The 121,896-nt window shown below is 39.3% G+C and overlaps 3 protein-coding genes and 1 long non-coding RNA gene across 6 annotated transcripts; 2 read left to right on the forward strand and 2 right to left on the reverse strand.

The window, feature by feature from the left end:
* Positions 1-1,772: 1,772 nt before the first annotated feature.
* TRIM71 (tripartite motif containing 71) lies at positions 1,773-17,051 on the forward strand. The gene is made up of 3 exons (XM_052797366.1): positions 1,773-1,925; positions 12,504-12,638; positions 15,410-17,051. The coding sequence occupies exons 1-3, from the start codon at positions 1,812-1,814 to the stop codon at positions 16,859-16,861; spliced, it is 1,701 nt and encodes a 566-aa protein (XP_052653326.1). The 5' UTR covers positions 1,773-1,811; the 3' UTR covers positions 16,862-17,051.
* A 10,762-nt stretch (positions 17,052-27,813) lies between these two features.
* CNOT10 (CCR4-NOT transcription complex subunit 10) lies at positions 27,814-64,184 on the reverse strand. Of its 3 annotated transcripts, XM_052797341.1 has the most exons (19): positions 63,901-64,180; positions 58,379-58,470; positions 55,433-55,594; positions 54,755-54,905; positions 53,597-53,742; positions 52,611-52,697; positions 51,813-51,896; positions 50,663-50,780; positions 48,733-48,882; positions 47,352-47,554; positions 43,150-43,271; positions 42,328-42,504; positions 39,660-39,740; positions 34,538-34,651; positions 32,546-32,676; positions 31,740-31,775; positions 31,512-31,639; positions 29,541-29,616; positions 27,814-28,114 (listed from the first exon to the last, which is right to left on the reverse strand). In XM_052797341.1, exons 1-19 carry the CDS (start codon positions 63,920-63,922, stop codon positions 27,960-27,962), a joined length of 2,235 nt encoding a protein of 744 aa, XP_052653301.1. In that variant the 5' UTR covers positions 63,923-64,180; the 3' UTR covers positions 27,814-27,959. The 3 variants fall into 3 exon arrangements, with proteins under 3 accessions (XP_052653301.1, XP_052653310.1, XP_052653316.1); XM_052797350.1 differs by lacking the exon at positions 48,733-48,882 and having other exon boundaries at positions 63,901-64,182; XM_052797356.1 differs by lacking the exons at positions 27,814-28,114; positions 29,541-29,616 and adding an exon at positions 29,623-30,923 and having other exon boundaries at positions 63,901-64,184.
* Positions 64,185-76,353: 12,169 nt separating this feature from the next.
* LOC128146205 (uncharacterized) lies at positions 76,354-90,479 on the reverse strand. Its single transcript, XR_008236709.1, has 2 exons — positions 90,244-90,479; positions 76,354-79,124 (listed from the first exon to the last, which is right to left on the reverse strand). It is a non-coding gene; the product is annotated as an uncharacterized LOC128146205 (long non-coding RNA).
* Positions 90,480-90,680: 201 nt separating this feature from the next.
* On the forward strand, positions 90,681-117,566 carry DYNC1LI1 (dynein cytoplasmic 1 light intermediate chain 1). Its single transcript, XM_052797378.1, has 13 exons — positions 90,681-90,922; positions 91,235-91,308; positions 102,352-102,468; positions 104,101-104,331; positions 107,684-107,853; positions 109,025-109,118; positions 110,752-110,887; positions 111,266-111,377; positions 112,724-112,783; positions 112,909-112,953; positions 113,944-114,064; positions 114,236-114,394; positions 116,614-117,566. Exons 1-13 carry the CDS (start codon positions 90,762-90,764, stop codon positions 116,724-116,726), a joined length of 1,593 nt encoding a protein of 530 aa, XP_052653338.1. The 5' UTR covers positions 90,681-90,761; the 3' UTR covers positions 116,727-117,566.
* Positions 117,567-121,896: the final 4,330 nt, after the last annotated feature.

The following is a 121,896-nucleotide window of genomic DNA, read 5'->3' on the forward strand; positions in this document are numbered from 1 at the left end:
CCTGTCTTGGTTTTCATTCTCTCTCAACTTCTCAGTTGTTTAAGTGGAGTCATTCAGCAACATGTAATAAACATTCCCTGTAATTTCAACAGCAAAATTACAGAACTGCATGAGCAAGTGAACATTGTATACAGATTTAGACAACCACAGTGTAAAGACAAGAAACCCTCTAGCTGTGGGAGATGATGTATTTGAATAATGCATTTCAGAGCCAAGGCAGCTTTTTACTTATAAAAGATGGAGGATCTGAGACACTGCTTGGGGTTTTAGTATTTATTTGAACAGAAGCAAAACATAAATCTGTTGCAGTTTCCCTACAGCAAAAGCTAACTTGGAAAAAAAAAAAAAGTTTTAGTAAAATCTGACATGTGTGCATAAACACACACATACCCCTTTGAGAAATTAATCCATATACCACTTCAGCTGTTGCGCTTATAGGAGCTTAAAATGTCACTTTATGCAGCATAGGCAATCTGAGGGAATCACCTGTCCTGTCCTCCCCCTTCCTTTTGAGGGAGAAGGGAAAGGGGGATGTTATGCACCATATCATGAACTGTTAGCTGGAATCAGGAGTGGCTGGATGACAGCTGTGAGAAGACAGGCATATCAAACACTTGTCGAATCTTTGTTCTGCTCTTGCTCCATTCTGTGAGGTAGATTTCAAATAGCTGGTGATGGAAAAATTGTTTGTAGTATGAAACCTTGTTTGCCATTGTATTTGCCATTTGACTCTTCCGTGGTAATCTATATTTTCTAACATTACACTCTAACAAAAATAGTGTATGTAGTTAAGAGCAAGACTTTGAATACAGAACTTTCTTGTGTGAAAGTGTTGTACTCCTTCACTTGCATCTTTGAAAACAAAACAGCTGATTTCTGCTTGCCTCTGAGAAAACATGCTTCCATGGAAGATGCTATTTCTGTGTGCTACTTCCCTCTACTGGGTGGAATGGGAACAGTTATGGCCGATGAATGGATCCAACTTCATAGGCTAACATCTTGGTGTAAGACTTTCATTGTGATTTTTATATAGGGTTTTTAAGTGCTTTGTGAATAGAATGGGGTTTTAGTGGTTACCCACAGTTCACTGTAGCATTCAAATGCTCTGATAGGCATGCTAATGTTGCAGTCTTGTTTTCCAACTTAAGCATCTCTTAAGTATCACTAGCATAGAAACACTGTCACAGCAAAGGTTTTTTGCTTTGCTGTTGGGAGCGGCAGGAGGGAGCCTTGCCTAATACTGTCACTGCTCTGAACATGAGGGATTTCTATATTTTGAAAACATAAAGGATGGTTATCAGCATGCATAATTTGTTTTCCCCTTCCGGGGGGTGGGGTGTGCTGGTGCTGCAGTTCTCCAGTGCACTGATTATTAAATGATCCACTTAAGAGAATGTGGTGTTTGTGTATGCAGGAAAAGTCTTCACCTGAAACTTGCCATAGATGACATCTCCAATCTGCAAGTGTTGGCAGATGGCTTCCGCTCTTAAGAGGAGCTGATGTGGACACTCTTCCTAGTATTGTATTGCAGAGAAAACAATGACACTTCCATCTAACTGAGACTATGATTTGGAGCTTACTGGGAAGGATAGCTCTTCCTTTGTGGAGAAACTGTTGTGAAGTCTTTGCCTATTGCTACTGCCTCTAACCATCTCCTTTATAGTTGAGCTGTTGGATTTTTTTACATCCTGGCTCTATTTTCTCTTTAATTCTTCATTAGATAGTGGTACAGATTTTTTTTTTTTTTCTTCTTCTAGGTACTGCATTTCTACTGTGATACTTGCTCTGTCCCCATATGTCGGGAATGTACCATGGGTCGACACGTGGGTCACAGCTTTATCTACCTCCAAGATGCCCTACAGGATTCCAGGACTCTCACCATTCAGCTCCTGGCAGATGCTCAGCAAGGACGACAGGCTATTCAAGTAAGATACTCCCAACTTGAGTATTTTATTTCCCCCTCCTTCTTCCCCCACAGCTTGTTACAGGGCAAGGTGTCAAGGCAAAAAACTCTCTGCTTCTGCTGTCAGTCTTCTCAGCCCTTCTGTTCTCTCAGACCTCTGACAGAAGTGGCTGTGGAGCTGAAAACAAAGTGCTGTTATGAGTTTTGCATTCTTGCAGCATAATCTTGTCATGTAAATCACAATAGATATGAAGCTCTGTACAAATGCACTTGAGCGTGAAGAATTTTGAAGAAAGTTCTGATCTTGTATAGCAGTGCCAAGCCTGGTTTTGTTTTTACAACTGAGACTTATTTCAGCTGTCTTTCATGCCTGTACAGCATCTAGCACTGTAACTACCTATGGCTCTGGTTATGTCTTCAGTGTTGCCACCAAATATAAAATACTAATCAGCTGTTGGATTAGTGTGAAACTTCTAACCTGCCTGTGCAGAGGATCTGGAGCTATCCCCATACAAGGATTGCTCTGCACACACAGATGCATGTTATAACTGCCTGTTATTGCATTCTACTTCAGCTATGTTTTATAATGCAACTATAAATACCTGGCAAGAACTGGAAGGAAGGTTAGCACAGTACTTCAGACTACAGAAGGAATTTATATAGGGAGTTAACCTGCAGGGATATGTAGATAGTTACTTTCGCTGAGTAATACCTAGTAGTAACTATTATATGGTATTAGCAGTAGTTTTGCCTGTATAAAGAGACTTTGGATGGGGAAAGCACAGTGGGAAGCTTCACTCCACACTACTACCTTCCAGGTTTTTTGGCCTCAAATGCTCTAGATTTGAGCTGGATATTCTGAAACTCAACACTTCTATGTGATTTAACTAACAAGATTTTTTTGAGTAAAATTGGTAGAATGCCATGTATAGGAAGTAAACTTACTTTCTGAATTGGGTGTACTTTCCTGGCATGTACATGGTACAAACAATAATAATTAAAAAAACCCAAACCGACCCATTGTCCACCCATCATTGCTTGTTTCTAGTAGATGAGGAAGTAAGTTTGTTCAGTGGAACAGGAGCAGCTAACTTTTCTCTCCTTAAGTCTTTGCACCTGTGGAATGAAATAAGTATTAGGATGGTATAGATAGTAAACTGTTGTTGATGTCTCTCTTTAGTTTGTGATGCTAACTTGTTACAACAGAACACCAAACACCAAGTTTTTGGAGCTGGGTTTCAAACTGCATCTTAGGACAGAGTCCTGCAAACTGTAGCTTCTTCCAAGATTTGTTTTAAATTGGATCATAAGGCTCTTCAGCAGTATCCATACTGAAATATTTCACATGTCCCCAAAATAAGCAAGAAGGGGAAGGGATTATACTAGTTTAAAGAACCTCACTGGTGCAGTGTTCTGAATTTCTCCAGGCTGTCCTAGACAAGGGCTTGTCTGTTAGTAATTAAATTACTGCTTTTGACCTCCAGGGCTCTTAATCATCTAACTGGTGCGGATAAATCATTTAAGGAGGGACTGTCTCTTAGAGTAGAAACTAGCTGAATGTCATTGAGTACCACCCTGCCACTATTGCATGAATGCTTTTGTTCCTGCTTGCTTCCTACTGGGTTTACTTTGCTCATTCCTCCCCCATTTTCTTTTGGCTTTTATGTTGGAGGCTCCTGCCATTGTGGTGAGCTGACTACTTTATGATGGTACAGGTAAAAGGTGGGTGGTACTGATTATTATGCTCATGTAGCTCGAACAAGCAGCTTAACTGAACTTAGTTTGTGCAGTTTTGCCCTGGTTTAGCTAGAGTCCATCCAGGTTAAGAGGCTATCTTGGAAGTGTTAACTGGGCAGCTTGTGTAAAGATTCTGTAAAATGAACCATGCTTTTCAAGAACTGAGTTGCTTTATTAGTTTAGTGGGCTTTTTAATCTGAACTACTGTACAGCAAAAGGGTAGCGAGTGAGCAGATCAGTGATAAAGCTGAGGAGGTAGTAATCTGTGTGTGCATATGAAGGAATGGGCAGACTGTACAATTCAAGACAGCTACTTACCTAAGCAACATCAGCAACAACTAGAACACCATGTGATGCAGTTAAAAGCAGAGGTGCCTGACTCAGAGGTTGATGCAGGGAGCCTGCTGTGTAAGAAAATTTCCATGGAGCAGAGCTTTCCTTGTTCTTGGGATGATAGGGCTGTGAAGCTATGTATTTATCCTAGGGAGGAGACAGCATGTCAGCATGAATTTAAAACAAACTTTAAAGTAATTAGAGTCTAAATTAAAAGAAATTGGCTTGAGTGCTTTTCTTAAAGTTTGGAAGCAGTCAACAGAGAATTAAATGCCAGTACAAGCTGCAATATGAGGAACATAGACTAGAGCTCAAAGATACTGCCATACTAATAAGTCTTTCTTAATAGACTCTGAAAGTGATAGCTCTCTGACACAAGATGTTGAGGATGGATGAGGAGGGGTAGTTGAGAGTAAAGGGGAAAATGTGGAAATTGAAGGGCTTTGCAAGAGAGAGGAAATCGAGCCATGAGTCAACTGGCTGGAGAGTATCTGGTTAACCAAAGTTGAAGGCTTTTAGGAAGAAATGTTTATTTAAACTCTTCCTGTGGCTTTGGAGGAAAGATTGTTTTTCAGACTTAAAAAAAAAAAAAAAAGCTGTGAATTGGGACACATTTCAGCCTCTTCATCCACTGAAGTCTGATGTAGTCTGTCACTCCTGGAAAGTCCAAACCTCACTTTTCAAAGGAGTTGAAGTCCTCTGTAAGAAATAGTAAGACTGGCAGAAAGAGGCTTGCTTTTTTCCTCAGTGAAGTTCTGCAGCAATGGAAGGCTTCCCTTGCTTTCCTGTGCTGGTCCTGGCCTGGATCATGCATTTCTAAGCCTGTCCCTAATACCAGAACTTGTGCTTGTGTGCCTGAGTGGTGACCTGATCCAGCTGAAAGGGTAACCTCTCTATGGGATTACTTTTTGGCTTGGTCAGCCCCCTGGCTGGTTCACTGCGGTGCTACAAGGACTGTTGATGGTGCCAGGGAATGGAGCAGAAACACCCAACTCTGTTGCTTGTAGGACCTCTTTCTTGTCTCAGTGGAAAGCTATCCTCCTTGCTGGGATACTTTCCTAGCCTTTTTGGAGACTTGAATTGATTCACAGGATGATATGAGAGCCAAAGCTGACAATTAGATTAATGGGGTGGGGGGAAGCAGGACTGCTGCCTTCCTGTTGTCCTGCTGCCTTGTTTTACCTCATGAATGTGAACACTTAGCTGTCTTCTTTCAGAATTTTTTCCAAGGACTGGGCCACAAACTGAATGTAAATCTGTTATGATGAAAGATAGATGGCGGCTTCAAAATGTCATGTTCTTAAAATACATCTATACATGTGTAATTGTATATATGTATGTATGTGTGTGTAATCTAATGCACTTGGGTAACGGTAAAGCATTGAGTGCTTGTTCCCATTTAGGGTCAATTTCCAGGTGAACATGCTGAAACACAATTTGATCTGTTCATGTCAGTTGTCTTAAAAGTGGTTTTATTGGAAAACAAAAATTCTTTCCTAGCTGAAACCATAGCTGGTTTTGCTGGGATGTTTGACAGTGCAGGCTTCCACATTTAAATTAATGCAGTGAGACTGGTCATGCACAGAACAGAGCGAGCCACTCTTTTATCTACCAGCATGTGAAAGGCTTAGGCCTTGGTGGTAAGGGGGGTCAGCCATTAAGGCAATGCCTCTTCTCTCCCAAACTGTGGGGGAGTTCATATGAAGTAGATTAATACCTTTATTCTAGGGAAGGCAGGGAGGCAAGTACTGTAAGAAACTTGGCCAGCCAGAGGAGGAAGCTGATCCGTTGCCTTGAGCCTCTGCCCCTTTAGTGGAAGCTTCCCTGTGGGTTTCCGTATGGATCTGTGCTGCTGGGAGGTCGATACCTGAGAAGGATGGCACTGCTGTGCTGCAAGGGATCCTTCTGGGCTTGTCACATCGAGTTAGCTCAGGCACCCTTTTGTGGGGCTTTGAAGTCAGGCTTGCAGGTTTGAGAATCTGAAATGAAGCTTTGTAAACAAAATGGAGTCAATTGTGCTTTTCTAAATCTAGGATTTATATCAACATAAGCTGAATTTCTTTATACTTCTAGTCATTGTTTTGTGTTGTGTTTTAGTGAGTTCCTTAGTGTAACATATGAGCAGATGGTTATCAGGGAAGAAGATGGATTTGACGTGTCACTGTCCAAACTACTGTTCTGCCTAAAACTTAGGCAAAAAGTCTGTTCTTGCAGTACAAACCGAAGTGACTGTTGGTTTCTGACATGAGTTAACCTGGCCTCTAGCCCTCCCTCTATCAAAGCTTCTTTTAAAATTCTCTTTATGTGAGAATTTTTCTTTAAGTGAGGATATTAGTGTTTTACAGTTTTTAGGCTGAAACCTTTATATTGGTCCAACTACTGTGATTTGTGCTATAGCTGCACCAATATTACTGGAAAGCCACTGCTAAGCCTATTAATCCTAGTATCTTCACTGCAACTATACTTTGTATAGGATCTTCCAATTATTTTTTCTAGTGTAAGAACATTAGGAAGTTGATATCAAGTTCTTGATGCTGGAGAAAGCTGGCTGTTATGTCCTAGTTGTTTTATCCTGCTCTGAAACAGTGATAAGTAATTGGAAAAGTTCTGTGAAACAAGCCCTCTGTACCTTTTTGTTACCATAAGGAACTGAAAACAAACTATTTATGGATGGAACACCTTCCATTTGGTGGAAGAGGGCTAACTTGAGATATACAGAAAGGTTTCCTTAAGTTTTTTGTATTTAATGTGCTTTTAAAAGCTAGAGAGGGATTTGCCAGAGAATATGCATCTCAAAGCTTTTTCTCTTCTAAGTAGGATTAATTTCCTCTTAAATTCCTTAGTGTTTAAAGTGTAAATCCTCCGTATGGAGGTAGGGAAGTGTGTATTTAAGGTTCTTCAGGCATTACCTGTGGTCCATTCACCCCTGAAATACTGAAGGATTCCTCTGGAGAAAATAAAGTTTGCTTTCAAGTTTGAATTTTCTCTCCAGAGGTTTGCACCTTCACTGGAAAACTTAAACTAGCAAACTTAAATATTGGAACTAATGCCTGAAAAATTATACCTTCCTCCTATCTTTGGATGGATGGAATTAAAAATCCAAATGCTTATGCAAGCTAGCATTGATGAGTTGCAATACAGTTACCATAAGCAGCCTTTACATATCTCACGGTGCTGCCACAGTGGCATGTTGTGCTGCAGTTTGTTCAAATGGATAATTTTCTGAACTGAATCGATATAACCTAATGTCATGGCTCAGCATCTGGATTAACAGGCTCTACTGTTTCAGAGACCTAAGTTAGCCTCTTTAAATAACTGTGTGCTGTGTGGACATAACTGGACACATTGATTTAATTTGGGTATCAGACTGTGGAAACCATGCAGTGAGGGCATCAGCACCTTTACAGTGCCTCTGCAGTTCTTGTTTGTAGTCCGTCAGAACACATGCTCTGTAATGGTTGTTGGTTTTGTGTTGTTTTTTTTTTCTTTTTCTTTTTTTTTCCTGGAGTGTTATATGCTTCTGATCATAATTTTTCGTTTAAAAAAGTAGCACTAGTGAAAATTTGAAGTAATGATATTTCTAGAACATTACATTTAAATATTCCATAGGAATATTTAAGTTAAGTTAAGATTTAATTGTAGAAAGCTTTTTGTTAACTTGAGGCTACAGTTCCTAATGTCCAATAGAAGACCAGCAATGTGAAAAATGGCTGAAAATTGCCATTCTACAAAGTGGCAAATCCTGATTTGGGCCTTTCTGTAGTCAGCCCAGATATCCAGAAGTGCCGCCAGTTCTATGGTACCACTTTGCCACTTCTGGCTCTTGCAGTTGGTTTCTTCAAAGCTTTGTGTGTAGCATCAGTTGCCATGTCAGAGCCACTGTAGCAAGCTCATTACTAGTTTTCCCCCCCAGGTGATTAAATGTAGCTAAAGGGGCACTCACAGAGGTGCCCATGTAAAGGAGGCTTGCAAAGGACTCCTGGGGGCCAATATGACTTTGCTCTTCACCTTTTACTCAAAACTGGCTGGAGGATGTAGGAACTGGCCAGGCATGCCGGGTCTGCTGTCTTGCACTGGAAAGGAGTGTTTGATTTAGCATTTTGTATGTAGGCACTGGCACCGTGGGTGCCAGTGACACTTTACGTAGGGGTGTGTTTATGCAGAGCTAGGTCTAATAAGATGCAAGATGCTGTATGAATTATAGGAATAGCTACCTTGAGGTGTTAACAAAGTAGCCTTTTCTGTTTGTACAAATTGTCCAGAGAATAAAAACTTTGATACCTGCACATTTAATAATCCTCATTAAATGCTTTGAAATCTGAAAGTACAGGTAATACTGCATGCCATTGTCCTCTTCTGCTAAAGTGTGTGTTTTGAATATGTTTTGCTGCTATTTGGGTAGGTTTATAGAGAAGAGCAAGAAATTCTGAAATGTGCTGGTAGCAATAGCTAGTGATGGATGTCTGCATTGCTTTCCTTCATGAAAACATGCTTGTCTGCCCCACTGGAAGCAATATGTGCAAGGTTTCCTTTGTTGTGGCCCCCTGGAACATACCACCTGCACAAACACTGTTACTTAAATTTTACTCTGACGGATTAGAAATACCAGTTTCAACCCCAAAGTTTTCAAGATACACTGCAAAGTCTTTGTGTTTTTAAAAAAAAAAAAAAAAAAAGGCACTGGTGATATCTCTAATAGAATGGGGAGTGGTATTGGCCATCTTGGGGCCCCTGAGAAGGTCATAAGTGAATAGGTACAGCTGCAAATAGGTGATTTACTGTATCAGCCAACAGCAGGAAACAAAGTAGTTGTTCTCAATCTCAAATTCAGTAACCCAACGTGATTCTTTGCTAAACACTGGCTTTGTCTTCTGTTTCTCCAACATGTGAACTAGCTGAACATCTCATTCACTAGCACTGGAATAAGTATGACATACTGTGAGGGGAGTGCATCATAAAAGCTGCTTTTCTTTAAAAGGATTTGTTGTTAAAAAGGTTGTGTGGTGTCTGACCAGAACAAGAAATGCTGCTGCTTAACATGTTTCCTAAAAAGTTGACCTCTCTGAGACAAGTTCTGCACAGGAAATGCCTGCAGAACAGCAGGAGAGAGTTAAGACAGAGCTGTGATATCTTACAATAATCAAAGAGAATAAGGGATTTCCATGTAAAGAAGGCTCCCAAAAGTTGTACTTTAAGCTCTTTGCTTTTGCTTCAGATAGATAACTTGCCTATTGCTTTCCCCCCCACCCCCGCCACCACTGTCTGCTGCTGTGTTTGATGCTGGTTAGCCTTCCTAGGATGCTCTAGCCTGTTATGGTAGAGTGCAGGATCATGTGAATTTTACCAAAACTTTACCAATACCCTGGACAATATTAGAGCCTTAGTGTTTTGGGCATCTTTCATCTGAGCTGTTCAGACTCCGGCAAGTAAAAATAAATCCAGATAATGACATAAGTTGTTGTGCTATTGAATATAGTTACTTGCCCTACCATAACTGGTTTCTACAGGCAAAAGATCACAGCATCCACAGGGAGTTAATACCTCTCCTGCTATGATGGAGTTCTTGGAAGATGGACTCTGGTTTTAGTGAAGAATTGTGAGGGAAGTTGAGATTGCTCTTAGCTATAAGGTATGAGGAGAGCATACACACAGATCACAGTCCTAATGGGTACTGTTGTACAAAAAGCTCAAACAAGTAAATCAAGACTTTCTTGCTTTCATAGACGTGCTTGCTAGAATTGGAATATGAGTGGATAGCATAGTTCCCGTAACACTTCTCAAGGAGATACCTGTTTCTTCTTGAAGAGAAGGAGGGTGTTTTGCTGTACTTGACCAGAATCCAGGTCTCTTTTGGGAAGAAATACATACATTTTCCATGCAGTAGAAGCTGGTTCTGTATATGAATGGCAAAGTAGAGATGATAGCAGCACAGTAGTCTTACATGTGGACTCTTCCAGCTAGGACTGAGACTTACTGGCTTTTATGAAGCCCTAATCTGTGGCCAGTTGTGACTTCATGTCTGCTTTGCTAATTGTTGTAATGAATTTTTCACTTTCTGTCAACTTGAAGTGTTAAATCAACTTTGTCTGCCAGAAGCTTTGTGTGAAGGCAGGTCAGGTCTGCCTCCAGTGGGACTGGGATATTTAGGCTGTCCATGAGTTTGAAGACATTTTCTGTTAAAAATGTAGCAAAGGTGACTAACCTGGGAGTTGCACCAGGGAGGAACAGCTGAAAGGCATGCTCCTCTTGACAGCCCCTCTGCAGCACAGGGCTCAGTAAGTAGCACTCCTATTTTCCTCTGCCAGTTTGCAAGAGGCTTCTTTGGATTAAAGATCAGAAACATTGCCTTGTCTTATTTTCTCAGCATTGTCTTCATCTTGTCTCCAGAGACTAATCACCCGATCAAGTTAGGAGTCTTCCTTTTCCTTTCAGTTCTCTACTCCTATGTGACCTGGAAGGATACATCCAATTCAAACTATTTGTCTTAAAATAACTACCTGGAATGAAAATGTCCAAGTAACAGTACACTTCAGTTTTTATGTTTTAGCATTGCCATTGTTGGCATAAACTAGATGCTGTTGAACTTGCCAGATCACACTTTGAAAATATTAACAACTAATTCCATGAAAGATAACAAAAAGCCCCGTCTGACTTTCTAGACAAAGCTGGATCACATTGGGTGGTTCATAGATTGTTCCATCAGGTGGTTCTTAGATTGGTACATACTCATATACATAAGTAAACTGAGGATATTTTCCATAAGGCCCTGAATGTACAGTAAAGCCTTTAAATTACATTTTTGCCCACTTTATCAAGCCTGCATTTCTGAAGATAAAAGATGTTTTCTGCCAGAGCATTCCCTGGCTACCTAGCCTGAAACAGCTCAAGTTCTGAAATGGACCAGTTCCTCAGACCAGAGTGAGGGAAAGGTGTTGTAAAGTCTATCTAAAATGCTGTATTTAAAAACAAATACCCATGGCTATTTCCGTGGCTTTCAGTATGTAATGTGGAAAATGAAGGTGAGTTACATTCTCAGCTGTCAAACTTGTCGAGCTGCTACAGTCAGTGTAGGGTGTTGGTAGGGGTTTAGATGTCTTGTGTGTGTTGCTTAATATTAAAATTCTAGAAATAAAATACTGTGATATGCCAAAATTACGAAAAGAGAAAAAAGTAAATGCTTGATGGTACAGTCACAGAGTCACAGGATGGTTGAGGTTGCAAGGGACCTCTGGAGGTCTTGTGCAGCCCCCCAGCACAAGCAAGGACACCCAGAGCCAGTTGCCCAGGACCATGTCCAGATGGCTTTTGAGTATCTCCAGGGAGGGAGACTCCACAATCTCTCTGGGCAACCTGTGCCAGTGCTCAGTCACCCTCACAGTGAAAAAAGTGTTTTCCTCATGTTCAGAGGGAACCTCCTGTGTTTCGGTATGTGCCCATTGCCTCTGGGCCTGTCACTGGGCACCACTGGAAAGAATTTGGCTCCATCTGTCCTCTTTGCACCCTCCCTTCAGGCATTTGTACACATTGGTAAGATCCCTCCTTCTCTTTCTCTTTTCTAGGCTAAATACCTTCACAAACCATCATTTTGTTCTTGAATTTTGTAACTAATAAACTAGTACCTTTCTAACCTCTTAGAGGCTCACAACCTCATCTGCATGTTAATGCTGGTTCACTGTCTGACAAAGGTGTTGAAAAGATTCAGTTAACTGATGCTATTGAACCCATTAGGAACTGTGATCCTTCAGATTTGCCTGCTCTTTGTCTTGTTTGGTTTTATGCCCTTTTCTGAAATATTTTGTGAAACTGGGAGCACTTTGGGAAGTATTTTTTCAAGGAAACAATTTTTTTTCTTCAAGGGGAGAAGAGACATGTTCCTGCCAGATGTGTTCTACGTATTTGCAGAATAATACTACAGAATGTTTTAAAAATACTAATATTACAAGGTTATATTAGAATTTGGTCTCTTTCCAAGGTGTGAATAACTTTATGAACACTTTCTAATGTTAACCATCTGATCTTTGGTTTTTTTCTTTTAAAATTGATTAACTTCACATTCTGTTAGGGGTATTTATCTGTGCAGCTCAGATGCATAGATAAAACAGTCCATCCCCTGCAGTGTCATTTCTTACTAGAAGCAGAACCACTGCACAACAGTCTGAACCCTTCTGAGGGACAAGACAAACTGAGTTGTCTATATGTAGGAAAACATGAGTATGAATTTCTGTACAAGTCTTTTGTTTGAGTTCATACTAGCAGCTTGCTGGAATTGCACGGGGAATTTAGTCCTGTGGTGGTGGTGCATGGTACAATGAAGGTGTAAACTCCATGTAATAGATGTATTAAAAAAAATTATGTCAGTTTTCAGGCTCTGATGTATGAAATGGGCAAAGGCCTGGTAAAAACCCAAGAGTTGTCACTTTATGCCTTCACCTGAAAGCATAGTCAAATATAAGCAGCAGTCCTGATGCATTTCTGATTGGTTTGGTTGACCCCTAAGTGTGTTGTCTTTTTTTTTTTTTTTCCTCCCTAGCTGAGTATTGAACAGGCCCAGGCTGTGGCAGAGCAGGTTGAGATGAAAGCTAAGGTGGTACAGTCTGAAGTCAAAGCAGTGACTACAAGACATAAGAAGGCCCTGGAAGAGCGGGAGTGTGAGCTGCTCTGGAAGGTATGCACCTTATATTGGTGGTTTGAACTGCTGGCAAGTGTCTTTTTAAACTGAGAAGATGCTTTTTAACTAGTACATGGCCAGATTCCGATATCCTCCCAGGGAACATTAAATTCAAACACCACAGTTTACTGCAAACTCATTTTTTCCTGTAGGTAGCAGGATGCTGGATTCTGGCCCTGGTTGGTTTTGTGCTGAAGGTGTCTCAATCTGAGAAACTGGTTGGGTTTTTGTAGGGACTACTGTATCCTCAGGCAAGCTCAGCCCCACAGGTAGGGTGGGCACTCCCCCTGCTGGCTCAGCAGCTGTGCCTCACATGTCAGTACTGACCAGAGAGGGGGTCAGATCACCTTTAAACACCTTGTTTAAAGAACACCTTTAAAACCTTTTTAATACGTTGCTGTAGAATTAGGTATGTACTATACAGGTTTTCTTACATGATCCGCTTCTCAAACAAAGGAAGGGAGCAAAGCTGTATAGGCCATGTGCTTTTTTAGAAAGACTAGTAGAAATTCTGCAATACTAACTTTCATTGTCCCCACACCTAAAAGCTTACTTTACTCTCAATCAAGGTAGTGTCCCCCTGATTTTTTTTTTTAGTAGTAGAAGAAAAGAATTATCTCCAGCAAGAGTATCTGCACAGTCCCAAACTCCTGCACTCCAGCCACGATGCATGCGTGGTATTTCCAGAGCAGGAAAGGATGTAACAGCAAAGTCTCTTATTCTGGAAAGGTAACTTAGTGTCATGGCTCTTCTCTGCTTGTTTAGCACAGATTAGTTTGGATTGGCCCTTTGGGTCCCACTTGTAGAATTGAACAGAAACTCTCTCTGCTGTTGGATTAGGTCTTTTAGATCAGTGAGTCAAACTTGTCCTACGATCACATGATAGCTAGTACTGGTATGGGGAGAAAAAAAGTGTCATCAAGATGGGGAAAGTTTAAGATTACATTGCAAATGCTCCTACAGTATGCTATTGCACTAGATAAAGTGTAGCAGGAAACCATGTGCTGTGTGGCCACTGCCTATGCTAGCAGAACCAGGCAGGATGGTGTGTACATGTGGTTGGTGAGGCACATGCTGCCAAGAAGCAGTGCCATCTTGCTGAAGTACTCCTCCCCTGCCTCTTCTCCATCAACATTGTTTGGAACAGCAATTTTCTGGTTTAATATCTATTGCCAGCAAAATGACCACTCTGGTAAGAGTTTATTGTATGGAACTACTCTAGCTACAGTGAGACTAATAATCCACTAAGAGAAGTTTGGTTTTCTGTAGTTCTTTTATAAGTGTCAGTGGCAAGATTATAAATGCACTTTATATAGTTACTGTACTTCTAATGCTGCTTTTTCTGAGGTATGTGGGTTGAGGGAGATGAGTTTGCGTTCCACTGTTAGCCTTCACCAAGAAGCTTGGCAGCCTTCTCTTTTGAGGTATTCCTAGTACAGGAGAAGTAAGAGCTGCCCCTAAGCTATTTGTATCCCAAGAGGCTGCATAAATGCACTTTATTGGAATGTCTGCACTGAGAGCAAGTTCTCTTCAGGTTATAAAACATTATTTTAAGAAGGAAACTTGGTGGTGGTAAGTCATTCTAGCAAAAAGAGGTGAATGTATTAATCCCTCATGTGAAATGTGTTAGTGAATAACAATTTTGGGTACCAAAGCTGAGGCCAAGGATTAAGCTGAGACTTAAGATTAGTAATCTTCTTTGGAAATCTATTGGAGGAAGCATCTCTGACTTTTTAAAGTCTGGTAAAACCTGCATGCCTTAACTTTGAATGAAATGGCACGTTTGTACATCTGTTAATCTAGTCAGTGTGTAACCAAGGAGTCTTCAGACAGTGAGTTGTTCCTCATTAAAATACATTGCTGGTATTGTTCTGCAGCCAAGTAGGTATTCAGACTTAAGGAAATGTATTTTTACAACAATAAAACAATTGCAATTTTAATTAGTTCTACAAGGCAGGTGTGTTTGCCAGATGGTTTAAAGTGATTTTTCACAAGTAAACACACACACACACAATTATATAAAATAGTTACAAACAAACGACTTTCGCTTGTGCTTCAGTCCCCCAAGCAGGGACTGGCAGCAACCTTTTGTGTCATTTGAAGTGACATTACACAGCATCCTGTTGCAAAGCACTAGCTTGGCATGACTGCCAGTATTTGCAAGAAAATAATAAAATAATTGCACCCTAAAAATCCCTGGAGATAGGTGTCTGGTATTATCCAGTCATGTAAAAACAGTTCTGACAGGCAGGGGAATGACAAGAGCCCATGTGCATTAGCTGATGCTGACTCCTAGCCTCAGCTTTGTGTGATAACAGCCTACCTTCTGAAATCGGTCTCAATTCTGGTTAGAGAAGCCTCAGCCTCTGCTCTTTCTTGAGAGCCTGCAGTAACCCCTGGAGTCTAAAAACCTCAGATGATCTGTCAAGTACCTTGCAACTAGAAAATAGAATAGCATTTGAGGAAGCAAATTATTATTAGTAAGCAAATGGCACTCTGATGCAGCAGGTCTGCAGAGTAAGAATGTATGATTTTGGCTGGAGGATGGGAGAGAGTAATAATCCTGAATTTGGATAAATAATTGCTTTTTCTCATTTCTGCTTCTCTACATCACAGCTTTGAGGCTTGCTCTGCAGTTCTTTGTCAACATGCTGCAACTGCACAACTGGTTTTCATGTGGAAGAGCGACATTAGGAAAACGTTTCTGTGTTACAGGTTGTCTTTTCTGATGTAAGTGTGCTTTTCTCTCTCCCCTGTTCCTCCCTTAGGTGGAAAAGATTCGTCAAGTCAAGGCTAAGTCGCTCTACTTGCAAGTTGAAAAGTTACGTCAGAACCTAAATAAGCTGGACAACACCATTAGTGCTGTTCAGCAGGTCCTGGAGGAGGGTCGTACCATGGATATTCTTCTGGCTCGGGACCGCATGCTGGCTCAGGTGCAGGAGCTGAAGAATGTGAGAGGCCTTCTCCAGCCTCAGGAAGATGACAGGATCATGTTCACTCCCCCTGACCAGGCACTGTATATGGCGATTAAATCCATGGGCTTTGTCAGCAGTGGGGCTTTTGCTCCTCTGACCAAAGCCACCGGGGAAGGCCTCAAGCGTGCGCTGCAGGGCAAAGTGGCCTCTTTCACAGTGATAGGCTATGACCATGATGGTGAGCCTCGCCTTTCAGGAGGGGACATGATCTCTGCAGTGGTGATGGGCCCGGATGGAAACCTTTTTGGAGCAGACGTCAGTGATCAGCAGAACGGGACCTACCTGGTCAGCTACCGTCCACAGCTAGAGGGAGAGCACCTGGTATCCGTGATGATGTGTAACCAACACATTGAGAACAGCCCCTTCAAAGTTGTGGTGAAATCTGGGCGCAGCTACATAGGCATTGGGCTGCCAGGGCTGTCCTTCGGCAGTGAGGGAGACAGCGACGGCAAACTCTGCCGTCCCTGGGGGGTTAGTGTAGACAAAGAAGGCTACATCATTGTGGCTGACCGCAGTAATAACCGCATCCAGGTGTTCAAACCGTGCGGGACCTTCCATCACAAGTTCGGCACCCTGGGCTCCCGGCCGGGCCAGTTCGATCGCCCCGCCGGAGTGGCCTGCGACATCTCGCGTAGGATCGTTGTGGCTGACAAGGACAATCATCGCATCCAGATCTTCACGTTCGAGGGGCAGTTCATTCTGAAGTTTGGGGAGAAAGGAACAAAGAACGGGCAATTCAATTACCCATGGGATGTGGCCGTCAATGCAGAGGGCAAGATCCTGGTCTCTGACACAAGGAACCATCGTGTTCAGCTGTTTGGGCCCGACGGCGTGTTTCTCAACAAGTATGGCTTCGAAGGGGCACTCTGGAAGCACTTTGATTCCCCCAGAGGTGTGACTTTCAATCACGAGGGCCACTTGGTAGTGACAGACTTCAACAACCATCGCCTTCTGGTCATCCATCCAGATTGCCAGTCAGCACGCTTTCTGGGCTCGGAGGGCACCGGGAACGGCCAGTTCCTGCGCCCACAGGGAGTGGCGGTGGATCAAGAGGGGCGCATCATCGTGGCCGATTCCAGGAACCACCGGGTGCAGATATTCGAGTCAAATGGTAGCTTTTTATGCAAGTTTGGCACTCAGGGAAGCGGCTTTGGTCAGATGGACCGTCCTTCAGGTATAGCCATCACCCCTGATGGCATGATTGTTGTGGTCGACTTCGGAAACAATCGAATTCTCGTCTTCTAATCTGTGTTTGAATTAGGAAGAAACTGTCTCAGGGAAATTCTTCTAAGAGAAAATGAAAAAATACAACGTTAGTTCAAACCTACCTCATCTTTAATTTTTTTACAGATGAATGTACTTATCTTTTCTGCAGGGAGTGAGCCTGTAAAGTTAAATTCTATCTACCTCATTGTCCTCCCTTTCTTCCCTGGTTTCTCGCCCCTTCCCCATCCCCACACACTCACAGTTCAGAACATTTTACCTCTCCCCCCAATGGGGTTTCATGCACAAACAAGTGTTGCTGTGCACATTAGGTGGTTTGTGTGGTGAGTTCTGTAGACTAAGCCAAAAAAGGCTCTATGTAACTTTTTAAATGGAGAAAATGGTAGTAGGTGTTTGTAGAGAATTTGTGTTCTTGACCATACTGCAGTTCTGTGGGTGGGGACATGGGAGGGGGAAACTTTTGTTTTTTGAATTGCTGCTGCAGCAGAGAACTTTTTCCTGTTCTCCTTTTTATACCTCAGTGTGTTTGATTTACTGGTGAGCACAGCGTCTTGTTCCCAGATGACTTTGAACGTTTTGTGAAAGTGAGTGGGATTCACTCGCCAGGAAGAGCAAGTTTGCATCTTTTTGGCATTTCTGTGTATTTTTTTCTGAAACACAGTAATCCAACAGCACAAAGTGAAGCTGATGAAAATGCACAAAAATTGTTTAAGTTTAAACCAAATTGCTCATTTTAGTGGCTTAGTGCAGTTGTTGTAAAGTTTAGATAGAAAGCAAGGCTTCCTTTAATGTATCCTGTCATTGAGTATTTCTTTTTACCCTTTTTACCTGAAAGCTAAGTTAGTTTTAAAAAGTTGCTGTTTCTTTTATCAATGCACCTCATCTGGATAACAGAAGAGATTACAAAGAGCATTGAAACAGGGAAAATCAAACCCTTTTGATTTACTTTCTTGCGAAATGACTAGCTTTTTTTGCCCTTCCCCGTAGAGAGACTTTAAGGGAATAACGATTGATGGATTTGTTAGACCAGAAGTGGTACCTTTTTCCAAAAGTAAGAAATAAGCACAGCTTTGGAGATTCAGGGTGTGTTTTGGAGAAGTCAACAGTTTTTTGTGTTTAAAGAGGATTGCAATAACTCTATCGGTAACAAAAATATATTTTTTTCATCTTCTGGCTTCCCCAAAGAGCTGGACTGAAAAATTCAGGAAGGTCTACTGTAGTTTTTAGGGTGGGGTGGGCCTGTAGCTCCATGTATCTCTTGCTACAGATCCAATTGAAAAGTTACCGTACCAGCATAAGGCAAACTGCGTCAAGATGAAACTTTGCTGCTTTTTTCCAGGGCAGTACCAAAGAATTCTGTGTAAAATAAATGTATATGATCCTTAAAAGCTTGGAGGCAGGGGGAAGTTAGCCCTTTCAGGGATAAAAAAACCAGCTTTTCTGAGAAGCAGAAACTTGTTGGGAGAATAGGTGTGGTATCTCTAGCAAAATGTGACTTTGAGTCCCTGGAAGTATTTGGTCTTATTCTTCAATTTCTTGCATTCCAGTTTAGCTGTTAATGCAGATATGATCTCTACAGAGCTGTTTCTTCACCCTCTGGATAGGGCCTATTTGCCTTTGGTGGCAAATAGGAATGGTTAAAGTAGGGAACGGAGTGCTTTTCTGTCTCTCCGCAATGGAAAAATTAATGTATCAGTCCTCTTAGGCTTGGAAATGCCATGGTATTTACCTTACTGTTTGCAAGAGAAGATCTCTGAAACATAAACATGGTTGTTATCAGAAAGTCTGAAGAGCCTTAACCATCCTCCAAGGAAAGGGTTCATCTCTCTGCCAGCCACCATGCACAAAAGTGACCTGAGATTGAAAGGCTCTTCACAAGTTTGTGATAAATCACAAGGTGCACTTTCCTTCTTGCTGCTTTTCCCCTCCAAGGTGTGTTAACTTTCTGGGTTTTGTAGACATCCTGATGATGTGTGCAGACAGATAGCTGCTGCTTTTGAGGAGGCTTAAACTGAAGGACCAGAAAGAGACAGACAGATTCATGAGATGGCACCACCTCTTTTGAAAGAAGGGTGAGAAAAAACACCTAAGTTAAATGGGATAAAATAACTGTGCTGCCTTTCAGCCAAAGCCTCAAGGAAGCAAACTCTTCAAAGCAGTGTGTTTCAGTCAGGCTTAATCTTAGGATAGCATGGTTTAAAAATAGTCTTTAAAGGATAATCTTTTATACAGATGTCTGTCATTAAATTTCTGTGGCTACTCAAAATATAGGTATGAGAGAAAGCTAGTTTACCTTCAACTTTTTCAAGTTCTTGTGTACATGCCTTCCTTCATGGGGGTGGCCTACAGTTGTGACAGATGTCCATGTTTGTCTTGTATTACTCAGTCCAAGAATTATTTGCAACTTGGGCTGTGAAAACTAATAGCCTGCAAGATGTAGATACCAAAGAAAACTGGTTTAAAAAGCTTTAATGTTTGGTTTGCAGTGTCCTTGCATTTATCCTATCATGTCTTAATAAAAATGCCAGGTCTCTTACTACCTTGACCAGAGTGGCTGCTGACTATTGGAGTATGCTAGAAATGCTCTTGTGCTTTAATGCTTGTTGGGTTCCCCCATTCTCTGGGACTAGAAGGGAGTTGTTTTTCAGGCATTAAAAAAAAGTTAAGCATGCATTCAGGATTGTGTTGAACTGCAGAAACCTTTTTGCCCCTCTCCAGCCTGCACCGCATAGAAGGTGACAGACACTGAAGTTGCCCTTTGCTATTTTGTATGGAGCCATTGCACAAACCCCCAGTCCAGCTCTGTCAGAAAGAGGAATGACTTTAACTCTTTCTAAGTTGCTGTCTATTTAATTCAGTGGGATTTGCTTACAAACCAAACCTCAAGTGTTTGACCTCATGTGTTGGGGAGCTTTTTTCGTTTTAAAAACACTACTATTTAGCTACCCAAAATAATTCCTTATCTTTGTCATAGTGCTAAGCACACTTGGTCTCATTGAGAAGTCGTAGTGTAGCTTATAAAATGGAGTGGTTTATATGCAATGAAAATAAGTAGTGGTAATATACGATGCCAACATCAGATACCCCATAGGGGCTTTTAAAAAATTAATACTTAAATGAGATTCAAACCTTGCTGTGTTTTTTCCATGCATATTCTCAGGCTACGCATGTTCTCAGGTTAGTGCGCCAGTATCATAATATACATAGTGCAGAGAGAAAAAGCAAGGCTTTGAAGCTGGATTGCAAACTGAACAAGCATTCAGAGTAATCTTCCGAACTAGTAGAAATGGCCTGGAGAAGGGTGAGGTGAGCTTGTGCCTCTTTCTCTTAGCTCTGACATTGGGGAACAACAGATATGGGTGACAGACCTGTCTACTAGAACTCCCAAAGGAATTTCACTATGCCAGGTTAAACAAGTGGCTCTCAGTAAACTTTTTGCTTGACAAAATGTTATCAGCAGTCAGTATGGCTGTTTTGTCTTCAGCCTGTGAAGCAATCTTGTCCTTTCTCAGAACTATTTAAGCAGGAACTTCAGTAGCAAACTGAAGCAGACTCAGTACTTGATAATGCAGGTCCTCCAGATAATTCACTCCTTTTTATTTAGTACCTTTTAAATATAATTTATTTAAGGAAGCCCATAAACCTTAAACTTGTAAAGAAAGCAAGGGAAGGATGGCAACACCTGAAAACTAATGCATATTGGGGCCAGATGTAAGCAAGTTGGGAGAAAGAAGAGCAAGGCACTTGGATGTGGCGTTGCCTTGGAATTGCAGTAAAATGGGCCCAGTTTGTTATGTTGCAGTTAAACCAAAATTAATTTCTGAAGGGAGCAGATTTATAGGCTTATCTTGCCATAACTTTGATAATAAGATTTCTTTGTTCAGTTCTGGTTTAAAAAAAAAAAAAAAGTGCCAAAGTGTTTTGTTGGGGGGTTTTTTGTTTGTTTTTTTTTGCAGGTTTTTGTTTGTTTGGGGTTTGTTTTTTTGTTTTTTTTTTTTTTTTAAAGGAGTGTAAGCCAAATGGTGCCAAAAGGTAATAGGGTATTTAAAGATAAAGATATTTAGACAAACAGTTTGGAGCTGTATAAAAAACGAACACTGGTACTTGCGTTAGGCAAATGTTGTACCTTTGGTCTTTGAGTCCTTGGGAGTTTGAAACCCAGTTTGCTGTGGTACAAAATGCACAACTAGAGATGCCACTATCTTTTTCTTGAAGTTCTACCTCACTTTGCAGAAGTAAATCATCTACCTCAATTTAGCATCAGACATGTTTGAGAAATATTTGAGAATCTGCCTGGGGGAAGGATTCATCCTGCCTGTTGGACAAGCATTTTAATTGAAACAGAGATACTAAGTGTGTACAATGTGGTGACTTCTTGCTTTTGTTTGCTTTTGGTTTTTTGCTGTCTGCCCATGGAAATATTAAGCTGCCCTTGCTAGAGATCTGTAAATAAAACCAAATGTTCAGGCAAACTGGACTGAGATACCTGAAACGCTTTTGAGTTTGTTCTGTTTTCACTACGAAGTATGGAAATGTAAACTTTTTTCAGTATTATGACACTACTAGCTGACATGACATACTTCATGTTCATTTGCAGTGTTCTTATGTCCGTAAGACCCTTAGGTCTTCTCTCTACAAGAGAAAAACTTTTATGCATGCCTACAAATATGTCCTGTTGGAAAGACTAATGTTATGATTGCTGTAAACACAACGTTATACCAAATGCTTGAAGGGAATAAGATCCTGATTTTTTTTTGACTTGGTGATTGTATTAGTAGCTTTCTTGACTCAATGGGATTTTTTTCCACCATGACAAAGCAACCAAGGTCCTGTTCCTGGAGGGCAGTTTCGGTTCAGACATTCTCAGGAGAGGCAGTTTAAAATCAGTATGTTGGGGTTTTATGCAACTTTAATAGTGACATGCAACATGCCCCTTGTTTTACCTGTGGAGTAAAGTTGCAGAAGCACATTTTCAGATTACTATATTGAAAAAATCTTTTTTTGTCCCCTGCTCATATTAGGGGGTGACAGAAGTGGGTACAGGAGACCCCTAATAACGATAGGCTGTGTTGGGTTTGGTAAATGTTATGGTGGAAAATGTACATTGATGTCTCTAAGTGATCTTACGGGTTAACAAGCCAGACTGGCATCTTTTTCCATCATTGTTTAACCAATAATGGTTCTAAAACTGCTTTGTGTACCTGCATGGTCTTAGACCTTCTATTAATGATTGTATCAACTTACAAACTCAGGTAGATAATTTTTTAAGCTCTTTTCATAGAGCCTTACTGACTGAATGTTAAGTGTCTGTGTAGCAACGTAGTTAAGTAACTTCCTTTTGAACTACCAGACTAGTTTAAAAAAAAAAATTCCTTTTATAGGTTTGTAGAGTACTTTTCAGACAATGTAGTAGTTTTTCCTTCAGAGGGAGAGATGTCTGTTTCTGGGTTTTGTTTTTAGTTTCTTTTCTAAAATGACTAAAAAGTTTTTTAACTAGTTTGTAAGGTGTGCTTAGTCACCTGAGTTGGTGGGGGTTTCTTACTGTATGTGACTCTTCTTTGTACTGTGCATTACCTGTCATGTGCTCCTTGGTTCGTGCACAATTCATTGGAGTAGTGAGGGTGTTGAACACATGCCTGCAATTTAAGTCAAGTAGAAATTGGAAGCCTTGAACAAAATGGAGGTCGTCCACATGAAACCAATGTCACAAACGTGCATTTTTCTCCCCTCATCTAATTGACTGTAGTTGTATTGCCCATCTTACAAAATTTCATTACCAGTGTGTAAGTAGAGTTGCCTTGGTGCAGGTTTGCATCGGGTTCCAGAATGATTTTGTCAGTCCTTGGATGTTGGGCATTTTGAGTTGATTTGGTTTTGTAGTTTCCTCTTCTGTTGCAGTTGTTTCTCTTCTACTTTAGTGGTTAATCATGCTGCTCTCCTAATAATAATAGAAATCTCAGCAGGACAGACAGTGCTCTGCTTTTAATGAGCTGCTCAGAGCTTTTATATCTAATTATATCTATTATATCTTTTATTTCTAATTGATAATGAGACAGGCTGTGACAAGAACTTCTGTGCTCCAAAAAAGGGCATCACATTTCTACTTGGACAAAATGTGACATAATTTTTAGGTGTCAGATGTTGAGTACCGCAGAGAAGAAAGCATGACAGGTTATGTGCAAACTTTTATGTAGAATAAGTGAGCAAAATGTTAGAACCCTTGTGTTAATGGAGGCTTCTGAATGTATCTTTGTGGTCCATAGGGAAGGCTGAAGGATGTAGCAAGGAGACGATGTATCAGCTACTGGCAGCCTTAAAACAAAGTCAGTGTCTCTCTGGACTTTAAAATGTTCCTATGCAGTTTATTTTATTTTTGTTTAATCAAATAAATGTGAGGATTTTTTTTTCATGGCAAATCTGTGTATGTGTGTTTCTGTATTACTCAGCCAAAGCTGCCTTTTCTGTCAGGATGGAGGAAAAAAAAAAAAAAGCTCTTGCCTGAATTTGAACCTGGCTGCTTCCAGGTGATGACTACTGAAAACTTTAGCCAGAGGCACCTGCTTTGAAAGGAGAGAGGAGAAGTGTTGGGGTGGTGTGGAGAGAAGTGTGTGTTTAAAAAAACCCAAACAAACAAAAAACAACTTTGATGCAGTGTCAAACTCTTAGTTGTCTGGTCTTGTGATGGGTTAACCCTGGCTGGACGCCAGGTGCCCACCAGAGCTGTTCTATCACTCCCCCTCCTTCTCAGCTGGACAGGGGAGAGAAAAATGTAACAAAGAGCTTGTGGCTTGAGATAAGGACAGGAGAGATCACTCACCAATTACTGTCATGGGCAAAACAGACTCGGCTTGGGGAAAATTAACTCAATTTATTACAAATCAACCAGAGTAGGGTAATGAGAAATAAAACCAAATCTCAGAACACCTTCCCTCCACCCCTCCCTTCTTCCCGGGCACAACTTCACTCCCGGATTCTCTACCAACCCCCCAGCGGCACAGGGGGACGGGGATGGGGTTTACGGTCAGTTCATCACGTGTTATTTTCTGCTGCTTCATCCTCCTCAGGGGGAGGACTCATCACACTCTTCCCCTGCTCCAGTGTGGGGTCCCACCCACGGGGGACAGTCCTCCACAAACTTCTCCAACGTGGGTCCTTCCCACGGGCTGCAGTTCTTCACGAACTGCTCCAGCATGGGTCCTTTCCATGGTGTGCAGTCCTTCAGGCACAGACTGCTCCAGCGTGGGCCCCCCATGGGGTCACAAGTCCTGCCAGAAAACCTGCTCCGTGGGCTCCTCTCTCCACAGATCTGCAGGTCCTGCCAGGAGCCTGCTCCAGCGCGGGGTTCCCACGGGGTCACAGCCTCCTTCGGGAACCCGCCTGCTCCAGCGTGGGGTCCTCCACAGGCTGCAGGTGGATATCTGCTCCACTGTGGACCTCCATGGACTGCAGGGGGACAGCCTGCCTCACCATGGTCTTCACCACGGGCTGCAGGGGAATCTCTGCTCCGGGCCTGGAGCATCTCCTCCCCCTCCTTCTTCACTGAGCTGGGTGCCCGCAGGGTTGTTTCTCTTACATGTTCTCACTCCTCTCTCTGGCTGCCGAATACCCTGTCCCAACTTTTTTTTCCTTCTTAAAAATGTTATCACAGAGGCCTTACCACTATCGCTGATTGGCTCGGCCTTGGCCGGTGGTGGGTCCGTCTTAGAGCCGGCTGGTATGGGCTCTCTCGAACACAGGGGAAGCTTCCAGCAGCTTCTTACAGAAGCCACCCCTGTAACCCCCCCCCGGCTACCAAAACCTTGCCACACAAAGCCAATACAGGTCTATTTAAAAAAACCAGCCTCACTGTCATGACTGGAGTAAATGGCTTTGATACTGGACTTGCCACCTGTACTCCATGCAGTTTTTCCAGTGTTTTGCCAGAAAGTTCCTCGTTTAACCTTGTTAGGTCCATTTCTAGGTTTCCATTTCTTCACCTTTGCAACTGTGAAGTAATGCATTTTCTGAGTGGTAGCTTAAAGCAAAGCCACCAGAACATTTAATAATGTATCTGGCATCTTGCAGAGCAGACTGCCAACAAAGTGCAGAAAAGGTGCTCTTTTTCCTTACTATTTTGTAAAAGGTTTGAAAAGAAATGGTGAGCATGGGAAGATGCTCTTCAAGGAGGGTTTGAGAATTAAGGCCACTGACAGAATTCCCAGCATGAGTAGCAGTGGAGGTGGATTGCAGTCTCTGAAAGTGCTGACTGCAGTAGCTCTTAAAAGCTGAGATGCTTTCTGGCCCCAGCTGTGTACAGCTGTAGGACAGCTCAGCACCATGCTGTGCTCTATCCATCAAAATCCTTGACCAGACCATTGCTTGCTCTTCCTGCTGGAGCAGCTGGTGACATAGCAGTAGAGAGATCACTTCAAGTTGAAAGGAGGGAGGGAGAAGACCCTGTGAAGGAGGGGGAAAAGGCTGCTCAGGTGAGCTTCAAGACTACCACCTTGGCCAGCTTGGTGTGGTACTGCCTGTATTCCCTTGAGTTCTTTGTGCTCTCTCCCTGAAGACAACCGGAACCTGGAAGCTCATTGAGCACCATGAGGTGGGTCTGGACACTGCTGAACAAGCACTGCACAGTTCTTGTACCATGGCCACTGTTGTCCACTTCCTTGCCAAAACCTTTAGCTCTAAGTCCATGCCAGCATGTGGGCAAGGGGGCTGAGGTGATGGCAACAGGGGTTATGGTGCTTGGGGGGGGGGGGGGGGAAGGGAGTGCAAGCCCTTTCTCTTGCTGTGGGGATGAGATTGTGGAGGCAAGGGGAGGGCAGGAGGAGAGAGGGACAGGCAGGCTTTCCTTCGGGAAGTGGCCCAAACAATAAGCATTATTAACTTTACTAACTTAACACACAGCCCAGCTTGTGCTGCTCCTACTCTCTTCAAGTAGCAATGCTACAGCCAGGGGGAGAAAAATCCCAGAGCTGCTCTGGTCAATGCAGCTGCCTTAGGGCAGAAGAGCAGTCATTGTTAGGGGAAAGCTGGGGCTGAATGCTTCTGCTCACATGCAAATGCAGCTGTGATAAGATGCGTGGTATCTGGGGAACTACAACTGCATCCTTCATCGAGCCTCGAGGACAGCATTGGATGCCTCCGGGTGGAGCTGGGCACTGCTGAAGCCAGGCATTAACATCTTTTGCATGTGAATGCCCCGCATTCCTGGGGGGGCAGGGAAGGGCAGAGAAGAATCTTCTCTATTCAGGGCCGGGGACCACACAGCGAGCATCTTTCTTTAACCTTTTTTGTATTTAATAGTCAAACTACTTTGACTTGAGGGATGTATCAGCTCCCTTTCTCCCTTCTTTCAGAAATGTGATCTCTACCCACTTTTTCCCACTTGTAAACTGCTTGGCCCTACCTGAGGATGGAATAGGTACCACCTCCTACAGCACTGGAAAAGTTATTGAAAGAGTCAGCTACTTCGCCATTGGTCTGAAAGCCCTGAAAAGTAGCGAAGAAGCGAGTTATCTAACGGAGGCGGGACAGTAGCAGGTTTCAAGCTTTCTGCTGTACTGCTTCACGATGGCTATCTTCCTGCTGAAAGGACACACACTTGTGCTCGTTCTACAACTTGCACATGGTTTAATAAACTTACTAGTCATCTGCCAGTTGTGCCTTGTTTGTTCAAGATCTTGGCAAACCCAGGACTGTCCTGCTGGCTTCCTCTTCTATGCACATCTGTACCACCTAATCCTCAAGTTACTGAGAGCAGAATTTGCAGGCCCTGCAGCCCAGGTGGCCACTTGGAAAAGTGACCTTCCTGGTGGTAGCTGGAGGCAAAGTACAATGCCAGCAGCACAGGGAGATAAGGTGTTATCCCAGCTCTACCCTGGAGATTATCTGGGCAAAGTCTTGGAATAGCTGAAATGGCACAAAACAGCCAGGGAGGGGAAGTGAGGAGAGATGCTACACTCTGTGCTGAGCTCTGATTATCTCATTGCCTGGATTAAGTCCCAAGGGAGGATCGCTCATCTCTTCTCCTATGCTCACAATAAGTAACCGGGGGTCCTTGCTTATGCTGCTATCTTACAGCCTCTTGGTTTCTGTCTTTTGCTCAAAGTTTTTTGCAAGACAGAGGTAATCCTCTAAAGTGGAAATTGCATTTGAAAAAAAAAAAAAAAAAACAAAACCCAACAGACTGGCTTTTTGCAAGGGTGGCTTGTACTGACTAATGACAGTTAAAGTCACTACTGCTTGGGAGCAGTGCAATGTTGAGGGCTGTCAAGGGCCTTAGTGTGTTCATATACCACAACCTCTTTGATTCCCATGACCTGCTAATGCTTTCAGGCCAACAGCACAGCTGCTAGTTTTAAGAACAATAGACAGAAAGATTATTTGAAAGACACTGCTAAACACAGGGCACTAGGGCCTTGCATCATTAATGCTGGAGCTGTGCTATTTGCACTTAAAATAACAAGGTAACCGTAGGAAACTTGGGGGGGGTGGGTGGGGTGTGGAACAGAGGTGGCACAAACCTCTTCCACCCTTGGCTATGACCTGCAGAAAAAAGCTCCTTTCCTTGCCACTAAGGCCATTTACCTGCATATGCCCACGCACAGACACCTGTCCCCATGCCTGAAGGGGCAGCTTCAACTACAGCAAGGCACAAACTCCCAGCTGCTGCAGAGTAGTGGACTGTAGTTACATCAACCTAGCAAAGTGGGGCAAAAGCCTCTTCTTTCAGGAATACAAAACCATACCTTATTGCACAGTAGCCAACACAACAGCTCAGCTGCTATTTCAGCAGGACTTTAGTTCAGTTAAATGATGATACTTTCCTTCCAGTCACTTCCTTCCCATATACTCTCTTCAAAAAGAGCAGAATTACACATTTGATGATTAACCATTTCTTTTCTGTAAGTAAACTGCCACTCACATTCGAAGCATATACCAACCTCTCTTCCTTTATGAAATAACCTTTACAAACACCTCCAAGCATGCCTTTTTGTTTACATGTTTTATTAAAAATTTACATAAATGAACACACTCCAGCAACTGGGGTATGCAGGTGTCCTAGGTTAAAAAACAATATACAAAATCCCAAGCCCTCATGGGCAGGGCAGCAGCAGGTTGAAGCAGGACTTCACTTCCTTTGAACAGTGGTGAAAGCTGGCATCTGAATGGGCTGGATTGAGTGGACTGGCTGAAACACAGGCTTCTTCCGCATGTCGGAGAGTGTTTTGACAGAAGGGAGAAGCTGGTTTCTCTTGATGATCTGCAGGGCCAGCTGCGTGTTACCTACAATTAAAAAAAAGTACCTTTGTATGACTGACTGACTTACAAATGTTCTCAGAATAGAGCTGACAAGCCAGCCTTGGGCCCAGGCCACAGACATGAGCGACCTTCCTATTCAGTGAAATGCTGACACGGACATGAAAAGTATTAGACAAAAGTAAATGTGAAACAACAGTATTGCTTGATTCTACCTATTGTTAGCTGAAGACATCAAGCTTTAAGCTCAGATCTTGAAGATGTCAGAGCACCTGAAGGACACCTCTTCTCTGTCCCATCCACATAGTGAGACTCTAGATCTCACATGAAACACTCTCACAATGCGACATTACAGACAGTAATGCAAATGCCAAGGGTGTATATAAAACATGTTTTTAAAACAAGAAATCTGATTTTCAGCTGTATGCATGGCTCCATCAAATAAATACCAATATAAATGGAAAAAATTATTCTTTGTTAAAAATTAAACCTATAAAATTGTAGGAGAAAACCTGCTAAGTTCTGAAAAGAACATTGCTCCCTCTTATCAAATACTTTTCTTCCACTAAAGTTTTAGTTTCAGAAGAGATGCATTGTTTTGCCATTTATAGAACAAAAAATGTCTCCAGCTCCTTTTGGTTATATACTTAGAAGGGGGTGAGATATGTAAATCCCACTTTCTACTCTCTTCTGCTCTGTACTTTGTTGCAGAAAGAAAGGTTTCCAAAATTCCAACTTGGAAACATCTTTATAAGAAAAACTTTGTAGCTCAATTCTGAACACAAATGCTCAAGTCCTCTGCCTGCCTGCAATGCAAGACAACTGAAGGGGAACAAGCACACCGAACATTTCACAACACTAGGATATTAAGCCCCAAGGGGCACAGGTCTGCAACCACACCACCTTCAATGGTGCAGCTGCACCAGTGTGTTCACACTGCAGAATTCAAGTGCAATCTTTCCAGTTTCCCATTATGTGCAGTTTGCTTCCCATGCAAACACAGTGAACCTTCAAAAGGAAGGATTTTGGAACAGAGTCATCAATATTACAAGCTTTGTTGCAGTACTTGCTACATAGGCCTTGACATGGCTTCTTTGGGAAACTTGGATTGCAGTTGTCTTTAAATGAAAAGTCTTTCAAGCCCTCCTTATAGTATAAACCTCATCAAGGGTTTTAGTGAACCTATCCAAGACTCCTGATTTCTGCACAAAGTACAGAAGATTTCAGCTCAGAAGATGAATGTTTAGGAAGTCAAGTGTGTAAGAACAGGATGGCAATAAACTATGCAAATGAAGGTGTGGATACATGGATCCATAGCAGTGTAAAATGGAGACAGGGCCTAAAGGGTATCATTCAAAATACTGGCACAACTCTATAAAGACTAGGAATGATGACTACCGCCCTCCTCCCCTTGTATCCCAAATCTACATCAACCGAACATTTCAAAACCTACCGTTCTGTAATTCAAGATAGACAGCCAGCAGAATAGCCTCTGGAGGGATCTCTTTGGGGTGGATCAGTGAAGCAGCCTTATTGAAAAAGAAGAGGGTGGGGAGAAAAAGTGCTTAAGAGAAACATTCAGCTCAGAGAAAGTGCCCCTTGACAAGATTGTTACCACCATCTTAGCTAACAAAAACAAATAACAATTCATAAACTAAGATAAGATTTTTTTCAAACTAATACACTCCATCAGGTTTATGCATGCAAGGAGAGACTGAAAGATTATCTGCACTGCAAGATTGTTTCACACTAATTAGGAGGACCATCTGCTGTATGCTTATATTAATATGAATCTGTAATTCTTGGGCCAATCTACTGTGGTTTCCTCATGAGATGACAAGTAAAGAAGGTAACCTTCACTGCTCCAAAGTTCAGAATACAAAGTTAACAAGGATCGTTCATTAGCTTTCCATAAACAAATATTTTTCAGCTATGAAGTCAATGAATTTATTGTAGATGCAGAGACCTACTATACTTTACATCCACAGATGGCCTTACACATGTGCTACAGAGCCCAAGCACACACACCTGCCCAATCCTAAGAAGCCTCAGGAGGAAAAAGAGCAAGACAACTGCCTTAAGTGGTTGAGAATCTCACAGAATTTGAAGCTGTTCACCTACACAACTACTATGAATTAATTTGGAAGACTGCTGTTTCAGTTTGCAGCTCAACAATGCATTTAAGTAGTCTTCCTGACAGACAGGAATGGCTGCAAAAAGAGACAAACATCATCATTGAAAGAGATGAGTCCCAGCCATAAGAAAGACCAAATGACACAGGCTAAGTGAGGAAAGAGTTTCAAAAGCAGTACTTGAGAATTCTTGGGAAAAGAGGCAGGCATAGAACATACCTCCAGCAGAACTGCAGTTTGTTCTCACAGCCCTAAAGTTAATAGCTTAGATGGCAAGTTATTAACTGATTAGAAAGAAGAAAACCCAAGGCCCTCAAGAACTTTCTCCTCTGAAATACAACAATTACTATTGGACCATTAAAAAAAAAACAAACCAAAACCCAAAAACAAACCTCAAAACAAACTTGGTGAAAAAAAAAAAGTGAAAAGGCTTCCTACTCACATTCCACTGTTTTGATACGATCTAGAAAAAACCCATGCTTCCCATAGTGGTAACGAACTATTTACACAAGAAAGAAATTTGGAATACTTCATTTTATGTTACTAATAGAGATTTGTTCATAAAGACAGAAGAGAGCCACCATATCAACAAAGTCCACAAATAAACCTGGGCTGTGAAATCACCAGGATTTGCTGTTATCTAAATGTCACTTTGAAGGAACTGCATTTGTCCCTAAAGCTGTCTTGAGATTTGTTTTTCTGTCCTGGTTTCAGCTGGGATAGAGTTAACTGTCTTCCTAGTAGCTGGTACAGTGCTATGTTTTGAGTTCAGTATGCGAAGAATGTCGATAACACCGATGTTTTCAGTTGTTGCTCAGTAGTGTTTAGACTAAAGTCAAGGATTTTTCAGCTTCTCATGCCCAGCCAGCAAGAAAGCTGGAGGGGCACAAGAAGTTGGCACAGGACACAGCCAGGGCAGCTGACCCACACTGGCCAACGGGGTATTCCATACCATGTGGCGTCCCATCTAGTATAGGAACTGGGGGGAGTGGGGGCGGGGGGAATCACCACTCGGGGACTAGCTGGGTGTCGGTCGGCGGGTGGTGAGCAATTGCACTGCGCATCATTTGTACATTCCAATCCTTTCGTTATTACTGTTGTCATTTTATTAGTGTTATCATTATCATTATTAGTTTCTTCTTTTCTGTTCTATTAAACCATTCTTATCTCAACCCACGGGTTTTGCTTCTTTTCCCGATTTTCTCCCCCATCCCACTGGGTGGGGGGGGAGTGAGTGAGCGGCTGCGTGGCGTTTAGTTGCTGGCTGGGGTTAAACCACGACATTTTCATACCTGATGAAGACACTTTCGAGCTTTGTCATATTCACTCCTCAAACAGTAAGCACTTCCGAGGTTAAATAACATCATTGTTCGCGCAGATGTGACCGAACTGGGGTAACACTGTGGGGTCTGCTTGCCAGCTGCAATTAAAAAAAAAAAAAAAAAAAAAAAAAAAAATCTTTTTTTTTCTTAAACTTCTATTCCAAACTGGCCAAGTAAGTTCCTGTGGCTGGTACTTACAAGATTCCATTGCCTCATTCTCTCCTTTGTCAGACCCTGCAAAGAAAAAAACCCCACAAAAACCATCATGTTCCATGAGCTTTTTTAAAGCTTATTATAAAAATAATACAAAGATACAAATTTGCTTCTTTCTTCAAGGTCTGACATTAAAGAGGGAAAACATATCAGTTTGCTCAAAAGTTTACGTCACTTAAGACTTCCTATCTTTAATGGTTTGCTTTTAGATTTGCAGATGAGTACAGTGAAGTTCAAACTGCAGACATGTCACTGAAGTCAGAGCTGCTGTAGACTTAACTATACAGACGGGCTCTGAAGTATTTTTCTGTTACAGAATAACACACTCCTAACTGGAAGCACTGCAAGAAGATTAAAGATGCAGATTAACTACATTCTCTCCACTCCTATCTCTCACTAAACAGTGGTCCTCACTGGTAGTCCAAAGCCTGGTTTAGAGACTAAAAGCTGGAAGAGAAGGTATGAAGCCCAAACTTAACTATAATTGCACATTTAACAAAAGCAGCTTTCAAAAGTTACTTTAAACAAGGCAGAACGCTACAATATACATTTGTTTATGTTACAGAATTAGCCACTTCAAAGGAATGACAAACATGCAAAAGGCAAACCAAACACAAAGTAGGAACTAAAGCCAGGAAAACAAAAACACAACAACACAAACAAAACACCCCCAACCAACCTACGGTCTTAAAACAAGATGTCTTAATCATCATTATATTTGTGTATAGAAAGTTACAGCAGGAAGCCAGCTGAAAGCATAACCAGTTCTAATGAAGTGTGGATTCGTTAACCTTGGTCCTGCTCATTTGAAGAGATCCCGAGGGAAACATCAGTGACGTTCTCAGGGTTCAAGTGAGTGATGGCATCAGATATTCTGTCTAGAGAGATGAGAGCTTCTGCTGCATACAAATGCCCAAGAAACCTACAATAGCAAAGGGTTAGGTACAAATGTCAGCATAACAACCCCCACAATTTGTTATGTAAGACAAACTGAATGCAGTTTTTAACGTGAGCACATGAAAACTATTACTTGAAACACCTGCATGGAAGTTAGCTTGCTTTTAAAGTATTGACATGATACCCAGTTCTGTCATTTACTGCTTAGGCACTAATGTTGTGAAAAAATCTGCACCTGAGTAATGACAATTCATTCATGCACAGGAATTGCCATTCCAGAAAGACAGTACCTTGGTATGGCTTTATCTCAGAGAATTAAAAAAGGAAACCTTACAAAAACACCCCAGGTTATAGATACATCTATAATTTGAGGTGTTAAGTGACTTTACATTCAGTAAATATCAAACTAATTCTGTAAGATAGCTGCATTTCTAAGGACAGCAACTATACAGGCCTGTCCATGGGGCACAAACACCTTTCCAACTGCAGGTTTTACAAAAGAATTAAGCAAGTCTGACGTTTGACACTTGTAGTTCAGCTCAGCTAATCAGCAGCTTTCCTTTACAACTTTGGGACAGAAAGAAACCTGTCGATCAAGAGCACAGTTAGTTTGCAAATATTTAATCTGAAACAAAAGTTGAGCAAAAGAGTTCACACTTGTTCTATGCAGCTGTACACTTCAAACTGGCTGTACAGTTGGTTGTAATGAATTACAAAACATCAGGTAAAATATCAGTCAATCATCCAAAATAAATTCTGCAATTTAGATCTGATACAGCAAACGTAACTTTCTACATGCAATTTATTTCACTTAAGAAAACAGGAACAGTTCAATACTCCCAATCTGCACAAAAGCCTCGTTTCCTGGAACCAAGATACATGGCTCTTTGTCTTTCCAAAAAACTGTCATCTAGCATTTCTTGCATTACATAATGGTAACACTGCCTTCACAAAATTATGTGTTACCTTGCAAACTCTAAAATCTTGCTTATACAATGACTGTGCAAAAAGATGAGCTTCTGCAGTACTCTGAAGCATGGGAGCCAAATAATTGAATTGGCATGGACCATTTTAGAGTATGCTGCCAACATATAAAAATAAGCACAAGTTACCTTGCTTTCCGCAAGTACACTACCAGTTTTGAAAAATATTACTACCATAAAAACCTCTGCTATATTTTATCTGTGTATGACACAGGAATTAAATGCACAAATAAGGTCAGAAGGATAGAGCTAAAGCTGCCTTTTTTTGAATTTGCAGAAATGTATGAGAACTGGTGGGTAGAAACAGAATGAGCTTTGAATATTCCTCCAAAAAAATACAGTGCCAGATGAGAACTGAAAAAGAGAAACTGAAGAATGGAACCTATATAAGCAACAGTAGCAGGTGAAGTGACAGTCTTGCACACCCAAGATCTGGTACCCTGCTGACTGAGCAAACCTTCCCCTCCGAGGCTGTAGTTTCGTAAGTGAACTTTCAGCAGCATGCTGGTTTGGGCTGATGTTGTCTACCCCCAGCTGCTCATTCCTGCCCCTTGTGCTGTGCCAATAGGAGCACATGCCGCCACACAGTGAATCAGGACAGAAATCTGACGGTCCTGCCACTGCATGGGACCCTGCCACTGCATGTTAGCTGGAGACTAACAGATTGCAACAAAAGCAGCGATAGATTCTGAATTACATGGAATTCGTACACAAAGGAGGGGACTCACGTTCCTGCGTGTCAATGAACATTTAGTCAGGGCTTCAACAAGAACAGGAGCGGGCCAAGCAATTCTTTGCATCAGATACAGAATAGGAAAGCAGCTACAGACATTGGAAGCTTCAATCAGAACTCTCCAGCAAAAAGCAGGGCTGAGAAAGAAGAAACGACCACATCAGACTTACTTAAGAGACCCTGACAGCTTTGGTTGCTGAAGAAGTTTATCTGCATGATTCAATGCCATAAGGTTATCACCCAAAGCCAGAGCCACGTAAGCACTACACGCAAGTATTGAGCACCTGGAGGGGAAAGAAAAAAAAAAAAAAAAAAAAAAGGGGGGGGGGGGAAAGCCAATATATTAAATGAAGAATTCTGTGATTCCAAATGTAGCTGTTAAGTTTCTTTCTTGTTAAGTACTGAAGAAATTAATCATAAACTTTCAATAATGTCTTTATGTGAAACTATGAAGGAGCTAGTGTTCCATTATCTGTGGCCTCAAGTGCATTCTCTGAATTAGGAGACATATACATTGTGTTCTACCAGTATAAACCAAGGACCATCATGGTGTGCTCAGAAAGATTTTGCAATTTTGACCATAAATAACAGATAAAAAAAAAAAAGATGGATCTCATCACATGTAATTTTTCTCATGGACAGTTTCCCTTTTGCACCCTCTTTTTAGTCGTTTTGCCTTGAACTCTCATTTGTACTTCCCCGCCATCCCCTTCTGCTGCAGCAAAGGGTAGCAGATTTGTAGATTTCTATAATGTACAATCTACAGACACATAGTAGCAATCAATTAAGTTATACCATATTTCACTCTTGTATTGTACAGTGTTTGCACACAGGGAGACAATAAACACTGGAGAATTTGGCATTTCCAGTTTTGTGTTCAATTGAGAGCTGAAACCCGCTGGCAAGACTGATTGAATCTGTGGCATTTTGTTGCTGTCACAGACTTTCTTATCTTTCCAAAACCACAAGATCTCTGACAGTTCCTGTAACGAAATCTGAACTACTCGCATTTTCCATCTTCAAACAATAACCCCACATCAGGATGCCATCATTAGGCCAAGCTTCACACTTTGTAATAACTCCCCCCCTTCCCCAAACACAGCACTCGGGGATATTTTCCACTTCGTAAGACATCATTCAGTGCAAGCTGCCTTGTCCTCTGGGCACAAGCCTCTGCCCGTGACGCCTTGCTGTGAGCACAAACTCTGTCCTTCTCCAGGGTGGAAGAGTGGATCCTCTTAGTGGGGTCTCACGTTGGGAGCAATGGGAGAAGAGCCTTCGACTCTGCAGCCAGTAGGTGGGCTATTACCGCATCAACCTTCTGGCAACTGTCAAGCCCACTTTCAGTCCAGCAGTAAGTCACGTAATTTGTGGCAGGACCTGGGGTGCCTTTATTCCCCTTTCCCAGGAGGCATGCTCCTTAATTATGCACAAGCTGGATAAGAAACTTCTCCAGTGTTTCTCCCTACCCCCCACTTCCTCTCCACCATGCCCAGATGTCACATCGAATCTGAACACATACAAAAGCTTGAGAGAGGGAGAGGAAAGCTTCACCAGCTCAAGTCCCAAACCTAAAATATTTCTGAAAGGTTGCGACTGGGGAGGGGGAGAAAATGGGGGGGGGGGAAATCTCTGTAATAACAGCCTGCTTCTAACTAGCCTCTTTTTGTCTCTGCCTCAAGGAAGCACAGCTTTTAAACAAGCAGAGATGCTAAGCATCACCAGTTAAATACCCTTCGACACAAGTCAAGGCATGCAGAGGTGGTTGCTACTGCCCTTCACAGCAATGTGTCTTCTATTTCCCTCAGCTTTTTTAAAGCCTTTTTTTATTTCTGAAAGTGTAAATTCAAACACAAGACGCACTCCAATCACAATAGGTAAGTCCGTCCAGCAAAACTGAAACCTACTCCTCTGCTCTAAGGACTCGTCACTGTTTAAGCTATGTAAGAGCTGGCAAGATTTTTTAGCAACAGCTATCTAAAGAACAGGAAAATATTCAGGTTTTCTTCCCTGCAGTACTGTTCTTGCACACTTGGATCCATTGTTGAGCTGGCTAAACCAAACACTCAGGAGACCTGACAGCTAACCGGAGCAGAAGAATTGCACCACAAGGGAAAAGACAAACTAGTTTTTCACCCCGGTCAGGATTCTGACAAAACTCCACAGGTCGCCTTTGAGCACGGCAGACTTCCAGCATCACTGAGCCTCTGCACGCCCTAAAAAAACCTGCCTTTGCACTAGGAAAAAGAAAAATGTTTTTTTTAAACTGCCAGATTATGTCAAACAGCCTCTTGGGTAGGTCTAGGCAACAAGATTTGTCAGCCCACACTGACTGCAAGTTTACAGAACCCAAACTCCACATCTGACTTGGCTTATTTCTCAGGCAAAGGGTGAGCCAGAGCAAATCCAGTTCTTCAAAACTTACTATGAAGGCACCAAAAATAGCACTTCTAAACCATTTAGAGAACAACACTAACCTGAAGTAATTTCAAATAGCTAACTAAGCACAACAGTGGATATAAGCGATCTACTTTTTACATTTCAACGTAGGCAAACCAATCCAAAATATTAAGAAATACAGAATGCAGATGGTGCTTACTCAATGGGGAAATTCAGCACCAGCAAAGGGGAAATGGGGGAGAACTACACAGTGGCTGAGAGTGAGGAAGAAGAGAGTGAAACAGCTACGGGTGATAATCATTGTAAGCTTCCAGTATTGTGACAGGGGGGCCAAACAGACCACTGCAACCTTTAAGTGGATAAATGAGACAAAACTGGGTAGGTGTGGAGAATAGACAAGGTATATTGGTGGGCAATGGTGGTCCTTACAGTCTTACCTGTGAAATTATTAGCAATGTCAGTGATGCTCCTGGAATACCACATACAATGCTAGGGTATGCACACTTCAAAAATACACAAGTAAGTACAATAAATAAGGCATAATGATGGACTGGAGATGGTCAACAGAAAAGTCAAAAGAAAGGTAAAAAAGGGTAAAATTGGATCACATGCCTTATAGCAAGGACTTGCAGTTCAAATCTGTTCAGGACAAAGCGGGTGATCCTTTAGCTCCTTTGAAGGGGAAAAATTAACACTCTCACACAAAGTTGTTCAATCTAAAGAGAAAAAGGCTACAACAAGGTCTGTTGCTATCCATCTCAACTTTTACAATAAAATCCACAACATTTTCCAAATGTAGCACTGTGGTCTATCAGAACTTTACTCTTGATGTAACCTAACAGTGTTGGGTTCTTCTGGCCTGCCAAAACATACCACAGGCTGAGAGCAGAACAGGGGAATTGGCTTCTTGGAGGATGAGAAGCAGCAAGGAGCAGAATTGTTTAGAAGAAACTCAGAAGAAAAATCTGGAGTTTCTACTTCCTATGCATAAATCCTTAGCAGTGTTTGGTGTCCTCAGGCTTCTGCCTGTTGCTTTTAAAACATTGCAATTGAATTACTGCTTATTATGAGAAGTCTGCTCAACTAATTTGTGCACAACTACGAAACAATATATATGACACATAAGCCTTCTCTAGATGGTATTTTTAATTTTTAAGAACTATTTAGGGATAAAGTCAGTCAGTCATTTTAAACTCTTATTAGGATGTGCAACTGTACAAAGTCATGCAAAAAAAGCATTTCAGTTCTAGAAGCAATAGTGGTTTTTCAATCCAGTGACTTTACAAGGAAAAACTGAACTGAATAGACACCTGTTCCTCAGGATAATGCTTGCCAACATTCAGAATTTTTTTTTTTTCTTAATTTTCCCTGACTAGACAAGAATTTTAATTTTCTCACTTAGCTCCTTAGTGAGCAGGACTGCAGGAATATACTAACATTTGTGTAACGTATTTTGGTTTTCACAGCTATCTGCAGAAACTTAGAAAGAGTTTTAACAGAATCACTCTCTAGGGATGTCTAGTGCTTTGGATTTAACCACCAAAGCAAGTATTGCAAAAAAAATAAATCAATGCTTTTCCTTTCCTTATATGATGTTCTTTACAAGAAGCAGTGTAATTCTTGCTAAACTTGTAAGTTTTCCCTGACATGTTGTCATCTACTGATGAAACCTGACAACAGCTGATCGTGAAAGAAAAGACTATGTATTAAAAAAAAGAAATATCACAATGTGACACCATGTAATTTTGACATGTGGCAACCACATTTTCAACAGTCAGGAAAAAACAAAAAAACCCCCCAAAACCCCCCCAAACCACAACGAACCCACATCACTGTTTTTAATCCAGCACTTTCAATTTCAAGTGGCATACTCTTGTACCACTTCAGAATAAATAATCAAGGTCTCAGCAATGTCTCCTCACAGATTCGTGCTATATTGCTTTTAAATGAATACAAGTAGATTTGCTATACATAGTGAATCAAAGTTAAGGTTAAGCTGGTCATTATAAAACACAGGTTACCTGCAGTTAGACTGGAACAGTGTTTACCCAAGAGTTTAAGTGGGAAATTACTGTATGCTTTGTCCATAATGAAAATTTAAAACAGATTTCTTTTTTCTAAACAGGTGCAAGCTTTATAGTAAGAGTGATTTTCAACAGACTGGCAGCCACCTGAAATTATCATTTGCTGGCAATGTTAATTATCTTGTTGGGGAAAAGTAAAGAGATTCTAGATAACATACTTAGACACATGGAAGTTACTCTGTTTGGAGAGCACTCACACTGCTGAACAAATAGTTTAAGGATCTTTGAGAACATGAAAAAAATCTACAGTCAAATTTTACCTAAGTTCTTCCATGGTGAGGAAGTCAAATGCCTGGACAGAGGCAATTTTTATTTCTATTTTATGCAAATGACAGATTTACTCCTGAAAGGAGCACCGTTCTCATTTGAAAGCAGCATAGCTGCTTTTACCACTTCCATTTTTTTTTTCCAAAGCATATAATGTTGTGGGGGCTGAATTCCAAACTAGCCTTATCAAGGCCTTAAAGGGAAAAGGTACCATACAATAATTTCCACTCCTTCCACCAATCACAACAGCCATTGTCAGTTTTAGCTTTGTTGTTTATGGGACTTGCTTTTTTTTTAGTTTTGCCCAATATATAATGCCAAGCCTATAACAGTGGGATCAGACAGACTGATCTGCCTTCTGAACTGAAGTCTGCATGGTTTCTATTTGTTTGGATTCAAAGCCCAGAAGAAAGGAAGCACACGCATTTGAAAAAAAGACATCCTTAGATTAATAGCTACAATTCAATGTTGCAAGTGACTAAAAAAAAGCTAGGAATGACTCCAGAATCATAGTGGTAAATATTTTATATTATTTACTTGCCTTAAATTTTCTAATTCCTGTTTCTTCAAAGGCGAAGACGGTGGAGCTGCAATGAATTTATCCCCTTCATGACTTTTATTGCTAGAATAAAAACAGATTAGTTATAAGGAGTGACTGTAAATAATTAAAAAATTCTCAGTGTAATAGGCATTTATATTTATTCACTCCATTTAAAAGGCCAGCAAAAATTCTATAGCCTAAAGAACAGGGAAATGAAGCTATGCAGAAATTGAGGCACATGCTCTTATCCTAACTGTTCTATTTGAGAAGGAAGAAGGGGGACATTTGCTGGGAAGGATTGACAGTCCAAACAACCCCCAACATTCTCCACAGCCTTGAGCTATTTTTGAAGTTCAGCGTAGGACAAGAACTTTAAACTGGAGAGACACAGAACACGCTGCATTTGTAGCCTCTGTTCTTTTAGCCTGTAAGAAAAGCAGTTAACTAGTTCTCTCCCTAGACATCCTAAAACCTAATTACGTAAATATTCTAGAAAGATAACCTACAAAGTGCTACAGCTTCCTTTAGACTTCTAGCTGCCCTAAATTTTTATTATTATTTCAAAATGTCTTTTTTTTTTTTACCCCCTAAATAAAATTCCACTTTCTTAAAATTACACTTGGCTCACTCTGTTTAAAAGGTATGCAACTTTGCTTTCCAATAAGCTGAAAGCACCTCCTTCTGCAATGAGAACTGAAGAGAACGTTAACAGTTGCACCTTGGCAGAGAGAGACACTAAGGTTTAGAAATAGAGTTAAAAAAAAAAAAATCTGAATTGAAACCGAGTCTGTCCACTTAACAAGAACTTTTTAATTGATAGTTTCATATCTGTTTATTACAAACAGGTAAGATAACTCCAACTTAGCCCTTCAAAACAAATAGCAAGATTCCAAGGAAACCTGTACTCAATACTGTTGTAGTGTATATACTTCATGCCTTTGTCAAAAATTAGATTAAAAAAATACCCTTAACCACTGAAAGTATTCACTGTTTTCTTGTGAATAAGAGAAGAATCTGCCTCAGAATCAGCTTGCTCAATTAGTGGGATTTGCTTCAAAACCATCCTGTTCAATTGGTGTGATTTTCTTCAAATGTCTTATATGTTTTACTGTTCTCTCACAGAGGGTCCCTTGTCAGAAGGAACAAATCCTTAGAGAACCTTTCAGAATGTGACACAAATTCAAGAACAGCCTGCTTTGCTGCTGGATATTTTGAAATTGACAATGACCACTGGGAGATATGAGGCAGTCTTTTGTAAAATTTTTTTTTAAGCTGAAGAAGCATCTGGTTTTTCCTTTCCTCACTCCTAGAAGAACAAACCAACACCCCACCTACCCCCCCCAACAAAACAAAAAAGGTGGTCTTGTCTGAGTAATGGCCACCATTTTGTTTTTATCACTGCCCCTCCATGGGCCCCGTAAGCTTAAAATTGAAGTCCCATTTAAGCCAGAGAACCTTCATCTCAATGGGCTGCATACAGCTCACCAGGAGAAGTTAGTTCATAACCTCCAACCTCGGTAAGGAAAAAAAGAAAAAAAAATAAAACAAAACCACACACCACAACCCCACCCCCCAGATTTTTAGAATTCATTTGGTCACTTGACAGAAAAGATTGTCATTGGGAAAAAAACAGTTACACTGAACAGCCTTCAAATATTGCTGGAGCAGTAACAGCCACCAACCGCCAGCCCTAGTCTATCCCCAGGCAACCTCAGAATATATGAGGATGCACCTTGTGCCTGTGCAACACAGCGTATGTGCAATAAATCCTGCCATGTGACAAATGGATCTTATCTTCTTAAAATTTATCTGTACTTGGGTCTGACAAAAACATTGTGGTTTTTCATTACTCTTTAAGTAGTTCAAGTTCTGATATAGCCACTTTTTCCAGATTAGTTCTTGTCACTCTTCCCTTCTCAAAATGGTCATTAATAAAGGTGCAGGCTATGGTCAACAAAGTTACGCTTCAAAAGGAAGTTTGGAATGTTATCAGGATCAACACAAAATATTAAAACACCTTCCTGCTATTTAACATTTGACATACGTTGTCTACAAGCTACTTTTTCTGAAGCTTTGAGAAGAAAAAAAAAAAAGATATTTTTCTTAAACTCTTTTTTGTAAAATGTAATTTATTAAGCAATAGCTCCATGCTGCTTTCCTACTTATCTTCTAAATCTAGTTTCCCATTTCTAGTCTAAAACAAACACAACAAAGCATACTAAGGCTGATGAATGTCAAATCTTACCGTGGGGAATTGTTTACAACTGAGTTGCTAGACATTTATATATTGAATCAAGTACATGGCGCACGTGCGCACCCACACACAAAATCACTGTAACATGTGAAACTTCACTTACAATTAGAGAAATACCAATATGCACAGCAGGAGGGTGTGGGAAAACACAGCACAGAAAAAAGATGGCCAGTGAAAAAAAGAACTTCAGTATCTAATTCATTAAAGTTGTTAGGAATGGTAGGAATCAACTCAGTATTTTGTTCTTAAATTAGCATACCAGCAATTAAAACAACGAGCAGCTAAACAATTTCCTTGGATATCCCAACACTACTAAGAGAATTTACAAATACGTTATTTTTTTCTGCTGGCCAAACAGACACAGACTGTCAGCCCAGAGTTACTTTGGGCAAAAAGAAATGCAATTTTGTTTACCTGCATGCTTCACTGCTTTCACTGTTTTCTGTATTTCCCCCCAGCTGATTACTAGTTTTAGATCCATTTTCCTGCTTTGGCTCCTGCTGATCTTCTGGCAGTAGCAGCAAGGCATTTCTTAGACAAATCGCTGCAAATTCCATACTGGCTACAGGTATTGCTGAGGACTGCCCATCACTTAAAGAGACACAGAATTTAGCCAGTGAGTAGCAACCCTACTAAATTAAAAAATAAAAGCAGAGCTCCAGAAAGATCTGAATGCAGAGAAAATTTTATCCTAAAAAAGTTAAATAATGTTTTAATATAACACATTTAATTTATGAAGACATATCTATCTTGCTATTCTTATATATGGGAAGTACACCACGATGCCCAAATAGAGTGAGCAGATCCAACCACAGAATTACAGGAAGTTCTCTTGTTTTTCTTGACTTCACTTCCTCAAGTTTTATGACAGAGCAACTAGATTCTTCCCACAATTTTCTAACGTGGATTACTGAAAAAATATATTTAAGTGAGAAAAAGAGGACAGCTTTAGCTAACTGGAAACATAAATTTCAGATAAATCAATTTTAAGCTTTAATGCCCCCCTTAGTTACAATGAATACACAGTTAAGCCCTCTGCTGGCCATCATAGAAGAGGCATCCAAATGATGTTTAAGCAGGACTCATCAAGCATTTCAGCATGTCTCTCTCTTCACTACATTAATAATTCCAAAATGAACAGTTATTCCATGACAGTTTTAAAAACTCCTGATAAACAGATACGTATCCTTAAAAGCTATGATAACGAAATAAATAGCCCATGGAAAACATACTTACTTATAAACAACATTCTGTATTGACTGGGATGCTAGGACTATCTTACGGTGGTAGCCTTGACCTACTATAGATTGCACAATTCCCTTTTTGCTGGGAAGGCCTTTAGTCTCTTGTTCTGATGTCTAAAAGGAAGGAAAAAAAAAAAGGACTAAAATATCAAGGTATCAAGGCTGTTGAATGAGAGCTTGACAAAATAAGTGAAAGCTGGAAGAAGACTTTGAACCTTGCTAAAATGTAAGAATTAATAGTTTATAGGGGTACAGTTTTAAATCTTAAGTACCATGAAGGATCAGGCACCTTCTATTGTCTTTGTGTTGCACAGGGATTTTACTGCACACAGTGTAACCACAGATTAGTTCTGACAGCTTGTCTGATAGCCTAGTGACCTAGTTTCTCCTCTGTTTCGAAAGCAAAAGAACAATGAACCAAGTTGCATTAAAAAAATTCCTAGGATATCTAAAAAGAAATCATACGATCAGACAAATAATATTCAGAACTAGCACTGTAACACTTGCCGTCTTCTCCCCTGCTTATACAGCATTCAAAACGCTCTCTGAAAAAGCTGCTCTCAAACTGTTCCATGGGGAGCATGAAGCTGAACTGCAACATATGCAAAATCACATTAAATTAACTTGTTTAACAGATTTTTGAGTATGCAGATATTCTGGGGGTCAAATGAACTTAAAGCATCCTAATTGTAAGTCCCAAGAATTATCTCTACACCACATTTACTAGGGTTTGTTTGTTTTATGTTAAGTAAGGTTAGTGACGAAGAGTCACAGTTGTAAGGAAAAAGTTATCCTAAATCTGTGTTTTAAATAGCTATCACTTTTCAGAAAATTTATCAGAATCTATTCTGAAAAAGAATATTGACATTATAATGGCATTTACCGTCAAATAAAAAAAATACATATGAGTTTGGATATGAAGCACATATTTCAGAAAAGGTGTTAAAAAAAAGGCAGAATAATCTTCCATCTATATTTTATAAACTAAAATACTAAAGTGGGTGAAAGTTCGCTTCAGTAAAATTACTTTTCTGTATGCTGTTCAGAGAATAAATATGAATTCATACTTAGATGTCACGGAATATTATTGCAAATTGAGTTACAAGTTCAAATTAAACACACTATTGATTTTAGTGCCTTACTTGTCATGTTGCAAAGCTATCTTATAATTTAAAGACAATTCCCCTTTATCTTTAATATTAACAGCATCCAAAGTTAATTTTTTTCTCCTAAGATTCCAAATTTAGGAAACAGCAAGCTGGTTTTGTGACCCGAATTCAAGCTCCCTGGTATATGACAGAACATCACAACTGTAGGAGGAATAAAGCTAGGCTTCAGGAGCCTGGCATGATCTACTGCTTTGGCTAGTCTGTAGTAAATGAAGTGCACCATGAGGGTCTGTCTTTCCTTTTTCCAGACTGCTAAACACTGTCCTTGTAAACAGAATCCCAGCTTTGTTTTTTGCCACAAAACCTATGGTAATCCAGTCTCCCATACCCAGCTTTCCATTAGAGGTGATCAGCTGTACCTTCTTTATCTATGTGTGATTTGTAACCAGTAGAAGAGACACAGAAAACTGCAGAAATCAGAAAGCTGTTCTTCCTGCACTCACTGTGCTTTATAAAACTCGGAACTATCTGACAACAGCTAGCACATACACAAAGTCAGTGCGTTTTTGACCCAACACTCTTGAAACTTCAATGCTGTGCCTGTGAAATGGTGATATAAGCAAACCTCATCTATAAAGCTATAAAGCTGTGAATATATTTCTTAAATTTTCTGAAACAGACACCAAAATAACGAGCACCATCGAAATTCCCAAGGGAAAATTTATGGATTTTGTATTTGGAAGGATTCAGATAGTGTGCAGTAAAAAAAAGGCACAGAGGCCACTCTAAGAGGAAAACAGAGAATTCAGGGTCAGAAGAAAAAATAATAGAGTGAATATAGCCGTTTGTTCAATTAATCCCACCCATCCTGTGCACCAAGTGAAACGGACATACTGTGGAGATAGCTGCATGGGATCATGTAATTATAGATTACATCATCCCACCCACACACAAGAAGGGTGAGTTACAGTTAAACAGGGAATCAAGTACAGCATCTCTTAATTTCACAGATGTACTATTTTGGTGCAACCTTCTGTTCAAAAGAACAAAGGATCCTGTCCCCACCCCTCTGAATTAACATACGGGCTTATCCTAAACAGACATGGATCAACAGGTTGAAACCAAAATGCCCCAGAGGACATGCAATACGTCTGCTGTCAGCACGTTTCCACAAACTGCCAGCAGAGGAACAAGTCTCAGCAGTCAGGGATTCAGTTCCCCAGTCGGTGGCTGTGGTCGTGACAGCTTCAGGATGGAGAAGGCTGATCTTGGCTTCCTCAGCCTAGGCCACTTTTAGGCTAGCCACGTTACAGTCTCATCCCTCTCAACCTCTAGTGGCAATTGAGTGAGGAAATAACGAATCTTTAGATGAGTTTTGGCTGCATGAAGAGAAGGAAGATCACATGCAAAGATTTCAGTGGAAATCAGAGCACATCTTATTATCTCCACCCAGTTTAGACCTACAAAATGAGGCCATGTCTGAATTTGGATAGTGTATTTACAGTAGACAGAATTAAAAAAAAGGAGGTTATATTACTTGTACATCAAGAAAACTGTAATTAATTAACACCACCCCAGGAAGGAAGCTTCTCTTTAACCAAATACTTTTAGTAGTCCTCTACAAGAGTCTTTGCATCTTCCAATAAAGTTCTAGGACACAGCACTATATTTTGTTTTTAAACAAGATTATTCACCAGTCTGATCCAATAACCATATTCATTAAAACATAAAAAACCCTAACCTTACTGTCTGCTAAAACAGTAGCAACATACTTTCAGTCATACCTTTTACACCATAGTATCTAGCCTTAAAGTAGAGACAAAGGATCTCTGCTGGATAGATATATGTTTTCTCCTACTACTCCAACTAAAATTTAAGATAGAACCTCATCGTTTCAAAAGTGGTAAAGCAATTCCTAGAGTCTAAACATAAAAATCCAAGATGTTTCTGTCAAAAATTTTCCGAAAAAAGAATTAAAACAACCCTTCCACCTCAAAGTATCAGCAACAAAAGTTATCAGATTTGTTTCTGTGCATCAAGCCTCAAAGTGAATATAAAACCTTCAAGAACAGCCAAAAAAATTTTCCTTCCTTAGACACTACAAATGGTCACTGACTCCAATCTCACCTTAGTATTTCTGCAATCCAGGAACAGAAATCCTTGGAAGTACAGGGAGTACAGAGAAAAGATCCTGAGTAAGTTTAATTCTTCCATTCACACAAAAAAAGACAGAATTACTTGCGAGGTGACCGAATTACTTGCGAGGTTGGTTTTTTGTTGTTGTTGTTTGTTTTCAATATGTACCATGTATTATTTTATATGGGTTTTACGTATATATAAATATGGATAAACCCCAAGATTTTTCAACCAACGTGAAATGCGTGTGGAAAGCTGAGGCATCACAAAATATCAATAAATAGTAATTCAAACTATTAATGTCGACACCTACATTTTAAGTAGAGAGCATTCACTACAGAAAGAACATACTGTTTCCTGTTATAAAGTGATACCTCATTAGAGAATAATACAAGTTTCTTTCCAAATAATATCTTTATGTTTATTTCTAAAATTATTTCAAGACAAAGTAAGGTAAACCATCAGATGACTTGGAGAAATCTAACATGCTTCAAACGAATTCAGGATTACCCATTCAGATTATGAGTTGGAATGCCAAAGGGGTGTGACAGTAAATTGCCAAAACAAAATGATGCTTAACCAGTCTCTCCAGAAAAAAAACTTGTAACTTTGAGGAAGAGCAGCTCTAACAGCCACTTACGTGCTTTTGTTTCATCTCACGCCAATCTTTTGAATAGCCTACTCTAATTGTTCTGATCTTAGAAAAGTCAATTAAACACTGGGTATCAAGACACTGTTTCTATGGTGGTTTTCCTCCACCTGTTGCAGCTTCAGATTAAACATGCAAACACACGTATACAGAAAAATAATTAATCTGGACTTACACAGAGGTGTTGCAACATTAGGCCTTTAAAATGCATAGTTCAATTCAAGATATTATTTCTTCCTTTCTGTGATCACATGTATTTCATAACTACAATCAAAATAAGGAATTTGCAAATCTACTTACCCCTTTATTGGCAGCAATGCAGCATTCTGCTATTCTCAGCCAAAGACGAGGGTTTGAGTGATAAACCTGGACTGCCTCAATCAGGCATTCAAAGGCAGCTAAGGGCCTCCCAATATGCAAGAGCTGAATTCCACAATTGTAGAGCAACTCATACCGTTTGTTAGTCAGTAGCGTACACATGGGTCTCCCTGAAAATTTTTTACCTGCAGAAAAGGATTACATCATATTGGATGTGCAGCTCAGGAGAGCAGAAAACATAACTCTGGGACGAGGAGGGAAGCTGTGGGAAACACCCAAAAACTACCAAAAATCCCTTTCATCACAGAAATTCACTAGCCTCCCTCTGTAAATAAATTCCTTCCGCATCAAAGCTGATATCAAAGACAAATTAATTGTAGTCTTAATAAAGGTTGAAGTACATTAAATGCTAACCACTTAAGCTCCTTGTCACTCAAGCCAAATGTTATATAATAACATTCAATCCCATATTTGTGAGAATACACGTCTTTATTACTCATATAAATTCCAGAAGAAAACCACTTTGCTGTTAACAAGCGTAAAATATTTTCTGTCTTCACACTGGTACCTAAGACTGCACTTAGGTACAGGGCCAGGGGAGGAATAGGAAAACCAATAAACTGTGTGATAGTAACTAGATTTTAAAGAAAAAAAGAAAGGAAAAAATTATCACTTCATCATGAAATCATTTACTTGGAAAAGGAAAAAAAACCCTTAAGTATTATTAATCAAAGCAAGAAAACTTATTATAATGTTTATTTTCTTGTCTTTTGTATACTTACAACAAAAGTAGACAGATAAAACTATACATAAAACTAAACAATAGAAGAACATTTCTCATACAACTCTGGAAATTGTTCAGTAAGAATGTTTGAGAAATACACCATCTTCCAAACGTTAATTTAACAGTATTGCACTCCACATTTTCTGTATGTTCCAAGTTAAAACCAAAACAAAATAAAAAAAAACCCTACACATCCTTCAAGTCCTGAAGATTCTATCTACTGTCAGCAGGACTATAAATAACATCTTTAATGATGCATAATAGGTCACAGAAACTTTATTTTGTCATATCTCCCTGACTGATGGCCAAGGACTATGAGAGAGGAGTAATTGCCCCAGCCCCATGGCACATCAAAGAAAACAGCAAAAAAAAGAACATATTTTATCATCATCTATTTCTGGCAACAGCAACTATACTCTGAAATCAAGTTACAATCAAAATTCTTACCCTCCTTATCTTATCCTCTGCAAAAAGATGAAATAGGAATTTTTCTGATAATTACTGAAAGCTTCTATCCTCCATTTCCTTGATTCACCCACCCCTCTTCCACCATCTATTTTCATCTCTTAAAAGTCCTACCTGGATCTGAGCTGCCCGTTCCTAGCTGTGCACACGCATTATCATTTTCTTGCAAGGCTTTTTTAAAGTAAAAAATTCCTAAATTGTGCTTTCCCATTGCAAAGTGGATGCAGCCAAGATTGTTCCAGAACATACACCTTAAGCATTCACCTGAAAGAACAGAAAAGACCGTCTTTGTAAACTGAAAAATGTCACTGAGCCCATAAAATGCTCCCACCGCTCTCTCATGAGTCAGCATATTATGGTAGTCTATTAAACATGTTCTTCAGCAAGATGTTCATGGATTATGCAGTTACTCCCTGCCTCACAAGCATTTTAATAACCGACATTGCTGTATACCATTCTAGTTCTTTTGGACAGTTGACCTGAAATGACCTATGTATAAGCAGCCACAGATTTCCAGATCTTGTGCACCATATTCTAAGAGAGCCAGGTATAAAGCAAATGTGACAGATTGCAAATTCAAGTTCACCTGGAGGTTTTCATAGAACTTAGCATGCAAGCGCTTCAAGTTTTGTAACAGACAGCTCTTGTAAAAAGGAAATTCTCAAATGATGTTACCTTCCTAAGTTTTATAAAATAAACAAATATGTCAACCTAACCATACAAGCAGGAAATGCACTCTCTTTCCTAAATATATAATGTTCAGGTAATACTGTAAAGAAGTTCCTTCTAAATAATAAAGAACAGAAAATTAAACTTTTGACTTATCTACTGCTAACTGCAGCTCTACAGGGTTACCACTGATAAAAAAGAAAAAAACCACACCACCACTCTAAAAATCCAAACAACCAAGAAAAAGACCAGTAACAAAATAACCAGACATTATTTTAATTGTAACCTAGGAAGACTATTAAGTGAACATTCTACTGTGCAAAAAAGCTAGTGCAAAAAGTTATATGAAAATAAAACTTCCCAGAAATTTTTAAGTTATAAAGAGAACTCTAAGCGTAAAAGCTGTCAGAAAGATAAGTTACAGTAAATTCTAAAAGAAGTGTCAAAATATGCCAGAATAGGCATTATGGCAAGTGTTTTGAATGTTTTCTATGAAACTTATCTGTAAATACAGAAGTTTAAAAAATTTACTCAGAGGGCTAACTCTGCGACTTCTATCATCTAATTGCAATCTATGCAACAATATCTACTAGATAAAAGATCTTACAGCACAAGAAATTAAAAGTACTATCACAAAACCAGCATTGAACAAAGTAGTAAAGAAATTCAGTAGTTTTAGAGTACAAGTATTTTTTGAAATCCTAACTCTCTACTGACACAAGACACAACCTTCCATATTTTTCAATTGATATTTTAAACAGCCAACTAAAATTTCAAATATATTTAAATAATACCATATACAGTGAGGGTATATATACACAGCATATATATTTATAAAAGTTATTTATATACTATATCTAAAACATTATACACATTTATGTGCTGTTACATTTCTGTGCATGTCTACACATATACACTTTCTAGATATAAAAGTAACTTAAAATGGCATACAGTAGAAGTCAAACCTTAACACTTCATGAAACATTTGCATTTCCCCCCCCAATCTTCATTATAACTGCTATAGTCTCCTCTCTGAGTACAATCTGAAATCTGATTTCTAGATCTAGTATGTTGCCTTTTGTTTCATGTCTTGATTTAGAGACTCAAATATGAGCCTTGCAAATTCTACATTTACACCTTCACAAATCCATTTTCATAGAAAATCACTATATTGTCTAGAAAAACGTTCAATAAAAACACAACAGTGTTACGTGAAGGAGCACAAGAAAGATGAAAACATATCCAGCATATAAATCTATGACATTCAGAGCCTACTCCCTTAAGTAATCATTAATATGCTTAAAATGAATATCAACAAGTAGTCCTATTACAGTACACATTTAAGAACTTGCAGGATGAAGGTTTTCTATTTTACCTGTTTTCATGAAGCCTGGATGTTCAGCAATGTTTGCACTGTTTAAAAGTTTGACGGCTTTACGATAATTGCCCCTCAAATATTCAAAATTGCTCTTAAGAAAGAGAGAAGGAGCTGACTGTGAAGGAGAAAACAATAGTTAATTATCTCGTTTTAGGATTTCTACTGCTAGTGTTAAATCACTCCACAAACAGCTTGCCTCTGCTGTCATTTAAAAAATACATGGGCTTAGGCCCTAATACTTTCAAGAAGTAGCATTTCTTTGTTGAGCACCTGATTAACACTCACCTCCTCTGAACTACAAAACTATGCATACTCTTTGTTAAGCTCTAAACCCCAACATTATTCTAGAGAACTCTGTCATGGCAATGGCTAAGTGCAGAGGATCTCTTTTTTTTTTTTTTTTTTTTTTTTTTTTTTTTAAGAGTATCTTTCTCCAACCTGTCTTCTAGCACACTTCTCCCTATGCTTCCCCTCCCTGCAGAGTTCAACAACTTCCTCCTGGGCTGTCATCTTCCTGGTCTGCCAACAGAGACCTCATGATCCAGAATGATTTCTGTCAAACTAGCAGCTCTTGAGACTGGCAACAAATGGGAAGTGCTCTCCTCCCATTCCTTGCTCCTCAGTTAATGTAGAACTTATCTGGGATGGTGGACGTAATTCTGAGTTGAGAATTCCTATATAAAAAAAGAAACTGCTTTCTAGCAAGAGGTAAGCCTCCAAAAATTTTCAACAAAATGAAAAAACCCAAACCCCTGCATATCCCCGAATTAATCTTTTATGAACTGGTTTAAACCACCAATGACATCCAAAGTTTGTAATACCCATAACATTTATAGTAAACTAAAACTTATTTTGCGCTGCTTAAATTATAAAGAAAACTGAACATCTTTATTATACAGTGTTTCACTGTTATTTTGGTATCGTTAACAATAAAGTGCATTTTTCTGAGCAACTGAAAACAGCGCAAATAAGAAAATTCTACATTAATTCCACTTGCAGAAAAGAGATTACAACCCCAACTGACTACATAAAGTGTTCAGACATCCATCCTCAATAAGACTTTTCTTTGTAAAGAAAGTTAGCAAATACAGTTTTAAGATAGAAAACAGATCTAGATTAGAAAAACAATAGCCTTAAGAATACTTACATTCCCAGCTGTATTCATAACAGACTTGATCTCCCTTTTGCATGCTTTTAGTGACTTCATCTGGATATAGGCTCTCACCTTATACTGTTAAAAAATTAAAATTAAATTTGTTAAATAAAAACCAACAACTTGTGCAGGTCTGCAAGTTGAACTGTATGTAGAGATTTAGTACAGAGTATTTTATATACAGCTTAAAAATAGGTAGTAAAAAGCTGTTCAAAAAGCCTTCCTAAAAAATAAATCCTGTTCAGACTTTCAACAACAAATTTATAGGCTTCGTATTTACAGTAAGCAGATGCACACTTTGTTCAATGGTCAACAGCTACTCTATATTCAAACACAGATACTAGCACTTAAAATGACAAACTAATTAAAATAATCTAACCTCTTAATTCCAGACATTTACCTACTAAACTGAAAACACCAATAAGTGAATGCCGATAGAGAAGCATTTTGTTTCTTCACATATTTTTCCACAGAACAGTACAGTGGAATAAAACCTCAGCTTTAGACTGTTAGAGGCCTAACAGTTATAAAGTCAGTACAGCTAACTGCAGTTTAAAAAAATTATGATAAACTGCAGGGACTGAAATAGGGTTTTCTTCTGTGTTAGGTCAGTTTTTCCTCTACATGGATCTTACAAAAAGGAGGAGTTAGATAAATTCATTCTTTTGTTTTACAACATGAAATTCAAGGAGAGACAGAGTATCACAATTCATGCTGAACTAGATTTGAAGCAGATGGCACTGTTTCAAGAAAACTTGAACCGACGTTCTTATATAATATGCAGACACTTACTTGATGTATCTTAGATTTAGCAACTTCTATTAAAGCTCCACTTTCAGCTTTTTGATTCGAAGAATCTTTATTTGTATTATTACCTGACTGTCAAACAAATAAAAGGAAGTGTTACTATTAGTCACCTTTTAAATTCAGTTTACAGATTCTTTCATAGGCTATTTTTATCACTCTCACATGAAGAAGAAAAACAAGCATTTAATAGTCAAAAAATACACATCCCACCAAATACTGTAACTTGAGCTTAACAATCAAAATCCACGAACAACCACACCAGCCTGTGAAGAGCAGAATTATATATTAACGTTAGTGTTACACTATGCTGCTCTGTGGTTGAGGTATTTGAAGAATTCTCTTACCCAGAAGGATGATATGCACATTCTAGAGTCTCTCTAATATTTTCTTCAGTAGAATTACTATATACTTAAAGATAAAATGTTTTATCTTAAGTGTGACATTCCATCGACAGGAAAAGACTGAAGAGTCCTGTTTTCACTTCCAAACCGCTACCCATTCTACTGATTTTTCCAAAAGACACATACAAAAGATTTCATTTAGGAGTATGCCTCATACTTTCAGATGCTATGTAAAAAAGATGCTTGATTTCCCATACTATGGTATGCAATTGCAATTCCTCTCTGACACTGACTTCCCCTTTGAAGCTTAGGGTCTCATATGGTCATAATCCAAGACAAGCAAGAAAAACTATATTTTTGGCCCTGAAGACAACTGTCTTTCCCATGCAAGTCTCTGACTTAAGAAACACTTCTTAGCTCCCTGGCAATAAGAGAAAAGGGTAAAAGAGAGGGAATAAACAGCTGCTGTATACAATTAACTTAGTTACTAACATGGATAAGTTGCTGTCTGAAGCTACAGGTGATCTAACAGTTTTATAATTCAAAAGTATTTTCAAAGAGTAGTTTTGGATTGAGTTAAAGCATACTTCTGGTAAAGACTTAGTGGCATTCATATGATTTTAAGCTTACCTCATTTTTTCCATTCTTGCTGTTATTGTTTCCCTGTGAAATCATTTTTTCCAGAACAGCAAGGAGATGCAAGGCTTTCTCAGCTTGGTAAGTTAGCAGGTATAAGTCTACAAGCAAGAAGCACACAGCCTGGGCAAACTTCTCTTCTGTATAAAGCAAAGAAGTAAAAATGATTTTACAGCTCTAATACCAACCCTGCCAAACATGACTGAAGAAAAAAAATTAACTATGAAGTGCATCTAAGTAACACAACGAGAAAAATCAATACATTACGTAAGAAAAAAAAGGCAGACATCAACACAATACAGATAAGTACACATACTGAAAAAAAAAAGGTAATTCATTCAAACAGCATCAGCATAAAAGCATAGACTAAAGACAGCTTAACATGTATTTCATGTTTCTAGATTTTGAGGATTGGTCTAAGCAGATCAGCACCAAAGATCCAGCATCTAAACAGACAGATGGAGCCATATACATATGTAGAATCCCACAGAACTTGAAAGGATTCCGTACAAACACATCTCTGCTTGGCTGGCCTCACAGAGTAAGTCCCAAATAGGCGTATTGAAAACTGGGAGGAACTGAAGAAGAATAATGGTAGCATTTACTTAATTTATTGAGACACACACACATACATCCTTCAGCCTTGTCATCTCTAAAATTCAATGAGAATTATGAAATTACTTCATACAAGTATGGCAATTCCACTATACAGTGTGCCATAGCTCATAAAACCTGGAGACTTTATATTCAGATATGAGCACACAGAATTATGTATGACTTAATGCAGGTATTTAAAACTGTGAGTGCCCTGACAAATACACACCCGCCCATGAAGTTGTATGATGACTCAAAATACTAGATTTTCAATAATTCAATTAGTTTGTACATATTATTTACATAAATACATTTTAAAGTTGTCAAAAAATCCATTTCAGTTTCATTATACTTGTCTGCTAAATGTCTCTGAAATACATTCCCCCCAAAATCAATTGTTGTCCTTGATATAAGTAAAACCTATTCTTTATTCTGAAGCCTACCTACTTTTTAGAGCCATATTAGGCAAATTACAAATCACTTGTCTGATAGTGAGAAAGACTGAATGATCTTCCTGTAGTCATTGCATGAATAAAACTCTTCTTTCTGTCTACATACCGAAAGGCTCTATAAACTGGTACAGCTTCTCCCCAACTGATATAGCTTCAGTATACTGACGCAGATGATACAAAATAACAGCTTGATTGTAGTACAGCATACTATTTTCAACATCATCTAAACCATCCATTTCTTCAACAACAGAGTGAACCTGAAAAAACCCCCACTCGTTTAATTTAACTTTCAATACCTACAACTTTAAAAAATGTAAAATATTTAAAATAATAATCCTAAGGTATTAATCTGTCTGAAGATAGGTCAGTAAGAATTACAAGCTAATAAAATGTATTGTTGTTCCACATAAATCCAGCAAAAAATTTACAATGAAATAGAAAGCTGTTAATTGAGTAGTAAAGTAACATTTTCACTTCTTTATTATTTCACAAACTATTTCAGGTTAAGGAAATTTCTATTGAAAGAACATAGCAGATCTTTCTAGGGCTATAACCTCTGAAACATTTCAGCTTCAGATCAATGTCAACAATAAGTAAAAACTTAACTATAAAAAGTGTCCTAAATGATTAAACAGACTCAGAGGTTTAAAAGTAATGTTACTATCTTATTTCTTTATTAAATCTAGAGGACAAGGGGCAGAAGTTTTATTCCTATTTCACTGGAAGATCTCACCCCCATTAATAGTTCTCAAAATCAAGTACCATATCAATATCTTTGCGTTACCTGGTTCTTCAGCTGGTTAAGGGTTTGTCTCAAATTGTCTGTTGTAGTCTGGTTACTTTTACAGAACTCTGCAACTGCAGTATTCAAAGTTATTTTGTAGTCATCTTTGTTTATGTCTTGAAGGGTATTTAGGTGTTGTAAACAAGCATCATAGTTTCCAGCCTGGAAATTGCAAACATACCAAAAACATGCATTAAAAGATACAAAGTTTAAACTAGCAGGCTACTAAGTTTTAATGAAAGTATCCTCTATAAGTTTAGAGAGCAAAGTAGTATTTCCTTTTATCAACAGCAAGTGAAGTGAACTAAACCTCTACACACATACTTCATTATTTATGCAGATTAATATGTATGAGAAGAAAATCTAAAAGTTGAGGTCATGTCCAAACTTCAAAAGAATTTTGTGGAGGAAGGACAAATGGAGTAGCCGATTATTATAAACAGATGTTTCCATGAAAAGTATTCTGATTTCTCTTTGTCGCATTATTTTAAGTTTCAAGATTCTTTATTTCCTCAGTTTTCATGGTCTTTCCCCATCACATGCATATTGAGCAGCTTCAGTTGCTTACTTAAGTCCTATCCCATCATTTTATGTTTATTCCTCTCTTAATCTGGAGAGATTGTGAGTTACAATTTAGTCTGTGGAAGTCAGCTTAAGACGGGTTGGAAAAAGAAGGTGTCACTTTCCCAGTAAAGGTTTAAATAATATTTTACAAGTTTTAGCTGTCGAATGAAGTATTCAATCATCTAGGCATGCCTAAACAGAAACTAGGATCCAAGCATGATGCTCCTCTGAGGTGTAATTATAATCAAGAAACCCCTTTCTTGGGCCTCGGGAATAAGCAAGGACTTCAGAATGGCTCACTTCTTTCTGCTTTCAGTTTTAGTCTTTTCTGTGTTTGTGCAGAAGGAATTTAGTGGCATCGAGGAATGAAAGAGAACACCAGACACTTTCAACTATGTTAAGCCTAAATGATCCTTTACTCTCTACCGTTCAGTTCCTATACAGGAATCATCACCTTCCCCTCTTCCATATCAGGGTTACTTCCAAACTGGTCAGTCAGATAAGCAGATTCATTTCTATCTCTGTCAATGCTTCACAATCAAAAGCTATGCTCCTGGGTACCACGACCACTCTCCACTTCCTTTTTAAGTGCTATTCCATGGAGCTTCTCCTGGGCTCCTGCCTAACTTCCTCTATTAAGGGAAGAATTACAACAGAGAAAGGCTCTGTGGTCCATCTGCTCTTCCCAAGAAAGCTGCCATTCTGCAGCTACTTTCAACAGAGCCATCCCAGTTCCTTCAGTCTCCTGTGAAAGCACAGTTATACAATTTACAGAGAGAGGTAGCAGGACACTGACACACAGTATTTCCACAACTTTAAGTATCAACAGCATGGATTGCCTAGTGATCATGTACATGAACACAGGGACTTGCAACTCAACTGCTGGCATGCTCTTTAATTAAGACAGTTCATCTCCCAATGATTTTCTTCACATGTTCACACTCAGAGCTTCTCTTCAACAGGAGTAGCTTTCAGATCACAGCAACAAGGCTTCTAACCATGGCTGGACTAAAAACTTTGAACCCTTAAATGCTCAACTTATTTTGTGATGTTTTCCTCAGCTAACAGTCCTTTACTCCACTCTGCTAGACAGGATCTAGAATATACTATACAATTCTATAGTAATTCTATCAAGACTGAAATCGGAAGCACAATACCATAAAGCAGCACACAAGGCAGTCCACAAAGCTATTTACAGCAACTCGGTAGCAAGCAAAATTGGCAAACAAGGCACCAGATTAATTCTGCTCACATCTCTCACCACCTACAACTCCAAGAAATTAGGGAGTTCTTAAAGCAAGAAAAAAAATCATGAGATAAACAAGATACAGTGGACCAGTATAAAACTAAAGATGAAGTCATCAGCAGACCAAAATATTTTAGCACATAGATCTGTGGGCAAGGTGGAAAAGAGACAACCCTTTCATGTGCCTTCAGTTCTCAGGATCAAATGCCAATGAGCAAAAAGTTACTGAAAAAGAATAATTGAGCTAGAAAGCACTCAAGAAGACATCAGTGAACAACATCAGCTGTAGTCAGCTTAAGGACCAACCAGCTACATGCACTTCATGTCACAACATTCCAGACAAAATGAAAGTAATGAGTGAAATATACAAGCAGGAATCTCAAAAGACAGTATTTAAATTCTTCCCCTGATCTATTTAACACATCCAAAACTGAATTATGCAAGGCATTGTGATGATAAGAGCACAACAATTGAAAGGAAAAGCAATTATACTTCCTGTCACTTGCTACCCTAAATAAAATTAGAAGACAAAGTAAACTGAAACATGTGGTACCTGAATTTTAACACACACACACACATAAAATCTTCCAAGAAACACAAAACAGGTAGTAAATACTGCCTATAGGTGTCATGTGTTGAAGAATATGTTTTAATGTAAAGTGACAGAATAGTATACAATGCTTTTTGTGAAGGAATACAGCAAGATGCTAAAATGAAAAAGGGTTGTTTGGTTGCTGTTTTTTAAATACATGTGGTTCCTTTAAACCCTTTAACACAACATTTTTAGCCTGAAGCAATTAATTCTTCAGAGAGATCATGCATTTCCAACACTGATACAGAATAGCAGCCTGCTGCTTCTAATTAACTCATTATACAGCTTTTAAGGCTACTGAGTTTTGAGAATCAAGATTAAACGTGCTCTTGTACACTTTGTTCAAGTATCCCCTTCAGTCTTCTCACATCATAGCAGACAGAAAATGCATGTGCTGGCTTTATAACACTACTAGTGCTACTTCTGATATAATATCTCATTAACACATTTGCATCTGTGCTAAGAAAACAGGAAAAATAATTATATAGGCCCATTTAGCAGTTATGTGGTAAATTAGAAGTCTCAGAGTTTGGCTTTGTCTTACCAGAAAAGCTTGTAATGCACTGCTTGACAGTTCCTTTTCCTGATCAGTAATCCCAGAGGTACCCGCTCCTTCATGTTTCTCAGTACCTTGATCTGTAAAGTGGACAGAAGATTACAAGAAAGTTTGCAAATGTGATGACAGCTATTCAGCTTAAAAATTTTGTTTCTTCCAGTTCTTAAGATCCTCCTGCCAGTACAAGTAACTTTCCAGGTAAATGCAGCACTGAATCCCTACTACACCAAAATCTCTCAAGTTATCCTACACTCCTAGTGAATTCCTCTCCAAAAAATGTAAATGTAATAATCCTAGCTAAATTACCGTGCTCAATCAATAAGCAAAGTCCTACAAGTTAACTGACAATGCATACACTTTAGATTTCTCTTTAAAGCTGCAACCGTACACTGGGATTGTCTTTATTTGCACAAAAATTAGCTGTGAAGGCCACACATCATAGAATAAGTACCACACTGGGTTAGATGAAAAACCCATGCATCCTGTGTGCTGCTTCCTAAACAGCAAGAGATACTTTAAGGAACAACACAAAAAACAGAGCAAACACCAGAACTTCCACTCACCTCCCTGCTTTGGAAGAATAAGTCTCCCTAAATAAGAGTCTGCAATCAAACCATCATTAAAAATAACCACTGACAGACTTGATATATCTTTTTTTAAAACTCTCTATACTTTTGTACTCTTTAGTATACTCCATCAAATGCTATCTAGTGATTATACTGCACGACGTGAGCAAATGCTGCCTATTCACTTTCTCAGCCTCACTCCCGATCTTGCAGATCTTTCTTTGAATCATCTCTCTTCCAAGGTGAGCAGGCACAGTTTATTCTGCACCTTCTCCACTTTTTTCCCCAGAATCTTTTCTAGTTCTACTATATCCTTTTCCAGCTTAAGACAACAAGAACAGCATGTAGCAATTATGATGGTGGCCCCTTTGAGCATTTATATTCCAATATAGTAAGGTTTTAATTGTCTTCAATTTCTTTTACATAGAATTCCTAATGTTTTACCTTTCAGTCACTACTGAGCATATTTTTCAGAAAGGAGTCTACTGAACCCTTCTGTCATCACGCAATTAAGAATTCAGTAAAGCTGCATTAAAAACCACAGTACAGACATTCCAAGTCAAAGAAGCTGAAAAAAACGCCACCAAACCCTTCCTTGTACTGAACACAAACTACTGGAGGAAAAAAACCCAATGCAAAACACGACACAACCACCACACCAGACAGCTTATTTCTAGAAGCATTAACTCGTGGTACAACATACAAAAATAATTTAATGTTTTTGAAACAAAGACTTTATAAACCAGCAATGGTCTCCACTCTTGCAGAAAATTATTTCTTGAATTTCACAGTGGAAGCTTTGTTCTAACCTACCTTTTGCTATCTTAATAGGCTAGGTAGGCTTTGTAAATTCAATGTCTTCTTTCTCTTCCCCAGAATTCACAGATGTAACACAAACTCTGCTAATTTTGTTTTCACTTTGAACAAATGAAAACACTTATCTGTGAGCTCCACTGCAAAATCCATTCCCCATCACCACCAATATATCTGGATCGTCTGCTACTGACTATGAAAATTTACAAATATAAGACAAACAACAACAGTAAGGGCAACCAAACCTCAGAAGATCATCAATTAAGATCCACAGTAGGAATAAACCAGACTTAGTAATCTATTCATAGTTTGTGCTTGCTGCTGGGAAGATAGCAAGATCCCTTCCATTGCCCTAGGCAATAACACATTTGAGCAAGAACTGGAAATATTTGGTTGTGATTTTCATCCTGCATCAAGATGCCAACAAGGTTCAGATTTTAAAATCTCAACAATCTTCCATGTGCAAGCTACAAAGTAACCCACTGTGATTTAGACAAAAGTCAGGATTCAGCAATTTCAGTACTCTGGAGGGATGGATCCTCAGGGGGCTACATAACTGCATGCACCTGCTATAAAATCTGACCATGCATAAGGCACTGATCAACACCACTTGCACTGCCTTTTCTTTGAAAGGGAAAGGCGGGAGAAAAAATTAAAACAAAAAAGCTCAGAAAATTTTTGACGTGCCAAGGTTTTCTGCCGCAAAAGAGGAAAGGAATGAGCAGCACTTCTCCTTCAAGCTAAATATAGACTAGATCTGATTCCTGCTCTAAATCTTGTGGTTGTACAGCTGAACAGAAAGCTATCACTCTCCAAGGATCTCTAGAAGAACAGCGAATAAGCAAATGCATCTTCCCTCAAACTTCCACACTAACAGTTACATTATCTGCTTTACTTGCTCAGCACACCCTTTAGATTATGCTAGTAAAAGTAACCATAGTGCAGAGACTTGAGACTCTAAGACTTCTGAAGTTGATAATGCTCGGTCTGGTCAAGAGTTTCCTCACACGCAGGTTTACATAGCAGAGTGCCATCGACTACCGAGTGCATTACTCATTACTGCCATTGTATGCAAGCTCGTAAAAACAAGCATCTCAAGCAAAGGTGGGCTTATGAAAGTCTGAATCCCGAAGTAAAATGTCTTCAGTTAAGTGAAAGATAAACCAAAGAGACTGTTGTCTAAGTTGTGTAATAAAAGCACCACTTACATAGCTGTTCGATGTATTTCCTAGGGAAAAATCAGGATAGGTCTACAAATTTCACTGTGTCTCTAAGTCTGCTGGTACATTAAAAAAAAACAAATTAAACTGGGGAGTACTTTAAGCAAAAACAGAGCTGTCCCTTCTCCTGTAAAGTCAATTTTATGGCTGTAATCCGATCAACTGGACCTACTACAACTCAGTAAACAAAGCAGGTTTGCGAAACCTGAACTGGAAGCTTATCAAGAAAGAATAAAACTAAAGTCCTGCTGACATAGTTCACGGCATAGCTCTTTCCTTTGAAAAAAAACAAAACCAAAAACTCTCTACCCTTTTTGCCCAGACACACTTGAAACATGTTAAAGAGCTAAAGGTCCTTCTAATCTACTGTAATCCTGCCACTCTTGTTTAGACCAGGATCTACTGCTTCAGTTGATCTTTATTATCAAGAGATCTCACAGACAGGAGTCACCTAAAAGCTGGCTGGCTCAAGATACTGAAAAGAACCCTCCAATTCCACCTAAATGGGGGGAGAAAAAAAAGTACTCCTGCTCTCTCAGCTGCAAATGGCAATCAAGTGCAAGACGACAGCAAGTAAAACTATTATTTCCATATTTCTTGAGGCATTTGAAAATGAAACAGGTAGAGGCATTGTTCCCTGGCCAAACATAGAGCATGCCACTTGCTCACTCAGATCTAGTGATCTTCAGCATTCTTGCAGAAGCATGTGGTGTGGGTAACACAGGGCACACCAGTCACTACCAACATGCTCCTATCCATTCAGTAGCTACAACTATCAGCTGAAACATCTGAAATGGTGCAGAATCTCTGCTTTACAAATGACAGGACTCGATTTATCTCTGTAAATGGTATTTACACATGGACCTGTTAGTTTAACTTTTCATTTTGTCCAACGTTCACAAGTACAGAGCAACTCTAAAATTAATACACATCAGGCTAGCGATGAGGGGCAAAAGGGGCAAACTGGAAAAGGATGTAAAAATCAACTGCTCAGATTTTGATCTGGAGGAAGCTGCTGCACTGAGTTTGAAGTTAAAGAAGCAAGTGAGGAAATTATCTTCCTAGTTAGCAATCCTGGGGCTGAGCAGCAGAAACACTATGTCATGGAGGTTTGTTTGCTTTGCACAAGCAGGCAGTTGTTCCTACTGGAGAAGTTACATCACAGTGGACAGCAGAACTTTGGAAAAACTGGCTCTACGAGAGGAGAACAAGGAAAAGCATGAGACTGCCAACTCAAAAGGGAGATTGCTCTCCTCATTGGCTTGCTGCCACATCATATAAGCAACAAGAAGCCACATCTCCCACATACACCTACCCGAAGACACCTGGAGAGTGACTGCAATCATTATCCTTCTCATACCTGTTCTCTGTATCTCCAAGCACTGCTATTGTTCCTAGGCCCTGTAAATTATGCATGAAGTGTGCTGTTGGATACCAGAGCACCTCTGGAATTATCTTTTATTTCCAAACTCTACAAGCAGGGGGATAATCTCTTCCTTGGAAGGGGAGGAATCTATCATCCAACCCTTGCTCCAAAAGCATTTTGAAGGGTATGAAGACCAGCCAGAGTGTTCAGCCTTTATAAGATGACAGTTTGTGGCAGCAAGACTACAGTTTTCTATGAGGCACTGTACTACTAGTATAAATGTAATAGACTTCAATATTGTATGATAAAAAGCAAACACTTCTCAATGGAAAGTTATTTGTAACTCACTGCTATGAACAAGTACAGTATGTAGAATATCTTGCCATAGCTCACATCTTTGATTCATTTGGGCACATACTTTCTTTTAAGGAAGTACAACTGAAAAGTTCCTTCAACTCTTCCAAGAACAACAACAACAAAAATATAAAAAACTTAACGCCAATTTTTTTTTCTTGTATTTTAGGAGACACTTACAGTGCTTATAAATAAACACAGGATAGTTTAGTACACATCACTCAGTACAGTACACTGATTTTTCCCACAATCTTTTTCCAATACTGAGGAGTTTCATATTTGGCATCCAGAAAAAAAAATGCTTAAGGCAAATTTAAATAAAGCTCCCAACCACGTAAAACCAACTGAAAAAACCCAAAGAACACAAGTAGATCCCTTTGGGTTTCCTCCGCATCGCCCTCTTCTCCGTCCCCACTGAGTTGCCATCTGAGGGAAGGACCTTTCCTGCAGAGGATTTTTTTGCATGAAGGGTAGTCTTATGGGAGGTGGACAAGCAGTAGCTTATCAATGCTAATGAGTTACACAGCAACTGTACTTGAGATTTATTTCGGGATGATTTATTTTTTATCTCGGTGATTTCTCTCCACAGTGTCTTTTCCAGCCCGAGCTTAGGAAAGACCCACTCATCCCCTGAAACCAAAGCGGCAGCTCAGAGGGAATCAGACTGAACTCCAGAGATTAAGTAGCAACACGAAGCGTTCAGATCTCGCCAGCACCTTCCGAATGCCCCAGTTTAACACATTAACCCAGAAGATCAACTTCTGCCGCTGTTGTTCAGCTCTGGGAGACACCCACCCCCGCCAATACGTCCATAACGCCCTCCCCACCCAGCCCTTCCAGGCCAGGAGGCTGCGGCTGCTCAGCCCCCCTCGCCGAGGGCACTGGGGGCCCCGTCCCCACACGGCCCGCCCGGTGACCTGCCAGGACACATGCCCACAGGCGGCGGGCCTCGCCGGCACCTCACGCCGGCCACCTCGGCCGCTGGCGGTGGCCCGCAGTCCCGCCGCCGCGGGGGCACTACTTCCTCGGCGGAAGGAAACAGCACCGAGCGAGCCAGGTACTCGTTTCTCCTTCCGCCTGGGACGTGCCGGCACTCACCACCCCCCGCGCGGGAGCGTATCCCTCCGCGCCAGGCGGCCCAGGCCCGAGGCGGGCACGGCGGGAGGCGGCGGCGGCTCCTCTCGCACTCACCCGCAGCCTTGTCCGCCGCCATCTCCCCGGCCGCGCGGTGCGGCCGCCCGGTCCGAGAGCGCCGATAGGGCCGAGGCTCTCCGCGCTGCGCCCAGCGCCGACCGCACCACCGCCAAACGGCTGCTGCCTCCCGGGACTACTTTGCTGCTGCCGCTGCCGCCCTCCGCGCGCGCCGAGCCCGCCCCGCTGACTGCGCCACTCGCTCCTATTCGCCCGCCGCTTCCGGGTTCCTGGCGGCCTCGCGACGTCCGGCCGTTGCCGGGGGACCGCGCGTCTGATGTCAGGACGCTGCAGCGCTGCCCGGCGGGGCGGTGGCGAGGCGCATGCGCGTCGCGCCCCGCCGCGGGTGCCGTCGGGGTGGGGGCGCCATGTTGGCTGCCGGATGGCAGTGTGAGGGCTGGGAGCGCGGGAGCGGCCGGGGGAAGGGTGCGGGCCATTTCTGCGTAGACGCTTCCGCGGCACTGAAGCGATTGGCAAGTGTCGGCTGCTGCCTCGAACGTATTTTGTCTTTTCTGCCTGGTTCAGACGTGCCGGGATCCCCTCCGGGACAGCCAGTGCCGGTAGCGGTGACCCGGGGGCTTCCTTCAGGTGTCACCAGCTGGTGACGAGGAAGCCTTCAAAATGTTAACTAGTTCATGTGGTTTTATGTGGATTATCAGCCTGACTGTCTTAAGTGTTGTTAAGGTGCTCATCACCATAGTAATTAATGCCGACAAGGTGGCCTCCTGTTTGCATTCTGAATTCCTAAGTGGATGTCGGAACACCCGTTCAGTCCCGCCGGCAGACCCGAGGAAGCCCAGTTTCACACCGTGAGTTCGGGGTGTCCTTGGAATTCAGTGTGCTGAGGGGCAAAGCAACCTTCATCAGACTGAAGACTCCAATTAGCATTTGTTATTGTTGTCATTATCTTTGTCAATAAAGTACCAGACATGGGATAAATGACATTGGCAGCATCATAAATATTCAAGATTCTTAAATGTTTATAGTGACTTGGATATACTATATATAGTATTAAAGCGCTCACCTTTGCTAAGAGGTATCTTTGTAGGCTGGGCAGCCATGTCTTGTTCTGACTCTTGCGTAGGGACTGTGGATGAGTCTAGAGGATCTACCTTCTCTCCTGAACCCCCCTTGTTATATACAATGGGAGGTGGGATGAGGTTAGGAGAAGGGGCCCCGGGGGTGTCCCGTCTTGGGCACCATAAGGCTCCCTGTGTTTCTGTCCCTTGGATTCAAGCTCCTGAGACACAGGGACAGTTACCCTTCATTGCCATTCTGTGAATGTGGGCTTTCATCGTCCTGCTCTCTGTGTGCTTCCTCTGTGTCACAGTGGGGATCCTGTAAGACACTGCTTCCATAATTTTGTCATCTGTTAATACGGGAACACTTTCTTGTATTATTTCTCCAGATGTGGTTCTCCAAGACTTATCCCCTTCCTCATTTATTCCTGTTAAACATCAACTTGTTTTTCTACTTTTGACAGTAAGTGTGGATACACCTGCTTCTGATTAACAGATTCTGCATTACATGATTTTGACCTTGTTGCCAGGTGGACAACATGTGTCAGGAAAGACCAGATCTGAGGACAAAATTTGTCCTGGGGGAAGTCAATGGCAAAAGTGATTTAGCGGAAGCAGGGTTTCTTCTTATTAGTCTTGCAGCAGGCCTCCAGCTACGATGTTTTCCCTAACTCCACTGCCAGGCACCTCAGAGGTAACGTTTGTAAGGAAAGGTAATACTTTATTTAACAGAGGGATACAGTTGGAAAGAAAGAAACGCACTTTAGACACACCAGCTCTGAACACCTTTAAACCATCACAGCTTTTAATGAGCCAGGCCCTGTAAAATGAAAGATTCTGAAAACATTATTTCAGGAATTTCAAGAGCAGGATGATTCTTTTTACTTTGTAATTGAAATTCTGAATATTCCAAATTATGTTTAATGACTCTATTAATCACCGCTTCTCCAATTCCTCTTCACTGAACTCTGATCTTCAGACTTTCTTTTAGACATACATGTATGAAAGAATCCTGCAATCCTTATTCATAAGTATCTTATTCCAAGTCTCTGAATTTGTTGTATCTTCTTTTGTAAGAAACAGCTGCTGGCCCAGATCATTAGGTTATATCTGTATTATAGAATATCTGCCAATAAAGTTGTAATAGCAAGTCCCCCTAATGTGTATATATTTACCAATGTAATTATTTGTTTATGCTGGCATTTTATTTATATGTGTATTTATATACACATACATATATACATATATATGTGTAAAAACCATAACTGGTTTTGCTGTTTTGGTAAGCAATAGAACCTATAAAAACAAAAGCACTGTACAACTAGTGTAACTGCATATCTCTCGGACTTTTATCAAAACAAGAAAGTCACCAAAAATCCACCCTGAGTGACGGAGCAAGAATATCTAATGTGGACCTGATGTGAATGTACGTCTCCCCCTCTCACAGGCTTGGTACGGTGCTTATTGCCAGTATCTAAGCAGTAGTCTGCTTGTTCCAGAGCATGCTGCATCGAGATGGGCACCACAATTAATTTACTATTCCCTACTGTACCTTTTCTTTAACAATCTTGTCAAAGCTCATTTAGCTTCAAGTATGGCAGCCCTGGTATCCAGCTTCTCATCTTTTCTACATCATGACATCTAGAGGACAGTCGTGAGAGTTTGCTTTATCCATCTGTGGTGGTGCATTTCTTTCCCCCTCTCCAGGCTGATTTATGAACTCAGGAAGGCTCACTAGGCCTTAGCATAAGTGTAATGAGTCGGGCAGTTAAGCAACCCTTGACTGTGCCAGGAACTCTTACACAGCTAAGACAGTGAGTTATGCTGTGCGTCTCAAGGACTCCTGCTGCCCGGCAGAGGCGAGGGGGCAGGAGTAGAGATAGCCAGTTCTCATAACAACCTACAGCCAGTTCTCTCTTATAACAACCTTGAGACATTACAATCCTCCCCTGACACTCTTGGAGCATCCCGTACCTATGTTTTAAGTTATTCTCAGACGGTCTTGGAATTTTCCAGCGCAGCTGGGATTCTAGCAATTTGTTGATGACGAAAGTCAATCATCTCCCAAACCTATAAACAGCGGTACTAAGTGAGGCCCTTTGAGCTCTCCTGGACCGCAGCAGGCTGTGACCAGCATCTCCCTCTCAGTGGGACGCCTCTTTGCACAAATCACAAGAAATTAATTCTTTGTAACATTCCCTTTTACCCTATTACATTTTCAGTCCCTTATACGTAAGTTTAGTTTGATTCTAACTTAATTTTCCTGTGTGCATTTCATCCATGTACTAATAGAGTGAACCTTGCCATCGAATTCTGTGAAGTCGTGCTTTTATACAAATGTCTATTAAATCATTTTTCTATTGCTAATACAATTGGAGGTGATTCTTTAAGCGATCCCCCCCCCCCCCCCTTTAAATCCCCCCCACAACACCATCATGCTATGGTTTTACTGCAGGGCTTGTTTACCTGAGGGATACTTAGAGCAATCTTTGGTATATCTTTCAGCATCATTTTGCCATGTTTGTGGCTTGCACTTCCAAAATATTTTTTTTTCTGTTTCTAAGGAACAGACAAAGCAATTTTTGTCAGCTGGCCTTTTTTCTTTTTTTCAGTATAGATGACTTTAAAAAGGAACTTAACACAAATAAAATCAGGTTTCCCTCTCCACCCTTCTTATTAATAATCAAATCTTAATTGCTTATGTGTGTGGAGGGTACTGAAGGAAGGGAAGAGACACCTGCCCTTTATCACAGTTCAAGCATACAGTCATGCAATCGAAAATATTGTGATAGCATCACTACCTTCCTGTCAGGACAGGGGAGAGAGGTTCTTGGCTGAATGTATGTATAATTTGCATTCTGCCTGAGGTATAATAGATCTTGCCAAGTGAGCAGATCACAGAAAGTGTCTCTGGTCTTAGTGAGGCAGGTATGCCATCTGCTGTGGAAGATACGGAATAAAATCAAATACCATTTGAGAGAATAAAAATAGTGTGTGGAAAAAAACGCTTCTAAAATATTACCTCTCCTGGAGTTTTGGTTTTTCATGAAAGAAATGACCACAACTCAGGCTTCTAGCCCAAAACTCAGTTTGAAAAAACAAACACGGTACACAGATGGGCAGATTTTTCTAGGTTTCTTTTGCCCATTTCTAGGCTAAATCAAAAGAAGCCAAAAGGAGCCAACAGCAATTTGTCATGTGCGGGGGGCAGGGAAGTTTCAGGAGGAATAAAGCGTATCTGCTCACAGACAGAGAGTAGTCCCTGCATCTCTTTCCTCCCTTGTACAGTACCTTCTTTCAGTAGACTAGATTAAGTAGAAGTAGGCCAGGGTTTCCTCTCTGATTTTGGCCTCACACAGCAAATTTTTCAAGGCTCTGTTTTAAGTTCTTGCAGACTCAAAACCAGCAAGACAGCAATCTCCTACCCAACTTTGCAGCAGTAGGTGTAGGTAACCTCTCCACTGATCATACAAGCAAGACCTGGCTAGTAAAGGAGAAAATCAGGATTTGTGACACCCCCAATCACTGCCAGACTATGGAAAAGGGAAAGTGTATGGCCAGCTCCAAAGGGAACTGTGAAGGTTACAATTCTTTTGCCAGATACAACAGTATGGAAATCTCGGCAGCACTTTGTTAGCCTAGTAAATTCCAAAATACAAATGATTTAATGTAAGAAATACTTTCTCTGCTATTAATAGGGCTTCCTATCCTTTGCCACTCTAAAGTTTAAAAGCTTTTAAGCCCTAGGTGGCACTATACAATAAAGTGAGGCATGTTGAAGTACTATTTTCCCCCTACAGATGGAGTTCTTATTTAAAATGTAAACTAGCATAAATTGGAGTATGTTGAATGCAGCTATTAGTCTCAGCTTGGTAATCCTCTTTTTCTGGGTCTGTCTCTCAAAGTGAATAAAATATACTGCTGTGAATCTCATTTAAATACAGTATTTTTGCTTTCAAAGTGCTATGGAATATATTTTCCTGGAAAATTATGGTACATCACAATCTATGACAGTTTTTGTTCTGTCTGTGAGCAGTGAATAAACCAGCATAGGCTGTGTTTACTTTAGCAATTCACTTGGAGCAGCAGGAGTAGATTGACAGCTGTAAACAGCTGGTGCTGAGGTTCCTCACATCTCCAGTATATTCTCACACAGATGTTTTGCATCGGGTGGGAACTGGCCCAGCACCACACATCTCCATGACGCATTTTGAAACTCCCTGAAGTAAAGCTATCTCACAAAACTTCCTCAACCAGGGGACTTCTAGGAAGCAGCAAGTTCCCCTTCACCTGTCTCATGCAGATGTTTCACACCAGCCTCCACTGCCTACATAAAAACTTCACAGGCGGAAGGAAGCCCTCTAATTTTTCTCACTCCTGCAGTTTCTGATTGACACTGTTTTACTTGTTTTGGATCCTGCTCTTCACATGCATTGCTTGGTGCTGCAGGGGAGTAACACTAGCCTTCACCCTGCAACCACAGTAGCAGTGCCAGGAAAATACCTTAAGGAAGACGTTCTTACACCTTGCTTTCACAGACAAAAATAGGCAGAATATCTTTCTGACAGTGCTTACCACTGTGACAGCTTTGCTCACAGTCAAATAGAGATGCTGAGCCTGGGAAACAAGCTTAGGCAGACAGGAGCTCATCAGCATTGGGATGTGGAAAGAGAGCAAGCGGGTGCAAAACTTCTGAGAGCAGGGGGGTACCACTGAGAAACATAGAGAACAATGGAGGATAAGGTATTTTGAGGAATGATGCCACAATATTCTCAATAAATTTCTATGATTCCCCTTTTGAAAAGAGGTGCTCATCTTTTCCTCACATTATAGCACCTGATAAATAACTCCTTCATGGCCTCACATACCTCCCCCTTACCTCCTTCTAGACCTGCTCCGATTTGCTTGATATACAGTATTGTTATGTATTTTCCCTCCATTTGGCTCTCATAATAGCACTGTTACGTTTTTCTGTTAATGGGTTTAAGTCCAGGGATCACCCCAATTGTGCCATGCAAGGCTTTCCTAGGATAAGAAACAAAAAATGGTTTTATATCATCTTTGTAATTTTTCCCTTCTGGTGTCATCCAGAAGAAATTTGCACACCCAATTACAATTACTCTGGAAATCAAGGTGGTTGTGGAAGGAAAACTATACATATATCACCATATATTTTGGGTTGTTTACTTTCCTGTAGAGAAGGCTAGCCTACAGCTTATGGAACTTTGGTTTCCACTTAAACACTCAAATTGACAGAAAAGCCTTTATTTCAACAGAAGTATACTAAGGCCCAGTCCTTAATTTGCGGAGGGGCAAAATTTCCAGTGTTACACAGTTAAGAGCAAAAAGATCAGGTCTCTAAAACATTCTGTGATTACATCAGTGCCTTTTAGCACAAGCAGGAATTGATTTATTCATAACAGTAGGATGTCTGCATGACATATGTGTTTATGTCCAACATGTCAAGCACTACTTTATGCCCTTCTACATTGCAGAGCGCTTTGACCCTTTCTGAGATGCAGAAATAGAAAGCGAATGTACCTGTGTCAAATCAAAGGCTTTGAGTAAACGTTGGTTCTTTCAGCCCAGTCTTAAGAATTCTTCCTGTGCCGGCCTAAGCTGATACATACACTTTGTAGGGAAGTCTAACGCTTGATGTCTTTGGTATTGCAACAGTTAGGAAGCTGGAGTTTATTGAGAAATTATGTCTCCAGGCAGTAATACTCTATAGACCAGAAAAGTAAATTCTTACTAATTACTTGTTTATGGTAGTTATTATTCTCAGCACTTCTCCAGACATTCAGAAAGAGATGGTTTCTCTCTTGAGAAGTATAAAGCAATTCTTTTTTCACTAAAGATACAAGTGAAGTATTTCACTGATAAAACCTATACGAGATGTTGCAAAAGCCAAAGAATGTGTTCAGTAGTTTTTCTACCTTCACACAGTGCAGTAGAATCTTTGTGTATGTTCTCATTATGCTTCCTTTTTTTTAAAGTTATTACAGGCATTTAAGTAAGTTTAAAGTATTTTTTCCTCCAAAACTTCTAGGAACTTAAAAACATAAGATTGAGTGTATTTTATATGTCACACAATTTGCTGAAAGATGCTAAGACTATTGATAGAGTTGGTTTTTTAAGAGATAGGAGGTTTGTTTATCTATTATTTGCCTAAAATAGTAGGCCTCTGTAAAACTTGCATCTAAATGCTTTCATACTGCACATCTGAAGATTGTATGAAGATACCCAATTTTTTTGTTTGTTTGTTGTGAAAACCAACAGGAAATACCCTGTTGGCAGCTACCACTGTTCTCTGTGTGAGACTGTAAGGTTCTGACTCAGGTGGTCTCCAGTTCAAGTTGAAACCTCAGTATTTAATGATACATGATTAATTACAAAGGTATTCTCTTTTTTGAGGCATTAAATTTTAACTTGCTGTATTACATACCAGCAATAAAATATTGTATATGATCCTGGATGAATCCAGGACAAAAATCCCAATCCATAAAATGTTCCCTTTACTTATAAAGATCAATGTAGATTTTATTTTGTTTCAATAGTTCACGTTGGCACTTCAAGTTCCAAATGTATTTGACTGCAATAGTAATCTCTGAAAGCTATTTTAGCTTCTTTCTATCAGTCCTTTCTGCCTAATCTAAATCAGTTGTAAATGCATGTGGCTTCAAAGGAAAGAGAAAAAAGCATAACGAAAATAGTCACATGTTGCAAAATGTTAAAAAGATGGAAAGCTATTTAAAGAACAAAACATGTCTCAGGAGCTGGAGAATCACTGTGGACTGACATATGGTAATCGTATGTCAGCATATGCCTGTGCTGCATCTACAGCATATATCCATTTGCTAAATTCTATTTGTGTCCAAAATTGTAACAATAAGATCAAGTTTCAATGCAGTTAGAAAAAGGTAGAAGCATGATGATATGTTTAATTTTTAGTTTTCTGTAGAAGCAATCTTGCACATTATTCATTCTTTCCTTGCTCCTTTCCCTGACCTCAGAGACCATCCTGACAGTTAAAATAAACTTACCCACCTCACCACCTGTTAAATTCTCAGTGTCAGGGAAGATGGGACCAACACTAAGATTAACTAGAAAACAAGCACTACAGACTTTCTGAAGTTTTTACTTTATTTGGCCTCTATGTGAGAACAAAACTGCATGCAATCTCTTCAAGTTGCAGGGAAAGGGGAAGCAGTTTCAGCTCCCTACTCTGAATCTAATAATTTAATAACCTAACCACTGAATCATTGTGTGTATTTGTTTCTGATTTCTAGACCAGAAATCCCATTCCAAACATGAGAAATCTCCCTTTGGAAAATTTTGCTGAACTGAATATAATTTTGGTTTCAATGAAATAGAAAAATTAGAAAAGTGCTGGGAAATTTCCAACACTAGTCAGCTGCAAACTAGCTGTGAGATATGAGCTAACCCCAATTCTCATGTTGTTTCCCCCAAAAATATTCCTTCCTCCATCCCAAAGTTGAGGATAGCTGTTTGTTCCAGTTTCAGGGCCTGTATTAGAGCTGATAAACTATGTGTTTGACTATTCTGGCAACTAGAAAAGTAGGTTATTATGAGCTGCAAATACGTCGACAATTAACAGTAATAACAGTGCATATTGTGTAATATTTGATGGGTCTAAAATTTCTTCCATTACTCAAGTGTAAATGGAAAGTGAGCATTTTACTTGAGGGTACTGCATGATTGTGAAATAGGTTTGAGTGAGAAGAGAGACAAAGCTGTAGAACTTCTAAGTGTAATACAGTATTGTTCGAGTTACACAGATAAAGTAAATGGAGTATGTATTTCCCTTCTATGCAGAAACATGCAGTGAAGAACTTATATTTCTAGTCAGAAGGTCAGGGAATGGATTCTCCTCTCAAGATAAATCCAAAATAATTTTGCCAAAGGAGCATCACTAGATTGACACTGCTATACTTGAGATGAGAAATTCACCCACATTTTTGAGTCCCAAGCATGAATGAATGCAGCAGACCAGTGAAGCAATCATTTAGTTGTTTGGTTTCATTAAATGGGACATAGGATAACTACATGTGTCAAGAGCTAGAAAAAGGAAAGCTACTTTTAACATACATAGGTCCTGGGATTAGACAATCACCAGGATTTCTGCCCAAGGATTGTTGTACTGAAATGTGTTGAAGGTTATTGTCATAACCAAACATGGAGGTGGTGGTTGAGGAGAGGCTGTGTGATGTTAACTGCGGTTTCTGCTTCACTGCATTACCTTGTAATGACATTAGCACATATTTTACATTCTGTGAGGGGAATGCTTCCCTCCTCCTCCCTGCCACTTAGAAACAGTGAAGAGATGAGATCTGACACTTGAAAATGCTGTAATGCTGACCTTGTCAGGGTATAAGATGGTCTTAGTAGATGCAGAAAATTCAGCTGCCTGGAGTATTTTTGCTTTGTCCAGCTGGTGTCCTACCATCTCCAGTACGATCTAAAATACAAAGGTGCCTCCAGACAGCATTGCTTTGTTATTCACTTGACTTTACTAGCCTTGTCAGAGTTAATTGGATTTGTGACGTGGTCAGATGTTTCTTTCTTGATTCTGTTGTCCCTTGCCTTACAGGACACATATGCCAGGGGAAACTACAGTACATCTAGCAAATACTAAAAATATGAAGACGTACATGGACATGCTATCAAAATTTTTAGGAACTAAATTTTAAGTAGATGTGTGCTTAAAATATATTTTTTTAATTCTAATATATGCCAATATTGTCACTTAGTTCCTAATTTATCAAGATAATTAAGGCACTTACAAATCTTTTTATTTAAATATACCCATAGCTCTCTAGACAGTCTAATATCACACTCATTAGTTTGGTCAGGCATAAATGCCCAACTAAATCTTACTGCAGATGAATGCTGTTTTGGGGAAGAATGCACATAAATCACGGAAATATGAGGTTACACTTGTGGTAAAATTTCTTAGTTTATTAAATATTAGAAAAATCTATACTGTTTATTAAAGCAGTAATTACAGCCATAGTTTTATTATACTTTCCTTTGTGTAATAACATTTATGTTTTGTATACGAGATGACGGTCTCAGGCTATAAAACAGCTCTTGTGCAATTCACTTTCTAAATATTTGCTACTATTACTACTGTAATATTTTGCTGTAAACATTTTTAAATACAATGAAAAACAAGTATCAATAACTGTGATAAACATTAAGTGATTCAAATCAAAAGCCAGAAAAGAAGAGGACTTCATTTACATCTACTGTAAAAAGCACGAGTTTGGGAGCAGATTCACTAGAAAGGATTTATTCTGAAATGCAGTCTATCTAATTACAGAAGTTTTGGTTAGACAAGAGGCCCATACATTGCCTTTGAGAATAGATACACACACACACGCTTATGCCCAGAGTGCACACACACACACCCCCAGAGCATACCACTACGGAAGTCACAGTGGATACAGTCTTTTCTTTGGGCTTGGAACAAGAGTAAATCAACCATGGTTTTGGGTACAAAGAACATATAGAAATAGATGAACATTCATTTGTATGTCAGCATGAGTGTCGTGGTTTAACCCCAGCCAGCAACTAAGCACCATGCAGCCGCTCACTCACTCTCCCCCCACCCAGTGGGATGGGGGAGAAAATCGGGAAAAGAAGCAAAACCCATGGGTTGAGATAAGAACGGTTTAATAGAACAGAAAAGAAGAAACTAATAATGATAATGATAACACTAATAAAGTGACAACAGCAATAATGAAAGGATTGGAATGTAAAAATGATGCGCAGTGCAATTGCTCACCGCCCGCCAACCGACACCCAGCTAGTCCCTGAGCAGCGATTCCCTGCCCCCACTCCCCAGTTCCTATACTAGATGGGACACCACATGGTATGGAATACCCTGTTGGCCAGTTTGGGTCAGGTGCCCTGGCTGTGTCCTGTGCCAACTTCTTGTGCCCCTCCAGCTTCCTTGCTGGCTGGGCATGAGAAGCTGAAAAATCCTTGACTTTAGTCTAAACACTACTTAGCAACAACGGAAAACATCAGTGTTATCAACATTCTTCATATACTGAACTCAAAACATAGCACCGTACCAGCTACTAGGAAGACAGTTAACTCTATCCCAGCTGAAACCAGGACAATGAGCTAAATTTCATAGATTTTATATGATATTAAGAGTGACGAAAGAGGGAGAGAGAAACAGATTGACAAAGCAGTTAAGCATGGGCTTAACTTTAAGTTTATACCTAAATCCTCATGAAGTCAACAGCTATGCAGTTGGAGCTATGTCAGTATGCAGCTGAAGATATGACCATCATAGTCTGTTGTTCTATACAAGCATGTTATTAAGTTTGTAAGCAGTAATGGAGTTAGGCAACGACTTTTAATCTGTAAATGTTGTGAAAAACATGCTAGCAAAATTTTTGTATTGACTGGTGCAAAAGAATAATAAAATCAAAGAGAAACTACTTGTCATCATTTCAACAAGAAACAGTGTGTATGATTTATCTCTATTTCACTCTAATTTCATTATTAGCACAGCTCCAATGCTTTCAATACACATAGAACTGGAGTAGCACAGAGGCTAATCAATTGAGCTTGGTTTCATTTTGGACAGCTCATTGGAAGCATCTGCTAAATGCACAACAAGGCCAACCTTCTCCACCCTTGGGGATACAATATATGTTGTATTAGCTGAGAAACAGGAAAGGAGTATTTATTTTATTTTTTTAGTTATAGTGCTTCCATCCTTCACACTGATTTTGATGAGCCATTGGTCCAGTCAAAGAAGGCAATGTTTGGTTCTTCAGTTCTTGCACTGCTAGATAACACTGTGTAAGCAAAAAGATTATCCACCTAGATTCTGAAACTATTATTCTACTTGACTAGGAACTTCAGGAATGGACTTACCAACTTTAGTGGGTCAAGGTATGAAGTAAAGTTACTAAGTAAACTTGCTGAAAAAGTTACAAAGCTGGAGAAAATCTATCAGAATGTCATCTTTATAGTATCATTGTTTCTGTTTGACAAATTAATGATAAGAAGCATTAATTATCTTATGCTCTAGTGTATTTTGTTAATTAAAAATTCTTCATTAAATTTCCTTGAGGGTAATTAGTAAAAAATTATCATCTCCAGGCAACAGTCTATAAAATATTTGGTGTATGACAGTTGCTTCATTACATTAACATGTCTCTTTTAATATCATTTAACTTCACTAAAATAGAGATTTGTTTACTTATATGGCACATAGTAGCAATCTACAAGCAATGGCTGGAGCAGAAAAAGTTGTTCTTCTCCAACCATGCCTACTACTGTGGAATTGATTTATTTTTGGAGCAGAGGTCTGTTAGGAAAGGTAAGTTTTCTAACAAGCTATTTAAAATGCAGTGAACTATTAAAGAATAATCAGAAAAAGAAAGCAGAATTGCTTTGTATGCTTTTATTTTATTAACCTGTTTGAGTAATGGTTAGCACTTACTTTTATACAAACATGAAGAGTTACAATCTCCAAAGCTTCCCTAGCATTGCTCTGTGCTATTAAATTGTACTGTTCTCAGCACTAAAAAGATAGGAGAAAAACTGTTAAGGTCAACAACAATTTACACATCAACACAAAGCTTATCAGCTTCTACTTATTATTACAGTCCTTCCACAATACATCATTAATACGAAGGGTGTATTAACTACCATGAATATCTGAGTAAAAAATTGCATGTTAGTCCACAAGATATTGCTGAGGTCTGGTTGAATCTAAAATAAGATTGGATATTTGTAGGAGAAACAAGAATGTCTGTTAAGATAAAAAGAAAACCCAAAACCACAACAAAACCTAACCTCTGTCAGAAGCCAAATTTCAGCTTAAAAAGCAACATTCCTCTAGACACGCTGTTGTATTTTGTGTCATTTCTACCTGAACCTTGGAAGCAGGACTGCTACAAAGTAATGTGTTAAATGCACACATCCATCTTTTCAGATACAAGGTCTACCTTAGTGACAGGAATAGGATGTCCACTTACAAAACAATTTCTTAGAAAACTACTAAAAGCTGGCACAAGATAAAACATCACCAGACCTGAAAGTTTCTTATCCTACCTCCCAGCCTGCTGGGAGGCTGTCTGCGCAGCACATCACCCCATGATGATGGAGTCCCTTTGGGTGGTACCTCAGAGGAAGTCCATCTGGCCACCCGCTCTGGAGCCTGCAGCCCTGGAAGTGCTGCCATCCTTGATGCAGAGGCAGCTGCAGCTTTTGGAAGGCTGGGCAACCTCCCAAGTGGATGGGTTGATGAACTGGCAGGGAACCAGCAAGTTTCTGGAAAAAATCTGATAAGCTTGGGTTCCACAAGATTTCTTATTTAAAACATAAGAATGCTTGCTTCTGTTCATACCAAAGTACTGGATAGTTTATATTAGAAAGTGCATTTTGTAAAAGTCCATTTCCTCCCTCCAAAATACACACTGAGTAAAATTTAACCTGACAGTTTTTCATCAAGTTCAGATAAAAACACACATTAAGCAATATATGCCCAATTAGAAAAATTAGCACTGAAGTAAGTAGAATCATATAATCTACCTGGTAAGTCATGTCATCGATTGCCTGCACAGTGCCATACAGTGCATTGTAGAAATTCTGCAACCAGTTCTGAGAGACATTGCTGAAATATCACTAGCAATGTGTCTGCTTAACCATGGCACTTCCTCAGGTAGGCATGGGCAGACATTGACTATAAAAATGGTTTAAAACATTATCACTCTCCCAAGTTTTTGTTGGCTTCCCTTAGCTAGAACTAGTAAAAAGGATAATGTGATCTCCTGATTTAGCTCAGTATGAAATTGCCACAGCACAAACTTTAATCAATCTCCAAAAGTATTTTAGTCATCAAGTAGCACGTATTTATGTTAATGGAGTTACATTGCTTATTGTATCCAAGCTAGAACCTTCAGCTTGGATTGTGCAGAGTTTGCTTATGTATTTAGAAGACCAGAAAAATCTACAGCCCTTCCATTGCCAAACAGTATAATAATTAAGTAATTAAGTAACAACTACTTAGCTCTTGGAGTAGCTAAACTCTAAAGAAGTTTAGCAGCCTTTCTTTGTAAAACATTATTTTGGGACTGAAGGTTGAATCCATGCTGATGAATCCAATTTTCCTTCTGCACTTGTGTCAATGCTTTACACTGACCAGGTGGCTGGCAAGCCATGACCCAAGTACATACTGCTTTACAGCCAGGAGTTCCTTATAAGGAATGCCGACAGCGTTACCCCCTGTGAGTATCTACATCTCACTGCATTTGGTTTTCAATATTCCTCCTTCATCATCTCAGAACAAATGCAGGATTCATGCACCCACCTAAGTATTATTTAGCCTGAGGCCTATCACTTGGGAGCAAAGTAGCTTTATGCCATGTTATGTTCCTTCAGCTCTTAAAACTGCTAGAACCAATTTCAGCTGTTATGTACACTCTAAGTTCTGCTTTTTTGCAGAAACCTAAAGAATCTGTTAGGGAAGGTAGGAATCACTGTAGCAAAGAAGGATCCACATCAGGTATTCTGTCCATTGCCAACAAGAAAATACAAGCATGTATGACACCCTTTTGCAACCTGGAGTTTCTGTTGTACCAGTACAAGACTTTAGAAAGAAAATATCTGGCAAAAGACAATGAAAAGTGAAAAGGTTTGTCTCAAAGTTTCCATTTTATATATTCCACAATTTAACTTCTTTGACCAAGAAAGGTGGGGGCCAACTCTTCTTTCCTGATAGCCAGCAGGAATAACAGAGCATAGAGGTAGTCAGTACACAATTTCTCATGCATTATCTGGAGCACCAAAAGAAACTGTGCATTCCTATAAGGCTTCCACTATAGTGAATCTCATCTGTTTGTCTCCCTTCCTAATATCTAGCAGCATCCAGCATACACACTCATACTGTATTAGAATATAACAATAATTCTGTAAATGTGGAAAATATCCACATTTTCTGAAGTCAATGACTGCAGCTCGCAAAAGCCATACCATACATGAAGGACTGCACTGCAGGAGCTGGTCAGACCACCTTGTGTAAGTCATGGCCTTTTCTACAGAGAAGGATACCTTTATTTCATGCATTGGTATTAAGCTGAATTTCTTCTTGCACTTTATATGTCCTTGGTCACTGGCATTTTTCATGAGACAAAGTAAATGCTGATTCTCTATGGGCTGTAAGGGAAAACAGCTGCCAGTTATAATGGGGGTTTCAAGAGCACTTGGTCAACCTGAATCTTCATAGAAGGCTTAAGTACCTCCAGACTGTATTACATCTGTCAGAGCAGCAGCAAATACAACATAAAATGTAGAGTAGGTCCAATTTTTAGTGTGTCAGTAGAATCAGCCTGCAGTTATTTTTAACTGCCTTGGAAAGCTTAGCAGGCAGATACAGCTAATCCTTTAAAGGATTTGCAGGTATTCATAGCTTAATAAGTAAGCATACTGGATTAAACCAATAGAAGATTGTAGACAGACAAAGACAACCTTTACATGCTAACATTCAAAAAATAAAAAGAACAGTTTCTTTTATATACTTTTTCCTGACAATCACTCTCAATTGTCGGTATGTGCCAGAATCCCATACTCTGATGAAATAAAAATGTTAATTAGAGCCATTAAACTCAACGTGTGATAATTAAATCATCAAATAGCAGTGAATTTCTGTTGTCTTGTTTTCCCATTATCCTACAGATTCTTTGAAAAGCAGAACTACATGGTGAAAATGAATTAAAAATGCATCTACTTATGCAATAAATAAATAATGGAACTAAAGTGGTAAAAATTCATTTTAGGAAAAAGAAGAAAAAGGATGACTGATTTTTATAGGTCAGATTTTGTACTGCTTGTATTCTTTGCTTCATAAAGAAATATTCACACTGAGAAAGTATCAGGATTCACTGACATAGGCTCAACTGAGAGATCTGGGCCCTTCAATATATTCAAAAATGATGTGGAAATGTACACACATAATAATAAGACAAAGAAAAAAAATCAGATGACACAAAACTATTAGGCTGAGGAAATCTAAAGCTGGCTATGAAAAGCTTCAGAGGATGGTTCAATACTGAATGGGTGACAAAATGCCAGAGGCTATTCGATGTCAGTAAGTGTAATGCACATCAAGAGAGGAAGGGAAAATACATATGTACATGGGGTGTTAGTCAGTATCACCAGGAAAGCTGAAAACATCTGGTGCTTAAAGAAGCAAACAGAAACTTAGGAATTATTTAAAAATTAACAGAGAACAAACACAAAAAGTCTGCCCTGTATACTTTCATGCCACAGATATTATGAATACTATATGCAGTCATTCCATTATCAAAAAGGTTATGGTAGAATTAAAAAAATATCTGAAGAAGGATATCGTAGGGGTGTTTAAGTCATTAATTTTATGAAAAAGGTGAGCTGGGAACAGTTATTCACTAGTATTCATAATATAAATATTGGAAGGCATGCACATTTTTTGGTAATAATAAACTAAACTCATTTTCTTTAGATATTGCAAGGCCCAAACTATACATGGATCAAAAAAATCATGACTTCATGAATTCAGCAGTTCTATTCAGTAGGTCAGCAGTAACTATTAAACAAAAGAGTCTCTTAGCCACTGAAGGGTAGAAGAGCATGATGGAAAAATCACAGTAAGCATGACTGCCTCCGTATAGTTTTTCCATAAGTATCTTCTTACTAAGACAGGATACTAGGTTAGGTGGACTTCTCATCTGGCTGAATTCAGCAGTTCTCAAGTCCTCATGACTAGAATGACTGAAATCACGATGTAAAATATTGCATATTTTTACAAGAAATTTGACCAGGACCTGCCTGGTTCTATCACTGTTATTTAAAAAGAATCAGGATTAAACAAAATTGTTTCATTAACCATACAACTGAAGAAGCCTAATTACCTAAATGTTTTTAAGGTTATATACTCTGACTACCAGAGAACCCACTCCTTTCACCCCTCAACTCTGTTAACTGAAATATATATATATATACACAATAGTTGAAATATATGTACAAAGATAAGAGCAGATTATTACTCCACACAGTTATAATTAGGACCCTGCTCTTCCCAGATTATTCAATAGTGGAATTTTTTTGTTGACTCTGCCACTTGAACAGAATTGTGAGACACAGGAGCATAGGACTAGAAGGCAACTCTTACACTTGCAGTTGTAACACTTAATCCCTTTCAGAAACTGACCAAATCCTGTTTTATAACTACTTGATCAGCTGGCAGCCCCAAAGTGCCTCTGCCCTGGCAGAAAATTCTTTTTGATTTTTAGACTCAACATATTCCTAGTCAGTCAATGACTTATGCTCTTCTACTTAAACAGAGCTTTACCTCTCTGGTGGTATATTCAAAGAAAGAAATTGTATCTTCTGTTAATACTCATTTTGCCTAGCTAATCAAGTCAAGCTCTTTTACAGCACATCTATCTTACAACATGGTATGCAATGTGAAGAGGTTCAAACCAAGTGGGACACCATGCCAGTCAGTGCAGCACAGTGCGGACACTCTTTACCCGCATGCCCCTGATTCTAAGAGCTGTATAGAAATGTTAGCACATTCTTTTCAAGCCAATGTGCCGTGTCACCAAGACAGCCAGTCTTCCTGACCATGTATTCGATGCCAAACTAATGTGGTTGTACTGATTCGCTTCCAGAAATAGTTTAGTGGTGGTTAGATCAATTATTTCTATACCATACTTCACTGTGTAGTGTAATTAGGCTTCTAATCTCACACTGTACACTTCTAATCCCATGGATCACCATACTCTTCCTCCTCACTGACTCTGTACTGATTTGCCTTTCTGGAACAGACTCTAATTTCTTCCATACATATCAAAGTCTATAATAATCTTTGACATGCAAACTGAAAAGATTTTCAGAGTTTGCACCGACAGCTTTGCTGGAATGCTTAGCCTTATGAGTCACCACAATGACTCTAAAGTTTAGTGACAACTCTATTATGAGCATGACATCAATTCTTATCATTTTGGAAGAAACATCTCCTTAATATAGTAGTGGCAGATAACTGGTATCATCACCAGGTTCCTAAGAGAAGCCCAACAAGGGAAAAAATGCAGTTAAATCAGTAAGAAATTAAGATTGACAGAACACTTGACAATGGTTCTGCACCTTTTTTTGCTTTTTTAAGAACAGTCTATCTTAATTTCTCACATATTCCAATCTTTCCCCTATACAAGCCGATTTGCTTAGCTAGCCTGGACATCTTTCATTCTTCATGGTTTCCCTGGCTCTGTTCCACACTGCAGATTTGTTACTGCGAGTCAGTCTTACTCGCAGACACTGCACAGAGAATGCAGTTTCAGGAAGTCTACCACTTATCTGACTGAATGCTTCACTGTCATATTAGTTAGCACTTCTTTTGAACTGAGGAAGGGCAGGGGTCTACGAGTGGGAATGAGAGCAATTGCTTGGACAGTGGACTCTATCCTGGCACAAGCATGAAACAAACACTGGCACAAAGATCAACATAAATCATAAAAAAGGATTCGAAGGCAGAAAAGGGCTCCAAAACACAGGGATGTAGGAAGAGCTTTATCACAAAGCAAAGAAAACATGAGAAGCTCCAGGACCCTAATGGCCCAGAGTGACTTGGTGGATGAGAGGGTGAGGGGCATTCATGTTTTATAGATGAATTAGAAATGGTGAGAGGAAAAGGGCTGTGAAAGACACAGTGGATTAGGAGAAAGGACATACTGAAAAACATTTTTAAAAAATCTCAATTTTTAAAATGTGTGGCCTTCTGCACAAATTTAAATTTAGTTATTGAATATAACAACATAACAATAATAGCTGTATATACATATTTTTTCTTATGAAAGCAAGGCAAAATATTACTAAAGTCGAATATGCAGACTATATGTATTTACCACAACATGAAACCACAAAATGTTTATTTTAAAGTAATTGATAATGGTTACAACTTGCAGGCTTTAACATATATTTTGGAAATCTATAAAACATATCTGAAATCAGACTATGTAATTAGAGAGTGAGCTGTATTTGCTTAGTAGAGGAAGCAGGGCAGTGGTACTTCCTCGTTTCCCTTCCGCCATCATGGTAGATGTCCTATTGGCACTGCACCTGGTTTCTGTGTTCCTGACATGTTGAAGCAATGAATAAGTAAGAGGAAACAGCCTGCAGAAAGTCTCTGTGCTTGACTATCCTTTCCACGCTCATTTTGTGTTGCTGCAATAGCTCTGGCTTAAGCAAGGTTTCACTTGATTTAGTTCAAGTCAAGAGAAGAATCAGCCCCGCAATGTACCTCACCACCACTGAATCCCTATACCTATGCAACAAACCCTTAATGTTCCTGACTAGCATTTTGAACGTCTGTCCAAAGGCAAAACAAAGCAATCAGAGATTTCAGATGCAATCTGAATGTAATGTGATATGAACCAGACAAATTCTTGAACTGAAGTGCCACTGTTAATCTTCTTCCAAAACACGGAACATTGCATTAACATCAATACTCATTTCAAAGTCTTCAGAGTACCTAGCTAAAATACTTCTACTCTATTGCTACAGTCAAGGGTGAGCAAGTTTCCTCCATAAACCATCACCTCAAAGACAGATGCCAAATTGGGAGTTTGCAAAGAATTTGGAGAAAAAATTTCAATCAAACCCAGCAACCCCCACTGAGAAACAGAATGCTGGACAACTATCAATAAACACTTTTTTGACAAAAAAATCTGAATTTCTTATAAAATATGCCATGTTGAATAAAACAAGAATCTTTCCTTTTTCTTTGATACTTCTACTTACTCAGGTATTCTTGCAGTGAATCAGTTTCATAGCACAGTACTTCCCTGAAGTAAGATTTGGTCCTTTTTCTTTACACTAGGAAGATTCTTACCAAAGTAATGAGAAATTGTTATTATTAGCCACGAGGTGCAAGATTTATTCCTTTATTGTGAATAAATAAATCTATAAAATATTCTGGGGTTTTTTTAATTATTTTATTTTTATATAAAAGCCTGAATCACATACTTTTAAATGCAGATAAAATTAACATTATTTTAAAAGACCAGTTAATCCTCAGCTACATCCATAGACCTGCTCCCACTATATAGGGATTAAGAATTAAACAGAGGCCTTTCACTTGAGCGTAGCTTCACTGAGTGAAGGGCAGGGACAAGAACCTGGGAGGGTGCTGTGAAAGGGACAAGAGCAGAGCATCTGTTCCTGTGTAGATTTTTCTGTCCTCCCACACATTAAACGGAGAGAAGCATATGAAGTGTGTACAGTGTTTATTTTTAGCCAGTCAGGCAAAGGGCCATCACATGGCCCTGTCCCATTACCCCATTTATCTCAAGGACAGCTACAAATGCCTGGTGCTGAGATCTGATTTTCTCCACTCATAACTTGATTCCACCCCCTGTCCCTTACTTTTTAGATGTTGTCTTATATGTTAAAAATGTGTCTGGACAATACATCTTCTTGGCAGTCTGGATGCAGTTCTGCTAATTGTTTTTGCGCATAACATCTCTTAATACAACATAAGGATAGATTTCTTCAGGACTTAAATAAAAGCCAAAACCCCCCAAAACAACCAGACCTCCTTCCACTCTAAAGAACCTTTATAATTCTGTTTACTGGACATATTATTTCTTTAAGGTTTGCTTTCAAGTGAGAACTCTTACTGCCAGTATCTCCCTTCTTATCCTACCGATAACTTTTTTTAAAAAACCAACTATCCTAAGGCAATTCTTCATATTGCCAATTTTTGTTTATTTTCTATTCGGGCTACATTTTACTATCAATTCACAGAGAGTAGAGTACAGGTTATTCTTACATTCATAACTTGATTATACTAACCAAAGTCATCCATTTATGCAGTTCTGAGGATGAGGATGATTTTAACAGGCAGTTTTATTGAAAAGGACATCATCCTTATCAGAGATATTATTCACAATTCACAGATATAAAAATATGGAAAAGAATATCTTCCTCCAACATATGAAACAACATATCACTTAGTTAAAATAGCAATTTCTAACCCAGTAGTTTAAGGAAGTGTATATATATATATATATTTATTTCTGAACTCTGTAGATCTTCAGTGACTAGACTTTTAAAGGGAAAAATGGAAGGAATGACAGTGGTTTGTGTAAATAAATAACACAAATTCCACAGTTTTTGCTTTTTAACAGATAGCAGACTAAAAATAGAGATGTCTTTTGGCAAGTAACAAAACCTGTAACAAAACTTCTAACAAAACAAGTAATCTCTCCGGTGCAGAGGCAGGATAAAATGGGAGTAGGGCTCAAGATCATTAAGGCACTCAGATGATGAAAACCTAAACCCAATATATTTAATACAATACTCACATAACTAGACTATTTCTTTCCAAGCTAAGCACCCTAGAATGCTTACTTAGGTGGCAGCTAAAAATACTCAGTGTCTTCAAAGGAGGACTCCGAATTTTGAAACAGTAGCCCCTTTTAGGGTTTTTATAAATACTTCTGGAAATATCACCCAAGGACTGGGCCAGAGGGAAACAACCAATTAGAAACCAAGTCCTGTAGATAAGAGATTCTCAGACCATACAACAGAGCAGTTAGGTGACAGTTTGGCAACCCCTGCTTAGAAGAGCACATTTACATAAATTATTGCAAGGTAGCCTGAGTACAGGTTTACACTTTTTTAGCTACTCTGCAGTAATTGTCTCTAAGAACACTCTTATTTTGCAGTAAATGGAAGATATCTTACCTTATTCCTACTGGAGACAGAGCAACTACAAATTTCTTCACAGATACCTTCAGACAACATCCATGAAATAGCCACCACACTACAAACACATATCCTTCCTTTTTTTATGGTAACCTGTCCAAGTAGCCATGCCATCTGACAACCAAAAAGCTAGTATAAAGCAAACCAGCTACTCAAGAAGCAGTCACTCAGCTCCCTGAGGTAAAGAACTGACTAAAGGAGCAGAATTGTAAATAATGCACAAGGAAATGCCTGCTGCTGACTGTCTCTACAGTCATCGGAGAAATTATTCATTTGTGTACATTTTTGCTGAATAACCAGTATTGCATTAAAAAAAAAGTAACTAAGACATATCTCTCTCTGAAGAAATGATGCTGCTCAGGCCAAAGGAACAATCATACTTATATCGTGTAGCCCTGAAAGAGCTGAATGTGCCTTGAGAGGGAATATACCTGGTCTCCCGATGGAAAGTCAGGGCACGCAGCTCTTGGCTGATCAGATCCTGCATAGTTACCTTCTATAAATGCATAGCAAGTGTATATTTTTAATCATCAGCCAGACGTGTAAAACATATTTTAAATCCCATTGATTCCAAGCAAATTTAAGGGTGTACTTAAAGATATGTTTAAGGTGCTCTGCTGCATCTGCTGCAGAATGGTAACAAATTTAGATTAAAGAAATAAAACATTGTCTCTGTGAAATGAAAAAGTCTTTGTCTCCTTTGCAGCAGGCCATAGTACTCTGCTTCATAAAATTAGCTAGCCCTGCACATTCTTGAAAATTTACAGTGCAGTATGTAGAAAATAAATTTAGAAGTAAGCACTACATTGCTGGATGGCCTGCAGAGCTTATATTACCAGCCAGCAAAAAACATCATTGGATGGATAACAAGACTTATACTTGGTCAAGCGAAAACCAGAAATGTGATACACAAAACTAGTCATAGTCTAATATTTCTTATGGATTCATCCCATTAAGTCTCCTGAGATGTGTTTGTTATTCCTAAGTATTATCCATATAGTTTATGTTAACAAATTTCAGCATACAGATTGAAATATTAATTCTGTGTTGATGTTATCCATTTGCAATTTGTGCTATTGTCAACTATTCAGCTAAGTCATACAGTATTTTTTCATTTCCTGACAGAATAACTTAAGCATTGTAAACAAGACAATAATCAATAATTCACTTTCAGGATTAAGTTTCACATGACTACCTGTTAATACTACAAAAAAGGCACTTTCAAAAATCATTACCACCTTCATGAATGCTTTCTGAATATTAAATGCACACAAATTCAGATCAACAAATAATGGCAAATCACATGTGTCTTTCTCTTTTTAAGGTTTAGGTTTGTACTTTTTAATAAACTACAGCCAAAGGCAACAAAACATCTTGTTGGAAATTCTATGTATTCTGCTTCTTCATTGCTGCCTTTTCAAAGAGATGCTTTCTGCCCAGTGAACTACTAGTATGTATTGAGCACTGTGACCTTTATGATTTTGGTTTCAACAACAAGGTCAACATTGCTAAGAAGCCAGTTTTGCCTGAAAGGCAAAATCTCTCTAACAACCCAAAATGGATCTTTTAAATGTAATTGAACTATAACAATTCATTTTCATAGGCTTATGAAAAAAATGCCTTCTAAATTTGCAACCAATTTTATAGTATTTGGTCACTGACAATACATGGTTTTTCAAGTTAAAACTGTTGCTAACAATCAACAGCTGAAACAAAGTTACTTCTCATCGCAGCTGATGGACCTGATTCTTCATTATCTTTGTATATCTTGTACAGTCACACCTACTTCTGCAAGTGTAACAGTGACTGGGTATAAGATACTGTCAGATCAGAATGGTTTAAATCTTACAATTTGATAGTCGGGGAAAACCTTATATTCACAACTTATGTGCCTGGATAAATAGCTACAGGTTCGGTGAGGTAGGAGAAAATGAGGCTTTTATGTTTGCCGTGCATCATTAACATTAGTTCCTCTTCACAGTTATCTTTTGGAAAATGCTGGATGGAATGGTTGTTCCCACACATTCACAAGATCATTTTGCCAGACAGAAACTTATTTTACAGTGGAGGAAAGGAAATAATATCTTATTGATTCCCCCCCTCCCCGCTTTCCTACGGTTGCTCCATCTTCATTACAGGCTTTTCCTAAATTTCCGCTTGCTATCATGCTGCACAGCTAACTTTATGAATAATTCAATTGAGAAACTGTATCAGCATACTGCATAGTTGATGAAGACTTGATTCTCTCAACATTTTTGTTTCCATCTTGATTTTTTTTTTTTAACCTGATCTGAGAGTATGATGACCAAGCATTTCCATTTTCACCTTCTCTGCAGCTCCCGAGAGAGAAATAAAATGGACAGGAGGCAGAATAGGAGGGAGGCATTGCTTCTGGTAAAGGTAGCAAATATACCACACAACCATCATTAGAACTGTCAGGTCTGAAAATCTGGTAAGTGAATCCTCAGAGAATTTTGATTGTACACATCTCTTTCAAAGGCACACAGCAAAATCCTCCATTACAAGAGGATGAGACAGTGAAAGCCACCTTAAAAAGGCTCCAGAGTGAATGGATGTCAGGGGAAAAAGGAGGGGAGAAAGAAAAGAGGTGGTCTCTCTTTCACTGCGAATAATCTTTGGTAGATTTACAATCACCAGAATTTTTTTTTTTTTCCAGCTAGCAACATTAGCCTCTATAAAAGCAGAAGAGCAGGAAAATTGCACCGTCTTTTCTCAACACCAATATGTTCCCTACTCAGCACAAAGCAATATGCTCTTACCATAATTCTTCCATGTAGCCTTTTATTTTCTACTACTTTCTCATATTTAAATATTACTCCCTGTCATACACATTCTGGTTTCAAAAAAGTCCTAGGGGAATATCATTTACATACCTCAATTTAATATAGTTCACATGCAAACAATACAATATGGAACATCATTTAAAATAATATGATATAGAGCATCATTTAAAATAATGAGCAACATGAAGTAGCTTAAAACTCTCATTATTTTCAGTGCCTTTGCGAGTGAGGTGTTATAAGCTAATTAATTGAATTTTAGAGATTTTCCACATTTTAGTAAAGCTTTGTAAAAATCTCAAGACCACACACCCAGATAAATAGCAATCTATTTGTCAAATTGTGTTAAAACCAACATTATCCCTTTTGATTGAAGCAGGTAGCTGAAGTTTGGACTCTTGGAAATTGTTTCAGTTAGGAAACGTATTATAGAATCTGTTGGGGTTTTTTGTTCGTTTTTTTCCTTTCTCTTAGAACTGCAACTTAACTTGCAGCTGAGCCGACCTAACTGTTAACTGTCACTGAAAGGGCATGCCCATCCCACTGCTTTCCAAATTCAAACTCTTTCTTCCTTCTGCTCTTCCCTCTCTCCTCACTCTCTGGTCAGTTCTGTTCCCCACCCTTTGCTCTGGCTCTGCCACTCATCAAACCTTTTCCACAAGCTGATTCAACTCACTAAATTGGAAGAGTTCTTCCACCATTCTCGTAATCAATTTTCTGCTATTTTAGTGATTTAAATCAGTTGACCCAACAGTGATGAAAACCAGAGATAACAGAGATATGAAAGGAATTCATAGCAGACCACAAAGAGGCCTTGTGGGGTCATGTAGCAAGTGTTTTTTCTTGGTGGCTTTTCAGCCATTAGCATTTCTCTATTTAGCAGTCACTCTTTACTGGATGACACGTCTCCACCAAAACTTTGCCAGTTTTCTGCATCTGCATTCTGTCCACAACAAACTACTTCTGACCAATAACTGTGCACCTGTTATGACAAGTACATGTAATTCAGTATATGGCTGCCATCATTTCACCTATTTTATACCTAAAGGACCTTACTGAAATTTACTTTCATGAATGGTGACCTACAAGTTCCAACACCTGATCTCTACCAAAACAATACATGAAAGGAATGTCCATAGTTTGGGTTGCAAAGCAACAGAAAGCCACTGAGAGAAACACATGGATTAAAAAAAAAAAAAAGGGATAATTTTCTCCCTGTTTTAAAATACTACTTAAAAAGCAGTCCTTTCTCAGAAAAATAAAAATTAAACACAGCAGCAAGAAAAAACTTAAGGTCAAACTGTTGGCATACATAAGTTGCTAATACTGCCACTACTCTTCTGTATATCCAGAGGCTCCGGGAACATGCATCCTTGGTTGGAAAGAGAGGTACACAGGGAAACATCCCCTGTGTTAGGTTTTCCCTGAAGCGAAGGGACAAAATTCACCTGTCAAAATTTACAGAATTTAAAGCCCTTCATGTGTTACCCTAGCAAACATGTTACATCTGTAAATTGAGGTTAAAGAGTTGACATGATTGCTTGCTTGCTTCTTCTGGGACTTTTAGCAAGAGTCGAGTTGTGAAAACGATGGTGATTTGACCCATCTTTTACCAACTCTAAGGCAATACTCGTGAGAGAAGAACAAGCAACAGGTAGGCCTCTTGGAGAAGGTAAGACCACCCTGTCCTCCCCAAAAGGCATACCTTATCCCCTAGCTGCACTTACTTTTCTCGGATGCAAGGTGCTTCCTTCAGGGCTGGGGCTGCCTAGGGAGCAAACGGCACTCTGCACACAGCAGCAGCAGCAGCAGCTCCCGGCCCCACAGCAACACCTCACAGCAGTAACCGGCCCAAAGGCAGACGACGGCCGCGTCACCTCACTTCACCAGAGCGGCCTTGCCTGCGGGGCTGCGACCCGCACTGGAGACAGTCCCAACGAAGGCGCTCCCCCCCCCACTCACGGCCTCCCTCTCCCCTCCCGGGGCGGGTGACCTGAGAGGACGGCGGGAGCCCCGGCACCCCCAGGCCCTCGCTGTGGGGAGGGGGAGGCAGGCGCGACGCCCTCAGGAGGAGCGGCTGAGGGGGAAACGGTCGCCCGCGGGACCCCAGCGGCTGCCTCCGCGCGCCCCCGCCCCGGGCCCCGCCCCCCCGACCTCCCAACATCCGGGTTCCTGTCAGCCGCCGCGGCGCCGCCGCCCGCTCCGTGTCTCAGGGAGGCGGCGGGGCAGGGAGGAGGCAGCGAAGATGGCGGCGACGGTGGGAAGAGCCGGTTCCTTCGGCTCCTCTTCGTCCGGGCTCGGTTCGGCTGCCGGCTTTTCTTCTCCTTCGTCCGCTGGGACGGCTACGACCAACAACAACGCGGAGCTGCGGGCAGGCGGTGATGAGGACGATGGGCAGAACCTCTGGTAACCGCCCGCCCCGCCCCGCGGCTGGGGGCCCGGGCGCGCGCGCTGACCGTTGCCGCCCTCGCAGCGACTCCTTGCCCTGCGGGGGAGGCGGAGGGGGGGAGGGCTGGTTAATCCCCCCCTTCTGGCGTTCAGTCCCCCTCAGTCAGGGAGCCGAGGGGGTGGGGGGCTCCTCCCCTTGGCGGTGGCAGCTCCTGCCCTGCCCTGCCCCCCCGTCCCCCATGCCTCCCCCCCCCCCCGGGAGGTGGCGAGGGTGGGGGGCTGGGAGGAAGCGGGAGCCCCCTCCTAAGCGTTGTCGTCTCTCCGCGCCAGGTCCTGCATCCTCAGTGAGGTGTCCACGCGCTCCCGCTCTAAGCTACCTTCGGGGAAGAACGTGCTCCTGCTGGGTGAGGAAAGCATCCTGATCTCTTTCCCTTCCCTGCCGCACACAGGCTTCCTCCTTAACCCTCTCTTGGGCGTCTGGAGCTTCTCTTGTTTAGGGCCCGAAGGGGGAGGGGATGGGGGGGATGAGGGTGGCGAGGTGCTGGCTTAACCCTCTCCCTTCTTCCCTTGCATGTTTTTGCTTCGTTTTGGATATCCAATATCCAGAGATGCTTTAGATATCCTCCTCATCGTAGGTACCTCGCCATGATACCCTCACTATCCTTCCCCCACCCTAGTTCCTTAGGTAGAGATGGCTTGGAAGGCTGGGTTTTTATTGTCTTTCTACCCCCATGAGCGTTGACTTCGGGGTACGTGCGGGTCCTTCAACCTTTTCTGAAACCTCTCCCGTTCGTGCAACCAGTGCTGCTTGCTGGTCCTTATGGTGTGTCATACAAACACAAAAATTGCTTCCGTGGCCCGAACAGTATCAATGACGGCTGCACCCTGTTGGCCGGAGGGCGGGGTAAGCTGTATGGGCGTGTTGGTTGTGTCCTGCCCACATGCACCGAGCCTGTCAGCAGCAATATCATCGGCAAGTTGTGCAGCAGCAGCGGCATCGTTCACTGCTGCTGGCTTTCATTGTGTTTAGTTATCTCCACCCAGAGCATTAGTCCAACCTTGCGTCTGGCAAGAATTAGAAGTTACAGAATGGGACTTTGATAGGGCGATAATGAGAGACCCAGCTATTATTCAGTGTTGAGGGAAAGAAGAAAAATAATATGCCAAGCAAAATTTAAAACTTCATGGGGGAGGGGGAGAAATGGATGCTCTCAAATGTGTGTGTGTATATATATATATTATTGCTGTTATTATTTGGGGGGGGGGGGGGGAGGTTGGCTGAAAGACTAGTAAATACTACTACCAGTAGACAATTTAATGAATTCCAGAGGATAGATTTGTTAAGTAGCTGCTGTTTCTCTCCTTTGCCAACCTCCCTGTCCCCAGAAAGAACTGTGTGTTAGTATTTGGAAACATGGTTAAAACCCAGTAAAGATATTAATGTGGACTCTATGCAGACTATGATTCTATGTAGTCTTGTGGTTTGTACTCTCTTGAGGTTTTTGAAGTTAGTGTTTTTTCCCCCATAATCCTAAAGTAATCACCGTGACCCTTTTCTTCCTGTTTTCATAAGCTGAGTGGTGACTTAAAACTGACTATGAAGGAGAAAACTGCGCAAGGATGATGGGATGGTCTAGTGAACCTGTTACAAGACTACTACCCTTTAATTTGTTGCTTTTTATGTTATGTAATTAAGTAGGATATTGAGATCAGATGTTCTAGTGATATTAAAGAAAGGAAAGATTTCATAATGATTGACAGCTTTTTATGTGATATTTTGAAACTAAATTGGATGATTGTCCTTGTTGAAGTTGGAATGTTCTTCAAGCTGTGATTCTTGTCAAGAAGATTACACTCTTGTTTTTCCTGTCTCTTCGTAGTCGGGCAATCCTTAGTACTCAACTGAAGACTGCTTCCTTCAGAACTAGAGGGAGCACCACAGAATGTTTGCAAATACTCATTTAGTTTGTGCTGTTTAATCTGTTGTATAGAAACTTTTTTTTTTACCCATTTAGGTAGAGCTTATAGAATGACTTAATGTAATACTTTTTTTTTTTCCTCCTTTTTTTGACTGAGGCATTTTTTTAAATATCTGCAGATTTGTAGAAGAAATTCTATTTCTTTCTTAGGAATTGCGTTTTCTAGAAGGCTGTGGTCCAAGGGAAGAAAAAGTTAGGCATGTGTTTAGGAAAAAGAGCATCAGATCTGAGGAATGGCCAATGAGGACCATGGTCATGTTCTTTGTGAGAATACCTAATATATGTATTACACTTTGCTGTTCACTTGCAAGTCATGATACTGCTTCTGAAGCACGCTGGCATAGGAAAACAAGAGGTCTTATGTATTCTGTATTGCATGGATTCAGTATGTGAAGTTCTGTCTCTTCAGGTTCTTGAGCTGTGTGTTTGTAATTTCTGCGTTATCTCGCATTTCCTCTATTTTTAAGCTTTATTCTTTTAAATAGTTTTGTACTAGCTTTTGTTGTTAATACAGATTGCTTCTTGCCCTGGCTATTTTCAGTTTCATCATTTTTTGAATACTTTTAAGCAGGAATTGTAAAGCTGACCAGGGTCTTGATGGTATTCATTCATTTTGTGGTAGGCAAATATTTGCAGTATAAACAGTTACATTGGTAAAACCTTCCCAGCTGAAACATGATATATAGTGACAATGCTTATTTTCAATACAAACTGCATTAAAACGAACAAACAAACAAAAAAACCCAACCCCAAAGCCTCCAACCTACCCCCTGCCCCCTACCACACCACCACCACACCCCGCCCCAGAAAAACCAGCCAGAAAACCCCACCACTTAGTGTTCTTTTGTTTGCTAGGACAAGTTTTCTAATTTGCCTACAGCATTTATATTTTTTCAAACCCTGCATATACTTGTATGTCTAGTTGTTCTGGGAGCCTGGCTATGTCTGGCATGCTAATTCTGCTATTTCAGTATTTATTTTTAGCTATGTTAACACCTCATTTTTAAGAACCTGGAAAGCAGTTCAAGACAACACAGAAATAACTAAAGGAAACTGGAATGCCAAATGTTAATCTCTAGATATGGCACATAGTTTTGTAAAGTGAAGGTTAACATATAATACTGGTAATTCTCTGCTCAAAATCAGCCCCCCAAAATTAATTAACTTACTGTTTTACTTCTCCAAAATCGTTTCACTTACAGACTTTTTTTTTCAATAACTATTTTTCTGTGAAGACTTTAAACTTTGATTGGGACTGCATGTAGCGTAAAAGCATTTTTGTGTTCTTGTATGAACAGATAATAAAAATGCAAGCTTTCCTAAACTTTTCTGTAAGGCAAGTATGCTCTCCTTCCTAGGCAGTTCTGTCACAGTGACCATAGCTACCTCATTTAGCAAACTATACCACTAGAAAATGTAAGATGTCCCTGCTTTTTTAAGGAAATTGGGTGCTCTCAGTGGCATTTCTAGCTACTTTTTGCAGATAGCCAAAGGAGTGTGTTTTTGTTGTTGTTGCTGGTCTTTTTTTTTTTCTTTTTTTCTCCTGGACTGTCTCTTCTGCTCACTTGGGTGATAAAGGTAGCTGATCAGAGGAGATGCATTTTGTTGAGTGTGATGAGAAAACTGATGCTTATAACTGGGAGCTCTCTTGTTCGTTCTCTTCCTGGTATATCTGAACCAGCAAGTGGAATAGAGGGAGCAGCTAAGAAGTCAGTCACCATTGCAGGTTATGGATGGAATCCATAGTGCTACAGAATGTGTGACAGCTTGGATTCAGAGACTTGAACTAGCCATTTATCCAATAAAATGCAGCATGCGTTCAAGCAGTAATGTTCTAAGTCATTCCAGGATGCACAAGAAAACAGGCTCCCAGCTTGCAAGTGAACTGAATAGTTGCTTTCTATCTGGCTTTGTATTTCATACATTCCTCTGAAGCATAGTCGATTCTCTGCCCGCAGTTCTCATGATGTCAAACCATTCAGTGACACATGTACACCTGACTTAAGGTCTGTTGCACACTTATGCTTTTACTGAATCACTAGCATTTTGGTTGTCTTTATGCATTTTACCCCACTTGATGATAAAGGCTTTGAGTTTAGTGGGCAGTGAGTGTTCAACTGCTTTGTGTCCACATTTTCTCTTTACCCTAGACATCTCACTTTTCAGGGCCAGGCCTGTTTGTTTGAATCTTTGAGCTCTGCTCCTGTCCCGTGGCTGTCAGGATGCTTGAGAAGAAGCTTCCACAGTCTACAGCTAATTTACAGGTACACTTTTCTGCGTGTACACGTATTGGGAATGGCTGTCATTGTAGAAAATGGTACACCTTGAAGAGCAGTTTTAGCTTGCCACTTTCTTCTAGTGGACCCATGGAATGTAGTGAACTTCAAAATTAAGTTCTGATACAGCAAATTGTCATGAGAGTATATAAAATCAATATAAAATCTGCTTACTTAAATTTGTACTCAACACTATAAAAATTACTTTTCTGGTGTATTTTTTCTTATTCAGATAGCTGAAAGTTTCACTGTGATCATTTTGTCATTACAGCTGATGAAATACTGCTTGTTGATACAGTCCATATTGTTCATCTCAAATGTTTCTTAATTCTCTAGTACTGCAGAAGTTGTCAGCTTCTTTTCCTTCTCTTTTTGCAACTTCTTTGCCTTCTACAGGCGATTAAAGCCTTCCAAATGTAGCCAAGTTTTGTTTCAATCAGCAGTGTTATACTTCTAAAGTGTCAATTGTTTTCATGGGGCATTGACCTAGATAAAATTCTAATTGCTTGTTTTGCAGCTACATTTTTTTAGAACTAAGTAGTACTTCTTCATAGTGTCCTTCCTGCTATAATCCCTTTTCAAGAAGCCAGAATTATGTGGATGCTGTGTAGTAAAACAGCACAGGAACTTCTGAAATTCTTGAATTGCATTTGTTTTAATTTGTCTCTGCTTTGCCAGAGGTGCTGCTGATTACTGGATCTATCTCTGAAATAGCTCTGAAGGTGAGGAACAGTGAAAGGAATTGTGCTTCTGTGCTCTCCAGGCAGGTTAGTGGCAGGAGTACCAATAAAGGTGTCCTTTTGATAGTAACATGGGATTATTCTATATACACTAGATGACTTACTGCTGTGTTAAAGGAGGAGGCTTGCATTAGAGATGTACGCTGTTCATATTCACTATAGAATTGTCTGCAATATTTGGCTTTCTCTGACTGTGGCTTTCTCCAAGTGTAAGTAACACTGTTACTGCTGTACCTGTTTCCAGAGTCAGGCCATGTATTCTTGTGCAGTACTTGACAAAAGGCATGCTGGAGCAGTTGTCTACAATCTGCTTTCTATCATGGTGTAATGCAGAAGTGCAATTAAGGTGCTCCTCAGAAAAGTTATTTAATTTTTCAGTGCCACAAAGAAAGCAAATGAATCGTATGTGAGGGGGAAAACTTAGCTGGTAGAGTAAAACAAACTTAGAGGAGAAGTTTTTTGTCCAATGAGTAAATCATAATTTAGTGCCAAGTTATTTGAAGACTTGATATGACCTACTTACTGTGAACTTCCACGTTGTTTTGAAGGATTCTAGAGAGGGATGTCATCAGCATAATTAATTTTGTTCTTCAGTTCCCTGAAAGCAAACTAAATTTGGCTTACTCTGATTATTTTGGTCTTGTTCTGCAAAAGGCATTCTTCAATTAGTGTAAACAAGTCTCTTTCACTAATAGGCGGCTGTGGAAAAGGCAGTTATTAGCTTGTGAGAAGTATTTTATCTTGAAAATAGCTGGTACTATGGTACAAATGGTACACATGTGCTTGGTCCTAGCAGGAAGAAGACTGTTATGCCTCTACTCTGCTGTGTTAGGATTCAGACATTCCACATGGTGTAGAATAGAGATCGCTCTGTGATTCTGGGAAGGCATCTTTGCCCTGTTTGATAACTAAGGTTTGGGTTTGATGACTTTGTTTTATCATATTTAAGTAAGGTGGGTTTTTTCTATTAATAAAAATAGTCAATATTTTATGTTAGAAATATTAGATGTTGTGAATTGTTTTGTACAGAAGCTGTCTTTTGTTTTGTAAAAAGTATAAAGCTAGTTCACAAAAATATGTCTTTTGGTGGGCGGAAGGGCTTAATTAGGACCATTATTTCTAGTTTTGCTTGGCCTTGCTTGAACATATTTTTTTAGAGATGAGTTGTATAATTCCCACATCAAGCTGAATTTTAATTGATGGTTTTAAAAAGCAAGAAAAAAAAACTCCATCAAGGAGCCAGTAATATTATAAATTACACACAATTAAGTGCTTTTCCAGAGCTTTTCAAAGAGCTGTTGGGGAAAAAAAAAAAAAATCAGAGCCCTGGATGGAAGCTGGGCAGACCAACAATACTGATGACACAAAAGAAACATTCACTTCCTGCTTCTTTGCCTTGCCATATTTTAAACACACTTAACACTTTACAGTGGAGAAACAATTTAAATAAAAAGTCAAAACTCACGTCTGTCCTGGAGACAATACACTGATTGCTCTTCCATGTCCAGACTTCTGTGAGAAGTAAGAAATGTCTTGTTTTAAGACAAGTGAAAATCTAGTCCTGTTTTCATTTTCTAAACTGAAATAAATGTGGAAATAGCATGAGTAGTAAATATTCTCCATTTTAAAATGTTTAATTGAAAGTTTAGAGAAGTTCTGTAATAGAGAGCCTAAGTTCTCTCTAATGTGGTAGTTTATGGTTGAAGAGTTTAAGTAGCAGTTCATAGATAAGTGCCAGCTTGCCTGCATTCACAGGTGATTCATTCACCTCATTGTCCATCCTTCCCATTTATGGGTGACTGTTCTGCTAAATTCTGTATTGTAGGAGAACATTTAGTGATACTCCATTTTCTGCTCAGTAAACATGCTTCTTGCCTGGAGTAGTGAGAAGGGAGGAGGCTGGGCAGGGTTTTGTATTATGGCTTCCTGTACCTTTGAGGGCAGCGACAAGAAGGATGTCGTCAAACTGTTTTGTAGACAGAGTAGCACCTTGGACAGAGAAGCTTTGACAGGCACAACCCCAAACTTGAGCTCATCAGAGGAGTGAAGTGTAGCAGTGTGGGGATAAAAATGAAACGGCTTTTGTTTAGCTGAGTATAAGACATCCCATTTTGTTAACAAGATGGTGAAATACTCTGTGTAAGCAGATTGGTTTGGCTTTGTTTCAACTGCTTCCTAGCCCGACTCTTCTGCAAAATTAAATCTGTTGTCCCTCTTTAACTCGCGTTCAACTTTGGTGTATAGCACTGCTTGCTAGAAGCATCATTTCTGTTTCCTCACTGTAGTATTAATGTATAAGTGCAGTTTGATGTAATGGAGAATTTTAGTTCTTTAGGATTTACTCTGGAAAAGGAGGACCTTTTATGTTACTTGCAAAAGAAGGATGCAAAGTCTTAAATTTACAACGATCTACTTGGGTTTTTTTTTTTTACCTTGCAATTATATATCAAGAATTGTGTGTCAGAAATGCTTTGCTCTGAGCTTATGTACGGAAGTGAATTGTTAATTTGATTATCACACAGTTAGTAATAAGGAAGAAGCTAAAGGATTTTCCATCTCAAAATTTTGGAGCGAAAAGGAGGAGGATGATGACTCTTTTTGAAGGTGCATGAGGCTCTGTTTTATATATTGCTTCAGTACTGCTTTAAAAGAAGTCTGTTTCATAATATTAATATGCAAAGATGTTTAAGTCTGAGGAATATGAAACTTCCCTTTTGTCTGGAACTAAGCAGCATTACTTCTTCATATACTTTAGAGATATCCAGAGACAACAAAAAAATAAATACGCTTAAATGTCTTCAGGTTTGCAATTTCAAATGCCATATAGCGTGCGTGTGTGTGTATATATGTATTCTTAGAGAAATTATTTTTTTAAAAAGCATATGTAGTTTTATGTATGTCCCTGGTAGTACTTAACACTAATAGCATTACTATGCTGTACGTTATCCATCAAATCTAAAATAGCTAATAGTCTCTAATTTCCTCACAAATATTTACCCTCTCCTCTGGTGGAGAGCAGCTTCTATACGTACTAAAGGCATTACAGGAAAATGTTTGAGTTTTGAGAAGTCTTAAAAGCTAGCATTGTATGCGCTTAGAATTAATTTGCTAATGAGATTTGTAATAACTATTCAGGAGTTTAGATAAACACTGGTTTAAGATTGATTTGTATTTTGATATTCTTGCTGAAGAGTAACCACATAGCAAAAATTATACTGCTACTCTCTCCCAGCATAACTCAATATATTCAAAGTGTGTTGACTTTTCAGGTGTTTTATACTGAAGACTTTAGGTTGGAAAAAATAAAGTAATAACAAGGATACAAATACATTTGCAGCTGTCACAGTTTTAAAAGGTATATGCAACATACTAAAAATAGAAAGTAGAGGTAGATGGAACCTCAAGTCTTAGCATGTTCTCTTGGCCAAGGCAGTCATCTTTACCTAACTTTTTATGATGAATTGTGTGGGCAAAAAGGAGGAAGTCCTTACGTCATACGTAATGGTCCTGGTTTTACTTTCTGACGGCTTTTTCCATAATATTGACTCTAATTTGGCTTAAATCTGTTGAGAACTCTGTATCTCCTGTAGAATAGGGCGCATTCGGCTAGGCAGCTATCTTGCACCCTTGCGAGTCGTCCTATTTGTAGACTAGTTGGTTTATGCATTGCTAACTTGTTTTGGACCACTTGTCGGTATTGCTTTTAACCCTTTTCTCTACAGATCTTTTAGTTTCTCTTGTATCATTTGCAAACTGTACTATTCTCTTAATTTACCTGAGTAATTAATGAAAGTAGTACCAATCCCTTCAAGCTTCACTGATGCATCATTCTGGCTTTCTAATGAATGATAAGCGTTGCTCTCTGCATGCAGTAACTTGTATGATACAGTTATGTATGTCAGCGATCCACCTACCTGATCTTGCTGTTTTGAAATGGGTGGGTATTTGCTAAGGAGAAGGGAGTAGAGAATCTTCTTCACAGAACGTGTTAAGTAATTCTGTGATGGAAGGCTGAAATGACTACTGTGTGTGCCTATGTGTCCAAAGGTACTAATTTTACATCAAATCAACTTGTCTTATGCTGTACTTGATAAATTTTCTTTCTGTGTAGGGTCTGAATATAATTACTGCAAAAACTCAAGGAGGGAAAATAAAATTCCAGCTCTTATTTTGCCGTAAGATATTAACTTAATGGTATCAAACTTCAGTTTACTTCAGGCATTTGGAAATACAGGGGTGGGGAGGAAATCACACAACACACAGCTGTGATAAGTAAGGGGTTTGTGGGATGTATATTTCAAGTTTGCCTGTATTGTTTAGTATGAGTACTTTCAAACAATAAAGTTGCATAGATATTAGCATTTGCATGAGTATGTTTTAGTTTAGACTGCTTAAGTGTATCTTTCATCATATTTAGAACTTTTCATAACCACAGATGTTTCTTAGACTTAAGTTGCAGCCACTTTTGTTAAGAATTGGCAGATGTTCTTTGCAGAAGATGCTAAACTTTCCCAATGCAAACAAGTTGTAATCTTTATTGCCACCTATGTGAAACAAATTAGTATGCAAGAGAGCTTAGCTAGAGGTCAGCTGTTCTGAGAAACTATGAAAGCTGTTAAGTGCAGCCTCTCTTTAAAAGGAATAATAAATTTTGTTTTGTCTTACCTTTTGAGCCTTCTGCTGGCACAAATTAATTGAAGCTGCCTGTTCAAAAAGGTAGAATAACAGAATGAATCATACAGAAATTGTTGGCAAAAGCGACTTCAGCAGCATAACATGTCAGTGCAGCAGCTCTTAGTAAAGTCTCTCTCGTTATTTGTAGATGACAAGAAGCTTGGATAAGTACTTGGGTGAGGGCAGAGGAGGAATTGTAATTCATGTCTGGTGATGAAGCTTGAACTCTTCACTTCTTGGGCAGAATTTTTATTTAAAAGAATATTTTCATAAGAGGAGGAAGAGCTTGATGTATGAATAGAAAATAGCTGTACTTTCCAATGTTTCTTTAAAACTAGGTATAATTGTTTTCTTAGGTGCATCTTCAATATAGTTAAGGAACTAGTAAACAAACTCTTAAATGTTGAAAAAGTTAAACTGATACAAGTTCATTTTTCACTTAACTTCTCTATACTTAAGACCAGAACTGTGCCTCTTCATTTCATTGACTATAATCCCCTGGGCTACTTAAACAGTCGAAACAGTCTTGTGCTTTCTGGTAGCTTCTAGACTATTAGTGAAATCCTAACGTAAAGCTGAACTCTAAAGACTTTATGCAGTAATCTTGGGAATGATACATTGAGTAAATTCAAAATCAGTCTATCAAAGTATGATTTTTCTGCTCTTTTCTGTGGTTATATCTGTAGTCTTTTTAATGTAGCCATAATATTGTCTGTAAGATCATGGTCAGTTCCCTTTAAAAGGAAAACTTTAGGTTTAGCAGTGAAAATTACTGTCCTTGAACTCTTCTCTTTGTTATGTAGTTGAATATGTATGAATGTCTCTCCCTGTATAGGAGAGACTTGGAAAAATATGTTCTGTTTGGCATAAAACTGATAAGGTACTACTTAGGAACCTGGTTTTAATCTTAATTTTATAACCTGTGAGTTGAGTTCCAAGAATTTTCTGATGTCTAACTGTTACATACCCATTGTACTGCCAAATTGGAGTGGCAAAACCCCGCTTCGTGTCCAGATTCAGCTTGGTTACTCTTTCAAACTTGAAAAACTGCAGGTGAAGTTTTCCAGCTCTGGGACATATGGTTAGAAATAGAAGAGTCCCTGGCAGTAGTTGAGGTGTTTACACCGTGCTTATGCTGTAAGGTTCACTGGTTATCAGAGCTACCTTTGGAGAGGAGAGAATAGGAATGAATGGATCTGGATTGCAGGCTTTTCACTATGTGTGTACCCAAATACACGTGTTGTAAGGTAATGGGCTTACTGTTTGTCACCACCTTTTTAAGGTTTCTTTAGACCTGTAACAGAGAAAAGATTCAAAGAAACCAACCAATAAAACCTAAGGAAACAGATTTGCCTTATTCAGCCTGGTGGTGTGTGCTGTTTGATATGAAAGAGTTCTAAATTGTATTCTTCTGATTGTAAGATGAGCTTACTGTGACTTGAACTCTACTTTAGAAAGACTTTGTTAACATTTTGGTTGCAGTTGAAAGACTGAAATTGTTAACTAGTCCTTAAGGTATCTTTTTAAAGATATGTATAAAAGCCTATTTCAGATAGGGTAGTTAGTGGCATAATTGCATTTATCAATAATTAGAAATAAGATGTGAAGCTGAGGCATGCACTTTGAACAGATGGATGAGTTGGGCAATGCCCGCTATATTTCAAAACTTTAATAAGCTCAGTCACCCTGTTAGTATATGGTTTCCTTCTTGCCCCAGGTGGTTTTTAATATGTAACTGTGATTAAAGATTGAGCAGTATTTAACTTCTGTCTCTCCAGGTGAAGATGGAGCAGGTAAAACTAGCTTAATAGGAAAAATTCAAGGAATAGAGGAATACAAAAAAGGAAGAGGAATGGAGTATTTGTATTTAAATGTGCATGATGAAGATCGAGATGGTAAGTTTGTATTTCTAATAATACCTTAAGCCAATTTGCAAGCAATGGTTCAGTAGTATGATATTTTGAATGATTGTGGGGTGTTTTTCTTTCTTTATAATTTGCAGGACTCCAGCTTAGGCCATGAGTGATTTGTATCATGAGGAAGTTTCTCAGTGTAATTCCTTTAGTAGATACCATGAGTGACCACTTAAGTGGTGGAGGAGGAGAGGAACCAGTCAAAAGAAAAGGCTGAAAAGACCAGGGAAGCAGTCTTAGCTGCAACATTCTGAATGGATGTGCATTCCTCAGGCCTAGAGGCAAAAGGTGCCTAGGCTCTTACCTTGCATCTCAATTATTGTAGCAAGTACTAATCTTTTTGAACATACAGAGAAATCTTTGTTTTGGTGGTATCAGAATCTGCAAGACTACGCATCATGTACTGGTGGGTAGGAAAATGTGCACAAAGCTAAAGGAGATTTTTAAAAACAAACAACAACAACAAAAAAAAAACTGCAAACAACCAACTGAAAAATTTGGAGGAAGAAATAAGTAGAAGCGGTGTTTCAACTGGCTTGAGTTGGCTTATGGCTAGAAGGTAAAAAAGATGTTTGAGATCCTGACCCCAAATACCTGCACTTATGGAATGGATAATTGATGCTTATGTATGGGGAAACAAGGGAAGGAGTACGACCAGGAACTGTAGAGGTGTGATAAATTATCTAGAGGCAATACTTGGAGACAGTGGGGTGTGAATAAGGACATACTGGGAGCTGTGGGGGGAAAATGAGTACTCTTGTCTATACTATAAGAACAAATATAGATAGAAGGAGAACCAGAAGTTGGTCCCTTTTTTTTTTTTTTCTGAAATCACCTGCTTTCCTGACTTCCATGTTTGGCTATTGGTCTCGAAGATGACTTGACCAGGGTTAAGAGGATTGGGAGTTTGATCTAAATGTCTTCCGTAACAAGTAATAAAAACTTACCTGAAAGCAAAATGTTATTAAGCTATCTAATTTTGAATCAACGGCTCTTCATTTACACTGCAGAAGTGTCTATGAATATTGGAGTATGGTATTTTGGGGGGAAAAAAAGCAGTGGGATGGTCTATTTGTATGGCGATTGTCCCTTTGCAAATCTGAAGAATAGATGGTCTGTTAAGTCCATCTTAGTCATTAAGGAACAAAACATGTTCCAGTTTTCTGAAGGGTCAAGGTACATTCTGTACTTTTTAGAGTTATATAGGCATATCACATTGGAGTTTTGAAGGGGAGATGGCGGTCCTCAAGAGATGAGCAGACCAAGGGCTGAGAAGGGATGGCTGAATTCACCCAATTCCTTCCTTTTAAGTTACATCTTGAAGAAAACATTTTCCCTCTCTAAAATGGTCAACATTAATTGGAAATGTTGAATGCTACATCTGGATTCTCACTTTCAGATAATATATTTAAGATCTTCAGTTATCAGCCATTAAACATCAGGGTTGGAAGAGGAGGAGCTTGTGTCCCCAAGCTGCAGTTTGCTGTGTTATGTATGTTCAATTGACTGATCAAACATGTCATCTGCTTTCTTCCTTGTATTTACATGTCTAAAGAAGACATTTAATAACTGTTTCAAGTAAGTCTCGTAAAATGTTTTTCCTTTTTTTTGTAGATCAAACAAGATGTAATGTATGGATTTTGGATGGTGACCTGTATCACAAAGGTCTTCTTAAATTTGCGATGGAGGCAAGCTCTCTAAAGGACACTCTAATTATGTTGGCAGTAGACATGTCTAGGCCTTGGACTGCACTGGATTCTTTACAAAAATGGGCAAGTGTTGTAAGAGAACATATTGACAAGTTAAAAATTCCTCCTGAAGAAATGAAAGAAATGGAACAGAAGTGTGAGTATTCTGCAAACATGTAGGAATCCATTTAAATCAAATATGCTTAATGCTTTCTGCACCATTTAATCTCTCCATTGCAGTCTCTTTCATTCTTTGGAAATGTTACTTAAATTTAGGAGTTATCAAGTGAGTCAAGCTTCAGATAAGTCTCAAGTAGCTATATGGAAAAATACTAGTATTTCTTTCTAACAGAAGTACCTTAATTGGGGGGGGGGGGGGTTGTGCTTTCAGAATGAGCACAGCTGGGTTGAATTTACAATCTGGCTTCTTACAGATTTTTCTAGATAAGATTCTCCCAAGTGAAAAAATTTCTTAGCTTCAATTTTTTGTTTATTTATTTATTTTAAAGGCAAAACACTGCATCAGCTTCTTAACTGTTCCTGTAATTAGTCAGTCTAGAGAATCTGGGACCTGTTCTCTGCCTACTAAAAGTGTAAATGTTGAAAGAATTCATGACAGCATAGTAATATCTGGGCCCTTTCTACTTGAAGGGTTTTATCATAATTATTATTGACACTAATGCAGCTATATGTTTGCTTTGGCATGGATATGATACAGCTCTCTGTCTTTAGTTTTGAACATGCAGAACACAAAGATTTTGCAGGATTCCTTAAACTATCTGACTGAACTCAGTAACATCATAGCTCTGTATTACTTTTGGGCAGTCATTGTATTTCCCTTGCAGTACTAAAACATGAGTCTCTCCCATTCATCTCTCAGTGAATTACTACAAGGAAGAGCATTTGAGAAAGCTGTGTGTTAAGATCAAATAGCATGATTAAACTTTGTTTATAAGTCTGATGTTGCTCTCTAGAACTGGTACATTCTTAAGCAAGAGACTGCCAGATTGCTGAATAGCTTTTTCAGAAATGCAGGTTGTAGCCATGCTGTGATAAAGTAGCCCAAAAGGTGACAGTTGTAGGTACTCCGGAATGGGGGGGGGGGGGGGGAGAAGTGGTTGTTTTCTTATTCTTTTAAGAGAGATTCGTCTAAGGGAAGCATAATCCTTGAGAATCATATCTTCCACAAGAAGAATGTATTTAGGAGGGAGGAGCTCTTTCGGGTGTGGTTTTTTGGTTTGTTTTGGTTTTGGCGGGTGGTGTGTCTGTGTGTGTATTAAACACCCCCAGACAGTTTCAGGATGGGATTTTACTGGATGAAAGTAGTAAGGACACAATATCTCTGTTACCAAAATTTGTAGGCTGATACTTTTGCTTCTTTACTGACTGAGTGAATGGAACAGTAAAACTCTAAGTGATGAAGTGAGTCCAAGAAAAACAGCTACTCATTAGAAGTTTTATCTGCTCTCTTGTTCTTTTATCATCTGGTCTAATTCTTACAGGTACTGATGGTCTGTGTGTTGGGTATAATAGAAGCCCTAGACACAGTCCAGATATGACTGGAAGCTGTTTTTGTTTTAAACCTCCTGTGATGTGGCTTCATGCATTGCTAGGTGGGCAGCAGCTTGACACTGCCAAAAGAAGGAGGGATGAATCTTGCTTGCCTGACTTCTGGCTACATGGTCCTACATCATTCTTGTGTCAGGCTCCATGCTCCCGAGAGGCTCCTGTCAGCCGATTTAACTTGCTAACAGGACTGAAATCTACTGAGGGTTTGTGTGTGTTGTTTTCTGGAGGTGTGCTGCTGTGTTTGTCTTCCAGTTCTAGCAACTTAACTCCACTCAAAGACAGACCCTGTGAGGACTAAAACTGGTATGGGAAGGCATTACATGATACATAGCAGCTGTGTGTGAAGGGTTGGAATAGCTTGTCCTGTTACTGAATTAATCTGTCTATAATGAAGCCTTGTGGCCTGGTCATTTTAATTGTGTCTCTAAGGGAGACCTGAGACTGTATTTCACAGTCTTTGAGCTGTGATATACTACATCAGTCCTCCTTTTTACTGTTTTTTATACTTGTATAAAGATTAGTGTGTTATGATCACACAATGGGAATTTTAGGAATCCACTGGAGGACTTCTAGCACTGGAGTAGTGTGATTTTTATTTTAGCATGCAATTATCCCAGAACAGACAGGATACTATGTGGGAAAGACTCCCTTGCGTGGCAGGCATATCTTGGTGAGAACTCTGGGTTTAAAACACAGTCAGTTTGGGAGGCTCTCAGAAGCTCTCAGACCAGACTGAAGTAGTAGCATTCCATGAGTAAGAGCCTGAGTTGACTGTTCAAGTAAAGATGATAATCTGTGCATGTGCTTTTTGTTACTGTGAACTGTAGGATCTGTAGAAAAGTTGAATAATCTTGGCCTAATACATCTTTTTCTCTAGGGTGTTGAAATAAGTCTTGCTCTGTTAGTTCAACTAAAGCTTTTCTAGGTATGAACTCAGAGAGCTTCAATCAGTTTAGCGAAGGTGGTGGTGGATTGATGTAAATCAGGACAAAGTAGTGAGAATGTACTGGAGTAGTTAGCTGCCTGTGTGCATGATGCAGCTGAATTGTCTTGCTGTCTGACGTTTTTTGGCCTAATCAGGATGTGCTACTCATGGAAGAGTAATCAGTGGTGGGGTTTGGTAGTATCCTGTTTCTGCTCTGTGAAACAGGACATGTGATGTGAAAGGTACAGACGTTTTATGCCTAATATTGCATCCCTGACAGTCAGAATAGTAAGTGACCGTGTAATTAGAGGCTTGGGTATATACATCGGAACCTGACAAGAGAGTTACACTTGAAACTTTATCTTTTATTTCTAATTCTTGTTATATACTGATTTACCCTCCTTGCTAAATTTTAAAGTAGTATCTCGTCTACTGTAAAAGCATACCAAATATTTAATATGCTATTAACTAATTATAAAGCTAGTTAATAACTAATGTTTGTGTATTCTATTTTTGCACATTACTACTGTAGATTCACTGTACAAATAGAGAGAAGTGTGGACAAAGGGGTTTTAGGTAAAACCTGGTATATGGTAGCAGCTAAGCAATATGTGTAAGGCTTAACCCTGTTTATTCTAACAAACCATTCCATTAATTTTGCCAAGAATGCAAGGAAACTTAAGTCCTTTAGGAAACATATCAAGCAATAATAGTTAATAGCAACTGCCTAGTGGTTCCACAATGATAAAATAAAAATGGTTTAATGTTGTCCTTATGGACAGTTTTATCTGGTCATGTTCTTCTGGCTGCTGATCAAGCAGATCTCAGACTTACTAGTTCTCTCTTGTGCTGTATAGAGCAAGCAAATAGTTGGCTCTTGGTGCATGCTCAATTTTTTCAACATAAAGAAGCAGAAATACTATACAATCAACGGTGCTAGAGATCAATGGCAGTGGAAATCATTGTTGAAATAATAAAGTAGCTGATCTTTTAATATCACTTTTTTTACTTTCAGTGGTAAGAGACTTCCAGGAATATATAGAACCAGGCGAGGATTTTCCAGCTTCTCCACAGAGAAGAAATACTTCATTACAGGAAGACAAAGATGACAGTGTGACTTTACCCCTGGGTGCAGATACACTAACATGTAACTTAGGCATTCCAGTAGTAGTAGTTTGTACAAAGGTTTGTTTTACATTTTAGGTTTTTTGCATATTTTATTTAAGCAACTCTGTCAATTATGGATTTGGGGTGGGAAGCCCATGGTTATTAAGTCATTCTGAATACCTTGCATAAGAATTCTTTAAAAATGTTTAATGTTGAAGGTTGATTATCTGCTGGAAGCCCTCATTGCATGTTATTTTGGGATTAGTTTTTCCTTTAGTTCTACCAGTTTTCAAAGAATTGAGGAATACCTCAGACCTGGTGTTGCTCACAGAAGTGAGCTAGTCAGTAAGCAACTAGAATTACCCTTGATCTCCACAGTCCTCCTTATTCCGCAAATAGTGTTTTGGTAGGTTTTTTAATATTTCTGATCTTTTTCTGAAGATGAATAGAGGGTTCTAGTTAGTAAAGTGCTGCTCTATTAACTTTCCTCAGTTCTTAGGGTGTTTCTGTGATCTGTTTTGGTTTCTGTTAGATATGTAATCATATTCTTAGTCTAAAGAAAAAATGGTGTGGTTCTCTTGTGGCTGTTTTTTTGGTTTTGGTGTTCCCCCCAGCCCCCCTGACTCTTCAGTTCTCATTAGCATTAAGCATACTGCATCTGCAGCCTCTGCTGGCCCACAGTGAAAGAATAAAACTTTTGATGCATATGCTGTTCCTTCACTGGAAGGCTAACCCTCTCATTTGAAAAGCACCTTTCTTCCTCACCTGCTAGCTCTCTTGTTATTCTTCTCACACACACACACACCCCCCCCCTTTTTTTTTCCCTGCTTCCACATTTCTTGCTTTTGCCTCCCTTTGCAAAGGGCTAGTTAGTAACTGGATAAAAAACACTGTCTTATAATACCACAGTGTGTAAAAATACATTGGGCAGAAAATGGTGGTGTCATTCACTGGGTCAGTCTTCAACAGAGACTTTGAGTTATTGCATTGGAGGGGGATTGAATGAAAAATGGCAATCACTAACTCCCAAGTTAGTCCTGACCACAGTACATGCACATCAAGTTATATATTATTGAAAAAAAAAAAAGGTTCAGTTATGCTTTTGAATTATCTTAGCAGGTTTTTGTTTTTCTCTGCACCACCTACCCCACTCCATCCCCCTTGCCCAGTTGTGAACTGGATATGTAGCAGCACTGCTATTTCAACAGATAACTGAAAGTGGTATATTAATTTTATATTTATTTTACAGTGTGATGCTATCAGCATTCTAGAAAAAGAGCATGACTACAGAGATGAACACTTTGACTTCATTCAGTCACATATCAGACGGTTTTGCTTACAATGTATCCTTTAACATGTCATAAAGATGATAATGACTCAATTAAATGTTTGCATTAATTATGACAAGCTTAAAAGAATATTTGCATCTCTGCCAAAGTAGGATGCCACTCCTTTACTGCAGCTGGCAGACTGCTTCAGCTACCCCTACAGGCATTGTTGAATTAAACTTTTATTTTATTTTATTTTTGTTAGAGCTGCAAGAGTCTAGCATGTCCCCTTACCATGAATTTGTTTACATGACTTCATTTCCATATTTAGGAGTCAGTTTGCAAATTAGCACATCTTAGCTGACAAGCTCCCTAAAATAATAAGAAGATAACTCAAGTATGATCTTGCTTCAGATGCACATAAGGCATGTTATTCTTTTTGACCCAAATATGCAGTCTCTTCAGTGTTCAGTAATTCTGCAGGATGAGGTGATGAGGGAAGGAAAGAAGTGTGAATTGCTGTAGGAAAGATCCACTGGCTTCTCTTGTGTTGGTAGAGACAATGGACATAAGCTGTTGCTGTAGTATTATTATTTTTAAACTTCATTTTTTTAAAAGAAGTGTATAAAATACTGTTTAGTGTTGTTTAGTCATCTAGACATGCTGAGATCCAGATTTTAGGTGCCAGTAACATGCCTATGTTGTGTTGTCATCATTTGTGCTGTGGTAAAGGAAAGTTTAAATACTGTTGGAGAGACAGCAGTTAACAGATGGAAAAACTAGTTCAAGAACTTGAGACCTCAGTTGAGTACCAAGACGGTACTCCCTTCAAAGGGCTTCCAAGACCTAATTTTTCAAAATGGAATTATGGGTAATTGTAATAAGTCTTGTGGATGGAGTAAGACTACAAAATATTAGTAGGAATTAGTCTCTGTGTGTATGCCATGTACAACTTGGAATTCTATTCTAAACTTCACTGAATGGGAATCGGATCCCATTATATAACTTTCTTCTAGAATTTGAATTGCATGCATGTAGAAATAAATTACGGGGGGTTACTTTGGAATTATAAAAATGCCAAAATTACTCAAACCTTCCATGGCTGCTTTTATTAGTCCTGTGCATAAGCTGTTTTAATTTGATACTGAACCATGCTGGAATACTAAGCACTCTCTTGGTCTTTGAGTAACTGATACAGCACAATTCATTTGCCTTAATTTTGTTCAAAAGCAGGTCACTGTATAATGTAAGAGCTTGCTCCCCTGATTTAAAAGCCCAGGTGGGGAAGTGGAAGATCTTTGGCATTTTTGAAGCTACTAGTGTTAATGCTGTAGTGTCTGTGTTGCAGGATGGGATAATGACAAGGTATAAGAATAAGGCATGAAAGCTTTTGTTCACTAAAAGCAAAAGACAGTTTTGAAGGCATCATAGTGAAACTGTTGGTATTGTGGGCTTTGAAAGTGAGAAGAGCCTGTACTTTACTCTTAAAACAATAGCTGAGTTGGCCTAAAACAAATGCAGAAAGAAAGATTTAAATTACTAAATAGCTTATTTCAAAACTTAAGTGTTGGAAGTTGTTTGAAGTATTTGATTTTGTATTCCCCCTCTAAATTCTACAAAGTAGATAACCTTTAAACTAACAAAAAAGGGTCACTTTAGTATCTCTTACTAGCCACTAAACTGAGTTTTCTTTAACAAGTCTATTCAGATGGGGCAGCACTTATTTACACTTCAGTAAAGGAGAACAAAAACATTGATTTAGTGTATAAATATATAGTCCAGAAGTTGTATGGATTTCCTTTCAATGTACCAGCTGTTGTTGTGGAAAAAGATGCAGTATTTATGTAAGTTATCTGCATTATGATGTGTATATGACTACAAAACGTACTTGTGCAAAACCCTAAGCCGCATTTAGAGCCTTTTTTGTTTATGCTTTTTGAAGTTCCATTTAACATTCTTGTGAGTTGGAGTTTGGTGAGTGCCAGTGGATTGAGGTTACAAATACTTGCTGCTCCAAAGAGAAATGTTAAACCCAGAGATTTTGCTCTTCTCTGCTATGGTGAACCAATCTCTAACTAGTTGTATTAATCAATAACTAGCTTGCATGGGAGAACGGGAGCTGTGACAACTTTCCTGGCTTTCAGTTCTGTGCAGTTCAAGATTGCATATAAAAATAACCTGAAATAACAATAGAATTTAAAGCCAAATAATCCTTTATCTAGTCCTGCAGGTTGGGATAATGACAAGAAGATAGGAATATTGCATGAGAACTTTCAGACACTAAAAGCAGAAGACAGTTTTGAAGATATCATAACAAAACCACCAGTCAGAAAGGTAAATTGAGATGTTTTGGCATTCAACTTCTTATCTATTTATTTACCTGTCAGTTTTTTGACTGTTTCTCTTTCTTTGAGACTTTGCTTCCAGTTTATCATGACAATGTGATAAACCATCTGGAGTTTTTCCTTTTTGTCTTTTTATTTTGTTCTTAAAAGTTCTTCTTTAGTTATCAAAAAAATAATTATGTTTTTCTGTTCTGTGTAGCTCTTTTCCAGCTTACACTGTTTTTTTTTCTGCCACTGTTACATTGTACTTTTTAAGAACACTCCATTTTGCTCCAAGTTGCTCATAACTTTATAATGCTTTCTGTTTCTCCTGGAGTATTTAAAATAAGAAAGCTTGAGACAGTGTAAAATCAAAAATAAACATGTGAAAACAGGTTTTACATATATTCAGTATATTTTCTCTCTCATACTATTTAACAAAAGGCTTTGACAGAACTACCTGAAAACATATGTGAGGTTGTTGAACAAAATGCCAGCAGCAGTGGACCCCATGCATACAGAAGTTATTGAAAGCAAATATTTCTATGGCTTTTTCTACCAAAGCTAAGAATTTGGGACTCATCATATTTCCAAGTGTGAATTATTTCAGCTGAGAAAACTAATACTATGTCCTTTCTGCCATCTTCAGGGAAAAAAATCAAGGCACATGTAGTAGTGTGTTAAATGAGTGTCCAAGCAATATATAACTGACAAATTTTTTTGCATGCTTATAAACTTCAGGCCTGGATTATAAACTTCGATATTGGTATTTGCCATGCTTGTTTTGGCAAAGTTTTTGTGGTGAGCTTATTTGGAGGCAGAGTGCTTGCAATTTGATGCATAGAACTGGGATTTGAGATGTCTTTGTCCAGTTCATATACCAGTCTAATGCAATGCAGGTGAAGAGTCACTTTTGCCATAGTTATATATAAAAGAATACCAAGGTGGGGCCTTGATCAGTTAACAGAGACATGAGCATGCTGCAGAGTGTGTGCATCTGTGAATGTTTCTTACTGATCCTGAGACCCCAGAACGTGCCTTCTAACCATTTACTTCATTCCTCTTTTACTGAACACTTTAATGAACTTTTTGATGGGTCTTTCTACAAGTACATTTAGAGACTTATGCCTGCCAGGTCAAAGGAGTTAATGATGCTTCTATTTCACTTCTAATTAACTTAGCTTAAATGGAATCATGAGGTAGCAGTCTTAAATATAGAAAATGTGGTTTGCAGTAACATAGTATTTTACACATTTACTTCATTATTGAATGCCTTGGTCATATTCACCAGGAGGTATAAAAGGAAATACATTTCTTTCTTTTAGTCAAAATGATGTTAATGTTTTTGTATTGCAGTTTGTTCATGAAAAAGAAATTGTAGCAGAAGATGACCAAGTATTTCTTATGAAGCAGCAGGTAATTTTTTGTCTATAAAACAAGCAGCCAGTGTTTCATTTAACAACATTCTCCATACAAATTTGGGGTTGTATTCTTAGTCACTGTAATATCTAACACTACATGGGTTTGTTTGTTTTTTGCAGTCACAGTTGGCGAAACAACCACCTACTGCTGCAGGAAGGCCAGTGGTTAGTAGTAAAAATTTTAAATATCCACATGAAAATGATTCACTTTCATATATTTAGAGGGTTCCTTGTTTTAATTGCATTATCAAATATTCTTTGATCTAATTTTTTTAAACTACATAGTATTTGAAGTCTGCATCGTATACTGCTCTAAAATTACGACACTTCTTCACAGCTAGTCACAACAACTTGTATTGACAGCAAGGGCTAAATGTCATGGCTTTACTTTTCATATGTTAGAATGCATCTAAGCAGTTAGTTGACTCTCCTTTCCGTCCTAAGAGTGTGCCAGGGGAGCACACTATGTTGGCTGAATTGCCTTGGTGAATTTTATATCCTAAATTTGGCATTATCTGTCTAGGAATATTAAGACTCCAGCATAAAATTAAGGTCAAATGACAACTATGACATCTACATTTAAAATACAAATAAAATAACTAAAAAGTAACACCAGTTTAATGAGAAGCATGTGATCTTATAAAGGTTAGCTTTACCTCTTTAGATGAACTGCAAACATGACTTGTTACCCTTGAAGTAATGAATAATGCTTTTTCTCCTGGGCTTTGTTTAGTCCTTTCCACAGTATTGGTGGTATGTGTTGTCTTTCCAAGAAATTTGGTGTAGTTCCTCTATGATTTAATCAGTGCAGTTTTCATTATGGTCAGAGGCACTATTGAGTAACAGATGGATTTTCAAGTTTCTCATTGGGATAAAATGAAAAGCTTCACTAGTGCTTTAGTTGCACTAAAGTTAGTATTTTATAGAATACTACACAAGTTTTTTCAAACTTGTGCACAATCAGCAAAATCTAATCCTGTGTCATTTCAGTTGCATGGGATACTACATTATTAAAAAAAAAAAAGATTAGGAGCTGTGAGAAACAACAAAATGCTTCATTTCATGTACTCTTATACTGCATGATTTAATTCTGTAGAAGATTGACCAGTTCAGCTTTGGAGGTTTTTTTTTGTTTGGTTGGTTTTTTTTGCATAGGATGCCTCTCCAAGAGTTCCTGGTGGATCTCCTAGGACACCAAATAGATCCGTAACATCAAACGTTGCCAGTGTTACACCTATCCCTACTGGGTCAAAAAAAATTGATCCCAATATGAAAGGTACCTTTTTTTATGAGGGCACGAATGCAGTTGGGGAAGTAAAATAGCTGCTTTGCCTGCTTTCTTTAATATGCTTATTTAGATTAACGCACTAAATCAATATTTACTTAGAAAATCTGTTTTGTTTTGATTTTGTGGTGTTGTGGTTTTTTTTCCTCCCTCCCCTTGTAGCTGGAGCTACCAGTGAAGGAGTCCTGGCTAACTTCTTCAATAGTCTCTTGAGCAAGAAAACTGGTTCCCCTGGTGGCCCTGGTGGTGTTGGTGGCAGTCCAGGAGGAGGTGGCACTGGAGGTGCTGGCAGCAACCTACCACCATCAGCAAAAAAGTCAGGTATGATTAATGATAAAAGATCAACTCAATCTAAATTGAGTGGTGGATCATTCCTGTTAGTATTATCAGAGGTATGAACGCTACTATGTTTAACTGAGTGTTTTATTGGATATGGTTTTTGCTTTTGTTTTCATAGCAGTTGAGTATTGCCTTTTCATGGCTCTCAGAGGATCAAAGAACTTTTCATGTAGCTGTTTAAGCATGAATTGTGTCCACATGAGTTCTTCATTTTTTTCCTTTGTTCCCCACCATTATAATAAAATGGCTTATGCTATAAGTCACTTTTAGTACTATTCAGTTATATTGGGACTTAATTTCAGGTTGATTTTTTTTTTTTAGCAGTACCGTCAGTGTTAAAAAAATTTTAAATTTTCTTTTGCTAGTGATCTAGCTCTGATGTGATGAAGTGATGAAGGCTTTGATTGAGTTTGGTGACAGCCTGTAAAAATACTGTATTTTCTGTTGATAGCCTTTTTTATATGATGTGATTAATAATTAGTATTAATCTAAAAATGTCTAATAGTGACTGCTCTAAAGCTAGACACAAGATTACTCTGGTGCTTCTTGCTATTCCAGATTAAAATGTTTCTGTATTACTTAAGAACATACCTATACAGACATCTTCCCTCCCCACTTCCCCAGAGGTTAGTAATGCTGCACTTGAGTGAGAATGCTGGTGTTTCATTGGTACTTGACATTAGTGTTTACTTTTATGTAGTAAGAGAAAAGAACACACTTCACACTAACATTTTGTGTAGACTGACCCTGAAAATTTTTTTATATGTGTGCACTTCCCTCTTTTAAATGCAAAGCTCAGTTGGTTGAGCAAAGTTTATGAGTACTTCCTAATCTGCTGTAGGCAAAGTCAGCAGTGCTAGTTTGAACAGCATATGGAGATTGTTCAAACAAATGCAGCTGATGCAATATGTGGTGCAGAGAGCACCCACTGAAAATCCTATGAGGAGTGGCCGGCAGCAGGTTTGGGTGATGCCAAGCAGATGGAGGCAGCGCTCCAGAAAAGTGTTGTGTCCAGGGTCATGGCAGAAAATTCAAGAACAGAATTAAACTACTAAGGAGCAAAAATGTTCTCGGAAATTTCCTAATATGCAACAAAAGAAGAGTTAGGATGTAGCCAGTTTAATGTTGCAAAGGACAAGGTTTCCAAGGAATTACCATAAATACCAATAACTTTGGCTTAGATGTGGCCTCTTCACGTTCCCCAGTATTTGCTGTCTTGTGTTTAGTATTATCTATGACACTCACTCTACAAATCTGAAAATTGGCTGTTAAGACAGTAGTTTGGGATTAGAGAATTACTTTTCCCCTCAGCAGCTATGGGAAATTACTCTGCTTATTAGTTGGAATATTAGCTATTTGGATTCTGATACAGTATTAGCTTTTGTTAAATGATTTGAAGAACAGCATAGTACATCTGGCAAAAATTAGCTTTGCGGATAGTTCCTGTTAATTTGCATCTTCAGAAAGGATGCTGGGGCACTGCTAAAACTACATGTGTGTCAGTTTTCCTTTACAGCCTGAGATACTATGTACACTTTTTATGGCCTTAGACTCTAAGCTGCCTTTTTCCACACTGTCTTCTCCATTCTTGTGATAGAACATGGCAGGATAGAAACCTAGACTGGGGAGTAAGAGTAAAATGGTGGGGAAAAAATGGTGTATTTTAAGCTTGGATCAGGTCTAAGTGTGACTATACAAATGTTTGTGCCATTCCAAGGTAGGGAGGTGGTAAGCGGGTGAGGGGAGAGAGGGATTTGCCATCAGCAGGTCTGTGCACACCCATGAGCAGCGGTGCCAGGTTTATCTGACCAAATATGTAGAACTGCTGTCACTGGTCTGTGGTGAAACCCCTGATTTACATTCAGAGTTACTTAAAATACATATGATGCAGAAAGTTGTGTAGAAGTATTCATAACTGCTAGCCTTAATAGACTTTTCTGTATTTTATACTTTACATAACTCTTCATATACTGACAATTAATATATAATTATGGAAGCTTCTTTGAGGAATTGGAAATATAGAAGGATGTGACTTTCTACTGTTTCCTTTCTGTTTCTTTTGAGTTTTGGCCTTAGGCCTTTACTCTGCATGCAAAGTGTGCAGTAACAATTTTTAGGATTTGTCTGATTTGAGAATTAAAGATAGGCTTTCCCAGAACTGTTTCACAGACATGACTGAATGATACACATTTATTTTGTAGGTCAGAAGCCAGTTTTAACAGATGTTCAGGCAGAATTGGACAGAATTTCACGAAAACCTGAAATGGTCTCTCCTACAACACCTACATCTCCTACAGAAGGTGAAGCATCTTGAAGACACCAAATAAAACCAATTGTTCAGTTTTCTGGGATAATTCAAACTTGCCTCTGCCTCTTCCTTCAGTGACTGGAACTAAAGAACTGAAATATCTTTCAGAACACAAACAGTTGATGTCTGTCTGTCTTTCATATGTGTTGCCCAACTTTACAAAAGGGAGCTGTACAGTTGGAAAACCGTTATCACATCATGTAGGAGTACAGTTCACAGTGCAAGAATAGTAAAATAATTTTGTTCTGGGTTTTGTTGAAAAGTCAGTGTAATTCTGTAAAACTGCAAGTATGTCCACTTAAGTGATAGGGGTTGCTTAGAGCAGGAAAACTGATACGCACCACAGGCACTTAATTTATATTGATTTCCCAACCTGTTAGGCAAGTTTAATACTATCTTAAATAGATTAACCTCTACAGGAGAGAACAACTACTAGTTTTTTGGAAGAGAAAATTAATTGCACAAAGCTGTAACAACAACAAACTCCAATTATACTTGAATGCTTCATTTGGAGTATGGTTAAAAAAAAGTCTGATCTCCACTGAGATTTACACTGCATTCAAAAACCCATGCAAAAATTCATTCCAGATATAAGACTAAATTAGTGGCCAGTTTTTTGGTTTTTCTCTTTGATTAATTTCAGACACTGAATAAAAGATGTATAAAGAAAAAGCAGAGGTGAAATGTACAGATTATCAGTATCCAGATTTGTCTATATATATATGGCTCAGCCTTAATGTCCCCCATTATGTTTCCCACATTAGTTACGGTTTAAAATTGGTCATCAAAACTGTAATCAGTTAATAAAGTATTCTCTGCATTCAAATTTAAATAACTTTCATTGAAGTCATTGAAGCCATCGTGTTCTTTTTTTCTTTACAGTTAAATCTAAGGATGTGGTATAAAATGTCTTAAAACATGCTTTTATATTTTACGCCTCAGCGAATAATATTGCTGGTAGATACTTAAACTTCCTTAAAACATTGTTTCTGGAAGGAAGTGGGAAAGTCTGAAGTGTTTGTTCCTAGGAGTAAAACTAGCTTATCTGACTTGGGCAGTTTCTGCGGTAATGTGTTTTAAAAGCACACTAGTTACACTAAGGATCCTGCTGATGACTCCAGTATATTGTCTAAGAAGTAGCTGAGGGAGGATAGGACTTAAGCTTTCAATACACAAATGTCAAGCATCACTGTACTGTTCTGTGTGAAGTCTGTGGTCACTTTCTACTGATAGCCAAAGAATAGGAAGTGTAAAAAGTATATACTAATCAAATGATTGCCAAGAGACTTCTTTAATGAGTTCAGGTTTTCTAGAATTTTTTAATCAACAAGTCTTATGTTAATTTCTCTGGTTATTTGGAAAACTTCTGAAACACTGAAGAGGAGAGGGTAAACCCTCTTTGTTTTGAACATGTTGGTACTCTTCTCCAATTTCTGCATTCTGTAGTGGTTCTAGTGAATTACCTCTGTATTTTCAAAATACCTAAATTTACTTAACATACATTCTGTTGCGTGTTGAACTCCCTGAAGTTAAGCATACTTGTTAAAATTGACTCAGGAATATTGAATTGTGGGCTGACAAGTTTCAGTAGAGAATCTTAACTATGGATGAATTGTTCAAACTGGAGTCCTTAAAATTTTGCTTATGGCAGTGATTCGGTAAAGGTGGCATGTGGGGAAATGCATGACCTGCTGATGAACAACTGTATAGAATAAATTATGTCTTGAAGAAAAAAAATTAAGCTTCCAATCACGGGTGCATGGCATGCATCAGTATCAGAAGAGTTATCCGGATTCTGTATGTAAACTTCTTGAAACAGAATTTGAAATGTGCTTGAGAGAATGCAGTGGTATGAGAGAATGCAGAATACAGCTGCAGTGGTATGTGTTGGTGGGGTGAAACTTTGGATTTTAGGGCAACATCTTAAACTAGTTGGTACTGTCCAGGTGTTTGAAAGAAAACTTTAGTTCCTGCAGTCTTTCAGTTCATTTGAGCATCTGTCAAAGCATAGCACCCTTTCCGAAGCTGGAAAACTAGACATGTAATATATTAAGAGCAGTTGCACTAGGTGCCCTTTTGTGGAGGCTGGGACAGGGGAAAACCTTCTAATGACTCATTATAATTTCACTTCTTAAAACAGTTGGCAGAATGTCACTTCTGTATATTTAAAGCTTCTAAATGGATTTCTTCCCTAAACCCTGATAGCTTTTTTGGTTTTGTTTTGGGGGGGGGGGTATTATTATTATTTTTAAATTATTATTTACAAAAAGGCTGTCTCCCTGCTGTGCCTTTTGATTCAACAGGACTGAAGTAGCCTGCTTCCCTCCTTAAAGTTCAAATTCTCTTAATGCTGCTGTCACTATCTCTACAGCCTGCTCACACTGTTTGGGGGGGGCGGGAGACTTTTAAGGTATCTTTACCACATAAGGAAAACATCTGAGAATGTGCTTCTGTGTAACCTGATGGCTTTGGCTGCTTGTTTCCCTCTGATGAGACCAAGACTACTGGACCGGTTGCTTTGTCCTCTTGAGTTGCAATCCCCCTGACTACTGCTTTGATTAGAGTAGACCATTAAGGTGGGATTTACCAGAACTACCCCTGTTCTCCTTCCTTCACCATCAAGTCAGGCACCAAAACCAAGAAAGAAATAAATTGGGTAAAACAGTGAAGATAATTTGGCAATGATACTTCTGCATAATCCTTTATTGTGCTTTCATGCCCTAAACTGTAGATGGGTTAGGTTTGTGATGACCCCAATTTTGAAAAGAATAATAGCATGAATAACTTTAATTTTGCTTCTAATCACTCTTGTGTGCCTTTAATTCTTTAGTATATAATTCATTTGGTACTAAGTTTCAGTCTAGCACACAAGCAAAGAAGTAATACAATGATTTTTCATAAAGAACAATTAATACTTTTTAAATGCTTTGCAGTATGAATAGTGCAAACCCACTACAAAATAAATAAACCAAATAAACTCCTTTAGACTTTCAGGGCTAGTTCTGTGTAGACAAGGAGCTGATTAACTTCAAACTAAACTGTTTGGGGGGAATTTTACAAATCTTCTCTTCTTCCTCCTCTCTACCATGTTCCTCTATCAGTTCTTTGAGTATACTGGCTGTAATAAAGCTGTTCTGCAGATTTTAAGCTTGAAAATTTTGACTAAATGGCCACTTTATTTCCAGACACTTCATATTTTTCGGCTGAAAATGGCAGTCTCTGAAATGTGCATGTGACTTTTAGGTTATAGGGACTGGCTACCATACTATACTAACCTTAAATTTCTAGTGATGCAGCTGAAATCCAAGTACCAGCCTCTTGGGCTGCAGTCTCTTGGGGAGCAAATTTAATTTGCAGGACTGTTGCCTATCGAATACCTCATGGCTGTATGCTTCTCTGTGCCATGCAGACACATGCAGAAAACCACTGACAGAGTTGGCCTAACCCTGCATTTGGGAAATATGAAGAGTTGAGGGTTTTTTTTTTTTCTCTTGTGCCATAAGGGATACTCAGAAATAGCTGTTTAAAATGCTAGTTCTTCAGCTGTTTAAAAATCACACATTCTAGCATGTTAGTATGGTGATGGGGGGTTGTGAAGTTCAGTTGCAATACTGAGCCCAAAAATAGAGCCTCAAGAGCTGAAGAAGCTTCAGCAGATGCAACACGTTCAAGTCTTTTCTGAGCTCTTTGTCACAGTACTTGGAATATTCCATTTGCTAGCTAGTCATCCTGTATTTACTTCATGTAATAATAGGGCTAGAGTCATGAACAAAAGCTGTTGAGATCCCTGTGTGGGAACACCAGAACTGAGACCAGGGAGAAAGCCATGCCTCTGACTGGCTGACTTCAGTGGAGCTCCCCAAATTGTGCCGTAGCAATAAACCACACCACCCTTCAAATGAAAATTAGTCTGGCTCCTTCAGTGGTTTGGACTTTTAAGTTGCTTTCCCATTCCTCTACTTCCTTCTCCCTCACCTTCTGAGAATAAAAGCAAAAAAACCCCACAACTGCATTTATGAACATGGGAAAAGGAGAATATTAATTCCTGAGGTCAGTGGAGCCCTGTTGCCAATTCTGAGTGTGAGGGACTTGGGCTTTAGCATTGTACTGTAACACAGCACAAAGCTAGTGCCAAAGAGCCACCAGGGCATCACTTTATGAAAACAGTGGTGCAGCTCTGGCCTGTATCCACCTTATTCCAGCGGTTCGCATTTATTCAACTGCTTCAAGGAGCTCCAGTCACATTTTTTTGTAAATTATTTCAATATCAGTGGCAAGGAGTGGTAACTGTCATACAGCTATACTGTGTACAGTGTATGTAATCTTCCCCTAATGAGGTGGCTTTCTCAACTTAATTGGTATTACTTTTTGGTCACTATGGTGGGTGTCTTTGGAGATGTAATGAGGGAGAAAACTAGGTCACTCATCACTAATGTGCTTCCATGGATCTCTCCTACTCTTTGCCTGCCTGACTGGAGATGTTACCGTAGTTCAGGATCTAACTCCAGGGCTGCTTCTCTGCCATCATGTCCTGCCTTTAGCTCTGGTCCTGCCATTCCAGCAGAGGCTGTGGAGGGGTAGGAAAGACTTCTCTTTTTGGAAAACTCTGTCAGGTGTAGCACATAAACAGAAGGAAATGAACAGATGTACATCTGGAATGAGATTTCCATTCCATTACAGCCAGCTAATTACAGTTATTTGCATTAAACAGGCTTGTTATTTATCGTAACTGTTGTTTTGATTTGCATTCCCTCTTTAAAGGAGAGATACTGTACTTGAAAGACAGTACTGATGAAAAGGGTGAAGAACACCTGCTGTTTGTGTGAATAGCAGCATTTGTATGTTTTAGCATAATGCTTGAAGTATTTTTAAGCTATCAGGTCCTATGCTGTTGTCCAGTTTTCATTCCTTCTCTGTCACATGATCTTACAGTTCCTGTAGCTTTGCTGTTGTTTTGCTTTTCCTGCACCTCCTTATAAATAAATAAATAAAGTGGCCTAAATAAGTTAGGCTTTAAATGGCAAGCTAGCCTTTATAATTCATGCATCATTGACATGTATTTCCTGGAGAAGGCCTGAACAGGAAAAACTTGTAAAGACAGCAGTAGCTAGAAAAAGGTTGCTGTATATTTTATCTTTTGTAGGCTTGTCTTGCGTTTCTGTGACTCCTTGAAAAA

This window comes from Harpia harpyja, chromosome 1 (assembly GCF_026419915.1).
Source record: "Harpia harpyja isolate bHarHar1 chromosome 1, bHarHar1 primary haplotype, whole genome shotgun sequence".
In the NCBI taxonomy this organism is placed as follows: domain Eukaryota; kingdom Metazoa; phylum Chordata; class Aves; order Accipitriformes; family Accipitridae; genus Harpia; species Harpia harpyja.

Bases quoted from the DNA above. Each gene is read 5' to 3' on its own strand.
- TRIM71 (XM_052797366.1), top strand. From the start codon at position 1,812: ATGGGTCGACACGTGGGTCACAGCTTTATCTACCTCCAAGATGCCCTA. The intron at 1,926-12,503 runs GTAAGATACTCC...TTTCCTCCCTAG, and splicing joins AAGGACGACAGGCTATTCAA to CTGAGTATTGAACAGGCCCA. The intron at 12,639-15,409 runs GTATGCACCTTA...TTCCTCCCTTAG, and splicing joins AGTGTGAGCTGCTCTGGAAG to GTGGAAAAGATTCGTCAAGT.
- CNOT10 (XM_052797341.1), bottom strand. From the start codon at position 63,922: ATGGCGGCGGACAAGGCTGCGG. The intron at 58,471-63,900 runs GTGAGTGCGAGA...TCCACTTTACAG, and splicing joins GGCGGCGGACAAGGCTGCGG to ATCAAGGTACTGAGAAACAT. The intron at 52,698-53,596 runs GTAAGCTTAAAA...TTTGTTTGACAG, and splicing joins GCAAGAATGGAAAAAATGAG to TCAGGTAATAATACAAATAA.
- DYNC1LI1 (XM_052797378.1), top strand. From the start codon at position 90,762: ATGGCGGCGACGGTGGGAAGAGCCGGTTCCTTCGGCTCCTCTTCGTCC. The intron at 102,469-104,100 runs GTAAGTTTGTAT...TTTTTTTTGTAG, and splicing joins GCATGATGAAGATCGAGATG to ATCAAACAAGATGTAATGTA. The intron at 111,378-112,723 runs GTAAATTGAGAT...TTTGTATTGCAG, and splicing joins CAAAACCACCAGTCAGAAAG to TTTGTTCATGAAAAAGAAAT.